The sequence below is a fragment of the Loxodonta africana genome, chromosome 2 (genome assembly GCF_030014295.1).
Source record: "Loxodonta africana isolate mLoxAfr1 chromosome 2, mLoxAfr1.hap2, whole genome shotgun sequence".
Lineage (NCBI taxonomy): Eukaryota > Metazoa > Chordata > Mammalia > Proboscidea > Elephantidae > Loxodonta > Loxodonta africana.
Window position 1 is genome coordinate 44,054,917 of NC_087343.1, and position 144,179 is coordinate 44,199,095.

The 144,179-nt window shown below is 40.3% G+C and overlaps 1 protein-coding gene across 1 annotated transcript; it reads right to left on the reverse strand.

Annotated features, from left to right (window-relative positions):
• Positions 1-18,325: 18,325 nt before the first annotated feature.
• LIFR (LIF receptor subunit alpha) lies at positions 18,326-70,506 on the reverse strand. Its single transcript, XM_010588109.3, has 19 exons — positions 70,143-70,506; positions 67,878-67,986; positions 63,530-63,666; positions 57,681-57,844; positions 52,099-52,273; positions 51,476-51,730; positions 48,725-48,854; positions 48,132-48,301; positions 45,468-45,613; positions 44,114-44,276; positions 39,861-39,931; positions 34,953-35,166; positions 31,870-32,049; positions 28,746-28,847; positions 27,796-27,963; positions 23,442-23,603; positions 22,144-22,237; positions 20,148-20,226; positions 18,326-19,787 (listed from the first exon to the last, which is right to left on the reverse strand). The coding sequence occupies exons 1-19, from the start codon at positions 70,279-70,281 to the stop codon at positions 19,167-19,169; spliced, it is 3,279 nt and encodes a 1,092-aa protein (XP_010586411.2). The 5' UTR covers positions 70,282-70,506; the 3' UTR covers positions 18,326-19,166.
• Between the last annotated feature and the right edge of the window lie 73,673 nt (positions 70,507-144,179).

The following is a 144,179-nucleotide window of genomic DNA, read 5'->3' on the forward strand; positions in this document are numbered from 1 at the left end:
TCCTTTTTATAATGCAAACCTAGGGACATGGGCACCGTGATTTTGTAGCTGTACTTTTGTATGTGTATATTTTTATAGCTGCAGACTGTCCACACAGCATACTTTTAGAAGTTTGGGTGGACGACCCTGAATTTGAACACTTTCCTAAAAACTTTCTCCCAAAGGAAACTTGTTGTTTGGGCCCTTTAATGTTAGTGGAGTAGGATAGAGTGCTTGGGTGGCAACTTGGGGAGGTGACTGTTCTCTTCCAGTAAATGTGGATGGCTCAAGGAGGTGATACAAAGCTTTCCAGAATAAGCGGATTAAAAGGAACATGTATTACTGAGGTGGTCGCTGTCATTTTTATTTGAAGAGAGGAGGAAAATCTGGAGTTAACTTGAATAAAGAGAAGGAAAAAAGGCTAGAACCTTCTATCATTCATTCATTCATGAAGGTGTTACAGATCCTTGCAGAGGCCATATCTCTAAATGCACACCAGTACAATCAGCATTTTTAAGAATTCCTTCCCTTTGACTCGGGAAGACAGTGCTAAGGTGGTGCTGGGAGACTTCCCTTAGCATGGTGCAAACATGTGGGCAAGAACCAGAGAAACAGGCCTTCTTGCTTTGGAACCCCCAGCTGCTTCCCTTTGCTATTATTCATGCATGTGTTCCTGGTGACAGCTGACATTCTGGCAGGTCTCCATGACATGAGTTACTAAGGAAAAGGTGAGATGAACACTGCCCCCAAAGAGGAGAGAAATAAGATCCAGCTCATGCAGAGTCTATAATTAGTCCCAGTCATGACTCCACTCTTGTCTGTGCAATGTTTATTCAGCAAAGACTTTTGAGCTTGGTACAAAGCCCGGTTTCAGGTACACTAAGGATTCAGAAAGATGAATAAGTAAACTAGAGGGGTTCATCTTGCGCCTCAGCCTTCAGCCTCCTTTCTTTGGGAATCTTTGATGACCAGGAACCCTTCTACCGGAGGAATAAGAGTAATAATAACAATAACAGTAATACTAATAATAATTCATCCTCTCCTACACGTGTCGCCTTGTGAGTGTAATCTGGAAGAAAGCCACGTGGTAGAAAGTGAGTCCTACCATCTCCCTAGCACCCTCACTTTAACACCTCTTTCTTGGAGACTGGTAGGGCCAATGCTTCCCAAGATATAACAGAATTGCTTTTACAGCACACTTTCAATAGGTTTTCTCCAGCCAAAAATTTTCATTGTGATTTTAACAAAGTATCCAGCTGAGCTGAAGCCAGGAGAGTTGTGCTGTTGACGAGCTGTTGTCTTAGGCCAGTTATCCAGAGACAAATGCAGTGACCCTGGGATGGGACCTGGGAGTGTGAGCTGAAGCCGAAGAGGATTCAGAACCACCTTCTTCATGGGTGGGCTGCAGATGGAGGGGTGACATGGTGTTGGATCCAGGGTAACAGAGATTCTGTGGGTGAGAGGGCAGCAGAGGTAGAGGGACCCCCAAGGCACTGACCGCACAGAGGCTCAGGCTAGAGAGCAGGGTAAGAGATTGTATTTCCCAAGTGAAGGGCAAGGCTCTTTCACCCTCTCAGTGTGGACAAAAGCCAGGATGATTTTTTAGCAGAGGTGGTTGTGAGGATACAAACTTCGCCCTAAGGTTGAGGGATTAGACTTGGGTTGACATGGGCAGGAGTGCTGGGCAGAGCCTAGCCTGGGCTTGTTAGTGCCCCAGTTTTCTCTGGGAGTCTACCTGTTATCTATCACCATAGTCATGCTGCAGAGCAAACCACCATAAAAATTCAATCATACACCGAAAGAATTGTTTACACATCTTGGGTAATCAGCTTGGTTGGGCTTGACTAGATGGTTCTTCTGGTCTCCTCTGGATTTGCGCACACTTTGGGGGATTGGCTAACTTAAGATGGCCTCAACTGGGAGGATGAGGTGACTTGAATTTGCTCCATATGTCTTTCTTCTGGGACCAGTGGGCTAGCCTGAGCATGCCCTTCTCATGCAAGCGTGTAAGAGAACAAGAGTTAATGTGTAAGGCCTTTCAGGGCCTAGGTTTGGAACCGCCATGTATCACTTCAGCCACATACTACAGAGAAGGAAAACACAAATATTTTCCACTGAAACGAGCAATAGAAAAGTGTTAAGACTGCACCATGACAAAGACAGAAAACTTGGGAGACCCAGAAAAACAAAGCAGTCCCGCAAAGTCCGAGCTCTCACAGGTTTCACTGTGATGCAAATGGTTTAATGTGCTTGGCTGCTAACCAAAAGGTTGGCAGTTCGAATCTACCCAGAGCTACCTCAGAAGAAAAGCCTGGTGATCTATTCCTGAAAAACCAGCCACTGAAAATCTATGGGGTGCAGTTCTACTGTGATACACATGGGGTTGCCATGAACAGAATCAACTTGGCGGTAAATGGACAGACTCAAAACCAAACCTGTCATCATCTAGTTGATTCCAACTCATATTGACCCTACAGACAGAGTAGAACTGTCCTATAGGGTTTCCAGGGAGCCCCTGGTGGATTTGAATGGCGAACTTTTGGTTAGCAGCCTAGGGTCTTAACCACTACACCACCAGGATTTCCAGACAGCCTCAAGAGATGAAGAAATCAACTCCACCTCTGTAGTGAGAGGAACTACAGAGTCATCTGGCAAAGCAAATGGATATAGGGAGGGTGAAAATTTGGGCCATTAATGCAATCATTCCTCCAGAGTAAGTCTATGTAGTTGAAAGAAACAGCGAGACAGGGACAGAGGTAGCCCCTGACAATAGTTCTCCTGCAGGGACCCTTGGGGTAGGGCAGAGGTGTGTGCTGGCAATGACTGGCCTCGTCTGGCCAGGCAGCAGCCCTGCTCCCTGTCCAGTCCTGTCCACTGGGCCCTTGCTTCCCTTCCCTCTTCCACCTGTTGCCTGACATTTGGCAGCCTTATTGTCCTGAGGAGGCCGAGCAGGGAGATGGGATCTGTGCCATGGCTTTGGGTAGCCGCTCTGATGGGAGGCATGCAGGTGAAGGCAGGCTGGGCTCTTGGCTCAAGAGAGGTTTGGGGAGTAGCCAGGAAGCTCGGAGGTTAATGCAATCCCTTGTCTGCTGAGGGAGGAAGGATATCGTGAGGCATGGATTCCTGAAAAGCTTTTGTCCTACAGTCAGGGTCTGAGATAATTCCGCTGAACTTCCCACATGTGCTAAGCAAGGGTGGCTGTGGTGGGGTGAATGTCTTAGTCATCTAGTGCTGCTGTAACAGAAATACCACAAGTGGATGGCTTTAACAAAGAGAAGCTTATTCTCTCACAGTCTGGTAGGCTAGAAGTCCAAATTCAGAGCACCGGCTCCAGGGTAAGATTTTCTCTGTCAGCTCTGGAGGAAGGTTCTGTCCTCAGTCTTCCCTTGGTCTGGGAGCATCTTAGCGCAGGAACCTCAGGTCCAAAGGATGTGCTCTGCTACCGGGACTGCTTTCTTGGTGATATGAGGTCACCAAGTCTCTCTGCTTGCTTCTTTCTTTTATATCTCAAAAGAGATTGGCTTAACACTATCTAATCTTATAGACCTCATCAGTATAACTGCAGGTAATCCATCTTATTACATCATAGCGATAGGATTTACAACACATAGGGAAATCACATAAAATAGTGGACAATCACACAATACTGGGACTCATGGCCCACCAAAGTTGACATATTTTGGGGGGACACAATTCAATACATGACAGTGAGAGAAGTGAATATTCCTATCAAAATGGACTTTCACACCCCTGCACATGTCCTCAAGGCCCAGCTGTGGGATTTCTCCCGGGAAGACCTGTGGAGCTAGCTCTTCCTGGCCCCATATCGCCCTAGAAGCCTGAGAGGGGTAGCCTGCCCAGATGACCCCAGCCTGTCAGCCACTCTTAATGGCTGCCCTGCTCGCCCATCTTCTTATTTGCCTTTCATTTCCTGACCCAGTCCAGTTCCAGCCAGTCTCCAGCCCCTCTCCAACATAAACAGGCCTGCGGGTGCCATACACTAACTGTCCTGATTTCACAGTAACTGGTGCTTTCCTTCCTACTTCCCTCCTGGCCTTTCCTCCGCCCACCTCCTCCTTCTCCCCCCGCCCTGAGTGGGAGGAAGGATCTCGGAAACGTGCCTGGGGCTGGCAGGCCCAGTGCTTTCCACTTGGAGGAAATGCTGCATTTTTAACCTTTAACCCAGAAAAATATGATTCTCAGAATGCTTGTTTTTAGCACTGCAAGTTCCCAAAGGAAGAACAGGAAGTAGGAGGGGCCCCAGCCCCTCTCAGGGTGATGACAGCCCATCCCTCCCTCGCCCCAAAAAGCGTTTCTTCCCTGGGATGGAAGCACAAAGGGGCAGCCTGCAGAGGCCCAGCTGCTGGGAGAGTAACGCAGAGAATTCCAGCTCCAAGTGGAAAGACAATGAATGCTTTAGGAGAGGGGCCAGGACAAAGCGTTAGCCTTCCTTGCCTCTTCAGCCCCCGCCTGATCCAGGAACAAACAGTAGCTGCCCTTGAAAATGGCAGTGGGTGTTTAGGAGTACCCCGATATATTTCAGACCCTTAGCTAAGAGGGTGTAGGATGAGCTTATCAAATACAGAAAAGAAATTCTCCAGGACTATTACCTCAAAAGGAGCCCTGGTGACACAATGGTTAAGCGCTTGGCTGCTAACTGAAAGGTTGGCGGTTTGAACTCACACAGAGGCTCCTTTGGGAGAGGGACCTGACGTCTGACAGAGGCGTATCTATGGAAAATAGCGCCTATGGCAATTAGTTTAAATTGCGGAATGATCTCTCCAAGCTGGCGATGGAAACTGCAATGGCCAATAGAAACTGCTAATTGGCACCCCCACACCCACCCCCCAGTGGCACCCAGGGCACGTGCCATACCTCCCATACCCCGGACACACCTCTGCTTCTGGTGATCTGCTCCCATGAAGATTGCAGCCTAGAAAAACCTATGAGGCAGTTCTAGTCTGTCACATGGGGTCACTATGAGTCAGAATTGGCTCAACGGCACCTAACAACAATCATGAAGGAGACCATGTGAGAAAAATATCAGAATTTCTTCCACCACAAAATCAAAATCCAATTCCATAGTAAGGGATTTTTTCTGCTTCAGCCCATTCCCAGGTAGCTTTCTCAACATAGAGAATGTGGATCATTTCACCACATCATACCCAGGTGCTTCTACAGCACATACTAAACAAGGAAGAGAAATGGACCAGCAGTGCCTTATCCTGCAGAGTGCAAGGTCGGAAGGCATTTAAGCTGGTGGGTCTTCATGGAAGTCCGTAGGAAGTCCCAGCCTACAGGTGGCTACGCTGAGGCTGTCAAAATGACTAATTCAATCTAACAGTATGAACTGGCTTCTGGGCGAGATAGATATTGTGAGTAATTGCACCTCAACTTCAAGTTCAAAGAATGTGCCTGGAGCCGGCAGGCCGAGTGCCAGATAATCAGAGCAGATGGGCATGACCCTTTAGACTCGGAGAGACGAAAGCTGGCCAGAAAGACTGGGTGGCTTGCCATGATCCCACCATAAGGATGCAACCATGATGTTTCACCCTGAAACTTTCCTTTTTCTTGCCCTGACCTTCAGTCAGGTGTGGCCTGCCCAAGGACACCTACGATTATTAACCAGCATTCTAGGGCTCCCAGGTTAGCTGTCATTGGCGGTACAGTCATGTGGGTGTCCACTTTCTGGTTTCTCATCACAGGCCTGAGTCTGCCTTCTTCCAGCATTCTTCTACTGCAAGGCCTCTGAGGTGAGCAAAACTGAAAGCAGAAACTAGAGCTGTTCCATTGGTGTGGGATTTAGCGCCCCCGACAAGCCATCAGGTCTAGTTGACTTCTTTTCCCCTCTCTCCTTTGCCTTAATCTCCACAAATAACCTCCATCACTCAGGGGAGTAGTTTCCAACTATTTCTGAGCAGCAGTGTGCTCCCCTGGGGGCCCTGCCCAGCCCTGGCCAAGCCAAGAGCTGAAACAGCTGGGCATGCAGCAGCGAAAACACTCTCCTGCCTCCTCCTTTCTTCCTGCCTGTCCTTGCTAAGACATTTTTGTCCTAGAAAGTGATGGCCCCTAGGAGCACTTCCTGGAAAGATGTGAGAGAAACATTCTGGTTCAGCATTTGGGATGAGGTGTCTGCTCTCCTGCTTGTCCATCTTTGTCTCTGTCTTACTCAAGATCTGAATGCTGTACAAAGGCACAGAAATTTCCAAGCTTGTGGTATGGTCTCCCTCAATGTCCTGGGATGCCTACTTCCAAGCAAGGGGCCAGCCTGGTACTGAAGGGCTGCAGCTACAATGACTTGGCTAAATGAGGACTTTGATTGGAATGTCTCTCGAGAAGGAAGGCCAGGGAGGCTCAAGGAATTGGCTGTATGCATTTAAAAGGGAAGGGGAAGCAGAGTAAATAGCCTATGAGACTGAGAACTGTGGAATGAGAGGAGCATAAGGTTAGGAGGACCAGAGAGTGGAGACCTCCGGCCCCTGGGTGAAGACATTCCAAGTTTTCATGGTACTTGGGGTTCAAAGGGTGGCTGTGGGGAGGTGGGGATGAGATGAGGGGCACTGTCGAATAGAGTGAAAATGTGCACCCTGGTTTCCCTGGCTACAGTCATACAACTTCAGAAATGAAAGAAGCCTAGTCTCATAAAAAAAATACAGGGCTAAAAATCCTGTTGCTGTCGAGTCAATTCTGACTCATAGCAACCCTATAAGACGGAGTAGAACTGCCCCATAGGGTTTCCAAGGAGCGACCGGTGGATTTGAACTGCTGACCTTTTGGTTAGCAGCTGAGCTCTTAACCACTGCACTACCAAGGCCCCCATACAGAGCTCTCCAAAAAACCAAATTCATTGCCATCAAGTCAATTCTGACTCATAGCAACTCTAGGGAACAAGAGTAGAACTGCCCCATAGGGTTTCCAAGGAGCGCCTGATGCATTTGACAGGGCCAGGGAGGTATTAATTCCAATCACTTAGTGAACACTTGTAAAACCCATACCCATTGCCGTCAAGTCGATTTCAACTCATAGTGACCCTATAGGACAGAATAGAACTTCCCCGCAGGGTTGATCACTTGTGCTAGTCACCATGAAAAAAATAAATAAACGGTTGCTCTTGAGTCAATTCAGACTCTTGGTGACTCCATGTTTGTCAGAGTAGAGCTATGCTCCATGGAGTTTTCGATGGCTGATTTTTTGGATGTAGACCTCTGGGTCTTTCTTCTAAGTTGCTTCTGGGTGGACTCAAACTTCCAGCCTTTCAGTTAGCAGCCAGACGCGTTAACCATTTGTACCACCCAGGGACTCCTTTGGATTCCATTACCAGAAACCAAATCAAACCTGTTGCCGTCCGGTTGATTCCAACTCATAGCGACCCTATAGGACAGTGTAGAATTTTGCCATACGGTTTCCAAGGAGCAGCTGGTAGATTCGAACTGCTGACCTTTTGGTTAGCAGCTGAGCTCTTAACCACTGTGCCACCAGGGGGTTCCATTAGAGACCCCACAACGCCCTCTGATACATGTCCCTTTTTCCGAGCTAGTAAGAATTGTTCTCTGCTACTTACAACTAATGGCATTCTTCATAATTCAGCATACAAACTAGGTCAGGGGATTTAAGCTGTTTAGCAGCTTAAAACAACACAAATTTATTATCTCACCATCTGGCCACCTTCCTCCTCAGGAAATAACTCTGGACCCAGAAGCAACATCAATATGATCGGTCCTTGCTCTTCTAGATTCCCTTCCACCAAATGAATCAACATCATATTCAGGCTTTCAGTATTGACTGGTTAATTAAACCCCAACGTTGCACTCCTGATCTAAAGAAAACTAAGACAGTCCTGCCAAATTGGGAACATATCCTTCATTGCAAAGGACTTCAACTAAAGATCAAGACAAGTGGGTCTGCTATTCAGTGTCTTGACCATATTTCATCTACAATAACCTAATCCAAATAGCATTAGCTCTTTGGGTTACTATAATAAACAACCTTAGAGATAATATGGTTGGAAAGAGGCTATTTTTTTCCCCCTTACATTCATTGATTCAATACATATTTATTAAATATCTACTGACTCAGCACCACTGATGTTGCTGTCGAGTGGATTCTGACTCGTGAGAACCCCAGGTATGTCAAAGAAGAACCGTGCCTCATAGGGTTTTCAATGGCTGGTTTTTCAGAAGTAGATGGCCAGGCCTTTCTTTTGAGGAACGCTTGGGTGGACTTGAACTTCCAACCTTTCGACTGGCAGCTGAGCATGTTAACCTTTGCACCACTAGGTGCTAGTGTTAGAGGGGTTCTTAGGTCCAATTGAAGAGACAGTTACTCCACAGACTGAGCAGTGCTGATGGGACACAAACAGGGTGCCATAGGTCGCCAGAGAGGGATTACATAGTCTAGTGTAGGGGTGGGTAAATGGGGGGTCATTGGAGGAAGTGATGGCTGAGATCTGAAGGATAAATGGGAAGTATCCAGAAATCAATCCCTGGGCATTGGTGGTGGAGAAGCAGCATGTGAAGGGAGCCGAAGGTAGGCAAGAACAAAGCGCTTTCTAGGTAAGAGATGAGACCCTTCAGATAATCAGGGGCCAGAGGATTACCAGGGGCAAGGCTTCTTATTTTGTATTTTAATATTATCTTCCTGGGCTCAGCTACAATTCCTTGGGAAATCATGGGTGCAAATTTCTGAGAGACTCCATGCCTGAATGAGCCACAACTGAGACTCATGAGCGTGACATAACTGCTGTGACGTCAAACAAATCCTCGTATTTGTTTGGAGGGATTTTCTGAGCAGGTTGACAGTCTCCACGCTAGATGTCTTAAAGATAGACGAGACTTGGGAGAAAGATAGGAGGGAGAGGCAGGGAAGGCCAACAGAAGCGGGAAGCAGGGAGGGAGACAATAAAAGAGCCTGGAGATACAGAGGTGACTTTCAGAATATGAAGTTTTCACTCGAAGGTTAATATTTTGTTGCCTCGCATGCAGTATGTTGTTAGTAAAGCTGCGAGTTGCAGCCAGGCTATGATGGGGAGAAATGTCCAGAGGCTATTTTGCAGCAATTAATCCTGAAAGGCACTGGACAAGGTTCGGATTTCACCTGCTGCCAAGGTGGTGCTGTAGCAGGCAGTGTATTTCAACCTCAGAGTCTCTACCCAAAGAACTTCAGTCTTAATGACTACAACAATTCCACCAAAAAGGAAAAGAGAAAAGTGAGATAAAAGACAAACAGACATGCCAGTAAGAAGGGAAGGATCTTAGGAAAAGAACTGAGCTTGTTATTCATAAGTTACCAGAGAAATCTATCATTGCTTTATGGTCACAAGACTGGTGACACAAAGTCAATACTTCTGGGTGAAGTAGGAGACTCCAGCTCCATGCGGCCAGAGGAATGTGCCAGGGCTTACCTGAAGCCTGAGAGATCAGGACGAGGATAGTTTCCTAGAGAAGATGTGCAATTGAGGGAAAGAAGTGGGGACAGGAATAGATCTCTTGGTCATACAAGTTGTCACTTGGAAGCATACAGAGAACCTAACCCAGATAGTATGAATATAAATCTCCAAGTGTGTGTGGGGGGGGGGTGGCGGTAGATGTGGGTAGAAAGAGGGCTCTACTCTGTGGTCATTTGAGATAAACACCATTTATCCCCTAATCTTTTGTTGTCTAAGAGATAAGAAAGTGGATGAAGGGAAATTTCCTGCTAGAGAGAACAAAGGGTAAATGCATTCAGCAAATCCATGAGCACCTTCTGTGAACAAAGCATTGTGACCAAGCTGTGGGGGAAGGACTGGCCTTAAGTCACCATTGTTGATGTTGTTGGGTACTGTGAACTCATAGAGACCCCATGTAACAGAGTAGAACTGCCCCACAGGGTTTTCTTGGTTGTAGTCTTTACGGAAGCAGATCACCAGGTCTTTCTCTCACAGAGTCACGAGGTGGGTTGGAACCACCAGCCTTTTGGTTAGCAGCCGAGAGCTCTTAACCATTGCTCTACCAGAACTCCCTCGGGGCCTTCATTCCTCTTCCATGGCATGGAAGTTTAAATAAGGATATCCACTGTCTTTCCATAAAACCAAAAAAAACAAACTTGTTGCCATAGAGTTAGAGTAGAACTGCCCCATAGGATTTCCAAGGCTGGTGCCGTAGTGGTTAAATGCTAGGGCTGCTAACCAAAAGGTCAGCAGTTCAAATCTGCCAGGCACTCTTTGGAAATTCTATGGAGCAGTTCTACTCTGTCCTATAGAGTTGCTATGAGTCGGAATTGACTCGATGGCAATGGGTTTGTTTTTTTGTTTGACCGTATTTTTACCTAAGTAACATGAGCATTCTAAGTTTTTTGCTAACTGTGCCCTACCTCGGAGAAGTATTTTCATAAGCACTCACTATGCTAATTTTTAATACCTCAAAGGGGTAGGGAGGGGAGGGGACAGTTGGAAAAAAAAAAAACAGAATTTTTGTGTTATTTGCATAAAAATATAATCTTTAGAGAAGCAGACTGGCACATCTCTCTCACCTGTGGAGCAGCTGGTGGGTTTGAACCACTGACCTTTCGGTTCGCAGTCAAGCACTTAACCGCTGCACCACCAGGGCTCCAGTCTTTCCATAATTTGAGACTCTTCTACAGAGGGATCACCTCTCTGTAAAACTAACATATTTCTGATATTCAGGGAAACAGAGTAAGCCACTGTTGTTTTTAAAGGCACAATTATTTAGTGAATATTAGTCAAGCACCTGTGGATCCAACAGTAACTGACGTTGCCCAGTACCTGTTATGAGGTGTCAGAAGGTGCTCACTGCTGTAGAAAAGTACGGGTTCTGTGAAGGCAAATGGCTGAAGTCCTGGGGACACTGGGAAAGGCTTCTCTGAGCCAACAATGCCTAAATTGAGTTCTGAAGGATGACAGAAATCATCCATGTGAAGAAAGTGCTACAGCATTGATCTCTGCAGGAACAAATCCAGTGGTCCATCTAGCAGGCCTCTCCTGCGGAACTCCTCTCTCTGACTGAGGGATTATCCTAAGGCTCATCTAGCAGGCCTCTCCTGCGGAACTCCTCTCTCTGACTGAGGGATTATCCTAAGGCTCATCTAGCAGGCCTCTCCTGCGGAACTCCTCTCTCTGACTGAAGGATTATCCTAAGGCTTATCAACTGGTCTTGAGGCATTTACATTTAAGGTGGCCAGAAAGTCTGAGATGTTCTCAAAGTTTTTCAAGAGGGCGGAGGGAGGCACGTGTAGTGCTTGAGCACCTATTCTATCGGCAGCATTACATACACTGTCTGTAATCCTCGAAAGTCTTGCCGAGTTAGGTATTACGACCTACATTTTAAAGTTGAGGAAATAAGGGAGAGGTTGAGTAATTACAATCTGAGACCGCCCAGGTACTAAGGGGGGAAACTGGGATTAGAACCAGGTCTGTGCAGCTCCACACAAGGCAGCAGCTGCCCTGAGCTGTCTCAGAGAAAGTGTGGAACCTGACATCAGCCACCATAGGAGAGGAAGGAAAGGAGAGGGAATGACAAATGGTAACTGAGAAAATTAGACTCTAGGTTCATTCCTGAAGGCTGTGTATTATCTGCACTGGTAATTGGGCAGTTTGGGCTTAGGAGGGTCCATGTGTTCTCAACCTCTGCTTCTTCAAGACTTCTTCTCACACTGCCTCTGAGGAAAGTGTGAGTGACGGGTGTGTGCAGGCACCTTGGGGTTACTGCCTGTAAGGGCTCGTCTATGGTGCAGACACAGTTCTGCAGTAGTGACAAATTTGGCTGGGGTATGAAGGAAAAATTCAAGCTGAAACTTGAAATCCTTTCAAACTTTGAGAGACAGATGATTATAAATGTCTCAATACGCTGCAATTTGAACTCATTTTAACACTTCCACTGAACAGTTTTTATCAGAATCATCCTCAGAGGTTTTCCTTTTCTCTTTAATCTTAGACTCATCACCCTGGGATAAAATCATACCCAATTAAATCCCAAATCATTTCAAGGCATCTCTTGTTATTCCAACTTTTCTGATTCTCAGCAGAGTGGAGTACATTTAATTCAACTTCAGTGTGGGTCAGTGTAGGGGAAGGGCAAGGGATGTTTGGAGGTCACCCAAGATCATCCTTACACAGTTCCTTTGTCAACAAGCTGTATTTGTACACTAACATTTTAGAATGCTGCTGAATACTATAGTTTTTAGTAAAGATTATTCAGATATTTCTATTTTTCTTTCCCTTAATACTTACATCATTCCTCTCTTTTTGACCTTTTCAAAGTTCCCGGGGTTGATGGTACTGGAGATTTTGGCTCAAGAATTCACCATCTGGGAAACAAGGTTCTGCATGGAGACCTCCCCCAAGGACAGACCATATGTATGAGTTCTTCTTGAGCTTAAACACTAACATGTGTTTCACAATTAATTTAAAATTGGTCTACAGTTTCTTCCTGTTACATCTAGACCCGTTCACGTCTCTGTTATCACTCTAGGTAAACTTAGGATACATATGACTAAAGATGTCTTTCTTTATGAGGTCCTATTTAAGATCATTTCATACTATGACATGACTGAGGTATTGCTAAAACAGTGACTATCTTTCCAAATTTAATAACTTGAAATATAACTTTGATATAGTCCCAGAATCGTCAGAAATATTTAGGCTATCTCCAGAGGAAATGAAAACCATTCTTTAAGGACCAGTGTTTTTTATTTCCTAATGCTGTATTCCTACTATTATTTTTATGCTAACTTCCCCAGTAAATAGAATACAGATTTATTGGAAGAGATGGAATGTTAGAACAATGGCCTAACAATATATTCAAACATTAAAAATTTCATTATAGCCTTACGCAATTGCTTCATAACCACTAATTCTATGGGATAGAACCAAAAACTACTAACAAAGAAGCCACTTTTTCTAAATGTTTAAAACGGGGGGGGGGGGGCGGCAATAATGCCCAAATCTGTCAGTGTAAGATGTAAGAAAATATATTTATTTATTTTTTTCATGACAATACTATGGTAAAATTGTTAAATACATGCATGTTTTAAAAACAGACATAAGTAACATCTTTAGAGTTAACAGCCAAGCATACTAGGTTTTACATTAATGGTGTCTTAGTAATAGGTTACTTACATTCTATATTCTTGCTATAACCATGTTTTCCAAAAGATATTTAAACTAAATTCTGAAATTACATATAAAATGTTCAAATTTTCCATTCTAACAGCAACATAAACTTAAAATTTTCACAGAGCAGAAAATACTTCAGTTGTCATCTCTGTAAGCAGAGCTGTTTTATCCCATATTAAACCTGGAATTCTGTGAGTCAGGCTGAATCCCACAGATACACTTCAATCTAGAGCTGACTTCTTGTACATGTGTATTTAAATGTTTCCTTATATGATGAAATGTGATTTTAGGTACAGCACATCATAACTGATCATTCAAGTCTAACACAAGTCTGTGGTGGTAACATTTCATGAAATGAAAAAGGGAACAGCTTCGGATCTGTGGTTTCTCCCCGAGTTCCTTCAGCTACATTGACATGCACCTGACCAAATGAAAATTAGTAAACAGTTACTAGTATTACAAAAAACTGAAGATACTTAACATATAACACCCTCTTTAAAAAAAAAAAAACAGAAAACATTCATTCTACAAACAACCTTATAAAAGAAAAACTTTTCTGTTCACAGTATGTGTATTTTGTAAACAGTAACTCACTATAATGCAAGTTTGAAATTGAAAAATAGGATTTCTGAGCATTATAAAGACCTCTGACTTAGGGCCAGCTAGTGAAAGAGAAAATAAAAACATTTCTACTAGCAAAGCGGAGTATGCTTTGTTTTATCTTTGGACACGGTGCACGCCTCTAAAACGGTACTATATCAAATTTAGGACATCCACCTTTCTAGCTAAGGAGCTCTGGTGGCGCAGTGGTTAAGCACTCAGCTTCGAACCAAAAGGCTGGCAGTTCAAACCCACCAGTGGCTCCCCAGGAGAAAGATATGGCAGTCTGCTTTTGTAAAGATTGCAGCCTTGGAGACCCTATGGGGAAGTTCTACTCTGTCCTATAGGGTGGCTATGAGTCGAAATCGACTCGATGGCAACGGGTTTGGGTTTTTGTTTGGTATCTTTCTAGCCAAGCCAATCTTATTCTAGCAGTTTTGAATTGAAATGTATTTAAGAAAAAGCCATGCACCTTTTGGGGTAAAATAAAACCCCTGCCTCTCTACAACACTGAACAGGGGTTCTTTCTGTGTGCTGCCCTCAACTCTTCACAATGCTGTTGCCACTTTTTCCTAAACGTTATGTTAGAAGGAAAAACTTAAATTGAAGAAACAACGAGCTTATGATATATTAGCAATAACGGGGGAAAGTATTTGGAATCAACCTGGAGAAAGACTATTTGAAAAAAATAACTTTATGAAACCATTTTTCAGTGTTCTTTTCTAGTGATCGATTGCTAATATATTAACATTAAACCTACTAGTGAATTTATCCACATTTTAACGGAAACTGTGTTGCCAAGAAATGTTTTGATCTTTTATAATACACCACTAAAATGCTTAGGAAAAACATTTAAGTTTCAGAAATTGAAAGTTACTCATTTAAAATGGAATCATTGTAAAGGGAAGTACACTTTAAATAAGAAATTCAACAAACTTTCAGTGAGCCATTCAATCACGTAACAGTATTTTAGGCTTAAGTACAGCATAAAGATCTATGTTGTCAGGTTTTTTTTGTTTGTTTTTTCTTCTCTCTCTTAAGTTCTGGTTGGCTACTGCAAAGGCAATCTCAGTAAACCTAAGTAATGTAATAAAAATTGATTAGTATCCCCTCCGCCCATTCATATCTCTTATTTTAGGGTACTGAATTATAACAACAAAAAAGTAAGTTACTTCTGCTTTATGTTCTAGCATCCATGGTTTACTTATATAAGAGCTTCTGAATTCATTTCAATGGTCCTCAGCTAGGCACTTGAACATAAAAATGTGTAATTCAGAGGGTTTCCCTCTTCAAACACCATTGCTAATTATGGGAAAAAAAATTGTTGCAATGTTAGGATTTGTCTCGCATAGGTCAACTGTTTTTAACTTGGACATTTTTAACCCAAAATTTAACATTTCGAACAGGGAAAAACAAGCACTACTGCTCTCATGGTTAAAGTAACAGGATCCTGCCATAAATCCAGTCTTCTAAGGATCTGGGTATATTCTAGTCCAAATCGCATCCCCTGAAACTTAAACATATACAATAGCGCCCAAGTATTGTTATTCTTAACCCTCTATACCAGCATTAAAAATAGTTGGTCTGTATTTTAACTGGCATGAATGATTACATAGTAGTTAAGACAAAGATGCTAACTGAACAGAAATAAAAATCTAACCACCCTAGTGAGATAAGAGGTTTAAATATTATTAATAGCCCTGATACACAATCCCTGAAGATATAAATAAACCAAATTCAAACCAAATAATTTCGCCAACGATGGTCTAAGGCTAAGCCTAAAAGAAGCATTTCCAGTTAAGTCTGGATGCAAATCACTTCTGTGAAATTTTTTCTTCTGGATAGGAAAGATGGGCACGATACCATGAAACTTTGTTAGAGCAGGAAATACCAGTTTAAAATAAATGCTTTGAAGAAACGTTTTATCAACAGAATGAGTTCTTATGTTACTCAATTAAGCTCATACATCAATGTACTGTTTGTCTGCCAGAACATACACTGTATGGTACTAACACATCCCAAGTTGGGTGTTGTTGATAGGTGCTGTCAGGTTGGCTCCAAGTAACAGCAACCTTATGGATAACAGAACGAAATGTTGCCTGGTCCTAACACCATCTTCATGATTTTTGGTATGTTTGAGTTCACTGCTTTGTTGTGTACTCATCAAATAAAAAGAAACTGTGAACATTTAAAACTAGGGAGATATAAGATCTTTCCCAAGTTTTCACTCAAACTGTGGAGCCACTTCTAGAGCCGAGTTAAATCTTTGAACCAATAGTCTCAGATCTACACATGGTAGATCTTGACAAATACAGCCGGAGAAACCCTGTTGATTTTATACCCTCTGGGTTGGATCAGTAAGAAATTATTCACTGAACTGCCTAGTTAATGATCACACATATTACCCTTGAGTAGTGCCCAGTTCTACATTTTCAAAAAAAAAAAGGCATTGTATAACGGGTATACAAAATTTGACGTGGTTCAAAACAGAAAGTAGCAGAAACTGCTCTAAACGTTAACAACAAAAAAAACATTTTATCCGATTACATGCCTGAGCAGCACGCAATTTGACTACCTTTTTCTGAATACTGACAACACATTAAGGAGTACTTTTAGTTTTGAAATACCATAGAACTGGTTTCAAATTCTGCTGGAAGAAAATATTTCCTTATTCTGTCACTAAAGGACATCCAATTATTCAAACACAGAAAGGACTGCAATGTTCTTTAAATATGGATGGTATGAAGACAATTAAGCAGCTATAGGACTAGTTTCTAACAAGCATACAATTTGTAGAAGTACGTGACTTTTCTGCCAGTTTCCGAGAGCGCAGTAGCACTAGATGTTCTAAGTGAAACGCTTGAGATCCATGAGCCGTGAAAGTAAGGCTGGTATGGAAAGTGATGCTGATACTTCCTCCTTTGAATTTTTCAATGAATGGCTGCTTCTGTTTCTACGCTGCAGGAACAAAGCACCTCTATCATACAAACACATAAACGAACGTCCCAACTATGCCGATACTCTGGCCCGTCATCTCAAATCCAGGGTTCTATATGGATTCAACAAATTGGGAGGATTTAAATTGTATGTGTGTACTACTCCATACAATACATAATGTACAGGCTGATCTAATGTCAAAAGCCTAGTTAAGATTTCTAAGACTATTTTTATATTAAATTTTTTTTATTTAAGATGTTCTGTTGGAACTCCAGCGGCAGGGGTGAAGTGAGCAGCACTCTAAACCTTTTTTATATAGGAAAACAATGAAGTCTTGGGCAGAATGAAAGGACCTCACGGCACCCAGATTTCCACCATTTGCCAAACAAATGAGCTCCTGTTATACTTTTAGGTGAGAAGGGGCAAAGATCCAGATAGTCACAGTTGAAATGCACATATATTGATGACAGAGACCAAACAATTTCTTCAGGCCTTTGCTCATTACCTCAGGTTAGTTTAGATTAGTTAACTTTTACCTCAGCAAACACACCTATTCTTGTCCTCAAGAGATGAAGTACAGGATTGGTAAGGGTAAGGGTCTGCTAATGACAAGCTCTGGCAGGGTGAGAAAGAGGTTAGTCACAGAGATGCCAAGGAAGGCAGCACCAGGTCTGAGTGTTGGCGTGGAAGCTACGGGCAAGAGCCAGAGAGGACGAAGCAAGACAAAACTCTGTATGGCTCTGGTTTGACGTATTTTTCACTGTTGAAGACTTCTATGAGCTCTTACATAGTTCGAATATACTGTATGTGTACATAATTGTTACTTCATTTCACATATCCATAATTCATGAAGCTCACAGATTTTGCTGAAGCCTCGCAGTTAAAACCAGGATTCATAAACAGAATGTCCAAACAGGTTTTATCCCTTTTCACCATGTGGCTTTTTTTCTACAAACATGTTTTTTTAAAAGATACATTATGAACTAAGGGAAAAAAATAATCCCAGAAAACCTGACCCATTACTTGCAAATACATTACAGAACTTTGGATGGTTAAGAAACAAGCACATTTTAACTTATTCAGATATTTGAAATATTCAAGTACTTCTGCCTTAACTATCAAAAGACAAAAAAATACATAGGCAACCCGAGGGCAGGGAAAAGATAAGACTTTTGGGTTTTCACTATACTTTTCCAAGAACCACGCTATTCAACGCAGGCATTACCTATGAAAAACGAGGCCGGGAAGAGGACGCTGTGCTGTGGACAGACAGCTCTGTACAGCTCACAAAGCCACTGGTGCACCTTTGATGCAGGTTTGCCCATTCATTCTACCCAAATGGATCTTTATGACATTTCATGTAAATGAGCCCTTGAATCATCATTTCTATATCGCTTCAGTTTCATATTTAAAAATTTGACAGCTGGATCAAATAGTCAGGAATCACGATCACTCAGGAGGGAGGAACTGCCAAGACTCACAATCAGGAGGGACGCCCGCTAGGGGTGTCAAAAATCATCCTGCTTCAGTGACTGCAGGCTCAGTGGCACCATCTCTTCTCATGGACAACAAAGGCCAATCAACGATGCAGACAGCTAATGACACTAGATATTGCTTAGTAGTCTCAAATAGTAAAACAGTGGAATTATATGCTTACGAATAATATTGAATAGGACATTAAAAAAAAAAAACATATGCTGTACAAAACTGACATTGTGTCACCAGATAAAGCTGACTTTTTTTTTTTTTAAACTTAGATCTATAGTTTTAGAATTTTAAACTTTAAATACTAGGGAAACCAACTGAAAGAAAGGAAGCCAGTACAAAAGCTAAAAAATAATGGAAAGGTCTGGAAACCTACCAAAGCGAGATAATGAGATTCTGATTTAGGCTGGTCAGTGTCTTACTCGTTTTCCAAGTTTGTACCCCTGAGTCGACTATTTGATAACCATCATACAGTAGGCACAGAAATCAGCACACTTTATCGAACAAAACACGAAATAGCTGTTGCTACATTAAAAAATTATATTAATATTTGTAAATGTAGAGAGAGGAGGATAACCTGAAATTTTAAAATCTGTGCTTGGTTTTCATCCAGCATGGAGGAAATGTCAGGCGAATAAACATCATCTACTAATGTGACATGTTTCTCCTTTGTCTGCCAATCAGCTTGGAATTCCAAAAACCTACACATGTGAGAAAACCATTAACAGAATAGAAACCAGTTGCTGGGGGATTTGTTTTGCACGGACTAGACAGCATTCGTCTTGAAATGCTTCTAGAAGGCAGAGTACGTGAGGACTCTTTGGCTCGCATCACAAGTAGCTCCAAATCTTGCGTTTTGGGGGCTGAAATCTGAGTCACTGTACTTTGGCTTTTAGAATACATCAAAAGCACGTTAACACTCTCAGTGGCACTTGTGGTGCAGGTCACCTGACTGACAGCACTTCACAGGGTCCCTCCAAGAACACCAGCGCTGACACAGCAGCACCAGCGCTAAGAGCTTATTGAGATGGCAGACTGAAGGGACGGAGTCACACTGTTAATCGTTTGGCTTGTTCTGAAAAAAGTTTGTAAAGGACCAGCCTCCTCCAGTAGATTTGGGAGAGTCTTCATCTTTAGGAGGAAGTAAAAACTGTCGGGAATTGATGGAGCACGGACTTCCAAAAGAGACAACTTCGCTGTTGCTGTCTGTGGATCTAGGTGAGTCTGGAGATACCAAATGCCAAGTACTGACATTTGCCTGAGGTCTGTAGCCTGCAGTGTCATCTAAGTCATCTTCTGCAGTTCCATCTTCTACAGGAGAAGAAACAGGGAGGTGCATTTGCGGCTTATAGCCGGACCCCCCTACAGGGTCATTTTCTTGTTCTTCTGGTTTTGCCTGAGGCTGATACATTGACTGGACATCAATATAGATGACTTGGGAAGTCCCCCCGGCTTCGTCCGCCACTGGATTAGGTATTTCTTCCTCAATGATTGGTGGACAATAGGACACAACCACGTGGTTTTCAGGTTCTGCCTCAGAGCTATCTTCAGGGTGCTCAGCTACTGGGGAAACTATTTCTGTATCTTCTATTTTAGGAACTACAGTTCGGGTTTCTAGAACCTCGACGTTATTTGGGGTACAGGGATTCATTTCCAATGTTTTAAGAGCACTGTTTCCCTAGAAATAAACACAAAAGCACAGATTAAGGACAGCAACAAAAAGGGACATTATATCTTATATTTCTTCACATCAGCGTGTAAAAATTTCTCTCTACAACTCTGTAGTGCATACTATAGCAATGCTACTTTTTCCCTCCACATTGTCCTTGCTATTAATGGTAGTGGGAAAAAAATAGAGCATACGATAAACAATTTAAAATTAATAATTTTAGAAAGTCAGCAGATATTAAAAATTATCTTCTCAATACATAATACATAGGATGGCACTTCCAGGCTAAAACTTTTCAGTTTTAGTTCAAAAAACTAAAAAAAAAGCAGCCAGTACTTCAAAGATAAACAAAAGAAAATTGAAGATTACCTCACAGACACTCTTTTGAAACTGTAGTGCTTTACAATTTTCTGGATTTGGAATATCAGGGTAGAAGGTTTCTTTAATCCTTTAAAAAAGAGTAATTAAGTTAATTTAATAATTATAAGGTTATCCATCAGATAACAAGCGAATAAATCATGAGGCTTACTTTGACTTTCTGTGCAAATATTTTCATTAATAAGCATCTGAGAGAGAAATGGAAGGTCCTCACTGTGTGACATTCACTAGAACTTCCTATGCGACGCAGTGCGGAGGTTCCAGTTTGGAAGCTATGAACAGTACTTCTATTTCTACAACTGCAGTATTGGATGTGTCTCATGAATGTGGAAAGCAAAGGTTGAATGTCGAATTAAATGTAATTCTGCTATCGAGTCAAAAGTAACATACAGGCATTACTCATATAACAAAATTTTCCTACTGCAAACTGGATTAAGCATGATTCCTCATGGACATATCTGTACTATGCCCTTGTCTGCTTCTTATGATAGGGTCTGGACAATTAGCAAGGGAAAGCTGGGTGCTACGTAACTGGCTTTACCTACATGATTAAAAACAACAGTGAGTAATAAAAGTGATAGCCGTATGTCACGAGTACTATACTTGCTGTGCTAAAAAAGAAATACTAATCTTGAGTCAAAACAAAATGTGAAAAAAAAATTACTCGGTGTAGTGTAATATTTTTATAACTATTGAATTCCTGTGGGAAAAAGAACTTCATTAATAAAATACAAGTCTGAAATGCTCTAACTACTAAACTCCCCCATTTTTGGGGGGGAGCGGGGGAGTGTGGAAACTGAAATAATTGTTTCCAAAGGTGAAATGTGCTTTTGTTAATCAGAAAATGGTTACCAAAATAAGCTGCTCTATACTTCTAAATCATTACTATTTTGATTTAGAAGCCAGGACTGCTGGAATACACCCTTTTCTTCACAATAAATGATGGAACATAGGACCTGCCTATGCACTCACCCACGGCTACTCACTCTCTGGCTTTTACTCAGCCACACACCCCTTTTTCACCTTCACCATAAGGTTGAGTTCTTTCCCATGTCAGGGCCTTCACAGAAGCTATTCCCTCTGCCTGGAACGCTCTTCCCTCTGCCTGGAATGCTCTTCCCTCCTCGACTCACCCCTGGGGACTCTACTCAAATGTCACTCCTGCAAAGAACTGGGACTGACCGCCCACATCCACTGACAAAGGTTCCCTCTGCTCTTCTCCCCGTGGCGCCTGGTCCCCTTCCTACCTACTTCTCACTCACAGGCTGTAAGCGTGTATTTATTGGATGATGTGGGTGTAACGTCCATCTTCCCCATCACATGCTAAGTCTGGAAGGACCATGCTTATTTTGTTCTCGATGGCACACAACAACACACCCCCCTACACAGGGGGAAAAAAAACCAAGCCCGTTGCCATCCAGTCAATTCCGACTCATAGTAGCCCTACAGGACAGAGTAGCACTGCCCCATAGGATTTCCAAGGAGCGCCTGGTGGATTCAAACTGCCAACCTTTTGGTTAGCAACTGTAGCTCTTAACCACTATGCCACTAGGGTTTGCTACACATGGGAGGGGTCACTCATATTTGCTGACTCATATTTTTTAGAAAGCCTGGCTTTCTAAAAAGGTCACCAGGACAAGTGAAATCTTAATCATTAAATTACATATAATCTTGTATATAGCTAATGCCATATTTATGCCTGTAATTTTTTTTCATTTTAAGCACAACTGCTATTACTTTAAATTATCAGTAAAAACAGTTGGGGAAAATTTACATGTTTATTAATTTTAAAACTTTTAATATGTCACATTCTTTGTTAAATGATATGTCACATTCTTGTGTAATATTAAATTCAACATTAACTGACTAAAACAATTATTTTTTACCATCTAGTTACAACCAAAAAGATGTACATATTTGTTAACACAGAGACTAAATAACCCCACCCTAAAAACACTGCAGCAAGGGTAAATGCAGGTGCCATTACCATTCTCGCTTCCGATAGCACAGGATGCTAGTTACCACGCCAACAATGACAGCCACTGCCACTGGGATGAGAATGGCAATAATTAATCCCACAGCTGAAAAGAGAAGTTTGCAAATAATTAAAGTCACCATTTTTTAGTACAAAGTACAGAATAAATTTGTATTAAGAGATATTTAGGCTGGTAGGTTATTTGAAAGGCTCCTAAATGCTCCAGTGACATTGAAAGACTATCAAAATGTAATCCTAAGGCATTTTTAATTTTTAATAGGAATACTTAAATTCTTTAGAGCACTGTTTCTCAATCTTGGCACTGCTGACATTTTAGAGTAGATAATTCTTGGTTAAGGAGCCCTGGTAGTTCAGTGGCTAAGCGCTCGGTTGCTAACCAAAAAATCGGTGGTTCATATCTACCAGTGGCTCCATGGGAGAAAAGACCTGGCAATCTGCTCCTGTAAAGGTAACAGCCTATGAAATTCTATGGGCCTTTCTACTCTGTCCTATAGGGTTGCTATGAGTCAGAAAGGACTCAATGGCACGCAACAATTCTTGGTTGTGGGGGGCTGTCCTGTGCATCGTAGGAAGTTTAGCAGTATCCCTGGTCTCTACCGATAAAAAAAAAAAAAATTTTTTTTTTTTCTTTTTTTTTGGTCTCTACCGATAGATGCCTGTAATACCTACCCCCTGTAATGGCAACCAAAAGTGTCACCAGACATTGCCAAGTGTCCCCTAGGGGAAAAATCACCCCCAGTTGTGAACCACTGCTTCAGAGAACTGTATCCTCCTGGTTCTATAAGAGCTGTGTGTGAACTCAACTCAGAGGTAAGGTAAATGCAGGTACCACCTTCTAAACTTAAGTTTTTCAAATGTTAAAGGACAGACCACCACTCTTATCTTCTCTACTTTCCATCTCAATTTTATGAATGTTGTGCTTAAAAAAAAAAAAAAAGATTTTTAGAATATTTCTTTCACCCTTTCCCTAAATGTGTTAAGTGAGATAAAAAACCTAAAACCAGCAGACTTCCATAAATTCAACATGAATTTAGAATTCTAGGCTTCAGATGTATCCCTGTTTAATTAATTTGTTGGGTACTCATTAGAAAACAGCTTCAAGTAACGGATAAGAATAAATGAATAAATACAAAGTCATCTCACAGGCTTTTAATGTTGCCCTCCACCCACCATTCAAATGTCACAACACCTGAAATTTTCAAAAAGCACAGGGGCTCCTCAATAAACCAAAATTGCTAGAAATATGCATTTAAGTATGAAAAACTCCTCAACGAGGTCATTAAACTCACAATTTTCCTTTGTCACCACATACATGCTCTTCTCAGGGCCTATCCCACCATCAGTGTAGGCGCGCAGCACCAGACGATAACTCGTTTTACCTTGGAGATCGGCAATCTTCAAAGTCTTCTGAGATATGTCAGTAATATTCTTAACCTTTATGTCAGAATGGCCTGTTTTTAAAATGAACAATATTATTACTAATCTCTACAACAATTTATCAAATAGTCAATCATACCTGTTAGACCCATGGACACTTTTAAGTGAAGCTGGCTGCTGGCCACCCCTAAGGAGTAAGGACTTCAGAGCCAGCCAGAGCCATATTCAAGTTCTACCTCTCCCGGTGGTAGAGCTATGTGATTTAGGGTCCATTATTTCAATCACTCTGAACTTGAGTTTCTCTAACTGTGAAATAGAATATCACCACCTATTGCACAGAGCTTAATACACATGATCTAGAAAAATCTCTGCCACACAGTAGACAATCGGTAAGAGTTACTTCCCGTTCTGTTACTAAGAGGATGAGAATCACAACAGCCAGGGGACAGTGACGCTCTAGCTGATCCTGCCTATGAGTCAGGGCAAGGCTTGAGGGAGCAAGAGTATACAGATCAATGGAAATCACTTCAAACCACTTAGAAAAAAGATGTCGCCTGAGTTCTCAAACAAGAGGCTACTGAGGAAGCCTTTAAACCACTTCAAAAGGAAGTGTGAAGCATTTTTTTAAGCTATTAGTTTCAAAAACTTTAATGAAAATCGTGCAAGAGGATAGCTTGAAAAATGAAACAGTGCTAAATGGCTATTGAGTCAGCGAAAGAGAGGAAGACCCTCAAAAGAGATGGATTGACACGATGGCTGCAATAATGGGCTCAAGTGCAGCAACGATCGTGAGGATGGCACGGGACCAGGCAGTGTTTAGTTCTGCTGTACACAGGGCCGCTTTGATTTGGAACCAACTTGACAGCACCTTTAACAACAACGAACAGCTAATAATAAAAAGTAGCGGTTCTCCATCCCCGCCCCCACCCGCCCAAATAAAATATACTTTAAATCATGTTATTGGTTTCTTTGGATATTTACCTCCATTATTTCAAAATAACACACTTAGATTGCTAGTTTTTGATTCTTAAATTTTAGACATTATCTATTTATGTCCCATTAAGGTGAAGATTTAGCTTTCTTACAATAGGCTACCCTTGTCCAAAACACACACAGCAAAACACTTGGTAAATTAAGTGTTCACATTCTTGTGACCGTATAGATATGTATTACTGCTAAGACAAACTGCTCAGTATGATCATGCTTCCTCTCTTGTATAACGCCATTTTTCCTGTTGTTAAAACTGCTTTTTTCCTTGATTTTCGATGTACCAATTCCTAAATCTTCTCACATTCTCTAGTGAATTCTCAACGCCATTTCCACAAGGTCAAAGGAAACGAAGCCCCAGTTCCATGCCCCCTAAGCCCCGCACACTTCCTGCCCAGAGGCCCCTTCCCTCTGCCTCCTGCACAAGGCTGGAGACCTTCTGGGCCACCATCTGGGGACTCCCTGCCCCTCTCCTGTCTGCTTCCTGGGTCTTCCTCATGTCATCTCATTTTGATGCACAACTCTGGTAGCTTCCTGAATAAGACTGCATGGGGGAAGTAAATATTTATAACCTTGCAAGTTGAAAAGTACCTTCATTCTATTCCCACTGGTTGACAGATGGGCAGATACAGAATTTTAGGTTGAAAATAATATTCACTCAGTATTCTGAAGACCTTGCTCTGATATTTTCTGGTATCTGGTCTGTTGCTGAGAAATTTGTTGCCGTTTTTATTCTCTGGGTCCTCCTACCTGCTCTTTCCTCCTCATCATTTTTAAGACTATTTCTAGATACATTAGATGCTGTTAAAGTTCTTGGTAATGTATCTTGGCGTGAGTCTTTTTTCCTACTCATTTCACTGTGAAATTTGGGTCCTTTTACCCTATATACTCAAGTCTCTCAACTCTGGAAAGCTGTCTTATGCTATCTCTTTGATAGTTTCCTTCTCTCCATTTCACTCTGTTCTCCTTTGATAGAGCTCCCGTATAAGCACAATAGTGCAGATCCTAGGCTGGCCCTCCAGTTCTCTAATCTTTTAACTGAAGTATTTCTCCTCGGCCTTCATCTACTTTTGGGAAGAATTTATCTTCCAACACTTCTATTTTTTAATTTTTATTACATTTTTAATTTCAAGGTGCTCTTTCCTGCCTTGATTGTTCCTTTTCAGTGAGGAAACCATGGTGGCATAGTGGTTAAGAGCTATGGCTAATAACCAAAAGGTCGGCAGTTCAAATCCACCAGGCACTCCTTGGAAACTCTATGGGGCTGTCCCTCTGTCCTATAAGGTTGCTGTGAGTCGGAACTGACTTGATGGCAATGGGTTTGTTTCTCTTTTCAGCGAACGCAATTATTACCCAACTGTCTGAGAAGAGTTCTCTTTTGGATTTGTTTCCCCACATTGACTCCGTTCCCTCTGATGTCTTCTGGCTTCTGCCTTTCATGTTCGAGGCTTGCTCAACCATCTGGTGGTCCCTGGTTGCTAGTCATGTTTAAGAGTGAGCCACTAAGAGGTGAACTGGAAGCTTGGTGTGCATGGGTGGGGTTTATTGATTAGTGGGCTTCACTTATCACTGGTGGAGGATGATCAGGTAGGTTCCTGCCTTTCCTTGGGAGAATCTCCCAAATGTCAGCATCTTTTATGCCTTTTCTCTGGGACCACTTAGTTTTTCCAAAGAAAGACCCTCTAATCTCTTGATGGGGGAACAGGCCTAGTGGAAGATGTTCTAGCAGCTCGGTGGGGAAAGCAGGGACAGGGCAAGGGCACACCACTTAGTAAGCTATACGCCTGTTTTAAGCCTAAGACTTCATCCGACGGTCCAAATCCCATAGGTTCTCTGGTTCAATTTCTCCAGAGACTAAACCTCTTGTCTTCTCCAGGCACAGGCAAGGGGCAATCACATTAGCTGTATGAAGCAGGTGTAGGACCTGGGGAGTCTAACTGCTCCTTACACAGACTTTCAATCAACCCCTGAGTTCAGCCCTGAGGTGTCCCAGCCATCTCGCTGTAATGCCTGGTTTTGCAGGGTGAACCACAGCCTTGCTCACTGGTACCTGTCTGTCCACTGTTGGCACTTAGATTTCACTGTCCTCCTAAGTCATGTACCCTACCTCACCCCCAAATTTATGAATCCTCTTGTTTAGTGTAGTCTCGCCTCTCCACTCCTCTTTGTCTTCGTGGCTTTGTATGTTTTTTTTCTTCTTGACTCTAATTTTAGTGAAATTCTGGGAGTAGAGATAAATATATATGTGTGACCAATCCACCACGTCTAACTGGAGGTCCAGATGCTAGAATTGTAACTGGTTCAAGTGTAAAATTTCTGAGCATTTGAAGAAAATTACACCAGATTCTGGGTGTTCACAGAATTTGATATTGAGGGATTCCCTCATCCAAAGGCAACTCTGAAGGCTCATGAAATGCAGAAATTAGTGATTCGGGTGAGGCACACATTTGATGAAGCTCATCTGGGGAAGTGGCTTAGCTAATGCCCAGTCAGCATCCTGACACGGCTTTGTTTTTCTCTACTTGTCAGACAGCCATTAAATAATTAAAACTGTTTCTTTCCGAGTAGAGGTCACCAGCGGAAATGAAATCTTTCAAGCTGAAAAGATGATAAGCTTATGTTATGTGTTATGCAGCTATGAATAATAAACATGACTCCTGACAGAAATTTAATTGGGAAGAAGCCAGAAGTCTATATAAACATTTCTGTGTTAGTAAATATAAGAATTTGCTAAGGTCTCTGGACTTACACCTCCCAAATGTTAAGGGCTTACTGTACTTTTTAAGCTCTAATGGATCTGCATGTTCCCAATCAAGTCAATTAAGTTTCCCTGCTCCTTAAGACCAGGGCTAACAAAGAGCTTCACTGATGGCTGTCAGGGAACAACTGAGGCTCCAAGCCATTCTTGTGATTCCTGAGGTTTTCCTCTCCATTATTGTAAGTACAAGAAGACTTCCTGTTTTTTTTTTAATGCAACCTTCATACAGTGCTGTGTTAAGGATCATGCAAGGCTAGTCAAAATGGCTCCGCTTCTATGGGGGCTTATAACCAAAGGCTCTTCAGAGAAATGATTTACGAGATTTCTCAAAGGTCACATATGTCATTTATCACATGCCAAAATCTTAAAACTCTCATATTCGTAAGACAACCGCATTCTCATTTTCCTATTTTTCCATTTTGGAAACCAGTATTAAACTACTCATCAGCACTTTCTTTTCCTTCTCTTTGGTTCCTGAAGAAGTTCTGAGAAACATTATATTCGGGCTGTAATTTACTTACCTGGCCCCAAGCCCCTCATCTTAGATGTGCCTCTCTCTCCTTTTCCAAAATAAAATAAATATCCTCTCAAGAAGCCTCTAAGCTCTTCCACAGGAATATCTTCCCATTTTACTAATATAGAATCTGCAGAAGTGTCTTCAACAGTAAAATTTGGTGCAACGATTGGAGCTGTAAAAGGAAAAAAATCAACTGCTGAAGGATATGTTACTAGCACAGAGGGAGGCATTAACATTTCAGGAGATTCCTAGCCTCAACAATAACTGAAGCTTTGAATTAAAACTTGATTATTTAATCATAAATTTTCAGATACTATCACAAGCATTTGCAGTAAAACTTATACTAATGATTTCAGACCAAAAAATTCTTTAAAGGAACTAAAGTAGAACTTACAACTTTTAGACAAAATACGTATCTAGGAAAGCAACCTATGTGAAGTCGTTAAGCGACTATGCAAACAGATTTTATTTGCATTTTCCCTCTGTTGATAACCCACGAAAAAAACCGAACCTGTTGCCTTGGAGTCGATTCCAACTCATAGGGACTCTATAGGACAGAGCAGAACTGCCCCACAGAGTTTCCAAGGAGCAGCTGGTGGATTTGAACTGCCCACCTTTTGGTTAGCAGCCGTAGCTCCTAACCACTATGCCATCAGCGTTTCCTCTTTGTTGATAGTACTAAATAAGCTAATAGTTTTTAAACTCGTAAAAGAGTTAAAGATTTTTCACATTCAAGTTAAAATTTAATTTTCTCAATGACAACAGTAAAATTATAAAATACAAACACTGAAAAATGAATAAAAATAATTTTAAATTTACCTTAAAAATTATTTTTCCTTCCTTGAACTAAGCATCTCAATTCAATCTACTTTTAAAATCCAATCTTACTACTGGCACTGATTTATAATTTCTCATATTAAACTCTTAAAAAAAAAGAGAACCCATCTAACTTACCCAATTCTTCTATATACCCCATTATGGAACGTAATAACTGATATCCTTGATTTCTGCACCCATACAGGAAAAAATTGTATCTTACTCCTGGTCGAAACTGATCTATATATAAGATGAATGCAATAAGTAAATGTTGTTCATAAATGCATATTACCATAAATATATTTAAAAAATATATTACCATAAATATCTATCATTACCATAAATATCTGTTTTAAAAATAGAACACTTGTAATTTTCAAAACTAAAAATATCAAATTTGTAATGCTCAAAGCTAAATTTTCAACAGATGTTATTAACTATAAAAATATTATCTGTATTTTCAAAACGGGTAAAAAATATACTGGGTAAAAATCAACTAAACCAAAATTAAAAACTAGTTCAAACAAATTAACTTCTATTGTAATGAAAAGTTTAGTATTCTAACATGGCCTCACCGTGGTAGGGAAAAAAGGTGATCACGTCTTATATTTTGTTTCTTAAAATCAAGCAAAGATGACTTCTTCCCAGATTTGATCCAGGGCCAGTTTACTAACTCATAGCAGGCCCACATCACACGTCTGTAAGCCTGGCCCTAAGCAGTGTTACCTGTTACCCCTGGGCACACAAAATGTGAAGTGCTGGCGACAACAAAACCAAGCCCACTGCCTTCAAGTGGATTCCAACTCCTAGTGACCCTACAGGACAGAGTAGAACTGCCTCATTGGGTTTCCAAGGAGAGCCTGGTAGAGCGAACTGCTGACCTTTTGGTTAGAAGCCAAAGCTCTTAACCACTATGCCACCAGGGATTCCACTGGGGACACAGAGATGACTAAAACAAGGTGTCCGGCACAGAGTAGAGGGAGAGTGAGAAGGGCAGACAAACAAGGGTAACTGCAACACAGCCTGCTACATATACGAGAGGAATGGATCATATGCATGGAATCTTACATGACGGACCAAATAATTCTAAGCGGATCAGCAAAAGCCACCAAAAAATGACACCAGAACAGGGCCTTAATGAGTAAATAGGGGCTCACCAGCGGTTTCCAGGAAGATGTTGCTTGGGGGAAAAATGGCAACATAACGAATTGCAAGTAATTTGCAGAACGCAGCTATTCTAGTGTGGTTAAAGCGCTGGCTCTCCACTTCCGTGTTCACAGAACACCGGTAGTCTACGCCTCAGGTGAAACCACACCTGTCCAAGACAACTGGAGAGACCTCCCTCAATTTTAACTTTTTTTCCTGCAATATTTTTCCTTAAAAGTTTCTTATCTTCTGGAAAGTACTAAATAAATATTAAGAGAACACTCAAACACCACCAACGATACTTAGTTTCACAACTTTTCTTTGGGGACAGGTACGCTTGTGATAACTGTGGTTTATGCTGCATGTGTGGTTAGTAAATCTGTACCTACTTTTGTGTTAGAATTGTACATATAGATACTCTATAAAGTTCTGCCACCTTACCAAAAAAAAAGAGCCTGCGCGGGTTAGAGCATTAGGAATGTGTACTGAGATCACACAAGAGAGGCTAGAGTTGAATGGATAGATGACTGGTGACAAAGGAATAGGAAGTGCCTACTACATGCCAGTCAGTGTTCTATAAGCTCAGGAGTGAATAAAGACAAAAATCTCAGCCTCTGGAAGCTCTCCATAGCTGTGAATTTGAATTCTGGTGCTATTACATACTCGTCCTATGACCATGGGCACGCTACCCAACTCCTGAGCCTTTTCTCTCACCCACTGTAGGCCTTCACTCCTATCCTCAGCATAGTGCCACAAGACTGCTTCTCTTCCTCCTTCAGGTCTCGGCTTAAATTTATCCCTGGATAACCCACCTAAGGAGACTGCTCTCCACCTCCACTGTACCCCACCCCAGCCCATCCTGATTCTCCTCAAAGCTGAGGTGTGAAAAGATGGCAGACACGGTTAGAATTTACAGAGTACACTGGAGTTGTGTAACTGCCAGGGACAGTGCGGGAAAGCGGAGGGGAGGGGTACAGCTGGGCTGTCTGCTAAGGGAAGGTCGTTGGAAGGAACAGTTCAGTAGGACCATCACTGTTTTGGCCAACTCTACATGTGAGGCCGTTTGGATGTATTAGAAGTAGAACTGGAAAAGAACCTGAACCCACATGTGATAATCTAAGAAATGGGACTCACCCTCACTGTCTGACAGAGAAAAAAGGAACCAAGGAAAGCGTGTTCCCTGTGAGAGAAGTAATCAGGCCTCTTGCTCTCTTGAACTTCACTAACAAGTGAGGGAGAGCCACAAGAGGAGAATGATATCAAGAAGCTCACCACTGACAGGCTGCAGGGTCCAGAAATCCAGAGGCTAGAGGCATAATACACCCTCACCAGTTAAAAAAAAAAAAAATTTAGAAGGAAGGAGAATACTAGAAAGAGGGATCTAATTTCAAAGGGCAGGGCTGGTTTAGACTATAGATTACCACATTGCCCTTGTTGCTAAACTTCTTTAGGCTGCATCTATCAAGGACAGCCCCACCTTTTGAGGTTCACAGGCTCACTAGTCACTCAGAACACAAGACCCCCACCCACATAGCACCCATTGCCACACTGATGCCCCCTTGTGCCACATCAGGGAACATGATAACGGGTGCAAGTCCTTTGCAATTAGTCTCTCCCTAACCTCAGTAACCTGAGCTCTGAATGAACCAAGACAATAGAACAATGGGTGAAACCACTATATAGTTTTGTAGTCGTCTTTCTCGTGAGTGTTGTCCTGTGTTGTTAAATATATTTTGACACAATTTTTAATGCCCCCTTGGCATTCCATTTTATAGATGTGCCAAAATTTACCCATTTCCCTATTGGGTATCTGTGTTGTTTTCACTATTATAAATAATGCTGTGATGAACATTCTTAAATGCAAATCTGTGTTGCTCTCTGATTATTTCTTAGAGTAAATTCCTAAGTGAGGAATTACTAGATCAAAAGGTTATGACCCTTTCTTGTACATACTGCTACAAACCACAGGCTCCTCTGGAGAAAAGTTAACCCAGGTCCCTCCGACATCAGCAGTAAAGGAGAATGATCATTTCATCACCCCTCAGTCACACCAGGTAGTGCTGTTCTTAATAATCGTTTTTCAGAACCTGAACTGACAGACATTAATTCACCTTACCAGATTCTATTACAGCTTCTGTGCTGTTTGACGGAACTTTTTTCCAGTCCATCAGGCAGGGTCCAGGGCGAGATGAATTACACCATTTAATAACATAGTCACAAGTCATGTTGGGATCGTAATTCCAACTGAGAAAAATCCCATTTCCCATTCCAACAGCCTGCTCTATTTTGAGGTCATCTTCAACAAGAAAGAAGGATATTGTACTGGCATTAAAAACATGAATATAAGGCACACCTCATGAAAATTGGCAAGAGTTATAAAAATCATATCACTACAGAAATTTTAACATAGTGCTCAAACTAGATAAACCTTTAGCAAAGATTAAAATTGTTGATGTTATTTTTGTTCTAACCACTATAGTAATTACCTGTAGTCTTAGTTATCTAATGCAGCTATAAGAGAAATACCACTAGTGGATGGCTTTAACGAAGAGAAATTTATTCTCTCACAGTCTAGGAGGCTGGAAGTCCAAATTCACGGTGCCAGCTCCAGGGGAAGGCTTTCTTTCTGTCCGCTCTGGGGGAAGGTCCTTGTCATCAATCTTCCCCTGGGCTAGGAGCTTCTCAGCACAGAGACCCTAGGTCCAACAGACACGCTATTCTCCTGGCTCTTGTTTCTTCGTGGTATGACGTCCCCTGTTTCTCTGCTCACTTCTCCCTCTCGTATCTCAAGAAACCAATTCAAGATACAACCTAATCTTGTAGATTGAGTCGTACCTCATTAACAGAATGGCCTCTAATCCTGCTTCATTAACATCATAGAGGTAGGATTTACAACACATAGGAAAATTACATCAGATGGCAAAATGGTGGACAACCACACAATCCTGGGAATCATGGCCTAGCCAAGTTGACACACATTTTTGGGGGACACAATTCAATCCATAACAACTGTACACACAGACTAACACAATTTTTTTCAAAGGTCACTTTCCCAGCAGCTGAAAAAACCAATCAAAAGGCACCTGGATCTGACAGTAAGTACTGGAACTAGGATAGGGAAATCAAGAGAAAGATGGGGCGAGGGAATCAGGACTGGGATGAAAGGAGAAAGGGGAGTGGGAGGCAGGAGGCAGGGGGCTGCTGAAGACCACCAATAGGCAGCTGGACTCCCGCCTCTCATGATCCATGACGAACGTGAGCTCCCTGAGTGGACACAGGCCTCTGAGTGTAACCCCAGCCCCTGGGACAGAGTACTGTACACCAAGTAGGCATACAAGTAATTCACATCGGATCAATGGGTAAGCCATCCCCATCTCCTCTTTTATTCAAGCAAGAGTACAACCCTAGAGGTGGGCTGAAGGGGATTCTGGAAGACCAGGAGGTCAGGTGGGGAGGAGGAGGTGAACTGCTGAAATGCAGTAACGCTGTAGGATGGGATGGACAATGTGGGCACAGAGAGTGGAAAAGCCTACAAAGAACTCATGGGTTACCGAGGCACACTGTGAAGAGGCTGCAAGGAAGTAGAGGGATGCGGGGGCTGTGGTGAGCTTCTGTTTTCCCTTCCTGCCAGCTCTCAGCCAAGATGATCAGTGAGGCCCAAAGCTGGTGGAGAGGAACTGGGGTGAGAGGTATGGCTGTATAGCCAGAAGAAAGGGGAAATTTCCTGTAGTCGCAGAAGAAAAGAAGTAATTCCTGTAACTGATTTATATTTAAGGGTTCAGTAAGTTGTGGGTGACCCATAGAAAGGTTTTTTGAACAAAATTCCCACTCATAAAACAAACACTACTGAATGCAAGACAACAATTGGGCCTAGAATACAAAAGACTTCGGACATAACAGCTTTTTTGTTCAAGGTAATTAAAAACCTACTATATAAATTGGTTCTGAGGCTGTAGAAGTTCTAACTTGAGAAATCCTCAAGGCATAATGATTTGTTCTGAGGCCTTGCTAATGGTCAGAAAGCTGATGACTAGGCCACTGTTAGTTCTGTAAATGACTGTCTTCTGAGAAACACATGGAAAAGGTAAGATTATAGTTCCTGAACTGAAAGAATAGAGCTATTGTCTATCACTGTGAAAGCAATAAAATATATCATCTACATTACTAGGTTATCCTCTCCTCTTAGGGATGTTCACACATCTGATTTTTTTTTTTCTGGCCAGGCCAAAATTAAGTGAAATTAGTCTCCTTTGTTCTAACCCCCTGCTCCCTGTGTCTGCAACACCATTGCCATGTGGACGTCTCCCAGCGTGTACTGATCTCTGGGCTCTTGGTCAGTGTTCAGCATCTCTGTCTCTGAAATGTTTCCTCCTAATTCCCCCACAGCTGATGGAAGCAAAACAAAGAGCCAGTTAAGTAATAAGCAGTAAGGAACTGCCTCACACAATAACTGAAAAGACAGATACCTAGAAGACTGCAATTGGATCAATTTTCTTCCTCTCAGAGTGAGTGGTGATAAAAAAAGGCTCGCATATTGGGGCAGTACAGCAAAGACATGATCAGGGAATGACTTGGCCGAGGAGTTAATGAAGAGGATGAAGAAGCTGCCATTTAAAACTCAAGGCCATCTAGACAGAGGCTAAGGAGGATGTCCTCACTGGTAATCCATGAAAAATTCAAAAGAAGTTACTAAATCATTTTATAAATTACATCAAAGTTTATTTTTAGCTTATTTTGAGGACAATTTAGACTGTAAGAAGAATTTCTATTAGTAAAGGATCCTATTAACAAAGAATTTATCAATAAAGCTGCCATTTTAAACTCTTTTTTTCCTAACAGTTTGCAAAATAGCCTAGCTGACATAGTATAAACTCTCATATTCTTCAAGTGATAACTGAAAATGGTATTTGAATAAACTTGTTAAAATATTTCTTCTTGAGAGTAATATCTGCCACTGTAAGTCTCCAACTTTAGGTGATAATGTAGGGGGAAGAGTCACTATTTTATCCATCAGTGTAGACGCTTCGAGTCGACACTGATGACTGCTGTCTCTCAGTGAACATCAGACATGAGCCTGCTTGATCCTCTTTACACGTCAGCAGCAGCAGCAGATGTCAGACGAATGCTGACGTTAGCTATCACTTCCACATTTTTCACTTTAATTTCTCGTTCATATGCTAAATCACCTGAAGCACTCACCATTTGGAATTTCCATACTAGCTATCTTTGAAGGTGGGGATGAGCCGACAGAATTTTTGGCCACCACACTGATGATGTAATCATTTTTATCAAGTTGTATTTCTGCTTTGTGTTGACGATCAGGAATTTCAGAAAGGGACTGTGTCTCCTCATCCGATGAACAGGATACATTATAGGAAAGTATTCTTCCATTAGCTTCATTGATGGGTAGAGGCTATGAAAAATAGAACAATAAATTCTGTTATAAAAAAGCCTGCATAAAGTGACTGTGAATAGGCAAGACCATCAAGTCTAAATAAACTGCATACTATATTAACAATAACAAGGTCACATGAGAAAAGACAAAGTTGTTAACAATGAAACACAGATTTAAAATCCATTGTGACCTTGATGGAGTTCCTGAGTGGTGCAAATGATTAATGCACTTGGCTGCTAGTGGAAAGGCTGAAGGTTTGAAAGGCATCTCCAAAGAAAGGCCTGGCAATCTACTTCCGAAAAACCAGCCACTGAAAACCCTGTCGAGCACGGTTCTACTCTGACACACGCAGGGTCAGCTTGAGTTGGAACTGACTCCATAGCAAGCGGTACTGGTGACCTGGATAAATCAGGTGGATGACGAGGAAGAGAAAAACTACATTTACTGTAAGTAGCAATAACACACACACAAATTAAATATTAAAGAAATACAAAAAGCTGTTCTTTTCAGAAGCAAAAAAGTTTTACTTAAAAACCAATGAAAAAAATTATTAAAAAGTTAGTTTTTTAGAAAAATATTTTTCTGTTCTCTCATTTTTAACTAGTTTATGCCTATTACAGAAAATCTGGAAAATACAAGTTCAAAGAAAACAAGTAAAAATCACCCAAAGTCCCAGCTTTTATATATAAATTCTCTTCTCTGACCAGCGCCTCATCTCTAAAATCTACATGATTCTGCTAAAACTCAACCACAAAAAAACAAACAACCCAATTAAAAATTGGGCAAAGGATATGAACACGCACTTCACTAAAGATATTCAGGCAGCTAGCAGATACATGAGGAAATGCTCTCGATCACTGGCCATTAGAGAAATGCAAATTAAAACTACGATGAGATTCCATCTCACTCCAATAAGGCTGGCATTAATTGAAAAAACAAAATATTAAATGTTGGAGAGGCTGCGGAGAGATTGGAACACTTATACACTGCTGGTGGGAATGTAAAATGGTACAACCACTTTGGAAATCGATTTAGTGTTTTCTTAAAAAGCCGGAAATAGAACTACCATACGACCCAGCAATCCCACTCCTCGGAATATATCCTAGAGAAGTAAGAGCCTTTACACGAACAGATATATGCACACCCATGTTTATTGCAGCTCTGTTTACTATAGCAAAAAGATAGAAGCAACCAAGGTGCCCATCAACGGATGAATGCATAAATAAATTATGGTATATTCACACAATGGAATACTATGCATCGATAAAGAACAGTGATGAATCTGTGAAACATTTCATAACATGGAAGAACCTGGAAGGCATTATGCTGAGTGAAATTAGTCAGTTGCAAAAGGACAAATATTGTATAAGACCACTATTATAAGATCTTGAGAAATAGTTTAAACTGAGAAGAACACATTCTTATGTGGTTACGGGGGCGGGGGGAGAGGGCTATTTACTGATCAGATAGTAGATAAGAACTACTTTAGGTGAAAGGAAGGACAACAGTCAATACAGGAGAGGTCAGCACAACTGGACTAAACCAAAAGCAAAGAAGTTTCCTGAATAAACTGAACGCTTCGAAGGTCAGCAAAGCAGGGGCAGGGGTTTGGGGGCTATGGCTTCAGGGGACATCTAAGTCAACTGGCAAAATAAAATCTATTAAGAAAACATTCTGCATCCCACTTTGAAGTGTGGCATCTGGGGTCTTAAACACTAGCAAGCAGCCATGTAAGATGCATCAATGAGTCTCAACACACCTGGATCAAAGGAGAATGAAGAACGCCAAGGTCACAAGGTAATTATAAGCCCAAGAGACAGAAAGGCCCGCATGAACTAGAGACTACACCATCCTGAGACCAGAAGAACTACATGGTGCCTGACCACAGCCAATGACTGCCCTGACAGGGAACACAACAGAGAACCCCTGAGGGAACAGGAGAACAGTGGGATGCAGACCCCAAATTCTCATAAAAAGACCAGACTTAATGGTCTGAGACTAGAAGGACCCCAGCGGTCATGGTCCCCAAACCTGCTGATGGCCCAGGACAGGAACCATTCCTGAAGCCAACTCATCAGACATGGATTGGACTGAACAATGGGTTGGAGAGAGATGGTGATAAGGAGTGAGCTACTTGCATCAGGTGGACACTTGAGACTATGTTGGCATCTCCTGTCTAGAGGGAAGATGGGAGGGTAGGGGGGTTAGAAGCTGGCAAAATGGTCATGAAAGGAGAGACTGGAAGGAGGGATTGGGCTGACTCATCAGGGGAAGGGTAAATGGGAGTATGTAGTATGGTGTATATACGTTTATATGTGAGAAACTGACTTGATTTGTAAACTGTCACTTAAAGCACAATAAAAATTATTAAAAAAAAATAGATGCTCTTAAATCTTGATATTTCCTTCAAGTTGCTTTTCCAGGTGTAGACTTTTTATTAAGATTGTTTTAATCATACTACATTAATTTTATATTTTTTCATGTTTCTACAATGCACACTTGTCTACATTAATACATTTACATACATTTTAATGGCTTTAGATTTCATGTAGCATTTTTATCAGTTTACTTGACTATTCCTTGAGGAAATAAAATTTAAGTTGTCCAAATTTTTCACAAAACTCAAATAAAATTTTGATGAACCTTTTGGTGTTACACTTTTTTCTTTCTCATAGTTATGATGAATTCTTTAAAAAGAATTCCCAAAAGTCAACTTACTACATCATAAAAGGATATGAACATTCAAGCTTCTCTATTTACACAGCTAAATTGCTTTTTTAAAAGATTGCTCTGATTTATACAGCAACACATGGGATCCTCTGATCTAGACCGACAATGATATTACTATTATTTTAAAAACACTGCTCCAGCAAGTGTGTCTACTGACTCCCTAATGGCCGGGTCCTGTGGACATGTTTTAGTCTTAAGACTTGTGGGCTTCATTTGACTGTTGACTACTAGCCCCTTGGATCCTCCTCCTCCTTTCCTCAATAACTGTTTCCTTCAGACCTTCCTGCCCCTTTGACCTTCCCAATCTCCTCTGCTGGATCTTCTTCCTTTGCCAGGCCTTCAAGTGCTGCTATCACCAAGGGTTCCATCCTTGGCCCTCCTTCACCTTGTGTCTTCCCCCTTAGAGATCCCACTTATATGCTACTCAAAGCTACACCTTTAGCTATGACCTCTCTCCTGGTCTCTCTTCTGTGACATCGAATTACCTACTGGATTTTACTTGCATATCCCAGTGGCACATGTTTAAGAAACCCACCATGTCTAAAACAACTTAGTCTTCCACCCAAATGTGCTCTTTCTTGGCAAAGAGCATCACCATCAACCTAGTTACTGAAGTTAGAATGTGAATCGCATCAACATTTTTAATTCTTGGTTAAACATTCATCTAGGTTGAATAATATCCCAACGAAATTCATCAATATTCCAAACTTCCTCTACATTGAAGTAATGTGTGTAACTGTTACCATATTATCATGATACCTGACAGGCAACTGAAAGCAGTCTGGGAATTTTCTACTCAAGAGGAAGAGGATGTGACAGTCATCTGTAGACAATCTCAAAGCACTGGAATTTACACTGAACTTGTACACATACTTTACTTTGCTCAAAGTTGTTGTAATGTCACATTTTTGTAAAAATAACGTTTTACTTTCAATAACAAAATTCACTGTTTAAAGGAATCCAATTACAACTGCTCTTATACAATCTGATATAACTCAATCATAAAGAAAAAAGAAGTCCTGATGCACGCCACAACTCAGATAAACCTTGAAAACTACTGAGTGAAATAAGACAGGTGCAAAAGGATAAATACTGTAGGATCTCGCTTATATGAAATAAGCAAATATACAGAAACTAAAAATTAGTAGAGGTTACCAGGGTGAGAAGAAAGGGAAAAGGGGAGTTTCTGCTGAAGGGGCATTGAGTTTACATCAATGGTGGTAGAATGATTTGGAAAAGGGCAGCAAGAACGGCTGCACAACTTGAAGAATGTAATTAATGTCACTGAAGCGTACGTGTAGAAATCATTGAGATGGCAAATGTTCTGTTAGATATACTTTTACCACAATAAAATTTAAAAAATTGTTTTAAAATCTGATGTAGAAAACAATTGTATGTTTTTGATGTTCACAAATCAGAGAGTAAAAAATGTAGCAACAAAAAAGTCTGCTCTAGTAGAGAAAAACTGATAAAGCATAATACAATTTATATTTTATCTAAAAAACGTTACAAAACCATGCAACTTTTTAACTGAAATAATATAACAGTTTATTTAAGGAAAACAAATTACATACAGTTTGTATAAAAAATGAGTTTCCCACTTATAGAAGAAAAAGTAACAAACACTTGTGATTCTAACTTGTAGACTTAGGCTGTGTTTCTGATTAAGGTGAAGAACATGAAATTCATTACGCTGTCAGATGCTTCGTTAAAAAAAAAAAAATTGTCTTTGAGTCGATTCCAACCCATAGCGACTCTACAGGACAGAGAACTGCCCCATAGGTTTCCAAAGCGGCTGGTGGATTCAAGCTACCCATCTCTTGATTAGCAGCTATAGCTCTTAGCCACTTTGCCACCAGGGCTTTGCAGGCCTCATAAAATCCAACTACAGACCACTCAGCTCAAATCCTAACTCCTTGATATCCAAGAAAGCAGTTTAGTATAATAGTTACTTAACTGTTCGAGAAAAATGAGATATTTACCTTCCAATAGATTATTAAATTCTTCCCATCAGAACTCCACTCTCTCCAAGTATCTGGTCCCTTTGAAGGAACTAGGAAGGAGATTTCAAAATTAGTATTTGAAGACGATTACCACAGATCCATTAATCATATCAATAATCGAGATGGTGGTACATGAAATATTTCTCTAAGTATCTAGAATTCTCAATAAAAATGTGAAGCAGCTAAGTGGCTTTCACTTGAAAAATAAGGCACATGGAAAAGCTGAGCTCTCCAACTCTGGAAAATACAAGACCCTGAGTGGGTTACAATCACCGTCAAGGCCCTACACCTCATCAGTCCTCAGGGATCTCTCTGTCTCTTGTAGTTGGACCTCCCCCTTACTCAAGTCCGCCCTCACCACACACTGGCTTCCTGCTGTTCCTCAGACATGCCAAGGACAGCTGCCTCAGGCTCTCTAAATTTTCTGTGTCTCTGCCAAGAACGCTCTTCCCCTAGATAAACACTTGGCTTGCTGCCTCACCTCCTTTATACCTCAGCTCAAATGTCACCTTATCAGCGAGGTCTTTCCTAACTACCCTATTAAAAACTGCAATTCCCTTCACCTCCCTCCCCACCTGGCTATCATTTTCTAGCCTCCCTTCTAGGTTTTTTCTTTCTCTGTGGTACTCATCACCACCTGGCAATACTATTGTATATGTGTGTGTGTTTTAAACATATTTCTAATTCTCTCTGCTATAAACTCCACTGGCAGAGCTCTGTTTTATTCACTGCTACATCCCTGGTGACCAGAACAATTCCTGACACATAACGTATCTCAATAAATATTTGTTAGCTGAGTCAATGCCTTCATCTTAATAAGGTTTAAACGTAAATAAGATGCTTCCTCTTGGCAAAAGCAGCTCAGTAGCTGAAGGCAAATGCTCCTGTGGTAGCCAGTCTCCAAAACGGCCAATGATCCATTACTCAAGCCCTGGGTAGTCCCCTCCCACCAGAGACCCCCCCAACCAGAGACGTATCACTTCTGAGACTGTGTCACTTCTGAGGCTAGGTCGTAAAAGACATTGTGACGTCTGTCTGCACTCTGTTTACTCGCTCACTTCGGAAGAAGCAAGCTACCATGTCCTGAGGACACTGACATGGTCCTATGGAGAGGCCTGCAAGGTGAAGGACTGAGGCCTCCTGCCAACAGCCATGGAGTGTGCCATCTTCACCTCTAGCCCCAGTGGAGCCTACAGCCCCAACCTGCACGCTGACTGCAATCACCAGAGACTCAAGAGCCAGAACCACTCAGCTAAGCTGCTCCTGAATTTCTGGCCCACATAAACTGTGAAATGATAGATGTTTGCTGTTCTAAGACAATGAGTTTTGGGGTAATTTGTTAACGTATCAATAATAACTGTTACATTCCTCTCTAGACTCATGTTTAGGATTCATTTGTGAGGATCCATAGAATTCTTAATACGTATTGCAAAGGTTGATGTTGTTAGGTGCCATCGAGTCAGTTACAACTCATAGCGACCCTACGTACAACAGAACAGAACACTTCCCGGTCCTGCACCATCTTCACTATTGTTGTTATGCTTAAGCCCATTGTTGCAGCCACTGTGTCAATCCATCTTGTTGAGGGTCTTCCTCTTTTTCGCTGACCCTCAAGACTTTACCAAGCATGTCCTTCTCTAGGGACTGATGCCTCCTGACAACATGTCCAAAGTATTTAAGATGCAGTCTCACCATCCTTGCTTCTAAGGAGCATTCTGGCTAGGCTTCTGCCAAGAAAGACTTGTTCCTTCTTTTGGCAGTCCATGGCATATTCAATATTCTTCGCCAGCACAATTCAAAGGCATCAATTCTTCTTCAGTCTTCCGTATTCACTGTCCAGCTTTCGCATGCATATGAAGCCACTGAAAACAACATAGCTTGGGTCAGGCACACCTTAGTCCTCAAGGTGTTATCTTTGCTTTTTAACACTTTAAAGAGGTTTTTTACAGCCAATTTGCCCAATGCAACGTGTCTTTGGATTTCTTGACTGCTCCTTCCACAGGTGTTGATTGTAGATCCAAGTAAAATAAAATCCTTGACAACTCCAGTCTTTTTTCTGTTTATCATAACGTTGCTTATTGGTCCAGTTGTGAGGATTTCTGTTTTCTTTATGTTGAGGTATAATCCATACTGAAGGCTGTGGTCTTTGATCTTCAGCAGTAAGTGCTTCAAGTCCTCTTCACTTTCAGCAAGCAAGGCTGTGTCATCTGCATAATGCAGGTTGTTAATGAGTCTCCCTCCAATCCTGATGCCCTGTTCTTCATAGAGTCCAGCTTCTCGGATTATTTGCTCAGCATACAGATTCAATAGGTATAGTGAATGGATACAACCCTGACACACACCCTCATTGACTTTAAACCATGCATTATCCCCTTGTTCTGTTTGACTGCGTCCTGATCTATGTACAGGTTCCTCATGAGCACAATTAAGTGTTCTGGAATTCCCACTCTTCGCAATGTTATCCATAATTTGTTATGATCCACACAGTTGAATGCATCTGCATAGTCAATAAAACACAGATCAACATCTTTCTGGTATTCTCTGCTTTCGGCCAGGATCCATCTGACATCAAGAATGACATTCCTTGTTCCAAGTCCTCTTCTGAATCCAGCCTGATTTTCTGGCAGTTCCCTGTCAACATACTGCTGCAGCAGTTTTTGAATGACTTTCAGCAAAATTTTACTTGCCTGTGATATTAATGATATTGTCAGATAATTTCCACATTTGGTTGGATCACCTTTCTTGGGGATAGGCATAAATATGGATCTCTTCCAGTTTGCTGGCCAAGTAGCTGTCTTCCAAATTTCCTAGTATAGATGAGTGAACACTTCCAGCACTGCATCCATCTGCTGAAACATCTCAACTGGTACTCCGTCAATTGCTGAAGCCTTGTTTTTCTCCAATGCCTTCAGTGCAGCTTGGACTTCTTCTTTCAGTACCATCAGTTGCTGATAATATGCCACCTCCTGAAATGGTTGAACGTTGACCAATTCTTTTTGGTATAGTGACTCTACGTATTACTTCCATCTTCTTTTGATGCTTCCTGCGTCATTTAATATTTTCCCTGTACAATCTTTCAATATCGCAATTTGAGGTTTCAAGTTTTTCTTCCCTTCTTGCAGCTTGAGAAATGCCTAGCATGTTCTTTCCTTTTGGTTTTCTAACTGCAGGTCTTTGCACATGTCATTATAATATTTTACTTTGTCTTCCTGAGCTTCCCTTTGAATTTTCTGTTCAGCTCTTTTACTTCATCATTTCTTCCTTTTGCTTTAGCTACTCAAAACTCAACAGCAAGTTTCAGTCTCTTCTGACATCCACTTTGGTCTTTTCTTTCTTCTCCGTCTTTTTAATGACCTCTTTCTTTCATCACGTATGATGTCCTTGATGTCATTTCACAACTCGTCTGGTCTTTGGTCATTAGTGTCCAATGCATCAAATCCATTCTTGAGATGCTCTCTAAATTCAGGTGAGATACACTCGAGGTTGTACTTTGGCTCTTGTGGACTTGGTTTAATTTTCTATTTTCATGGGAGAGGCAAAATCTGAATTAACGTCTACCATTTTTGCTTTACTATTTGTTAATTTTTCTGGAAGAAATTCTCATATTCTCTATATTACATAGTGCAAACAAAACTTTTACTATCTTTTGTTGGATGATTCCTGAAAATTACACCTATATCTAAGTTTTGTTTTAAAGCTAACATCTGGTTATTTAAGGATAGAATCCCATTTTCTTTGGAAATTAATATACCTGGAAATCCACCTACCTGATTTATACCTATGTTGGCCTATGTATACTATAGAAAGTGACTGTCAAGGTCTTTTAGCCCCATCCTTGTCTTAGGCTTAGGTCCCATATAAAAATTCTAATGATTTTTATTATTAATTGCTTTCTTAAAAGGCAATCTAAACACAGTATTAAAATCCCAGTGAAAGTAATTCTTACTACAATTTCAAGTTTCATATCCTATGCAATGTTTTAATTCAGGTGCAACCCTATTGTAGCTAGGGTAACCTCAGCCTTTCACACATTATGCATTTTTCCTTATTATTCCAAAACTTTTAAAACCACCCGTTAAAATGTCTGTATAATATGTTATTAACGGTATTACACAATTTATCTAACCATTCTCCTCCTTTCAGGCACTTTGGTGACACTTTCAAAAAAAAAAAGTTGTAAAACGTCTAGACGCACGATAATCATTAGCCGTAAAATCACTTGGTTAACTTACTGGCTTCTGTGGTTAGGTGCTGTTTTTCAATGGTCCAGCTGCTCCATTTCCAGAATGTTTCAGTAGAACAACGAATCCGAAAAGTATAATTAGTATATGGACTTAACTTGCCTACGACAACGAAATAGCTTGAATCTTCTACTCCTTTGACCGTGACATTCCGCTGTTAGAAAACAAATCAATGCACGAATACATTTACATACGAAAACAGTTTTTAAAGGAAAACCTCCCAAATATTTAACATAAGTCCACTGAAAGTCCATGAGTTTGAATATATAACACTGAAAACAATTCAACCACTGTAATATTTTAATTCTTATATACATGCCAAGTCAGTCAAATTATGCTGTTGTAATGGCAATAAACAAAATTAGGGTGTCTTTTTAATCCAAAAAATGGATCTAAGTATTATCGGTCAATTAAATTATGCAGAGATGATCATAAATTTTTTTTAAAACCTTCTGAATCATCAGTCAGTGGCTAATCCAATAAACCTTAACATAATTTCATAATGTGAGATGGCCTTGAGGATTTAATAGATTATTGATATGATACTTGAATGAAGTTTCTTTAAGGCAGGCATCATCTCTTATGGATCTTTTTATATGTCCCTTGGAATCACTAGGATGGTGCTAAAACACGAAGTAAATATTCAATAAGTACTTACTTAAAAAAATAAAAATGAAGCAACTCTAAGTAAATTTGAGATTTGTATGTTTTAGGAAAAGCTCTGAGCTCCTAATTACTTATTACAAAGAAGCTTTTTGAGTTACATTTTGCAGTTTTGAGTAATTTCCTAGAAATCATCAGTACATTTCCAAATGAATATTCAATTGCAGTATCATTTATTTTGGACCTACCACAAATTGTAAGATAGTACAGTATAAAGTCAACCTAAATAATTAAAATGTATTAAAAAGTCATGTTTTGACTTATAATTACCAATTATAATTATAACTTGCTCCCATTGCTGCACTCTGTGGTTTTAAAAATCACTTCTACTTGCTGGTGCTGGTTAGTTCATTAACTGCTGCTAAAGGCTACAGCAAAAACTACTTATTCATTCACAAATGTACTGAATACTAGCTACGTGCCAGGTACTATACTAAACCTGGGAACACTGTGAGTAATAAAAGTCAAACTTATGTTCTATAATATTCAGTCTTATAACTGTTTTTGAATGCTAAATATAATGCTGTTATTACATTGATATATAACGCCTGTTCTTAGTAAATCACAACAATAAATAATCTGAAATTTCATACACATCAATTTACTTGACTCTTTTTGAAAACTCAGTGTTTTACCCAAAATAACCTCAAAGGAAACGTATACAAGAATGAATCATACTCACCAGTTCTTGTACTGAATTGCTTTTAGTAATTTCAACTTGACATAAAAGATGCATCTTTGCAAAGTTGCCTTGTAAGTACCAAGAAAGGCTAACAGCTGTTGAATTAGTATCCTTCACTTTAAATGAAGTAGGAGTATGGGGATAAACTGCAAATAAAATTTTAAAGATTACTTAAAATTTTATTTAAAGGTTACAAGCTATTTTCTAATATAACAAAACAGGATAAAAGAAAACAAATCAAGAAAGGTATCATTACATCTTTACATCAACAATATTCTACCCAGTATTTGTGGAATAGGAGCTCTGGTGAACACACAGTTAAGCTCTTGGCTGCTAACTGAAAGGTAGGTGATTTGACCTCATTTAGTAGCTTTGTCGGAGAAAGACCTGGCAATCTACTTCTGCAAAAATTACAGCTAAGAAAACCCTATGGGGCAGTTCTACTCTGTCACACAGGGTTGCCATGGATCAAAATCGACTCGATGGCACCTAAAAACGTTTGTGCAATCCACAAACCTTATATTTACTGCTAACATCATGCCGGATTTTTTTCAAGAACCAACGATACTTGAGGTTCTCCACCGGGATTGGGAGTATTAAAAGGTAGTAAGTCTCTACCTTTAAGGAACTTCTAATTCACTTGGAGAATGACAAGCAAGCAAGAAAGAACACAAACAAGTGTTATATATGCTAAGTGCTAAATGAGTGGTACAAATATTAACTGTTAACAGAATTTGAATATGAGTGTAGGAGAGAAGGTCTTAGAGTAAAGATGGGACTTAACATGAGCTTTGAAGGAAGGATCAGACTAAAATTGGCAAGATGGGTGCAGAAAAGCATTTTAGGTAAGGTACTGGCAAGAGTGAACTACAGCGAAGCAAACTGCACATCACGGTGGTGACAGTGCTTACGCCAACTTGAGTGGTAGGAAATAATCAGGTGGGGAAGTAAGCTTGTAAAGGCAGACAAATACATATAAGTACTACCACTCAAATATAAAATGTAGCTGTCCTGACCTTAAGAAAAATCAGGAAACAAAAATGGCTGGAAGGAAGAATTGTAAAGGTGGTATTTTTTAAAAACGCAACAGACCATCTAACTAATCACTTGTTGTTAGGTGCTGCTGAGTCGATTTTGACTCATAGTCACCCCATGTGACAGAGCAGTAAGTTTCTCATGGAAACCCTGGTGGCATAGTGGTTAAGTGCTACGGCTGCTAACCAAAGGGTCAGCAGTTCGAATCCACCAGGCGCTCCTTGGAAACTCTATAGGGCGGTTCCACTCTGTCCTATAGTGTCACTATGAGTCAGAACTGACTCGACGGCACTGGGTTTCATCTGTTTTTATAATCTTTACGCAGACAGATTGTCAAGACTTTCTTCCATGGAGCTGCTAGGTAGGTTCAAACTGCCAATTTTTCAGGTAGCAGCCAAGCTCTTAACCATTTGTGCCACCAGGCGACACCGTAATGGCCTTTCCACTGTCAGTCTCCAAGGGATGGCCCCTACGCTATTTCTTTCTGCACAGAGCCTAGCACGAAGTTAATGTGCATGGAGTTACCATAAGAATGAATGGAGAAGAGACTGACCACATTTTATTCTTATTTTGCGCTACATGCCAATAAGCTTGGTAAAAATTCACAAATCAGCAGCAATAAAAAGGAACAAATTATTGTACATGCAACAACTTAGATGCATCTCAAGGATATTATTCTCAGTAAAAAATGCTGATCTCAAAAGGTCATATACTCTATATAACATTCTCAAACTGACAAGCAATAAAGGACAGATTAGTGGTTTTCAAGGGACAGGGAGAAGAGAGAGTGAGTGTGTGTGTGTGCATGTGTGTGGTGCTAAAAGGGTAGCAGAGGACTTTTTTGTGGTGATACAACAGTTCTGTATCTTGATGGCAGTTGTGGTTACGTGAATCTATACGTGGGATCAAATTGTATGATTTGATCTATAAACAAAATAAAAACTCATTGCTGTTGGGTTGATTCTAACTCATAGCAACCCTACAGGACAGAGTAGAACTGCCCCACCGGGTTTCAAGGCTATAAACCTTTACACAAGCAGACTGACACATCTTTTTCTCCATGGAGTTGCTGGTGGCTTTGAACCACCAAGTTTTGGTTTGTAGTCAAGCACTTAACCACTATGCCACCAAACTGCATAAAACTGTAGACACAAATACGTGCACATACAAATGTAAGTGAAAACTGAATAAAGTCAGTAGTATTGTTAACAGCACTATACAACTGTCAATGTCCTGGTTTTGACACTGTACTACAGTTATATAAGGTGTCACCATCAGGGAAAGCTTCGTGAAGGATTCTTGGAACTCTAAGCACCATTTTTGCAAACACCTATGAGTCTACAATTTAAAATAAAACGTTTTTAAAAACTGGACAATTTTTTTTTTTTAGAACCTATTAGAGCCACTGTGGTTTCTATAAAAATGCTTAAATCATATTTTTATTTTAAACAGAATGGTGAAAGTAGAAATTTTACATTTTAAAGATTTTTAAATAAAATTTACAGTTAATATTAAATAACTATAAAGGAAACAGTCCAAAGTAATCCCTAAAAGCACTTTTCATAAACATCAAGATGTTCTGCCACTTCTAAAGTGATTTTTAAGACACTGGTTTATGAAGCAGCTTACCTCTTTTAGTTATGTTGACTAAAATTGTTGATTCTGATTGACCCAAAGGATTGCGAGCATTCAAAGTAAAATTATATATTTCCCAATTTGGAATCATTTGAAAGAACAACTGATAGCTTATATCTGCGGGATCTTCAGCTCTTTTAAATGTAACATTTTTTCCTGAAAAACTGAATTAAAAGAGCAATAAAAAAAAATGTTAAAATAAGTTCAAAATGGCATGAGATAAATACTGTAGCAAATTTCTAATAATTTTTTTAAAAAGTGTACACTTCTAATTACAGACATACTACATACTCATAGAAGAAATATTTAAGATACAGGAAGTAAAGAGAAAACAAAAATGACCCATAGGCCCACTCTCCAGGAACAGTCTCTATATCAGGGCGTTCTTTCTTCCAAGCTTTTAAAAAAGGGAGCAAGAAAATGTATTTAAATTGCAGCAGTGACAGTTACGCAATTTTATATGGCATGCTTGGTTGTGTACCTTGCTCGCAATATAAATGAAATACAGCATTTTTCTATATCATTTAACATCTTTCCAACACACACCTCACCATTTAAGTTTTACATTCTTTCACAATTACCCTTACCTTTCAAATAAAGTGTAACTTGTGTTGTGCGGGCCCAACAATCCTGTAGGTCTTCCTGGGTTCCAAGTGCATATGATCTCCTTTAAATCACGTGTCTCACAATTTAGTTTCTGAGGAATATCAGGTGGATCTAATGGGGAAAAAAAAAGTAGTTACTTAGTATTTTCCCTGAAGATGTAGTATTTTATAAATGTTAGTCACATTTTGTACAATTCCCTTAAAAAGGAAATAATTTACTGTTTGTATTTTGCTTTCAAACAATACAGGAATTTTATCATTCTTTGTATAGCATGTTTTGTCAGAGTTGATATTACCTTAGAAATGATGGGTAAAAACATACTAAAGAGTGATGTTTAGCTTGTTTGGAAACTCCCCAATAGCAACCTGAAGAGATCAACTGTTACTTTTTTCCCTGGAATTCTATTTCAGAGTTGACCAAATCTCTCAAACAAACCTGTGTTTAACAAGTTAATTCAGAAAAATTTTAAGTTTAAAGTATTAACATCTATCATCTATATACTGTGATCAGAAAAGAAATACTAAATCATGTTAGACGCTAACATAAGTCACATTACAAGTTTCAAAGTTCTTACATAAGTTATAAAAAAAAAAAGTTATAAGGACTATTATTTACAAAGTAAAACTGCTGATAAAGTTCTACATCACCATATATTCAAATTGCCTGCTTCTCTTTTGTTGTTTTGCTTTTTACTGTAACAGTTCTCTCTGGCTCTGTAAGGCCCGGCTACAAAAAGAAAACAGGTTTTTTTGTGTGTGTGTGTGTGTGTGTGTGTGTGTGTGTGTGTGTGAGACCTTTAAAGTGGTCATGCGTGTACTGCAGTCTGACACTGCTGACTGCAGAAACTGCTATTTCTGTAATCATGTCGAACCCACATAGGACAGAAACTAATATTTCCTATAGTTCATATTTACCCAAATGATCGAAAAGGTAAAAGGTTTTGTTTCTCCTTTTAATAATCTACTTGTTGAAATGTTCTGTAAAATAATTTTATAGTTTTTTAAAAAACACATTTTTAAAACAGTCCTTAGTTTATCAGCCAAGACTTAGAAAATTTCGCATACCTTCCCCAGAGATAAGAACACCATCTTTCAATGACATTTTAGATATTAAGAGGAATAATGGATGCTTTTATAAAAAAAAAAAAAAAATTTTTCTTTTTTTTATATAAAGTTTAACAATTTGACAAGCATTACCATGCTTATTTTGAAAATTATTTTAAATCTAAGAACGAACTTTCAGCCAACTTTATTAAAAACACACACCAAATAATTTGAATATATTTAAACTGCTGGATATTTTAGGACTTGGCAGAAATATAAGGTGAAATACTTAAAATTCAAATAACAAAAGGTATCTGAAATGAATTGATTTTCTTCTCAAAGAAATTAACTTACAAAAGAATCAACTGAAGCTAAATATAAGGTCTATATATGTTAAAAACGACTGTATTTCTACACACCAGCAAACAGAAAATTTAAAAAACAAAGCCATTTTTAAAAAAGCACTAGAAAATATTAAACATCTAGGAATAAATTTACCAAAAGAAAGAGCCTTCTCTCACTGAGATAAACCAAAGACCTAAATAAATGGAGGCATACACCATGTTCAGGGTTTAGAAGACTCAATATCATAAAAATGAACACTCTCCAAAATTGATCTATAGATTTAATGTAATCCCAATCAAAATTCCAGCAGCTTTTGATTGTGTGTGTGTGTGTGTGTAGAGAGAAAGTGACACACTGATTCTAAAATTCTTTTCAATCTTTTCAATAAATGGTGGGTTACAGGGATATCCATATGCGAAAGAAAATGAATTCTAACCCATACCTCAAACCATAAAAACCTACTCTCGTAAGTTTCTAAAAAGCTACCTCTAAAAGGAATGCTACTGTTGCTCCTGAGTTGAGAAATACCGAACAATATTTCAACCTTCAAACACTGTAAGTGAAGGTTAAATTATAAACTAAACGGGTTTGTTTTTGTACTGTGATAAACGGTTAGAGTACGCTTAGAAAGCAAAGAAATGAACACAGGGAATATTCTCACCTTTTACATTTTCCATTTTTTTCTTCCATACCTTTAATGGATACCTCACTTTTTGGTATCACTAGCAGTTACCACAAAAGGAGGAGACGGAAAACTATAAAATTTAGATCTAAAAACTAAATAATGTGTGGACATTCAACATAAGTCACGTAGGTAGGGCAGTCCACTATGACAACCTTTGGAAATGTCATCGAATGTTACAACTTTAGAAGCGTTCATGTTAACAAAGACACCCCAGACTTATGGAGCACACATTACATAAAGAACACATCACATAAAGAATAAGTCTTCCTCTCACCCTTGTCCTCCAGCCACCCTCCTCTCCTCAAATGGATTATTTAAAGATGATGCTATTGAAAGATTTTGTGTAAAAATAATTACGGTTTCTTTAATTAAGAAACTTAAAAAGGTGTATTTTAGCTGGCTGGTAAATTAATTTATATAAAGTAATTCCTAATTTAACAATTTAGGATCAAAAAATGTTATATACCAATGACTCTTGACTCAACAAAGCTGTGAACTAAGAATTTAAACAAAAAATTAGCTGGATGTTCCAAATCTTGTTATAAAACCTACAAAGAACAAAGAAATAAGGAAGAAACAAAATCACTCTCCAGAAAAAGGATTAAGGCTTTCAGGAGGACCAAAAGCATCAGGAACGCTCTTTAATATTATATACTTACATCCTGCAAAAATAACTGTTCCAACCAGGTTGGTGTCTGTTGTGAAAACCACATTTGTTCCACTAGTTGGAGAAACAGAAATATTATAGATCTTGATTGCAACATTTTCTCCATCGAGATGGATAAGGGAGCACTTTTCTTTGCCAAACTGTGCTAATATGACTTTTTCTTGAATTACACAACAAACTGTTACATCTGAGCCTACGAGTACCACTTTGTCTTCAGGAAAAACCTTAGGCTGATAATCAGGTGACCCTAGAAAGAACAAAAGAATTACAAATACTTTAGAGATCTTTTCCCATAATGGGCTTTTTTAATTAAAATAAAGATTGTTTATTGCTTTTATAATAGTTGTTGTGTGCTGTCAAGTCAATTCTGACTCACGGAGGCCCTAGAGGACAGAGTAGATTTGCCCCACAGGGTTTCCAAGGAGCAGATGATGGATTTGACCTGCCAACCTTTTGGTTAGCAGTCTGAGCTCTTACCCACTTTGCCACTAAGGTTCCTTATAATAGTTAGCCCACTATATACAAAATACGTTGTTAGATGCTTTGTAAGAGTGGTAGCCTGAAGATAAGGTATGCCCACCCCAAACAAAAAAATTCTTTAAATATAAAGCTTACAAGAAATGTTCTTCACTGGGCTCCAGTCACTCCACTCTTTGTGACCGGAGAAATGAAGATCATCAATGTAGCACCTCATTCTCACATAATGAGTGACACACTCCAAGGGCATGTCTGAGGTCCAACTCCAGTGGTGAAGTGTATCTTTACCATTCAGAGTTGTATTGTGGGTCATCTAAAAATGAACACAAACACAAAAGGAAATTTCTGAACAGTGATATGCCCTCCTTTCCTTTAGGATTAAAAAGCATAATAGACTGTTTTTAATCAGCAGATAGTTGTAAAATTATCTCAGTTTTCTATAATGCGTAACAGAAGAGTTATAGTAAAAATAATCATGATTCATTAGTTTACTTCTTCACCTTTAGGCCCTAGCACATCATCATACAAGATGTTGATATTCCTAAATGTTCAATCAGTACCTATTGCCTAAGTAATCTTCATTTCTCGTGGAGAGAAAATAACTAATGGGCTGAGACTTAAAGTCAAAGGGAAGAACTGTAGTTCAAAAAAAACGATAAATTATTGTTTTAGATTAAATTTTTTATACAGCCATTATATATTCCTAAATATGAACCTTATAACGATACGAATAAATAGTAATCTCAACTGTAAGAAATGGGTAAGATTAAAATCAAATACTGAGAATCTACTATAAGGTACCTTGGGATTTCCAGGTAAAAACAGCATATTATACAAACGCATTTCCTTCTCTCTTCCCTCCTGAAATCCCTCTAAAACAAGAATAAGGAGATGATTTTAAAGGCCTAGATGCACAGGGACAAAACAAGAGAAGAAACCACACTAAAATTCTGGAATCTGAAAAGTGAATGGACAATCGTAGCGGATGTGGAAGACCTAGGAAAGCTGAATTGTAACCTTCCAGTGGGAAAGCCAGGAAACAACTTGATTTTTCTCATAGAAATGCCCAGTAGGCTCAGAAAGTGGCAATACCAGGTTGCTCTGGAAGGGCAGGGTGAAGGTACACCTCAAAACGGGAAGAATGAAAGTTCTTTGAAGATATGTTAGAGATAGCCAGATCCCCTCTGGCACTCTATGCTACTAAGGTGCTACCCTTCTTTAGCTTGCACAATGGAGATTTATACTCTGGAAAAGTAAAACACAGTATCTCTGGATTGAAAGATGTAAGAAAGAGTTGAGAGTGAGGAATACCATCAAAAAACAGGGGGAATGCTAAACTATGCATTCTGAAGGCTGAGACACTCTTGACTTTTTCCCCTACTCAGCTCCCAGGATACTGGTAGCCAAGCTCATACTCACCAGGCAGGAGTCTGAACAAACTTTTCTGAGACATATAAGCAGGTAAAGACAAAATACCTAAGATAACATTACAGGTTCACTAACTACACAGCCCAGCGTAATCAACCTATATTGAAGCCCCCATCAGCAAGGCCCAATAGAGAAACACAAAAGTTCCAATCAGATCTTTTATTTTTTAAGAGCCCCTTACTTAAACATGAACAGCAACCAGGGTTGCCAAAACATGGAGAGAAAAAAAAAAAAAAACTAATTTAAAAGTTAAAAGAACAAAATGAAGACAAAAAAAAAAAAAAAAACCCTTGAAGTAACAGACCTTTCAGAAAGAAGACAAAACAAAAATCATATACTCAAGAGATAATATACTGCATCCATGAAACAAAAATAGGATACATTTAAAAAAAAAAAAAGGAAAAGGGATGCTTCATAAATTTAAAAATATAGTAGTAAAAATTCAAGATACAGTTTAGGAAAAGTTTCTCAGAAAATAGAGCAAAAGACTGATGGAAAATAGGAAAGATAAGACAATTAGAGGACCAGTCTGAGGGGTCCAATTTCTAAATAACAGAAGTTGTATGAAAACAGGAGAAAATTGAAAAAAGGAAATCAAAGAAATAAAATTTCCCAGAGCTGACAGGTGTTTCCAGATTTAAAGAGACCCAATATGTGTCCAGCACAACAAAAGAAGACAGGTTCACATAAGAAACAATGGAACAATGTCTTCAAAATCTTGAGGGGAAATTTTTCCAATCTAGGATTCTATATCCAACTAAACTAGTGACCATGTGTGAATGCAGATATTTTCAGAAATGCAATGTCTTAATGTAGTTGTCTGGCAGCATTTTACACTCCCATCAGCAGTGTATGAAAGTTTTAATTGCTCTGGACTCTCTCAATATTTGGAACTGACCGTCTTTTCACTTTTGTTGGTAATAGCAGTCTCAGCTATTTCCCATAATCTGTTATACAAACTATGTGAGCTCTTATGTTAAAAGGGTTGGGAAGCAAGTCAGAAGGCCCTCAGAGAGATTCAGTAACAAAGCCAAAACTGATAAAATACCTACTGTGCTTGAATATTTTGAGAGGTGATTTATACAACATGGAAAAAAATTTAGAACTGAATTAGTAAAACAAAGAAAACTTAAAAAAAAAAGACAACACAAGAAGTTGTATAAAAAAGGTAACAGAATATACAACTTCGCTCAGCAGTAAATAGTGTTTACATAACTATAACACAAACAATGACTACCGGCTGGCCAAAAATTATATAGTTATATTGGAAGAATGCGAGGAGACAGGAAAACAAAGCGTGTGTGTGCGTGCATGTGCACGCGCATGTGTGTGTGCACTTGGAGGTTGGGGCAAGGGAGTTAAGAGAGCTAAATTCTCGCTGTCTACCGTGGGAAATTAGTAACACTGCTCAAAACTACAAAAACAAAATCAAGAAATAAAAACACGTAACAAAAGAAATGAGCTAGAAGAGTTGAAAGCAGTTGTTTCCACAGAGAAAAATTATGGGCCACAATACCCATAATTCCCAGGGCATCAGTCACACCATGGTCTATGCAATATACAGTTCCCGTGGCTGTACACAGGGGCCGTGGGCAGAATTGTCAAATACCTTATAAATGAAATACTACTGCATAGTCTTTTAGAGCTTTGAACTATTATAAAATGACTGAATGTAAGCAATTCTCACTTAAAGATATTGATATTAATAACATAATTATAAACAAAAATGTCAAATTTTACTATGGACCTGGGTCGTTTTTCCTCTTGAATTTCCCTTTTTTAATTAATTAGTTCTCTATTTTTCTTTACTTTGACTATATTTCCTCTTAGAAAGTTTGTTCTTCAATGATTATATTCCTAAAAGTAGGGAATCACTATCTTGCCATTGCTGACTTGTCAAGGGTTTTGTGGTAATGAGTAATGTGGTCTTAGAAAAATAATTCCTTTATCTTTTATTTCACCCAAACTTCAAAGAGTATATCCCTCTAATTTTAGTATCCTTAAAGTGGCAAAGTGGTTAAGGGGTTGGCTGCTAACCAAAAGGTCAGCAGTGTGAATCCACTGGCCGCTCCTTGGAAACCATATGGGGCGGTTCTACTCTGTCCTATAGTGTCGCTATGAGTCAGAATAGGCTTGACAACAATTTTTTTTTAAGTTAGTTTTTTTAAAAAAAGTCAACTAGTCTCCAAAAGAAATAATAAGAACTAATATTTGTTTAGCAGCTTCACAAATATCACCAAATCATTTACCTTTTGGACCCTAGGGTATGAATTATCACCACTTTAAAGGTGAGAAAAGGTTTTAGGAAGTCACCCTAAGCCAGTTAGCAGAAACTGTGGAATGTAAAATGTTATACCATTAAAAAAAATAGTTAAGCAATAAGATTTTAACCAAGTAGTAGTTTTAAGACAACAATGATGCCGCTACATCAAAGCTAACTGCAAAACTAGATTCACAGACAAGAATTGCCACTAGAATTTAAGAAAAGAGAGTATTTTATTTAAGAATCAAAGAAAAGAGGCTTTAATGAGGATGGGCTTTAAAATAAAGGGTAGGATTTGACGTGGGTCTTGAAATGTAGGTTCATTTTGCATAGGTGAAAAGTAAAAGGAGAGCATTTTAAATGAAAAACAGACTTGAACCAAAGTGCCTGGGCTCAAATCCTGGCTCCACCACTTAATGTATCCACAACTCTGTATCTTCATCTGTAAAATGGGGGTGATAATAATAGTACCTCCCCTCATGGGGCTGTTGTGAGGATTAAAAGAATTAACAAGAATGGCCATCCAAGGTACAACAACTGGTCTCTATTAACCTGGAGCAATGGAAGGAGGAGAGTCAGGAATAGGAGGAGGAAATGGAATGTGTGGCTAATTGCCTCCACAAACACCTGCCTCCTTTGCCATGAGACCAGAAGAACTGGATGATGCCCAGCTACCAATACTGAACATTTTGAACAAAGATTCTACAGAGGACTCCTGATCAAAAGAAGGAAAACGCAGAACAGAATTTCAAATCCTCACGTAATCCAGACTCTCTGGAGCCATGGAGGCTGGATAAACCCCTGAAACTATTGCCCTGAAATAACCTTAAACCAAAAATACCCCTGAAGTCTTCTTTAAATAAAACAATGGTTTCGCTTGATTAATAAAGAACGTCTGCCTTTAGCACTGTACACTTTTAAGAACTATCTATATGGGATTAAACTGACAATAGCAACTGGAAAGATTAGACAGGAAACTTAGGGGGCAGTAAGTTTATGTTGATGGGGGAGGAACAACTCAGAAAAGGAGGGTGAAAATGGTTGCACAACTTGAAGAATGTAGTCAACGTCACTGAATTGTACACGCAGAAAACATCGGTTTATGTTTTGCTGTGTATATTGTGAACAACAAAAAAATATAATAAATTATTTTAAAAAGAATTAACATGTATAAAAGCATTTAGAACAGTGAGAGGAATGCAGTAAGCACTAGATATGTACCAACTACAATTATGACTTATTTTAGGAGCATAATAACATGGGTTGTCAGAAAGGAAAAAATGAAATATAATACTATTTTTCACCTTCACTATCCTATCTATGTATCTACGCAAATAAATTTGAACATCATAAGATGGTCCTCTAGTTCGTAAACCTGTAACTAAGCATATTTCATATCCAGTGAGGAAGAAAATACTATAAGGATAAAGAGGGAATTACCATGTACCAGCTGTCAAAACTTTTCACTATTTCTCATTACTCCTTACATTAAGAGCAAACTAAAAGTAGGTCTTAAAGAAACCATTTTTAAACAGGATTTAAAAACTAAGGGGAAAAAAGTGTATGTACTAAATATAAGAACATTTTTTCAGAGTCTGATAAATTCGAGCTTATATATACAAAATTTCTCAACAATTACTATATGTGTATGTTTTAAAACATTTATTTTTACATCTACAATTATTAGACAAAGATAAAAATAGCACACTAAATTATATGGACACATTTCTGTAAAAACATGCATATAAAAAAACGCTAAATACACAAAGATGGTTCTTAGCATGTTCAAGTGGCGGAATCACGGAGTATTCCTCCCTTTATTTCCTAAATATCCTACAGTGGTTCTACATTATTTTAATAATTAACAAGTGATTTTTGAAACACAGCATACGGTTTGTAATGAACTCTGAAAGGAAATCCAACCTACTTGATAATCCAAAAGTTCACTAATAATACCTTTAAAATCTTTAAAAAAAATGATTCAGTTTAATATCATATAAAAATTAATTTTATTTTTGTTGAAACTTACTAATGTTACAATTTCCATCTTCTTTTTACGTAGAATTTCAATTTGCCAGGTGACATTTGAGTGGTGTGGAAAAGCAGAGCCCTTATCATTCCACTTTATGTGTAATGCAGAAGTTGAAAAATCAGCAGTCAAGTTCAAGATCTCTGGAGTATCTGGGATTAAGGCTTAAAAAACGAAAACCAAAGGTAAAACTAAAGTAAGTAATGATTTTCATATTGCAAGTCCATTAATCAACTAATTTTAGACTTCATTCCTTCTTGACCAAAAATAAATAATCAAGAATGAAAACTCTTGGGCCAATTACTATAAAAAAAGATAACGTATGTTTATTTACAGAGACAGCTCCTAATAACAATCATCTGCTGGCTATTCTGAACCCAGAATACATTTTCTAACACAGCCACTGGATCCCCCACAAAACTGTAGTGTCATCCGGTCTGAACTCCGGGACCTACAAGTAGGTAACATCAAAGAGACGTACAAGAGCTTCCTTTGTATCACTGCCAGGTCCGGTCTCAGAAAACGACAAAATACAGAACACCTGCTTTGGTGAAGTTTTCCATCTGTCTCCTCTGCAGCCTCCTCCCTCATCTCCCAGTATCAGAGCCCCTCATGCTGGGGAGTGTCACCACCTTGAGGACTGACACGTGATATCACTGGTTATATCTGTCCAGTTGCCATTCAGTCAATTCCGACTCATGGTGACCCCATGTGTCAGAACAGGATTGTGGTCCACAGGGTTTTCATTGGCTGATTTTTCAGAAGCAGATGGCCAGGCCTTTCCTCCGAGGCACCTCTGGGTAGACTCAAAGCACCAACCTTTGCACCACCCAGGGACTCCTATCGCTGGTTATAGACATGACTGATTAGCAGCAGGACTGCAGGAAAGACTTAAGGCACTGAGTTAGGAAGCCAGTGGGCTACTGTACAGAAGCAGTGTGAGATCAGAAGCATTTCAGTTGCATATCACTGTTTAGCAGTGGTATGCAACACAGTTTGCAAAAGATGGAGACAAGAGATAAGATGATCAATTAGGAGACAGCGAAAACCCAGATGGATTACTAAGGATAAAAAAAAAAAAAAAGTTTTTTGTTTTTTTTTTTTTATACTAAGGATATGGACTGTAAAAACACAAATGAAAAAGAAAGGACAAAATCTGATGGGTATTTCAAAGAAATGACTGGTTCTTTTGATGGATTTGTTATAAAGAGAAGGGGAAACATCTAAGATTTCTCTTAAGTTTCCGGCAAGCAGCAAGAAAAAAAAAGGAATCGGGAACCAGTGTGAAGAGACAGAGAAAGACTGGATGTGGAAGACTAAGTGTCAGGGGAGAAAAGATGATCAAATGGCAGACTCTACAGAACAACAAAAAGTCAGAACTGTAGGTAAAGACTGAAGAGTAACTCGCAGAGTGTTGCTGAAGAAACAAGCAGGAATGCACAGAGATAAAACAGCAACTGACAGCTACGGCCCCCGAGGAACCAGAGATGCTAGCCAAGAATCCTGAGAGAGTGTGATAAAGAAGCAGAAAGCAAACAAGAGAAACCCAGGATCACTGAGACTAAAAGAAACTGGCTCTCACGTGAGCCAAATAAAACAGAGTTCAGCGACCGAGAAAAGAATACTCACTTTGGTGCGGGCACCGTCAATATTTGACAAGGAAGTTTGGAGAGCAGCGGGCTCTGAAGCTGCGTTACAAAAGACAAAGAGGAAAACTATGCTCAAGGGTTTGGGCATCCAACAGAAATAAACTAGTTAAGTTAAAAAAAAAAAAAAAGTTAGCAGAAAGAAGTAAAGTATCCTTGTAAATCTTCAAGTCTTTATGGCATGGGTAAATTACTGAAAATTCTGGATTAATGGAAAATGAAGCAGGGCATGAGCTTGTTCAGTTCTATGGAACGCAGGCTTTCTGGCACGAAGGGCAGAAAGACCTGGAGCATTCTTGCATGTTTCCTCCTCCAAATATAGTAAGGTGAAGGGCATTTAAAGGAAATGCAGAGACACAACCTCTCTGATCTCATTTCTACCCTAATCATTCCTCAGGAAGCTCAAAGACCAATCAAATAAATCAGGGAAAACAAAGTGCAGGAGTGCGCAGCGGGAGGAAAGCTGAATTTGCTAAAGAGCAGCAATGGTAGAGCCAACCAACATAACTTAGTTAGTCCTGGTCCTTTAAAAGATATGCATTTACTAGACTTACCTAAATTGTACTGGCCAGTGCTCTACACAGGACTCACGTGAAAAAAAAAATAAAATAAAATGAGCCACCAATAACACAGCTATGCAAGAACAATGGAAAATGCTTTATAAGGGACGTTTTAAGTAGGAAACCACTTTTCAAAACCGAAGAGCACAAGCCAATGTGGAGCAAGAAGCTGTTTCAGTGCCAGGTGAGAGCCCAAGGTGCTACTGTGACCAGAACAGAGCAAGGGGCTTCAGACAGCTCAGGGCAAGAGGGGCACAAAGGAGATTCTAAGAACGGGGCTCTTCCTTCAAATGACCCCAGATGTCACGAGGGAATAAAGATTATGAAACGTGGGAGTATTTCACAAAACGACACTCATCTATTAAAATGCTTTCCTCCCTGAAAAGTGTACATAACTTAAATTTTCTCTAAATAGCTGTGAGCTACTGTTCAAAACATGTCATATCTAATATGTCAAGCTAAAGACAATAATAGCTACAATTACAAACACCGAGATTAAAAAAAAAGCCGGACACCCACGCACTTTTTTCCTCCCTTTTCTTCTTATTAGTGGGTTTATTTAAAAAAATACATGGAGGTTTTTCCTAAGCTCCCATGTTCTGTTATCTGCATTTCTTTCCAGCTTAAACAAACACTTGATGACAATGTTAAGTTGCTTTCTAGAAACTCAGAACTTTTCAGCTCAGGGGAAAAACTTAATCAAAGACTTGCTTGTTTATTTATTAAGCTAGTCCACCTTTATACCCGGGTTCTTCCTTCAAACATCAGGAGGTCAGGAACTTCCCCAGCTCTTTTATAGGATCTTCGTTAGGATCCAAATTTTCAGGTTATTTTAAGAAACTTAGTAAAAGACTTTTTGTGTGCTTCCTCTTGCTATGTAGAAATATACATACACATATATATATGTATGCGTGTATATGCATGCACACACATATAAATGCTAAATATCTTCCTTGCTTTATACGTTTATCATACATCATCTTCTGATCTGGATAAAACTTAACTTCTCATAAATTTAGTAGCAAATTACCAAAGTACCCAAGTCTTCTCATCCACACCTCTACTACCACTTAAGAGCTTCTTCTGCACACGCTGAGGCATCTATCTTGCTCTTACATTCACGTAATTTGCTTTTCAACTTTAAACTTTAATCCAATCCAGTTATTCTAATCATGAGCAGACCCATGAGTAATAAAAATGCTACCAATAAATCAGGTGATATGCAAAAAATAATGAAGCATTAATTGGGACCGAGTTACTCAAAGAGTCTGTCTTGATTTGCCTTTCTGATTTTTTCTAACACTGTCATCTTCCTAGGTAAGAAGGGTGGGTACCTACTCCAACAATCATTTATCACAAACTGGCTCTCTTACGGAATCCTGGAGATTTTCAAAATCTAGAATAAAATTAAGTTAGAGTCCTCACATCTTACTATAAAATAATTACAGAGGGATGAAAGATTTAAATCAAGCATGAGAGCAAAACCAAAAACTCACAGAGAAAAATATCAAGAGATTCCATCTTGATGAGAAAAAAAAAATACGAACTTGGAAAAATATTTGCAGCAAATATGACAGAGTCAATAATTATAATAGAGACTTCTTGTGAACTGCGGAGGAAAAAGATGACTAACACAAGAGAAAAACTACAAAGGACATGAACAATCACAAAGAACAAAATTTGTTTTAAAAAAGAAATGCAAAAACAACAGAGACATAATTCAAGGGCTATCAGATTGGAGTGGCAAAAATAATAGACATAGGTAATACCCAGTACTGTCAAACATGTGCAGAAGCAGGCACGCTAGCTCCTGAATTGCAAAGAGGTAAAAAGTTTTGGAGAACAATTTGGCAATCTACGCCAAAAGCCTTTAAAAAGGGAATATCTTTAAGCCAGCAAACACAATTCCAGGAATTTGGTCTACGCAAATGGTCAGACAAATTCACAAAAATGTTCATTAAAGCACTGGTGGTTGTTTTTGCTAGGTGCCTTCGAGTCAGTTATAATATCAAAAACTGGAAATAAAAATTTCAATGTCAATAATAGATCACTTAATTATGAAACCTCCATTCAATGGAATACTACACAGCCATTAAAAATAATGTACTTATATAGATAATAACATGAAAATATATCTGGTATGTCTTCTGTTCAGCACTTATAAAGTAATATGAACCCTACTTCTATGTATATGCATACAAAATATATTTGTTAATAGTATTTCTCTCTGGGTGCTGAGATTATGGCTGATCTGTCTTCTCTATAACTCTTTGCACATTTGAACATTTTGCAGAGAATGTACTACTTGTTATTATCAAAAAGAAAACTTGACGAGATCAAAGTTTATGATTTAAATACAATTCATATATGCCCAATATATTTTAAAATCTCAAAATTTACCATAAATTGGGTTTATCATAATCTATTTTATTATTAACAAAATATTCTGGCTTGGAACTCACATGCAGCTATAGAAATGAACACATGGCTCTTCTCTCATTATCTTGAAAGACAGCCCTAAGTAGCACGATACACTGACCCCACTTTAGCCAGAAAACGGGACAGGCTCTACATTCCTGGACAGCAGGCTTTGTGATTTTGCTTCCATCTGTGCTATGTAAGATATGGGCCAATCAAACATGCATCTCGCCCATATTGGACAAATAGCCAAGTTAATTATATTTTATTTCCCTTGCTTCAAAGTGGGTCATCCTTATAAGACTCATTACAATATCACTATAAGGTAGTCTCATAACAGTTGTTGGGCTGACAAATCAACTTGCCCCACCATTAAAAGAGTCAAGACTAATAAGGTTTGTATGGTATTGCTGAGGAGCAAAATCTCCATCTCTACCAGCCTAGGTTTATTTGGTGCTTCCAATCTGCTCTAGCATATGTCCTACATATTCAATCCACAAATCTGCTGTAAATTCCTGCTGTGTTCAAGGCACTCTACCAGGTGCTGGGTGTTGAAGACAAAGTCCCTCTCTCATGGAACCTATATTCTTGTGGGGGAGACACACAGTAAAGGTAATGACATAATAAATTATAAACATAATTATGGCAAGGGCTACAAAGAGAAGTACAGACTGCCCAACTTAAAAAAAAAAACAAAACCAAACCCAGTGCCATTCAGTAGATCCCGACCCACAGTGACCACCAGGACAGAGTAGAACTCCCCCGTAGGGTTTCCAAGGAGCGCGTGGTGGATCTGAACTGCCGACCTTTTGGTTAGCAGTCGAACTCTTAACCACTATGCTACCAGGGTTTCTGATTGGCTAAGGGTATGGCAAGAAAGGAATGGGATCTCCTTTGGAAATGGGTAGTCAACAGGTATCTAAGAAACTCTGAAAGGTATACAGGAATCAACAAGGCACAGGGTTGTTAAAGGAAGAGTATCAAACTAAGGGAAGGATCTTGAACTCTGTGATATCTATTTTGACTAGAAGACAAATCAGCTTTCTTCCTGATCTCAACTATAACCTACAGTCCATAGTCAAGCTGCTGGTAGATGTAAGTATTAGTGTAACAACTGGAAATCAAAAGAACGGTAAGTTTCTGTCAAATAAGAAAGCACCACAATCTAACAAAAGAGGTGTTCTGAGCTATTTTAAAATCAATTTTCTTTGAAGTAAATACTTACAAATATTTTCTTCATTTAATATAAATTTACTTATAGAACTATGATTATGTATAGGATTTATTGATATTTCATGATCACCAGGTAATAGAGCTGGGATTTTAGTATTTGTTTTCTCTGATCGATAACAAGAATTAAACCTGCAAATTAAGAAAAAAAAAAGACATTTTAATTTAGAAGATAAAATTATAGCACAATTTTCACAAAAACTTCAGTAACACAAAGACAATATATATTCACATATACATACATACATACATATATATATGTTGTCATGTGCTGTTCAGTCGATTCTGATTCAAAGTAATTCTATAGAAGGACAGAGCAGAACTGCTCTACAGGATTTCCAGGGCTATGATCTTTATGGTAGCAGATCACCAGATCTTGTCTCCTGTGGAGCTGCTGGTGGGTTTGAATGACTGATCTTTATGTTAGCAGCCAAGCGCTTAACTATTGGACCACCACGGCTCCTTATATAAATAACTTACTAGGGTCAAATGGTATCTGTTCTTATGACACAAATTAAAGCTTTAATTTATAAAGCAGAATATGGGAAACGCCGTATCTAATTATGTTTAACTCAGGTTCTACTGTGGTTATTCCATAAACATGCAATTCATCGACTCTGTCACCAAATTTAACAGACATCGTTCTAAGGGAGAACATGTATCATATCAGTTCCTCATTAACAGCAACCCTAAATGAATAATTACATCACAAATAAATTCAAAGCAAATACACCTGAGTAACTCTGAACATAGCACTTAAGCATCACACTTAGGGTGGAGTAGATTTTGGCTCATAGCAGCTCCAGCGGACACGAGTAGAACTGCCCCATAGGGTTTTCTGGGCTATAATCTTTACAGAAGCAGATCCAAGAGCCGCTGGGTGGGTTTAAACCACCAACCTCTCGGCTAGTAGCTGAGTGCTTATAGATTCTGCAGTAATCTAGTGCAATGCCAATACACAAACCTGGAGCACCTTGCTCCAACAGTGCGGTCCAAAGATCAGCAACGGTAACATCACCTGAAGCTAATTAAAAATGCAGAATCTCAGGCAAACTACCCTTTCCAAATCCCACCAAGACCTACTGAATCAGAATCTATGTTTTAACAAGATCCCTGGATGATCTGTGTGCACATTAAAGTTGGAGAAGCACTACTCTTCCTTGGTCAAAGAAGTACAGAACATGGTCCCTTCTGCTTTGAAGCGATGAGTATCAAATATAAATTGGCTTCATAGCATGGTAGTTCTCCTCATTCTCTTTTGTTAAAGAATTAAGTCATGATTATATCAGCCTTTTAAGAGTTCAAAAACCCTTCTTCAAATTTAAATGTGAACTTGTAACAGAGTTATGTATACGATACAACTACCAGAAAGGAAGAGAAACACAGTAATGGGGCTGACAGGCAGAAGAGGGGTCTCGGTGGCAGCAATTCTAGATGGAGAAACAGATTCTGGGAGGCTAAATAACTTGTTCAATAACAAAATGCTAGGAAAGGTGCAGAAGAGGCAGGTTGAACCGCAAATCTGGTTTTTTCAGTTGGTCAGAAATTTAGCCTGCGCTACCCTTGCTAGCCTTTCTGTGATGGTTCAGGTTGTGTGTCAACTTGGCTGGGCCATGATTCTCAGTGGTTTGGCAGTCATATGATGTTGTGATCACCTCCATGATGAGATCTGCTGTGAGCAGCCAATCAGTTGAAAGGGAGTTTCCTTGAGCGTGTGGCCTATATCAAATGTAAGTGGACATTCTGGCAAGGCTCAGGAGATTTGCTCCCTCTGGATCCTACAGCTGGCTCCTGTTTGTCTGACCTCTGGTTCTTGGGACTTGAGCTAGCAGCTAACCTTACGCCTTGCCTGTCAATCTCAGATTCATCGATCTTCGCAGCCTGTGAGCAGGAGCCCTGCTCTCTGACCTGCCAATCTTAGGTTCACCAGCCCCTGTGGCTGCATGAATCAGGAAGTCTCTACCCTGACCCACAGACTTGGGACGTTCCAGCCTCTCCAACTGTGTGACCCATTTCCTTGATAGAAATCGCTCTATATACACATTTATATGCTTTACTGTTTTTGTTTCTCTACAGAACCCAGCCTAAAACACTTTCTCTGAGTGCACCCTCTGGGCCTTCATGTTTTCCATACCTAGACCAGCCCACCACACTGTGGCTCCTCACACTGAGGTGGGGCTCATGGATGCTGATGAAACACATGAAACTGGCTACCTGCAGCTCCTTCAAGAACACCCTCAATGTTTCCGTTTTTCTGCCTTGGCACGCACGTTATTCTGAACAAAGCTTTCCCATCAGCTCTGTTTTCAAAATGCTTCCAGTTCCCATGAAGTGTTCTCCCTCATCTCTTCGACAAAAGTGATCTTTTACCTCTATGGCTCCATGGCCCTTCATGTCTCTACACAGCATTTTCAATATTTTTATTACAATTTACATACATTCCTAGTTTCCCCATGAAAATTTTAACTATAGCAAAGGCACTCGATGTGCTCTCTTGCACTCCCGCCCCACCCCCAGCGCCTAGCAAGGCTCCCCTCACATTATTCCCAAAAGACCACAGACTTGAACATGGTTCCAGCTCACCTCCTTCTCAACCTCAAATGATGAAACGTCTTGATGTGCCAGCAACACAAAACCACCTGAATTCTCCCAGTACGTCATGCTATTTCATACGTTCATGCCGTCATGCCCACTACCCTTTCAGGCTGGAATGTTCTTCTGCCTTTTTTCTGCTGAGAAAACTGAGTGTTCCCACTCCACTACTACCCCTCTCTGACAGGCTCTCTGAACCTTGTTCTCCATAGTCTGTGCTCACTCAGCCTTTCACAGGTCATTTACGGCAACTCTTAACCAACAGCACTGTGAATGTTTATTTACTGCAAACTCCTTGGGAGCCGGAACCAACTTCCCGTCTTTGTGGCCTGTGGTACTCAACAGTGCTAGCTGCCAAATTTTTCAGTTCTCCCTTCTGGGCCCATGGCAGGATGGCACTTCCCTGCTACCCTGAAGCAAGCAGGCATGGCAACGAGACTTTATTTGGCCAGAGAAAGTTGTGTCTATCACTTCAGGAAGGAAGCTCTAGAAGCCAGCATGGGCTGTGCTCCCTCTCTTGCCCCTGCCGTGCATCTCCTAATGCCCCAGAGAGTGAGGACCCCCCAGGCTGGGCTCTAAAGGAGAGATGGGGCAGGGATCCCAGCTGACCCTAATGAGCACAGAACACAAGCAGGAAATAAGCCACTAAGATTTGAGTGTTATTTGTTTCTGTAACACAATCTAGCTCTTCCTGACTAATTACTCCAATGCTTAAGATAATGCTTGACAACAGTACACTGAATGGAATGGTCTAAAAAAGAAAAAAAAATCCGATTGTATTTAAATAAACATTTATGTCAACTGACATGAGGACCACTCATCAGTACACGGGAACTCAGCACTGCCACACTGAACAACACCTGCAGCACTGCTGAGCAACTCCCTGCCCTGATGTGATTAGGGAAAAGCAATGGGAATTGCTCTGTCCTATAGGCATCCCAAAGGCACTGACTCTAGGCTTAGAAATCTAGCCCATGCTAAGACTACTTGAGAGGGTGAGGTCGTGTGACAGGCCCTGCCACCAGGCTCTCATTCTCCATATCCCCCTTCTCCCTATAACATAAACCCCATGTGTGTCTAAACACGCTGCCACTCAGCTAGGAGAACACACTTCCCTGCTTCTTATGGAATTGGGTTTAGCCACTTGACTAAGTTTTAGCCAATGAGATGTAAGCAGAGGTGTTGCAGGGATTTCTTGGAAGTCTCCTCAAAGAAAATTACCCTCTTTTTTCCTTCCTGCTTTCTGGATTGCAAACATGGTGGCTACACCCCAAGCACTCATCTTGGACCGTGAGATCATATGCTTAGGATGGTAGAGTAGCATGATAAAGAGGAACTGGGTCTCTGATGGCCATAGACAACACGCTGGTGCTACACAGCTCACCTCCTGAGTTTTAACATGAGGGTAAATGCCTGTTTGTTAAGCTACTAATATTGCTGTTTTCTCTTATGCACAGCCAAGTTTAATCCTAACTGATACAGGTAGACTTGGTTTGGGACAGACCTACCAAACTTCCCCAGAGCAAATCAGAATTCACAGCACAGACATTATTTGTAAAGAATCAAAGTTTTGGCTAGGAGAGGATATTTTTTGTTTCCACACTGACTGATGTTAGATTCAGAACTTCAGGGAAGTGGAGCATGAAGGTTTAAAATTTCATAAAATGTATTTCCAGAAGAAAGGCTTTATGTTCTAAAAGATACGGCACCTCTAGGTTGAAGTTGTGAATGAGTCAAAGTATTTCAATTACCTGTTCTCAATGCAAACTTCATAAAGAGTGTCACGACCAGAGGGTGCTTTCCAAGAACAGTCCCATACTTTTAAATTGTTAGTTATACACTTCAAGTCATGAGGAGCCCCTGGAGAAAGAAAATCACACACCACAGTAGATGATTAACAATGTAAATGCACTACGGAAGGTCAACACACCAAGCCACTTCAGTCGTAAGGACAAGCGTGTACATCTGCATAGGGCCTGGGTCTTTCGTGCAGAGGGAAGCCTGCAGTTGTGGGAGACATGGTTTTATATTTATTTTTATAGTTCTGATTTTAAAAAGCTACAGGTTAAATGGATGAAAGTGGGCCAACCACCCAGCTACTTACAGGTTAAGCTTCTTCTATCAAAAATGCTATTCCAGCAAACTATGACAAGTAGAAACAAAGAGAAGTGACTGGATGCGCTGAATCAAGATGAGGCCAAGAGAGGGCCTGGGGGGATTTTAGTACTCCATCGGAATCAATGCAATGGCAACTGATACTGGTAAACCTCCAATACCCACATTTGCAAAATAAATAAATAAATAAAATAAAACTTTCTGTCTCCCTTGCCAACTAGCACAGCTTTGAAATGTTCTTAGCCAATACTGCTTCACTGCTTGCTACCAGACTGCCACCCTGCACAGAAGTTCCATAAGAATCTTTAGATTTGTATAAAACCTGTTGCTGTCGAGTTGATTTGAACTGCCAACCCTTTGGTTAGCAGCTAATCTCTTAACCACTATGCCACCAGGGCTCCTCCTAATGCTCACTCAAGTCTTTAAAGTAGGTATATTTTATGTGTTAGTCTAAACAACTGAAAAGGAACAAATAATTCAGAAGATTACAATCCTAATAGTGTTTATTCACATCTATAAAATAACATTACATCACATAATACATAAGCACTATACAATGAAAGGAGCCCTGCTGGCGTAGTGGTTAAGGCCTTGGCTGCTAACCAAAAGGTCGGCAGTTCAAATCCACCAGCCACTCCTTGGAAACCTTAAGGGGCAGTTCAACTCTATCCTATAAGGTCGCTATGAGTCGGTATAGACTCGGTGGCAATGGGTTTGGTTTGGTTTATACAACAAAAAAGGACATCTTAAAAAGGAAAATGGAAAGAAAGTAGGTGGTATGAGGGAGAGAAGGGAGAAGAAGAAGAAGGGAAGAAAAAGGAAGGAATGAAACATGGGGAGGAGGAGAGGGAACAGGAAACAAATGCAGTGTAAAAAAGATGTACTTCTACCTCAGACTCTGAAGGTCTCTATATTAACATCCATGAAAAAGTTTTTTCTCTTTGATTTTTACACATGGTTGGCATGATACTCACTTGCAGCAATGAATTACGAAGCTATTTATGTAAGATGGAAAAACAGACATTATGTTACAAGCTATTACATTAGAAATCAGTAGTAGTCATAATAATAAACTTATTTAATCACTGACATTGAGGGGAAAGAGAAAATCTGTTTAATTACAGAAATAACATAAAACTAAACCAAGGAGCCACAGGACTATAATGCTCTTTATGGGAATAAGCTAGGTGATATCTAGACAAATATTTTTACTACATCTAAATAAGATGATAACAAATGGTGTATTACTAAAAAAAGGTATTTTGATTTCATTTATATGACATTCTGGAAAAAATAAAATTATTGAGACAGAAAACAAATCAGTGGTGGCTAGGGTGGGATGGATGGACAGACTGCAGAAGGGTCCAGGGGACTTTTTGGGAGTGATGGAACCATTCTATACCTTGATTGTGGTGGCAGTGGTTACACGACTGTATAAAACCAAACCAAACCGGTTGCCGAAGAGTCAAATCCGACTCAGTGACCCTAGAGGACAGAGCAAAACTGCCCGCATAGAGCTTTGGAGGCTAGCAGACTGCCCTATCTTTCTCCCATGGAGTGCCTGGAGGACCTGAAATGCTGGTTTTTTGGTTAGCAGCTGAGCGCTTACCCACTGTGTGGTTGTATGACTATATACATTTGTCAAAACTCACTGAACTGTATCTTAAAAAGGGTGAATTTTACTGTATGTAAATTATACCTTAATTTAAAATCAATCTCACATGTCTTTAATAGTCTTTTAAACAGAAAACAAAAAATACATAGAAAAAAGATAAAGAAATGGATTTTGACCATCAAAACCCTGAAGGATCCAATAAAAGAAAACAAGATGGTGTCAAAATCAAAACAATAACAAACTTGCAATCAGTTCACTCTCTTCTCTACGACTCCGACACACTTACCCTTCTTCTGGCTATTTACTTGGTTCATTAGACACAGCAGAATAAACGACGATAAGAGCCACTGGAAATTTGAACTGGTCTTCATCCTTTTACTGTCCACCATCTCCAACGGCTGTCTCAAACAGAAGTAAATGTCCATTGTCTGTGCAACGCAGTCAGTCCTAGATTAAGATAAGGATTTCAAATGATATTCAAATTGCTCCAAAGAGACACCACTATGCTGTGCACCAAAAATAAAAAAAAAAAACCATTGCTGTCAAGTCGATTCCAATTCATAGCAACCCCACGTATTTCAGAGTAGAACCGCTTCACCGAGTTTTTCTTGGCTATAATCTTCATGGAGGAAATCCTGGTGGCATAGTGGTTAAGAGTTTGGCTGCTAACCAGAAGGTCGGCAGTTCGAATCCACCAGGCACTTCTTGGAAACCCTGTAGGGTAGTCCTACTCTGTCCTATAGGGTTGCTATGAGTCGGAATCAACGCGATGGCAATGAGAATTTTTTTGGTTTAATCTTTATGGAAGCAGATTGCCAGGCTTTCTTCTGTGATGTCTCTGGGTGAGTTCAAAGCATCAACCGTTAGGTCTGTAGTCAAGCCCAAACTGTTCACACCACCCAAATGAAATAAGCTGTACATTAAAAACTTTGGAGACAAAGGCTCAAGTTGTCCTTGGCTTCATTAAGGACATGAACAATCTAACACAACTGCTGCTTCAAGAATCCACGATAGGGTCAATTTCAAACTGATGGGCCTCAAGTTCAAGATTATGGCTAAACACATGGTCATTAACTCTCTATTCCAAGAGTAGTAAAATACAGTAAAGCAGTGCATACATACCCCTGGAGCTGTGACTGAGAATTTTAAGTATGACATGGATTGACATTTTTTAATTGTTACATATATTAGTTTTCAGTCACCTTCTATTTTTCTTTCCATTTACATTGTGATATGATGTTTCTGCTTAATTTAAAATAGTTTAAAGAAAATTAGGGTAAATAACAGTATAGGGGGCCTTCAGACAAAACACTGACAATGACACGTAAATTGCATTAGTTTAATAAACACTACAACAACTAAAACAAGAAAAGACCACTGGTAGACAGGAGGTTTCATCACATTTTCAGTGAAAATTGAAAGCAAATGGAAAAGCAGTGACTGGATCTGGTGGGTGGCAGGGAGGGGCTGCAACAGAGGAAGGCCTGCTCTGGTTAAGGCTTCTGGAGATATCTGTCAGCAAAGGTTGAGAGACAGCCCACGAAGCACCAGGCCCTTGTCCCCTTGTCTGGGCACTGGAGGCACAGCACTGACCAAGACAAAGCCTCTGCCCTCTACAGTTTAGTAAGCTCTAGCTGAAGAGACAAACACATAAACAATCAGAAATTGAGACCCTGATACGCACTCTGAGAATGAGAGTCAGTCAGTGTGCTGGGAGGTGTCTGAGCATGTGAAAGCCTATGACTGGAGGTGAGACTGACTGGTGAGGAGCAGGTGACCAAGAGAAGAGTGAGGAGCGCACTCCACATGGCAGCAAGAGCAAACAAAAAGATCTGAGACAACGACAGAAAGCGAGCTGGTGTGGCTTAGGGACAGTCAGGAGGGGCAGAGTAGAAGGAGATGAGTCAGAGAGGTGGCTGGTAAGTCTACACCAGGCCTCAGGGCATCATAAGACCTGGAATTTAATGTGGTTGAGATGAGAAGCCACTGGAGATAAATGATCATGGGAGATCAATGATCTGATTTGCACACTGGAAAGATATCTCTAGCTGTTGCATGGAGGGCAGGCTCTAGGGTAGAAGACTAGAGGCAGGAAACCACAGTCCAAGTGTGATTATCGGTGGCTAGGACGAGGGTTCTAAGAGTGGAAGTTTTGGAGACGGAGGTCTTACCAACGCTCTGCAGGCAGAGCAGTGTGGTGGTCAGGAACAGAGACTAGGTTTGAATCTCAGCTTTGTCACTTACTGTGTGAGCCCAGACACACTCTATGGCACTTATTGTGTGACCTTAACTTCTCTGTGTCTCAGTTTCCTCATCTGTCAAGTGGAGTTGATAACTGTATTTCCCTCCAAGGTTTGCTGTGAAGACTCAAGTAAATATGTATAAAACACTCGGAATAGTGCCACACATAGTAAGTATTTTGCATAATATTTGAGGTGCAGGGAGAAGAGAGGAAGCAAGGGTGACTACTAGCTTTGTCCGCTAAACCATAATGGATGGATGGTGGTGCCATTTAAATCCTTCCTGGGTGTATGAAGAAGGCAGCAGTGAGATATGGAGCTGAAACTAAAGAATTCAAAGATCTGTTTACAGAAGTCAAACTTGATACTCTCCCAATCCCCACTCCAAACAGAAGTATTCTCCTTGTCAGGCCTTCTATTACTCATTCTCATGTTGTCTCGCTTACTTTGGACAAGGTTATCAGGAGGGACCAATCCCTGGAGAAGAACATCATGCTCAGTAGAGGGTCTGCCAAAGAGAAAACGACCCACAACAAAATAGACTGACACAGTGGCTGCAAAAATGGGCTCAAACATAGTAATGATTGTGAGGATGGCACAGGACTGGGCAACATTTTGTTCTGTTGTACATAAGGCTGTTATGAGTTGGAACTGACTCGACAGCACCTAACAAAACATCATGTTGGCACAGACAGACAAGGATCACAAAACAACTGAGGAAAACCTAAAACATTAGAGAGAAATTCAGGATAATCAAAAAGGAAATAAAAATTATTCCCAGAGAAAGCAGGGATAATTTAGGAAATTGGGGGGGGGGGGAGACCTATGGCACAGTCATAAAACAAGATCAGATGCAATTAAAAAGGAATAATCAGAAGTAATAATAGCTCTGAGAAATTAAATATGTTGGCTGATAGTTAAAAATTTAAAATTAAGAATTAAAGTTTGGCAGTATTTCAAAAAAAGATAAAAATAGAAAATAAGAGAAAAGATATGAGACAGAGAATTGATAAAGGAACTCCGACATCTAAATAACAAGAACCCAATATGAGAACTCAAAAAAACTTCTTCTCAGTGAAATCAAATAGCAAGGTCTCTTCTTGGCTATTAAGAGTATTGTTAAAATACCCTGGGACTGAATCCCAAAAAGCTAAAATAATTATAACCGAAATATACACCAGGCAAGAGCACACATTTTAAAGTGTTCAGTTATTTTCTGGATGAATGAATAACTTCCTAGTCAATTCCAGTGACACTGAGTCTACTTATTAGAATGAAATTGTATTCGTGGAATGTCTAAAATGCCAGTTGCTAATGTTATAGAATTACATAGCTTGTACTGGAATAACTGAATAAAGGCAACCAAACATGATCCAAAAACTCCATCACAGACTAAAATAATCACAACCGATATCCACTGACTGGTTAAACATTACCTTCAAATGAAACAGTCTCTCCCTACAACTTTATAGCTATCCTAGAAAAGAGTCACGCGCCCCACTGCCATGCCAGGAAGCAGTGGCCCGTAGGGGTCTGAGGCAGCCGAGGAAGGACTCTGGACCAGGTGCTGGAGACTTAGACTCTAATCCTGACTCCATTACTAATTAGCGGTGTGACTGAGGGAAAATCAGTTAATCCCTCCCAGCTTCAGCCTCAACCACTGAGCACAGAAGCAAGCTCTATTCATCAGGGCCCAAATAAGAAACTTCCTGAAGTTAAGCTGTAATATTCCATTCCTGTTGGCAGGCACAGGAGTGCAAATGGTAGCTTGCTAGCACCAAGTGTGGCCTGGGAGTGCCAGCCATGGCCATGTATCAAGGAGTCTCCTGAGGTGCTCAGTGAACGTTACGTCGGCGGCGCCCAGGAACAGAAGAAAATCCAATGGCAGTGTCACCAAAACCTGCTTAACTTAAAACATGCAGGACAGTAAAGAAACCTTTCTCTTGCCAAAACATTTACACTGAAAATTTTTAGCAAACCATTTAGGCAATATAATATTATGCTTATAGGAGATCCCACTTCATCAAGCAAAACTTTTAAATGGACTTATTTGAAAGCTAGGACAATATACAAATAGAGTCTTTCAAAGTACTTTCAGAGGAAAAAAGCACCCTTGTGAAAATTTTCCCGCTCCCTTCTGACAGAAACATTGTCAGAATTTACTTTTTTTTTTCACCAATGCCTGGTTCCTTAGAGGACAACAAATTTTTATAGCATTTCAGGGGCTAACTGTCAAAATTAAGACAGCTGTCTCTCAATGCTGCAACAGGGTGCAAATATAAATGTCTACAAGGGCAAAGCAGGTAGCAAGTGAGCCCAGCGTTTTCTTCTCAAATGTTTACCACTTATCCCAACACCATTTTTTAAATAATCCTTTCCTAATTTTGGAAACTATGTACCCGATATAGAAGCCCTGGTGGTGCAATGGTTAACTTGGTTAGTGCGCCTGCTAACCAAAAGGTTGGCGGTTTGAATGTACCAACCGCTCTGTGGGAGAAAGATGTGAATTTACAGCCTGGGAAATCCTACGGGGCAGTTCTACTCTGTCTTGAAGGGTTGCTATGAGTCACAATCAACTCGACAGCAATAGGTTTTTATTAATCTGATAAGGGTCTAATAACCAAAATATATTTTTAAAGAAAACTTCTACAACTCAGCAACAAAAAGGCAAACAACTCATTTAAAAAATGGGCAAAGAACTAAAACAAACATTTCACCAAAGAGGATATGCAAATGACCAACAAGCACAAGAAAAAATGCTCAATGTCATTAGCCACTAGGGAGATGAAAATCAAAACCATAATGAGATACTACTTTATTACCACTAGAACAGCTAAAGAAAAAAAAAAATGGAAAATAAGAAATGGTGAGAATGTGGAGAAATTGAAACCTTTATCCATGGCTGATAGGAATCCAAATGGTACAGCCACTGTGGAAAACCATTTGGCGGTTCCTCAAAAAGTTAAATATAGAACTACCATATGACCCAGCAATTCCACACTAAGTATACATCCAAGAGACCTGAAGGCAGTGATGCAAACAGACACATGTACACCAATTTTCATTGCAGCACTATTCAGAATAGCTAAAAGGTGGAAACAACCTAAAGGTCCAACCACAGGTGATCAGATAAACAAAATATGGTACATACATAAAATGGAATACCGTGTTGTTGCATGCTACAGAGTTGGTTCTGACTTGTATCGACCTATGTACAACAGAACAAACACCGCCCAGTCCTGTGCCATTCTTAAAATAGTTGTTATGCTTGAGCCCAACTGTTGCAACCACTGTGTCAATCCATCTCATTGCAGGTGTTCCTCCCTTTCGCTGACCCTCTACTTTGCCAAGTATGATGTCCTTCTCCAGGGACTGATTCCTCCTGATATGTAATGGAAGGGAATACTACATGCTATAACATGGATGAAACTTGAAAACATTATGCTGAGTAAAATAAGTCAATCACAAAAGGACAAACATCATATGATCTCACTTATATAAAATAACAAGAATAGGCAAATGTATAGAGAGCAAAGTTCATTAGTGATTACCGAGGTAAAAGGTAGGGGGACAGGAGAGTCATAGCTTAGGAAGCAGTGAGTTTTACGGTGATGGGAAATTTGCCAGTGATTATGAGTTGTACAACTTAATGAATATAACTGGTATCACTAAATGGTACACCTGAAAAATATTAATTTGGCAAATGTGTTATATATATTTTTACAACAACGACAGAAAGAAAAAAACTATTCCTTTGCTCACTGACTTGAGAGGCCATTAATTTAACATTCCTTTCTCAACCTCCTCAGTGGGGCTCCCTCAGCCTATTGCTCTTAGCACTCTGTATTCCCTCACTGAGCAGCATTATATATTCCTGTGTCTTTAATCATCTCTCATATGCTCTTGTTAGGTGCCACTGAGTTGGTTCGAACTCACAGCGACCCCAGGTACAACGTAACGAAAAACTGCCCAGCCCTGCACCATCCTCATAATCATTGCTGTGTTTGAGCCTATTGTTGCAGCCGCTCTGTCAATTCATCTTGTTGAGTCTTCCACTTCTTTACTGACTTTGCTTTACCAAGCATGATGTCCTTCTCCAGGGACTGGTCCCTCCTGATGACACGTCCAAACTATGTGAGACATAGTCTCACCATCCTTGCTTCTAAGAAACATTCTGGTTGTACTTCTTCCGATACAGATCTGTTCATTCTTCTGGCAGTCCATGGCATATTCAGTATTCTTTGCCAATACCATAATTCAAACGCATCAAGTTTTCTTCAGTCTTCCTTATTCACTGCCCAGCTTTCACATGCATATGAGACTGAAAATACTATGGCTTAGGTCTGGCACACTTTAGTCCTCAAAGTGACATCTTTGCTTTTAACACTTAAAAAAAAAATCTTTTGCAGCAGATTTGCCCAGTGCAATATATCATTTGATTTCCTGACTGCTGCTTCTATGGGTGCCGACTGTGGATCCAAGAAAAATGACTTCCTTGACAACTTCAATACTTTCTCCATTTATCATGATGTTGTTTATTGGTTCACTTGTGATGGTTTTTGTTTCTTCATGTTGAGGTGTAATCCATACTGAAGGCTAGAGTCTTTGATCTTCATCAGTAAGTGCTTCAAGTTCTCTTCACTTTTCAGCAAGCAAGGTTGCGCCATCTGCAATCACAGGTTCCTTCAAGCCCGATGCCGCGTACGTCTTCGTACAGTCCAGCTTCTCGGATTATCTGCTCAGCATACAGGGTGAGTAAGTATGATGAAAGAATACAATCCTGAAGCATAGTTTACCTAATTTTAAACCACATAGTATCCCCCTGATCTGTTCAAACGACTGCCACTTGGTCCGTGTACAAGTTCCACATGAGCACAAATAGGTGCTCTGGGCTTCTCATTCTTCACAATGTTATCCATAAATTGTTATAATTTGTTATAATCCATACAGTCAAATGCCTTTGCATAGTCAATAAAACACAGGTAAACATCTTTCTGGTATTCTATGCTTTCAGCCAAGATCCATCCGACATCGTTCCTCATTCTCTTCTGAATCTGGCTCAAATTTCTGGCAGTTCCCTGTCAATGTACTGCTGCAACCATTTTTGAATGATCTTTAGCAAGTTTACTTGCGTGTGATAATAATGGTACTATTTGATAAACTGCGCATTCTGTTGCATCACCTTTCTTCGTAATGGGCACAATTATCAACCTCTTCCAGTTGGTTAGCCGGGTAGCTGTCTTCCAAATTTGTTGGCATAGAAGAGTAAGCACTCCCAAAGCTGCATTCGTTTGCTGAAACATCTCAATCCGTATTCTGTCAGTTCCTTAAGCTGTTCTCGAGTTCCACTACTCATGTGTCAGTTTGTTGCACTGCAGTGGCTTGGATGTTGCTGTGATGCTGGAAGCTATGCCACTGCTATTTCAATTGCCAGCAGGGTCACCCATGGTGGACAGGTTTCAGCAATACTACCAGATTAAGACAGACCAGGAAGAAGGACCTGGAGATCTACTTCTAAAAAACTGGCCAATGAAACCCTTATGAATAGCAGCAGCATACTGTCTGATACACTGCAGGAAGGTGAGCTTCTCAAGTTGGAAGGAACTAAAAATACTACTGAGGAACAGTTGCCTCCTCAAAGTCGTTGGCCTAATGACATGAATGGAGGAAAGCTTTTGGAATCTTTATTTGCTGAAGTGGCACGACTCAAAATGAGAAAAAAACAGCTGCAAATATCCATCAATAACTGGAACATAGAATGTACAAAGTATGAATCTAGGAAAATTGAAAATCATCAAAAAATGAAATGGAAAGCTTGAAGATTGATATCCTAGGCATTAGTGAGAGAAAATGGACTGGTACCAGCCATGGTCTACTATGCTGGCAATAACAAATTTAAGAATGGTGCTGCCTTCATCATCACAAAGATCATTTCAAGATCCATCCGGAAGTACAATGTTGTTATGATAGGATAATATCCACATGCCTTTATTTTTTTTTATATAGTGAAGACAACTTAATACTATTACTCAAATTTATTCACCAACCACCAATGCCAAAGATGAAGAAACTGAAAATTTTTACCAACTTCTGTAGTCTAAAATTAATCAAACATGCACTCACAGTGTGTTGATAATTACCAGTGACTAGAATGTGAAAGTTGGAAACGAAGGAAGATCAGTAGTTGGAAATTATGGCCTTGATGATAGAAATGACGGTGATCACATGGTAGAATTTTGCAAGATCAACAACTTCTTCATTGAAAATACCTGTTTTCAACAATATAAATGGCAACTACACACATGGACCTTGCCAGATGAAATGCACAGGAATCAAATCGACTATATCTGTGCAAAGAGACGATGGAGAAGCTCAATATCATTTGTCAGAACAAGGCCAGGGGCCAACTGCAGAAGAGACAAGCAATTGCTGACACGCACTTTCAAACTGAAGCTGAAGAAAATTAAAACAAGTCCACAAGAGCCAAAATACAACCTTGAGTATATTCCACCTGAATTCAGAGACCATCTCAAGAATACATTTGACATACTGAACACTAATGAACAAAGTGCAGATGGGTTGTGGGATGATATCAAGGAAATCATACACGAAGAAAGGAAAAGGTCATTAGAAAGACAAGAAAGAAAAGACCAAAATGGATATCAGAAAAGACTCTGAAACTTGTCCTTGAACAGAGTAACTAAAGCAAACAGAAGAAATTATGAAGTAAAAGAGCTTAATGGATTTCAAAGGGCTGCTCTAGTAGACAAAGTAAAGTGTTATAATGAAACATGCAAAGACCTGGAGTTAGAAAACCAAAAGGGAAGAACACATCTGACATTTCTCAAGCTGAATGAACTAAAGAAAAAATTCAAGCCTCGAGTTGCAATATTGAAGGTCACTATGAGTCAGAATTGACTCGACAGCAATGGGTTTTTGTTTTTTATGGGGAAATGATGAATGATGCAAGAAGCATCAAAAGAAGGTGGAAAGAACACAGAGAGTCACTGAACCAAAAAGAATCGGTCAACCTACAACCATTTCAGGAGGTAGCATATGATCAAGAAACGCTGGTACCGAAGGAAGATGTTCAAGCTGCACTGAAGGCACTGGTGAAAAACAAGGCTCCAGGAGCTAACATACAAGGGATAAAATAGAATTCATAAACATTATTTTTCATATATCATTCATTGTTTATGAAGACAGGTACTTTTCTTAAATATACTTATTCTTCATGACAACCCTATGGAAACCCCGGTGGTGTAGTGGTTAAGAGCTACAGCTGTTAATCAAAAGGCTGGCAGTTTGAAACCACCAGGCACTCCGTGGAAACCCTAGGGGGCAGTTCTAGTCTGTCCTATAGGGTTCTATGAGTCAGAATCGACTTGACGGCAATGCATTCGGTCTTTTTTTTGACAACCCTATGAGGTCAGTATTATTATCAACCCCATTTTAGAAAGAAAGAAACTGATGCACAGAAAGGTTTCTCAAATTTGCTCACACAGCTATAAGGGACAGAACTGGGATTGAATCCAGGTCTGACCACCAATCTCAGGTCTAGACCGTAATACTAAGCTACAAACGTGGAACAGAAAACCCAGTGGACTGGAGTCAGGAGTCCTGGGCTCTACTCCCCATTCCCCCACTGAAGAGGTGGCCAGTACATGACCTTGGACCAATCACTCAACATCTCAAGTCTTAGTCTACAATTACACAACTTTGACTCAAGGCCTACTTTCTCTACTTTAAATATTGTAAGGAATTTATATTTAAGTAAAAATTTTTTTTTTTTTTACTAAAATACCTTGCTTTCACCTCTATGAACTAGTAGACCTAGAATCTGATCAAGAATATGGCTCTCCCCGACCCTACCCCATTTCATATTTTTATTGGGGAGAAATACCACCTGCTTTACTAATCACTTCCAATAATCACAACGAAAAATCAGTCTATGTTCAGGGAACAAAACAGAAAATAAACGCTATCTTACTTTTCTCCTCCCAACCCTCCGTACAATTTTCATTGGTTAGCCCTTAGCTCGTGAGGTGCAAAATCCCACACTACAAAATCAGCCAGGAGTGAGTGAAGCTGGCCACAAGAACTGCACTAAGGGCTGTGGTGAGCACCCTCGAGCGCCGTATGTCTATATGGCACAGTGGTTAAGAGTTTTGGCTGCTAACCAAAAGGTTGGCAGTTCTACTCTGTGCTACAGGGTCACTATGAATCAGAATCAACTTGACGGCAACAGCTTTGGTTGTTTTTTGTTTTGTGTTGTTTTGTTTTACCAAGTAGGAACATGGGTTCAGTATAGTCACAGATTCAGTTTTTCAAAAAGAGCCAGAAAGCCAGGAGTTTTTTTCTTAATGTGAGATTTTATTTTTAAGTACTGGCAACTAATTCCAATTTTTTAAAAAACACTACGTGGGCCAAACACAACACATTCAGACGCCAAATACAGTTCTTAGGGCACCAGTTAACAACCTGTCTCAAAATATACTGGCATTAAAAAATTCTCGTCTTGCTGTTCAAATAATCTTAAGATATTATCAGTCTTAAGACTTAAATTTTCAATGCACAGATATGGCCAAAATGAATTTGAATGTTTTCTTAACACTCCTATGGATCAGAATTTGAAAGCTATTTTCTTCAAAAGAACGTGGATAGTCTTTTTATTCCTGTATATTACTTAACCCCAGATCTCAAAATCCTAAGCATCTCTGAGAATATAAATGCTGCTTAAAAAATGAGAAACTAAAATAAAATCTGTAACTTCAGACTATGGCCTGCAAGATCTTCTAAGTTATGTGAAACTACTATACATTACCTAAGGTTCACTTAAGTCTTCTACTTAAGAGTAAAAGGGAGAATGAATAACCTAGCAGAACTGATACTTGGCAAAATTACTTTGGAAAGGGAAACTCTGTCAAGAAAGCACATTCTACAGACCAGAGATCTGTAAACTTGACATTGGGCCTGGATAAGATTATAGAACATGTTACAAAAGGGATTTTAGAACAGGGTCACAGATCAAGTCACGTTATCCTGACCTCAGTCCATACTTGACAAGGTCACTAGACTGGGAAACCATGTGTCAGAAACAGACACAATGGATACTGGTTTGAAAAAGATCTTTTCTAGTACCTGAAAGATGTTTATGGGCATGAAGAAATAAGGGTTGTCGTATAAAGAGAGTGAGGGATTTTTTAACCACGTGATCAACCTTACTCAAAGGGTGCTAATTAAGAGATGATGTCAACCTGTACAAAGGCTGTACACAGACGTGACAGTTTTTGGGTTTTTTTTCACATTTTCATTAATGGATTAAGATACAGGAATCACATTCATAAAATCTGTAGTTTTTTTTTTTTTTTTTTAAATGAGAAAAATAGCAAACATAGAGGATGTAACAGTAAGGGTTCTAACAGTGCTGGGCACATCAATCAAGCTGAGTGTTTAATATAATAAATTAATCCCAAAAATTAACCTAATAAGATAAATTCAACATGGATAATGTCAGGGTCCAAAATGAAATGACAATGATAAGAGTTACTATTATCGATGAATACAGTATGAACAAGCATGAGTTGGAGGAGATATAATCTTGCGGGAACCTGTGGGAAAAATACAAAAGCACCGTTGCCAAAATGGGCCAACAATGTAATTTGCTGCCAAAAAAATAATAACAGCAATGATAATAATAATAAGAAAATGGCAGTAGTAGCAGTATAGGAACAGTAGTAGTCATCTAACTTGACATTTTTCTTGCCCTTTGTAGCTTATTACAATACACCTGGTAAACTACATTTGGTACGAAGTTCAACTATTTATTCGAGTGAGACAAATAAACCTCAACTTGTTCAGTAAAGTGAGAAGGATGATCAAGAAAGGCAAAATCCCATCCTGTGAGGAACAAATGAGGCAAGCGATGATGCTGGAATCCTGACGGAAATGGGGATCTGTGGATAGGTAGAGTCTTCAAATATTTAGAATAAGCAAGATGAAACAGACAGCGTCAGAACTACCTTTTGTACACTGCTTAACGGGCAGGAAGCCTTTCCGCATACATTATTTCAAGAGATTGTAATAGGACCAATGCATGAAAACTAAAGTTCAGTGTTAAGAACCTTCAAAAACTTAAAGATGAAAGCAGTTGCTTTGGGAAGTGAATAGACTCAACTTGTGATCTCCAAAGCAGAGCGGATAAGATGATCAAATACAGTGAATAAAGAAAATGTGAGACTTTTATCATCTCATCCTTTAAAGATTCGACTTGCATTTGATACACAGAAGGGAAATCAAGGCACTTTTTTAAAAATGGAAGGAAGACAAGGAGACGGGGTGTCAGATGGATCAATAAATTGTTTTCCTGGAAATTCACAAGGTGCAGAGCTATTTCTCAAAATGAGGACCAGTGGTCTCTTATGCTCTGTCCTTTGAAGAAGGGCTCTGACTTCACGTTTGAGTGCAAAACATCATAAAATTCCAACAGCCAGAAGCAACAGGTCTTCCGGATCACCTATAAAACCCTCCCGTATCAGAGGTCAGGAATCTGGGGCCCCACATAAAACAACTCTTGCCTCCTCACTTTATCAGACACACAGTGTCTAAAATCTTACCCTTCTGCAGTATTATAACTGGAGGACTCAATTTTAATCTGAAAAATTAACAAGTAGATACTCCAACACTAACGCATTATTAATATGAAACATAAGCCATTATTACTGGTTTTACTACAGCCCAAATTATTATGAAATAATATAATATATAAATAATATAAATCTTATTCTAACTATTCTTGCATCTTTCCATAGGGGCCACCTATTTCCTATTTTACAATACTTAAGGACTGCTTGAACATTTAGTAACTTAAGGGTAAGGTATCAAGAGATCTGTACTTCAGAGCTTCAAACACATTGAATGCTTTTTCACTACTTAGAAGCTTAAAAAAAAGACACAGTGGAAGGAGCATGTGAGATGTTTTTGGTCATTATTAACTGCATATGCCACTGCCTCAACTCAATAAATCACAGACAAACTTCCAGAGCTGCACCCCGGTTCGGGCCTCTTCTTCCCTCTGGCCTCTGGACTCGCAATCCCTCCACAGGACAGTCTGCAGTTATCCTTCTGAAATGTTGGTCTCAATTCCCGAAATGGTCCACGGCTCTCCCCGGCCTACGGGATAAAGTCCAAACTTCAGCATAGCATGAGGCTCTCTGCTGGTTCACGCCAGCCTAACTTCCCAGACCCTCCTCTGCCCACTTCCTCACACTGCCCCTGTGCTTTAGTCCCACCAAAACCTGCCAGGCTCTGTTGGCTCTCTGTACCACTGTACACATCTTACCTCCATCTGGAATGCCTTTCCCACACCACTCTACCTTGTCCATTGAACAAATGCCAACTGGTCCCTCAGAACTCAGCTCACATCACTCCAGATACGACTTTCCCCAGTGCTCCCAGAGCATAATGCATACACTTCTGTTGCTACTTGCCATATTAAAAAAAAAGTTGCCCTTGAGTTAATTCCGACTTATAGCGACCCTACAGGACAGAGGAGAACTGCCCCATAGAGTTTCCAAGGAGGGCAGCTGGTAGATTCGAACTGGCAGCCTTTTGGTTAGCAGCCGAGCTCTTGACCACTGTGCCACCAAGGGTCTACTTATCGCATAGTAATGGTGTATATAACCATCATTCTCACCGATCTGAGCTCACTGAAGAGGCAGGTACCTTATCATCTCTGTATCCCCTGGATCCCAGTATAGGGTTGTCGTCTATTGAGCATTCAAAAAAAAATCTTTGCTTAAAAAACATTTTTTTTCCTTTAAGAAAAAACATGTACAGTAAGTATGACAGTGTCAATATATTTAGTACAGTGCGCAAACGGGTAAAAAAGAGGCTAGAGTGAGATGCATACCTTCAATAGTAATAAAAGTATGCAACTCACACGCTAAGAAATATAAATGGACAATAAACATGAAAACTAAGTGAAACCATATTTCAACTACAAATTGAAAAAGGTCAATAGGATTGACACTAGTTACTACGAAGGGAAGGACAACGTGGAGAAACTGGGTAACAAGTTGTCCTTGTGTAAGGCAACCTGAGGCCAACTGGCAGAACTGTTAACATTACGCACTTACCACACAGCAGGAGGCTAAGCACTCTACTGCCATTCTCATAACCCTCCAAGGACATCTATTATTTTTAACATGTTATTCGTGGGGAAATAGAGATTAAGTGACTTGTTTAAAGTCAGGAGGCTTAGAAGGAAGCAAAGCCACGATCTGAACCCAAGCTTGAGCTCTGAGCCATTACGTTATGGTATCTTCAACTCAAAAATCTTTATTTTGATAACAATGACAACGATGAACCAAGGTAACAAGCATTTATTTAGAACTTACTTTTATGTGCTAGGCACTGTGACAACTACTTCACAAGTAGATTATAATTCTACTTCTAGGAAATTTTCCTAGGAAATATGAGCCAAAACTGCAGAGGTGTTCACTGAACACAAGCCATAATTTAGAGGAGAAGAAAGACCTGAATGCCCATCAATTTGGGATTGATTAAATAAGATGATACCTCCACATGGATTCTAGTCAACTTCTCTCTCTTTCTTACTCTCACTAATTTTTCAATCATGCTGATATAAATGAGACCTATAAGCCAGTGGTTCTTAAATTTATTCTACTGACCCTGACTTCTTTTCAGACACATATAAAACTTTCCACTTGACTTCTCCCCAAGTGTATGTACTGCATCATTTCAACTGAATGTCTAATAGACACCACAAATTAACATGTCCAAAAGAGATGCTTGGCTCTTAGCTCACCTAAACTTGTTCTTTCCCTAGTCTTTGACATCTCAAAAAAATGTCACCACCATTTGCTCAAGCAAGAAATCCACCAGCCATCCTTTCACCATCAGCCTCTACCCCTTCTGCATGCCCTGTCAGCTACACCTCCAAATAAATACTAAACACTAACATTACCCCACTGCCACCCCCCCCACCCACAAGTCCAACCTACCAACCTCTTTTGCCTGAACTGCTTTATCAGCCAGCCTCCTAAGTGGCCCTCTTGTTTCCATATGTGCTCATCTCTAATCCATTCTGCATAAAGCAGCCAGAGTAACCTTTCAAAGATAGCTATCAGATCATGTCATTTCCCACTTAAAAAATGCCCCATGGATTCTCATTACCAACAATCTTCGCACTCCCTACCATGACCAATAAGGTCCTACAGCCAGGCCTGCCTCCCCTTTCATGCTCATCACAGGCACCTCTCTCCTTCATTCACTGAGTTCCAGCCTCTGTGGCCTCTTTCCATTCCTCTCACATACCAATCCTACTTTCCCCAAGGCCTTTGCACTTGTTGTTCCTACTGTGTGGAGCCTTTTCCGCTGTTCTTCTCACGATGGGGTCCTACTCATCAAGTCACATCTGAGTTAACTCACTTCCTCAGAAAGGCCTCTCCTGAAGACCCAATAAAGGAGGGCAATGCCCGACCCACCCACCCCAATCCTGCAATACAACTGCAACCACTCACTCTCCATCACAGTATCCTATTTTATGTTCTTCACAGCACTTATCAATACCTACAATTATCTAGTGATTAGATGATTCCTTCTTTATCGTCTATCCCTCCCCAAGGAGGTTATCTCCACGAGAGCAAAGACGTCACCTCTCTTGTTTATTACTCTATCTCCTAGTAGCTAGAAAAACTGCCTGGCACACAATAAGTGTCAGGTAAATACTTAATAAATTGAATAAATGGATGAATTAATAAACTGAATATAATGAACCATTATGCACCATGGAAGATGACTAAAGTAAGTTAAATTTTAAAAAGCCTGTTATAAGAAAATATATACAGTACAATCCAACTATGGTTTAACGTATTTGGAAATACTGACATAAATATATGTATACATATGCAGAAACCAGAAACCCTGGTGGCGTAGTGGTTAAGAGCTACAGCTGCTAACCAAAAGGTCAGCAGTTCAAATCCACCAAGTGTTCCTTGGAAACCCTACGGGGCAGTTCTACTCTGTTGTACAGGGTCACTATGAGTCGGAATCAACTTGACTGCAACGGGTCTGGTTTTGGTTTTATGCAGAAATTAATCTAGAAGGATATACAACAGAATATTACAGTGGTTATCTGAGTAGTGAAACTGAAAATGTTTGCATTTTTATCTGTTATAGTCTCTGAATTTTTAAAATTTTTATTAAATAAGCCTTTTTATTTTGTAATTTTTAAAACCCATTTCCATTTTTTAAGAAAATAACAATCCAATACAAAAACAAAAATCTCACAAAGTAACAACAGTTAATGAGTGTTATTTCCTAGTATTCAAATAAGAGCAGAACACAAATGATACAAATGTATCAAAAGTCATAAAAAATAGATTATTTCGACTCAGTAAACCAAGTTTAAGTAAAGAATCTGAAACTTTTGGGGGGGCATCTTTATGTTCAAAGATAATTAGTGTAATTATGAATTAGAGAGTTCTAACAATGCAACTGTTCGAATTATGGTATATCTGTAAAACGGAATATTACAGTCATCAATAAATATTGAAGAATTTTCATAGAGAATTATCTCTAATAACATTAAGTAAAAACAAAAACGGGTGGGGGGGGCGGCTGCATATCCAGTAGGAGCTCAACTATGTGGAAAGAAAAAGTGAGGGAAAAGACGGGCAGAAGCATTTTAAGTATACTAGACTCGGAAAACTGGTAACTTGCAAGCCAGGCATTTGGATGTGTTTTGTTTAGACCGTGTGCTTAAAATACAAAATAAAATGAAGTATTTGCTAATATTCCTATCAAAGTATAAAGAAGAAAGACTGATCAGGCCCGCCTCAGTCATTTAGGTGATCTGCATTGTCCCTGTAGGCATCTGAGTGTAAGATTCCAACTGTACAATCCTTGCAATGCATTGCACTCACAGCTCTGACTGTTTGTCAGTGAGCTGAAAAGTTCCAAAACAGAGTCATCTGTCATTTTATTGAGGTTGGCATTCTGGAAAGGGTGAGTTGGCTAAGTTCTAAGTCTAGCCAACAGTCCAGCATCTGCATGTCAACACAGCTTGGTTGCTCTCTACTTGCCATTACATACTCCGTACATCTCATTAAGAGATTAAAGAGAGTTTCTTTGTGAAGTGACCCCCATTCCTGAGAGAGAGAGAGAGAGGGAGGGAGAGGAAGAGGGAGGGAAAGAGGAAAGACGGGAAAGCTAACTGCTGGCTCCAGTGGGGGGATTGAGAGTAAAAGCCGTAGAAAGTAAACAGTGACAGTGTAGACAGGAAAAAATGCACGATAAAGAATAAAAAGTTGACCTTGCTGGTGGCACCACCTGTGACATAACTTAACCTTCCATGCATTCTGCACAGAAACAAGAAAAAGTGATTTATGAAAAAGTCATCTTTTATTAGTCCTTATGAGGGAAATAAAACGCAAGGTTAGTACTTGTCATGAAGGTTCCGGGACATATTTTTCCAGACTACCGAGGGTCTACTTTATATCAAAATACTTACAACTACTGCCAATTTAAAAAAACCCTCACTACATAAGGAACGAATTACAAAATTAATGTGGCTTTACCTAGTGTCAAATGGAAACATTATTTTAAATGGCCCGTTTTATTGCCCTTGTGTCTCAGTTAAGATTAGGTGCTGTAATTTCTCAAGTGAGGTACCCATGAAGTCCACACATCCTACATTTACTAGCAGAAATCCATCCTCAGTAATTTTTACAAAAGATAATCTCAAAAACACATGAAGACTTACTTAAGGTAATGAAAGATTTTGCTTTACATAAGATATACAGTAGCAATTTTAAGAATATTAGCCTAGGACATTCTCACACAGGTATGATGGCCACTGAATCATCAGTGACTATCACGCCTGGTAAAGTAACCTAATCCATTCCTCCTATGAAACAGTTTGTGAACAGGAAGGAGGGGGAGTTCGTGTCCACTGTAAAGTCACGTGACAGCAAAGTTTCTTTTAACATTTCAGGAGCAGAAACAAGGACTACTTGATTGTAAACTGTGGTAACCACCCTTTACCAAGGGTGCCTCCTGGTGCCCAGGCCCTGTACTGGCCATTGGCTGTATGTCCTTCAAGGGGCAGCAGGTTTGTCCTGGGTACTGCCACTATCTGATGCCCACCCCAGGCCTGGCAAAGAAAAGGTACTCAATAATTACTGTATGAATGAATCACATTTAATTCTAACAACTCTATGTAAAAAGAAAAGATAATCTGACCCTGACTCTCAAGAATTTACCATAAAGTACTATTCAAGACAGGAGAAGGGGTAAAAAATGCTTTTGATTCAAAATAAAATTCACTGGCAACAGAAAGCATTTCAGTTTTAAGGAAAATAAAAACTCAACAAGCTATTTCCCAGTGACCAGAAGTAACAAAATATTTTGTCAGAGTGCCCTGAAATGCTTTTTACAAGTGTTTGATATAACTCATAAGATGAAATCATTTTGATTAGAATTCCTGTATTACTAGGGATATAAGATTGGCCTTAATCATCACGCCAGATCTGTGAAGTCAAGGTCACATTTACCAAGCACTACCTGTAGGTACTGTGAGCCAGCTGCATTATTATTTCCATTTTACAGATAAGGAAACAGAGAACCTGTCCAAGTTCACAGAACCAACGAATGGGGAATGGGGTCTGAGCCCATTTCCTTGACCACAGGACATGCTTTATATGTAGGAAATTCATGAAAGTAAAAAGAATAACCGTCACATGTCATTTCCCCACACAATGCTAATATAAGCATTTGATGCAGCATCTTCCAGGCATTTTCCTACATAATAGGTAAGTGGCTACAGTGCCAGTTCTGGAACTCCTGGATTCTTAGATAAATAACACTTCTGGGTCTCAATTTCTTAAGTGTATGTTCATACACACACTCTCTCCAAAAGGGGGAAAAAAAAAAACTGAGCTCAATTTACAGTTTTCAGTCTACTTTTTCAGTTTACAAATTTTGAGAACCTTTCCACATCAGTAATATTCATTCCCTTGTATCACTGTGAGTAAAGAAACAGTGGTCCATTACATGGACACACCAAAACTTAATCCCCCTATTACTGAGCATTTAAGTTGTTTCTAGTTTATAATTTTTGTAAATCAGATTTGTTTTTTTTTTATAGAGGTCACCAGAACCTGGAAGTTCAGTTTTTCCCAAGTCTCAGAAAGCTCCCAGCCACCACCACCCCCCAATCTGATACACCCCACTAAGTGGACTTCCCACCAAGTGAAGAATCACTGTGTAGGGGGAAAAATGTTACTGACAGGAGTATGGTGGAGACATGCCCTGCGTAGGCGAGAACCACTGCTATAGATTAGTCTTTGTGCACATGCTTTATTTTTTCCCTTAGTTTAAATTCCTAGTGGTGGAAATGCCTGACTAAGGGACATGGCACATTTTTGAGGCTTTTGATGAGTAATACAAATTTGCCCTCCTGGAAAGTTGAAACAATTTAAACACCCCACAGTAGCATCTGAAAGTGAAAATTCCCGAAACCCTCCAGTTGCCTAGATTTGTTCTCAAGAAACTAAATTGCTAAACAACACTTATGTTTTAAAAACAGTGAAACTATTGATAAAACATTTAGAAAAAGAACAAACAATTCAGACAAATGCTAGACTTCCTAAGTACATATGGTTTCAGATACAAAGTATAAAACTTCAATAACACCAGATACCTGCAGACTGAATTCAACAGGAAGACAACAAGAAAATCTAGTGAGACTCTGCTCTGCAAGGTGCCAATCTAGTTCAGTGAAGTCTTGCACTGTCACTGCCTGTCAACAGGCTATTAGGCTTAACTAGTTTGGCCTTTAACAGCAATACACACTACTTTTTAAGAAGAAACTCACGAATGTTTTTTCAAAATTTTATAAATACTACTTTATAGCTAAAATAGTTATCTGAAGTTCCGAAAATTCTTTAAGCTATTCATTTACTAAATTAGTATCTAAGGGCTAAGCACTATTTTTTTTTTAATTGTACTTTGTTTACAGAACAAACTAGCTTCTCATTAAACAGTATACATGTTGTTGTGACATTGGTTACCAACCCCACATGTCAACACTCTCCCTTCTCGACCTCTGGTTCCCTATTACCAGCTTTCCTGTCCCCTCCTGCCTTCTAATCCTTGCCCCAGGGCTGGTGTGCCCCTTCAGTCTCGTTTCGTTTTATGGGTCTGTCTAAACTCTGATTGAAGATGAGCCTCAGGAGCGACTTCATTACTGAGCTATAAGGGTGTGTGGAAGCCATACTCTCAGGGTTTCTCTGGCCTCTGTCAGGCCAGTAATTCTGGTCTTTTTTTGTGAATTAGAATTTTGTTCTACATTTTTCTCCAGCTCTATCCAGGACCCTCTATTGTGATTCTTGTCAGAGCAGTCAGTGGTGGCAGCCAGACACCACCTAGTTGTGCTGGACTCAGTCTGGTGGAGGCTGTGGTAGTGGTGGTCCATTAGACCTTTGACTAATCTTTCCGTTGTGTCTTCTGCTTTCTTCACTCTCCCTTGCTCCCCATAGGGTAAAACCAGTGGAGTATCCTAGATGGCCACTCACAGGCTTTTAAGGCCCAAGATGCTACTCACCGAAGTAGAACATAGAACATTTTCTTTATAAAATATGTTATGTCAATTGAGCTAGATGTTCCCCTGAGACCAGGGTCCCCACAGCCCTCATGGGTTAGGCACTGTCCTAATGCTGGGGACACACTGAACCATGCAACATCTTTGCCCTTAAGAAGCTGCTGTTGTAGAAAGAAGCACAGAACATGGCAGTTAAAAATCAGCAGGTAATGGTTACAATGCCAGTTCTAAAGCTAGTGGATTCTTAGGTAAGTCATAAAACTTCGGGGTCTCAATTTCTTTATCTGTAAACTGAAGAAGTTCACCAGATGATCTGAGTGCCCTTCTGGCTCTCAAATTCTCTACTTTCTTTGATTTTGTTTGAATGCTTAAGTTTCCATGACTCATAAAAGCTCTTCATTTTATAACAAATTAATTTGCTAATTCTTCCATGAAATTAGAGCCAGGCTTTCCCAGAAAACCAATACTGCACCTACGGTAAAACTTTGGTACCTTCAAAGAATAACAGTAGGGTAATGTCCCAGTTGCAGCCCTGATGGCACAGTGGTTAAGAGCCTGGCTGCTAACCAAAAGGCCAGCAGTTTGAATCCACCAGCCGTTCCTTGGAAACCCTATGTGGCAGTTCTACTCTGTCCTATGGCAACCGATTTGGAACGCAGTTTAATGTCCCAGTTAGATGAGGATTTATGCTCCCAACTTTAACTGTTTCTTTGAAGAGGTTTCTCAAATGTTCTTGCCTCCTTCACTTGTATAAAAAAAAAAAAAAAATACTGCACTATAAATACGGAGGCATGAAACATGACCTCACGGATATTGTGGTGGGCCTCCAAGCTTTCTGGATAGGAACTGCCAGCACCCCAGCTCTAATCCAGCACGTTGGTGCCCTCAGAGGCTGCGTGCGGCACTGAAGTCCTAGCAGCGGATTCTCACCTACCCCCAGTCTCTGCTTACCCCCAATTCAACAGACACACATAATTCTCCTGTCTACTGAATGTCTACAACTCACTGCCCCATTCACATTCCTAATATCAGAAATGGGAACCACTGCTTCTGACACCACTTGTATATTTTCCACCAGATGCTCCTGCCACCACCACTTCAACTGTCCCTAGGTCCAGGGTCTCCTTGGAGAAGTCTGCTTTTGGTAACAGAGGAAGGACATAGCAAGGGGCTTCACCAGGGCTTCCAACCAGCATTTGCATTTCCACCCCAATGTACAGGATCACAATCTGCAGTTCAACAAGATCGCCAGGCAATTCTTATGCATAATTTCCTGGGAACTTGTTAAAAATGCAAATCCTCAGCAGGAGTTCTAACCACACCCAAGCAACCAGGTGGAAGCCCTGTCAGTATCCCAAGGTACTGTCTAGGGAAGAGCCACACAAATGCTTTCAGGAAGGAATACTGTCTCCATGCCTCCTTTTGGAAACCCTGGTGGCGTAGCAGTTAAGAGCTAAGGCTGCTAACCAAAAGGTCGGCAGTTCGAATCCACCAGGCGCTCCTTGGAAACTCCATGGGACAGTTCTACTCTGTCCTATAGGGTCGCTATGAATCAGAATCAACTCGATGGGCAACAGGTTTTTAACAGGTGCAGCCTTTCAGGACACTGCCACTTAATAAAACAGATGCATATTCTCAACTATAGGCATGTATAGTGACTCCAATTCTTCCTCTATACCCGCCCTATAAACCAGATGAATAAGAGCCAAGATTTTCTCACCTCTGTGCAAAAATACATGAGAAATTCACCCATCAAAAGTTTCCTCTCAATTTCCAACATAAAATTTTCAGACAGTATATGATAACCCAGCCTTTCCTCCTGAGCAGCAGCAGCATATTACTAGTAAGAATGCACATGCTGTAAGTTTAGATAACATGGTGCTTCAGTGGTAGGATTTCTCGCCTTCCATGTGGGAAATCTGGGTTCGATTTCCAGTAAATACACCTCATGTGCAGCCCCCACCCATCCATCAGTGGAGGCTTGTGTGTTGTTATAATGCTGAACAGGTTACCGCGGAGCTTCCAAGCTAACATGGACTAGAAAGAAAGGCCTGGCAATCCACTTCCAAAAAGCAGCCACTGAAAACCCTGTGCATCAAACTGTGCAATCTGCAACCAATCACGGGGAGGGCACAGGACTGGGCAGCGTTTCCTTCCATTGTGCATGGGGTTGCCCTGAGTGAGGCGGGGGAGAAAGACTCAACCAGTAACAAGAATTCTTGCATTTGACAGTTTACAAAAGAAAATCTAAAGGAATTGGTAGAAGTACTTTAACTCAAGCATTCAAGCCTCTAAATTTACCACAACCAGTTAAGTGCTTCTGCTATTTGCCTGAAGAGTTTTCACTGCCAAGTGTCAGAACAAAAGAACAAAAGTACTTAAGATTTAGGACCCATAAAATCCAATCCTTTACGTGGAGTTTGCACAGAACTTAAGAGAGAAAGCTGGAAGATAAAATTATCTCATGTGGAAGCAACAACTCAGTTCAGGTATCAGTCAATTAGAATAAAAAAAAAAATCAGTCAATTAGAATAGGAAATTTAAAAGTAAAAAACCCTTGGTGTGCAAGATCACAAAACTCCTGTGTTGAACAGGAGCATAAAAGGCACAGTTGAGAGAAAGACGACAGACTCTAATCAGACATCTACAACAACTGCTTGGCACAAAACTCATTTCCCAAGCTTCCAATTAACATAAAGGAACATATATTTAGAATGACAACAGATTAGAAGTTGGGAAGAGGAAATGCCACAAGTTCCAGATACTCCCTAAAATAGAACATGCACACATTTTTCCAGGGAGAATAAAAGTACCTGCAAAAAGTATATACATTTTATTTGCTCACTGCGTAGTCGTCATCTGCCCGAAAGAACTAAAACATTCAATATACAAAAAAGGCACCTTTGAAAACTTTACATTTAAACAAATGGCTAATCCACTAAAATTAAAGGTGAAATTGCTAACTAAACCTCTCAGAGATGACTATAATTTACTTTTAAAAAGGTGTGTTTTTTAAGGCTTCGTATTTTAATTTCATGGAGTAGCAACCAAACGCAAATGGCTTAAAGCAGTCATTTGAGAGAAGGTGTTAACAGTCTAACAAATTTGGTAACGTCAGTGCCAGAGGCAAGAAGAAAAGCTGGGATAAGACTCCTGAATCAAAGTATTTTGACCAAAATCTAGCAAGATTATTTCTTAAACTCTCTCATAATCCACAGGAAACCCTGGTGGCATAGTGGCTAAGTGCTATGGCTGTTAACCAAAGGGTTGGCAGTTCAAATCTGCCAGGCGCTCCTTGGAAACTCTACAGGGCAGTTCCACTCTGTCCTACAGGGTCGCTATGAGTCGGAATTGACTCGACGGCACTGGTTCACAATCCACTTACTCCGCAAATGTTCAGAGCCCACGCTGATCCTGGTGCAATGGAGAACGAGCAGACCTGCTCCTGCTCTCCTGGAACCCCCAGTTGTGGAGGACTTCCAACATGCAAGGTCCTGCTTCACTTCTGTAAACATTTCTTGACATATGCAGACACGCAGGGCACCATTTCCAGTGCTCACTCTTACCACTCTCCCTCTTCCCCTTTTGTCATGAACTTCAGCCACACTGCAATCCCTCTGTTCCTCAAGCATGCAAGGTCAAAGGCTCACATGAATGGGAAGAAAGTCCCATTTCAAGGCCTTTGCACATGCTGTTCCCTCTGCCGGAGAAACTCTTCCTTCACGTCTTCAAAACACCGGCTTCTTATCATTCCATCCTCAGCTCAAACCTCTCCACCCCAGAAAGGCCTCCCAAGGCACTCAATCTACCAGCAGTCCCTGCCCCATCCTCTCTACCACAGCAGCCCTCTGTGATTATCCTTCCTGTCTCTGCCCTTCTCTTGTTTGTTTGCATCTCTGCTTTTTGTTCACCTCCTCCACTAAAATGTGAACTCATTAATTACAGCGGTGTCTGTCCTGTGCAGTGCTATACCCTTAATCCCTAGAAAAGCTGCCTGGCATAGAGATGATACTCAATAAATACTTATTGAAAAAGAACACGTACAGACAATATTAACAATCTTGTACTACAATGACAGGTATCAAATAACAAAGGAAAAGAGGATAGCTCAAACACTAAAAGATTGGCTTGATCAGTTTTTCTTTTTTTTTAAAAAGGGATCGTCACAACTTACGCTAGTGTAAAATAATCTTCAAAAATAAGCATAATGGAAATACTAAAGCACGATATTGGCTAATGCTCAATGTTTATAAGGTATTAGGCTCAATTTCTAGCATTGGCATTACTTCCACAATTTATTCTGTTTTTAAAGCACTCTAACAAGAGACCCCAATTTTTAATTAAAAAAAAAGCAAAAGCCAAATGCTTTTTAAAAGGCATCTTCCCCTTAAGAGTCATCTCCTAAGTGGAATCTCCTAAATTCCAAAAATTGTAACCATATTGCAGCAACATTAAAATCTGAGGCACTGGTGGCAATCTCCAGAAGGCAAGGACTTTCGTGGCCAATGGCAAACAAGTTTTTTGAAACACAAACTGTCCTCATCACCGATTTAATCAAAGGTACCAGCCTTCTCTCCCTGTCCAAAGATATTTAAACTCTTAAGAATTTTTCTTGCAGATTTTTCTTAAAAATTTGTATCTGCTCCTTTATTTCTCTTGATCAAACAAAGAGCTAAGTTACTAATCAAGGAATGTAACATTAGTCACTGACCTTCATGGCTCACGCTTCACAGCAAAAACACCAAAGATCCTTATGGATTGCCTTTAAGTTATGTAAAAGCAAAAGGTGCCCACTGCAGAGCAGGGGTATTTATTCCCTGGAATGTGACGTAAAGAAGCTACCGCCTTTGGGCCTCTGGGAATAATGCAAACCCACTTAAAAACCTCAAAGACAAATGTTTTACAGTAATTCCATAACACAATATTAGAAATAACCTATATATGTATATACCTCAGTACAGAAGAAGTTAAACTATGGTCCATCCTTAATGGGGTACTCAGCAGCTGTTAGAGAATGAGATTGCTCTCGTGTACTGACAGAAAGACTGCCATGATTTAGTATTCTGCAGGGGAAAGGCAGGCCACAGAACAGAGGATATACAACTGGTTCTTACTTGTGGAAAACCAAATAAAAAGAACACATACAGAATGTTTACATGAGCACAGGCTGGATATGGGAGAATATATACTAGGAGCTAGTAACCCTGGTACCTGGGCAGGGAAACTGGGTGCAGTGGAACACAGTGGAGAGGCATACTTTCCACTCTGTACCTTTTTGTATCTATTGACTCTTCTTCTACAGTGTGAGTGGATTGCCTAGCCTGCAAATTAATACAATAATTTTTTTATATTAGGATGTCGTATACTACTACCAACATATTATTCAAGGATCGTTAAGAAGCAGAAGTTTTCAAAACCATAAAAGTTTTGTTCTCTTCAGCAGCTCAGTTCCTGATTCTCAGTTCCCAGAAGAGAATCCAAGTCTCCACTAATTAGAGAGGCGTGCTTGTGATCTCACCTATTACAAAGCACATAATCCTCGATTCAATTCTTGGAAGGGAAAAAGCTGCTCCACTCACCTTGAAAACATACCTCATATTAAAATTGTGTTTGTAACTACCTAATGAAGCTTCCAAATCAGCAGTTTCTACCTGGCTATCAAACAGAAAGTTAAAGACGAGGGAGAGGATAGTCTCAAGGTTTTTACAAAAGCACACTGTACTGAGGTTCTCCTCTCCTCTGCCTGGCGTCAACAATGAACTCTATTAGTGAAATAAGATTTCAGATTTGTGGCAAAATAATCATTTAAAGGGCGGGGCAGGTATGATTTGCACTGAATAAACGCTTTGATTTTTCATCTGTGCGCATGTGGAGGGGGTGCTTTAGATTTAATTTAGGCACCACTGTTGGACCTAAGTCACATTAATTTTACTCCACGTAATTTTTTTTAAAAATCAAGGACAAGTCTGGGAGGAACACAAACAAATCGTAAGGGAAACTTTAAACTGAAACCTCTCCTTTGAAAAACTAAAAGAACCACATGAAAAGAAATGCAAAAACCTCGTTTTCATACAAAGACCATTTATTAACAGTACACAGGTTATACCAATATTTGGCTGCATTAACACACACACAAAGAAACTCAAATGCAAACAAAAGCGCTCATATTTTTTGTTAGCCGAAGCTAAGGACCAGAACCACCACATTACTTCAGCCGAAACGTAAGTTCACGATACGTCACGTGTAGAGTTTTCTGGGGGTCAGAATGCCAGTTCTGTGCTTTTAGATAACACATTCTAAGTGACAGTCTTCCATGAAGCCTAACTTCAACTGCCAACACTTTGAGTTTGTTTAATCAGCATAGTACCTTCGGATATAAGCACGTAAAAATACAGGTAAGTCAAGTGTACTGTAAATAAAGAAGGCATAAGGAGCCTGTTTAAAGAAGAACTGCGGTACAGGAGCACGAAATCACTTGGCTGGTCACATCTCCAAATGAAAAAATATCCTAAGGCTCCTTCCCATGCCCCAGGTTATCTTTGGCCTCCGAACTTACTATCCTACGTGGGTCAGAAGTTCGCGGCGGGGGAGTGTGCGCCCACCAGGACCGGGGGGTGCCCAGGGGCACGCGGAGGAGGCAGCGCGACCCGGAGCAGCGCTTCCCTCGGTCACTCACCTCCGACGTTCCCCGGGCCCGGGGACCAGGACCAGCCGGAGCGTGGCTGCCCACCCCGCCCCCGCCTGCGCTCGCGGCGACGCGCTCCCGGGACCCGGCTCCGGGACTACCGCTCCCCGCGCGCCGCGCAGCCCGCACACCCGTCCGCCCCCGGCACTCACGGGCTGCTCCCGCGCCGCTATCTCGCCATCCCCCGCTGTCGCTCGGCCTCTTCGGCCGCCGCCCCGGGGCTGCCCGGAGTCCGCAGCCGCCCGGGGGCTGGAGGCGAGGGGGAGGGGGACGGGCACGACCCGCCGCCGCCGTTTCGCCTCCCCCGTCCCAGCGCTGGGCTGCTCGAGGCGGCCAAGGGCGAGGGGCGCCGCGCCCCTCCGCGAGCACCGGGAGCCCCTCCGCCGCCGCCAGAGCCGCCCGAAGCAATGGTAACGGCCCCGGCCACGGCCGAGACGCTCCAGCAGGGACTGCGGCGCGCGGGGGCGGTGCCTGCACGCCGCTCGCGGGGGGCGCAGCGCCCGGCCCCGCCCCCAGCCCCGCCCCTCCGCCCGCGCCCCGCGCGCCCCCGCCGGAAGCCGCCCGCGCTCCCCCGCCACCGCCCCCGACCTGGCTGCGCGCACCCAGCGCTCGCCAGTGGAGTCACCCGGGGAGTGGGAGGAGCGCGGCGGCGCCGGGGCCCGGGCTCGGAAGAGTGGTGCTTTCGCAGAGGCTCCGGTCCAGAGGCCGGTCTCGAAAGGTCATGGACGAACCCCGGAGAGCATAGCGCCGCAGCCGGTGCAAATCTTCACGAAAGGCCGGCCGAGCGCGCGGCTGCAGTGTTCCGGGAGTCCAGCGGGGAGGAGAGCGGGCCCCAAAACGCTGTCAATGGGCTTTGCAAACATTGCATGAAAGAGGGGAAGACGGGGGGTAGTGTTTTAGCCGCCTCTGTAAATATCCGCCAAAACCAGCTTCTACACCTGGAGGAGGGGGCGCTGTGGCTTGGATTTTACAAGTTACCTAAAATGCCCTTTGGGCCGGGACTCAGGCCACCTTCCTCCTGCCTGGAGCTGGGCTCCTTCAGCCGGAGGAGGCCCACAGGGCATTCGGAGAATATCCTGGAGCCATTTAGTCTTGCCTCCAAGGCGTGGTGGGTTTATTTGCGCCGAGAAGAAACGGATCCCTTAATGGGGTGAGATTTTTCCTCCGTTCATTGTTCCCATTTCCGCAGTTTCACTTGGCCTGGATTTTCTTCCAGAGTAATGCAGCAAATGATATTAGCTGGAGAACGTTTGATGGCGCAGAATTATGGCTTGAAGATGTTTACTTACTATGCCGGACGCATTTGATAATGTTCTCTTTGCACAATTAATTTTTGCAAAGTTCAGAAATGTGCCAGATAGGGCCCCTGGCACGCAGAAGCCACAGGGCTCTGCAGACACACCTTCAATAGGAAGCCGGCTTGTTTGTTCCATCGTGATTTATGTGATGCACCAGCACCAAAGCCAACGTGTTTTTTAGAGACCTTTGGATGCAATTCCAAAGCAATTTCTAAATTGGCAAACTGAGGCTTATTGTCTGAAATAATTTTCCCTGCTGATACTGTAATTCTAAAATGTGCAACAAATCACCTGGAAGTACATTAATTTGAAAAGTAGGCGCCTAGACTTAGACTAAAATATGTGTTTCACAGCAAAACATGGTCCCTGCTAGTGCCCTTATAGGCAAAAATGCATATTTTGAACACCAAAATTGAAGTCTTCATGTTATCCCTAAGACTTTGTTTAGAAAACATGCTTCTACTATGTGCACCTGAAACCCCATTGACGATGTACAACGTTGCTTTTTGTTCAGCCCCACTCTTGAGTCCTTCATGGTTTGAGAAATTTGTCATCACTCATATTGGAAAATCCTATTTTTTTTTTTTTTTTTTTATAGCTGGCTTTTGCTTTAGGCACAGTAGGCACAGTGCCTAGGGGCCACGAAATGTTAGGGGTCTCTGAAACGTTTTAATTTCTTTTAAAATTGGAAGGAAAAAATAAATATGTAGATGTAAGGAAGCGTTTAAACATATATTAATATATTTGTCTTTATGCTAATGCGGTCTTAAAATTTATTTATTTATTATGGAAAAAGCAGCTCAGTGAAGGCAAAAGTACCTAACCAAAAAAAAACCCAAACCTGTTGCCATCGAGTCGATTCCAACTCATAGTGACCCTATAGGAGAGAGTAGAATTGCCCCATAGGGTTTCCAAGGAGCAGCTGGTGGATTGGAAGAACTGACCTTTTGGTCAGCAACCTGAGCTACACCACCAGGGCTCTGAAAGTGCCTAAATCCCCAAAAAATCATAATGTGGCCCTGTTGCCTAAGATTGAAAAATCCCATTCCATTGCAAAAAATTTCAGTTTTAAACTCATAGGGTTGACTGTGTTATGCAAGTATAAAGAAACATTTGGGGTAATCAAATCCAAACCAAACACATTGCTGGCCAGTCAGTTCCAACTCATGGTGACCCTATGAGTTTCAGGGTAGAACTGCACTCATTAGGGTTTTCAATGGCTGTAATCTCATGGAAGTAGATGACCAGATGCCAGGCCTTTCTTTCATAGTGCCACTGGGTGGATTCGAACCGCTGATCTCCCAGTTAGTAGCTGGGTGCAAAATATGAATGGCTAATATCCATTTAGATGCACATCATGTGTCTGGCACTGTGCATTGCCTCATTTAATTCTCACCACACACTGGTGAAATAGGTACTGTTACATGTAGGGGCTAACACAGATTTTATGACGCCTGAAACTTACACAATTTGGGTCCTCTTTAAAAAAAAAAAAAAACAACAATACAACATGCCCAAGCCACTCCAGCAGCAGCCAAAACAAGGGAAAGTGACTTAGGAAAAGGCCAAGTGGAAAGACACCGCAGTCTCAGCTCATTGTAGTTAAAATATCTTACTTACGCAAACTGTACAAAAAACACATGACTATGTGAGCACATTGCTAGGGCTCCTGCCATGGCCTTACTGGGGTCCCTGAAAAGGGGCCTTGAAGCTTACGCGGTATCAGCTTCACAGAAAACCTGCCCCTGATGTATACCCGTTTTGTAGGTAAGGAGGTTTAGGAACTTGCCCCAGCTTCTAAGGAGCGCCATATTGCTCGGGCCATTCTGTGCTATGGTTTGAAGAGTTGTGCTCTACAGGCATTTTCACGAGAAAGAATGGATTTTATATTTCCATAACAAAGCAAGAGCTTTAAAAATCCATTAGAAATATTCTGATTGTAACCAAGCCATAACTCAGATTGAGGCATTTGATGTGCTCTTGCTGTCTGTGCTGACAGGAGTAAAATATTCTAATCTATTATATAAAAATATGAATCAACTAGTACAGGTTCTTAAAGGGATTTCAGCTCAATTTCAAATGCCAGGGATTGACATCATTTTTATTCCCCTTTTGTCATAGGCTAGTGTATGTTGTAAGAACTATTTTCTATAATCCTGACTTTTTTGCCATTTCCTGAGATGTTGTAAAATAAGTGTCAGAATAAGAATTTGTTTTGAGTGATGCTTTGGCACATAGCAGACCTCAATAAAGGTTTGTTAAATAAAAGAATGAAATGGAAAAAGGGCACATAATTATAAGTAAACGTGTAGGTTATGTAACAAGTTAAAATTGGATGGAATGAAGCAGCAAAAATGTTGGACTATAAGTACTTGCTACATAAGCAGAATTGGCTTCTTAGCTAATTATTTTGTATTTAGGATTTGTGTCCTTCCCAGGTGTTGGCAACTTTCCCTGCATTTCTATTTTGTTCTTTCTTTTTTTGGTAAATCAGATTTCACTTGAAGTGCTTAAATATAAAATGATTCTTAAGTTATACAAAAGTCATAGTCATACCTGCAAAGAAAGTTCTGGAAATAAAAGGCTTTGCTCTTTCGAATGATCAGTCACTCACAAAAGCAGCAAACTTGAAATGATGGGGATATATTATTAAATTACCCACATCTTGACTCTTAAGTGGGCTTCTCATGATGCATGATCTAATATGTATAGTGTTGATCAATCAATGAGACAAGATATGACCTCATTCCTGGAAGAAATTTTGGAACTGAATAAAAATCTGCAAATTCACCATAGCTTTTTTATTAACCAGTGAATAGCTGAAACAAGTGAAACTGTTCTTCATTTTAAGCCTGACTAATAAATGTAAATTGGTTTATTTTAGAGCCCAGTTTGGGACAAGACTCAACAGTTTAGTTAGATTATTGTGAGAAGAAGACATATGAGAGTAGTCAGCTAATTTTCTCTAGATTTTTCTGTTTGGGTGGTTAGAAATGCTATTTGAGGGGCATGAAAAATGTGATAAACACCATGAAGGATAGTATCTGCCTAGGGTTCTGTTTAGAATATTCTCTCTCAGATAAAATGTTTCCAGGGGTGTCGTATAAAATGGTTTGGGAAATTACCATCCCTAGCATGGCCTCAACAGGATTGTATTTTGCTTATCTTCTTTTTTATGTATACTGTGTCATTTTCGAAAAGAGACTGAAGATGATTTACAATGAAATACAAATACATATTTTAAAATATGTAAAAAAAAAAAAAACTTGGCTGAGACAAACAATGGCATTTGAGCACAACACTTAGCTCCAGGCTTCCTCGTAGCCAAGTGAAATAGGGGGAAAGAAGGGTTTCATAACTCTCATTGTCAAGTGGAAGGAATCATACAATTTGATTTGGGAGAAAGTCCTTCCTGGCCCAAGCTGAGAGGAATTTGTCATAAGGGTCCTTATATGAGGGATGTTTGTTCAAAAGTTTAAGTTAACAGAGACACTACACAAAAGATTTGATTGCTTTTTGGTGGCAAACAGATATATTTTCTCTGGTGAACATATATTTTCTCTGGTGAACATATATTTTCTCTGGTGAATAGCTTTGAATTTGCTTAAACTGAAAGTAAGGCTCCTACACAGTTTTTTTTAAATACTTGCCTTTGAATGCAAACCAAAGGTGTAATATCAAACTTGGTTTTCCCAGTTTTCTTCTCTATTAAAAAAAAGGATTATTAACAATATTTTTTTTTTTACCTCATAAGGATGTGGAAAGCACAAAAATAAGTTAATTTCTATAAAATCACTTTTATGACTCTCAGTGCTAAAATTGCTATAGTTTTCTTCAGCCAGAGTATAAATGTGAATTTTCATTTTCTCCCCTTTTATAATTTGTATTTTATTGAAAACCACCTCAAACCCCTTTTAAAGAATGCATGGTATATGTAAGTACTAAATAAATATTATCTTTTTTTTTTTTATGGATACATATCAAAGCAAACACCTGAGCCTACTTTTGGGTAGGACTTGTCGTCAGCGGTTATAACCTTCTGTTGTCTTTGGAGGTAAAGCTTAGAGAATTGTGAGGAGTAAATGGGTTATCGCCGAGACCCCATAAAGTAGCCTTTGTTCCATTATATTCCCTTTTGGTGTTCACCTAGCAGCTCCTGTCCTCTGTGACTTCACTTAATTATTTGCTCTGATTTGAGGGACACTGAGTAAGGGCCCTTCTCCCCAATTAGACTAATAGTTATCTCCCTGAGTATTGGGGACTTGTTACCTTCAAGCGTTTTGTTTCATTTCTTATACTCCTGGGAGGTTAAATGCCTCAAGCTGTTCAAACTAACATCCACAGCCAGAAGCCTAGGGTTGGGGGTCGGGGGTGAGGTACCAGAAATATGGAGGGAATCACTGAAGGAGAGATGGGGACACCCTGGAATGAACCTGCCTGCCCCCTCCCCTCAGCCCTCTCTCCAAACCTCCTGTTTAGTCCCAGGGAACTCTGAAAATTTCATTTCAAATCCTTGCTCTTCCTCTCACTCAGCTATCTTTGTCTTTCTTTTCCTGCCTCTCCCATCTTCTCTTTCTGCATGTCTCCACCTACTCCTCACTTCCCTTTATCTTTTACCTCCTCCTTTTTTTTTTTTGGCGTAACAAATGCTCTCTTCTGTCCCTGCCTTTTTCTTTCTTTCTCCTACCTTCTTCTTTATGTTGTCCAGAGTCATTTAGGGACCAAAAAGGACATTAAAATTGATGCTACCTTATTTCATACAGTCTCTCAGAGACCCAGAATCCTGTGCTAATATTCTCGGTTGAGCTAATGGATCCCACAAAAGAGCAATTTACTCCATCCTCAGTGATGATCTTAAGTCCATTATTGAATTTATCCCTACGGTTACTGCACTCAGTGCGTTGCCAGGGGCATCTTGTGTGGATGGAGGAGGAAGCCAAAGATGAAGGGATTGAGCTGAGGTCAAGCCAGAGGTAGTGGAGTGGTTTTGGAAATAGGGCCTAAATTCCTCAAACTCTTGAATATATTACTCTAACTGAAGTACTTAATCCACAGCCTTCAATATTCTACACAAAACCCCCCAAATCTAAAACTCAAAGGGAGTGAGTTTGTTTCCAGTGTCTTGATTGTGAAGAAATTTCAGTGGTTACACAATTGCCAATAGGTTCAATTCATGGTCTCTAAAATCTGCTCCCATAAAGATAACAGCCAAGAAAACCCTATGGAGCAGTACTGCTCTATAACACACGGGGTCGCCATGAGTTGAAATCGACTCGACAGTGAGAGTTTAAAACATTACATAGATGAAAAATAACTGTCCAATGTTATACTACCACATTTGGTATAATTACCAAATAACTAGCTGAAAAATAACTAGTCAGTTAAATAATTAAGTAACAGTAATGCCCCTATGACTTCCATTGGGTGCCTAATTTGGTGCTCCGCCTGGGTCTCATATCGGAAAATAAAAGTGGCCATCACTATGGCAGCTCTGGCCAACAGAGACATTTCTGTGGATGATTTCCCCACTGGAACTTAAGGTAGCTGAGGACACCACCCTCACTGGGAAGTCTGCAGTGCTGAAATTCTCTTCTGTGACATTGTTTAAGTCAGGCAGCCATTTGATTCAAACTTTAGTGCTCAGAGAATCTCCTTCTGCCCGTCTAGGTAGGCCAGACCTGGACCACACCAATTAGTCTAACCTCCCTGGATTTTTCTTGCCTCTAAGAAAGAGAGACCAAGTTGTGCAGGACACCCTCAGGTTGGGAGATTAACATCAGCTGGTTATTAACAGAAATAGTCCCTGGGTGGCGCAAACGGTTAAGCACTGGACTACCAGTTTAGTCTCCTTGGAAGAGAGGCCTGGGGGGGATCTGTCTCTGAAAGGGCACAGCCTTGAAAACCTCACGGAGCCGTTCTCATCTGCACACAGGATGTCGCTCTGAGTCGGAATCAACTCCACAGGAACTAACAACAACGTTAACATTAATAGCTAGGCATTTTCTCTGCAGAAGTTAAGAGCTTGGCTGCTAACCAAGACGTTGGCAGTTCGAATCCACTAGCTGCTCCTTAGAAATCCTACAGGACAGTTCCACTGTATCCTATAGGATCCCTATGAGTTAGAATCGACTCCATGGCAATGGGTTTACAGGTTCTCTGTACTATAGTTATTAGGTCCCCTTCACAGGTTAAGAAACTGAGGCTCAAAGAGGTAAAATAACAAAGATTTGAGCAGACTAATCTGTTTAATTCTGAAGATATAGTAATTTAGAAGGCACTGGCTAAAAGCAGGGTTCAGAATATGTAGTTACTTGTTGTTCTCGTTGTGTACTGTTGAGTCAATTCCAACTCATAGCAACCCCAAATGACAGAGTAGAACTATCACTAGATAACAACAGCGAACATTTTTGAGTACCTGCAGCCTGCCAGGTGCTGTGTACAACTCATTGCACACTCCTACAGCCCTCTGGTTTGTAGAGAGGGTTGTAATTTCCATTTATAAATGAGGCAAAAAGGAGTTAAATAACTTGCCAGGGGCACATCGATAGTGACAAGTGCAAACCAAACCAGGCAAACCGCTCCCCAGCCCATCCTCCTAATGACTGTACTCTGTGTTCCACTATCAGTGCTGGCCACTAAGCCTTCTCCCCCTGTTTCTAGTTTCTGGATCTTCACTAGGATCTCCCCTACGACCTGTTGCTGCTATAAGCACGGCTTTGACAGAGTTTGGCTTTGACAGAGCCCTACACAAAGGCTCTTCCCAACCCACAGGACATGTTCCGAATACGCTCATCTCACTCCTCGGTCCACTCTGCTCCTCGCTTTCGTCTTTGTTGGGTAGACTTTGTTTCTCTTGCACATTTCTGATTCAGATTTCATTGCTCACGGAGATAGATGACTTTCTGTTTCTTCTGGGAGTTCTGCCTATGATACGGCATCTCTGTAGGGCCCTTCTCACCCACTCTCCCCAGGCTGCTCTCTTCTGCCTAAGACCCCCGTGATCAGATTTTCACACTGCCCTTATGTCTCTGGGGTCACCGCTTCCTCCAAGCTGAAAGCACATTTATATTAAAAACCTCCAATATCCAGGAGCATCCCCAGGTACTTCCATTGGATTTACACAGAGTATTCTTTTTGCTTAAGACCTACAAGTGCCTATTTTTATTAGCTGCCACCCACCTGTCAGTTTGTCATACTGTGGTGGTTTGCATGTTGCTATGGTTCTGGAAGTTATGCCACTGGTATTTCAAATACCAGCAGGGTCACCCATGGTGGACAGGGTTTCAGCAGAGTATTTAGGCTAAGACTGGAAAGAAAGGCCTGGTGATCTACGTCTAAAATTAGCCCCTGAAAACCTTATGGATTACAACAGAATTGTCTGGTAATGTGCTGGAAAGGAACTCCCCAGGTTGGAAGGCACTCAAAATACAGCCACCAGAACAACAAACTCAAGGACACCAACACCGACAATTGTGAAGATGGCACAGGCAGAACCAGGCGACATTTCATTCTATTGTACATGGGGTTGCCATGAGTTGGAGCTGACCTGACAGCAACTAATAACAACAAGCCTGTTGCCAGTCCCCTTGGTCACCTCTGTTCCTCATGACTGCCATAGAGGAGATGGCTGGTCTCGCTGAGTTTCACATCTTCATGGAAGGTGTCACAGCTCTTCTATAGGAAAATCTGTTAGTAGAGCTCTTGTTTTTCTCTTGTGAGCATTCCTTTAATGAGAGAGAATATTCTTGCAAAACATTCTGGAAATCTGTGCTTTCCTGGGGCCCTTTCAATCTGGACTCAGACCTGGTTTTATAAATGAAGATTATGTACTGCCCCAATGTTGCAAGAAAAAAAAAACCCCAAAAACACAAAGCATTACATTTACAAGTGAATAGATTCACAGACACTTGAACTGGATGTGTCCTCAGAGATCATCTCACCCAGGAGACAAGGAAATAGGGAGATTAAGTAACTTGCCTAATTCACACAAATTTATCCAAGTTATTAAAGGACAAAGTTACTCAATAACATTACCCAATTTGTGCCAAAAGACACATTTTTTTTTTTTCCCAGTATGGATAATTCAGACAAGAGTAGATCTAAGTTGCTAAAGTTCACCAAAAACAAGTAAGAAATTTTGTTTATTTCTAAGACTCATTTCATTTAAAATTTCTCCTAGATTTGATGCAATACCTACTGGTCTCATCATTAACTTTTCTTGTAAGCACAAAGAGTGGCCATTATTATTCATTCAGTTATAAATTCATTTATTTACTCAAAGGTTATTTATGGAGTATCTTATGTAACAAGCATTGAACTAAAAATTGGAAACTTTTAAAATGAAGAAGTGTTTAAATAAAACACTCAAATAAGTGTTTTAAAAATTAAGAAGTGAGATAGTGTTCTATGATACAGATTCTGTATATTCCTGTTGGGTAGTCCAAGTTCAAGTAATTGAGGTGGGTTCAGGTTAGGAATCAATCTTCATTAGCCAAACGTAAAATATCGTTAGTCGCAAAGTCAGCAATCAGATTCAGAGAAAAATTGCCGTAAAACTAAAACCAGCTGCAGTTGAGTCGATTCCCACTTGTGATGACCCCACGTGCGTCAGAGCAGAACGGTGTTCCATAAGGTTTTCACTGGCTGATTTTTGAGAAGTAGATCACCAGGCCTTTCTTCTGAGGTGCCTCTGGGCAACTTTGAATTTCCAACCTTCCAGTTAGCAGCTGAGTGCATTAACCATTTTCGCCTCCCTGGGACTCCCAAAGTTCCCACACTTGCAACTAATTATCATGAAGTGAGAATGGTTCTCTCAAAGCAAACAAATAATATTCATTCGTCTCATCCTCCCTTTCTCTCTTTCCTCCAATGATTGAGTTCTCCAAAAGCCAGGACCAAAAAAAAGATGCTTTCACAAATTCTGTAGCCTAGCACCAGCACTGTACAGACATTGTCACGTTACTATTGGATGTTAATAAGTCTTGGGTGAAAAAAAATTCCGTGGTCAAAAAACTTTGAAAAAATCTGGGTTGAACTGCATTAAAGAAGTTTGTTTTAATGTACCTCCTTTTCTGAACCTTTAACATGTTAACATTCATCATAAATCTCTAAGAGGGAGATAAAATATTTGACCTAAGTCAAACTAACTTGCCTGTGAAACCCTTTATTTGCAGAGCATTGCCCATGAATGCTTCCAAACTCAAAGTCAATTTAGTAAGTCTCTATAGTTCACCATTCATCAGGTATGGCTGTTTCTTAAAAAAAAAAAATCATCTCGCTGTAGTTTTAGCCCACGTTATCTTTTTCTATACTCTTTTGAAGGAAAACTAATCATAATGATCTGCATATGAATCTTACCTTCACTTGAAAATCATTATTAAACCAGCTGTCAGCATGCGTGCTACTATTTGCTTACCCAGCACTGCAGACATCTCTAATCGATCACAGCGCTTTTTTCACGCGGTTTTGAAAAAACTTCAGAATCCTACTCAACACCATGCTTTATGCAGTAGTTTCCAATTCATGAAATTTGACCCACTACATTGAAATGAATCTGCTGTCATTGTTAACAATAGCAACTCCTTCCGATGTGCTTCTATGTGCTGAGCCTTTTATTTGTAATACCAGCCCTCAGACTGGTTTAAGATACCATTATCTCCCACCTAGACTATTGTGATAGACTCCTAACCAATCAACCATACCTCTTTCCTCTGCACTAAGAAAGCAATCCAAAATAAGACTTACATGGTCTGCAAGGCCCTGCCTCAGGGTTTGGCCTTTGCTGATCCAATGTTGGATTTCCAGGTTCAGAAGCTCAGTCTTATTAGTTCACTAGAGGGGGATGAAACCCCAGAGAATTGAGTCATGCTAATCAACCCACAAGAGACTAATGTATAGTGCACAGTACCAATTTATTAATTTAAAATAAGAAATGGAGCAATCAAACCAACCTGATGTTTGTGTTCACTTGTCTGCGACTTCTTTCTAGAGGCTACAAAGTGTAGTGACTGTGAGCCTATGGGCTAAATCAGACCGCCTGCCCATGAATTCTGGCTCTGTGGTCAGTGACTGGGTGATCTTGGGTAAGTTATAGACCCTTTTCATGTCTACTTCCCCATTAGGTGACCGAGGATAATAACAAAACCCACCTCACTGGGTTGTTGGAATCTTAAAAAGCAAAGATGTCACTTTGTTGACTAAGGTGCTCCTGACTCAAGCCATGGTATTTTCAATTGCCTCATATGCATGCAAAAGCTGGACAATGAAAAAGGAAGACCGAAGAAGAGTTGATGCATTTGCACTGTGATGTTGGCAAAGAATATTGAATATACCATGGACTGCCAGAAGCACAAACAAAGCAGTCTTGGAGAAAGAACAGCCAGAATGTTCCTCAGAAGCGAAGGTTAGTTTGGATATATCTGAAGGGATCAATTGCTGGAGAAGGACATCATGTTTGGTAGAGAGTCAGTAAAAATGAGATGGATTGACATAGTGTCTGCAACAACGGGCTCAAACATACCAACGCTTGTGAGGGTCATACAGGACTAGGCAACGTTACATTCTGTTATACATCAGTTACCCATGAGTTGGAGCCAACTCTATGGGAACTAACAACAACACCTCATTTGGTTGTTGCCATGAGTATTAAATAAGATAATAATAATAATAATAATAATAATAATAATAATAAACCTGTTAAATTCTGCTTAGAGCGGAAGCTGACATACAGTGAGCACTCAACAAATATCAGCTATCGTTCCTAGAATGGAAATCTACTTAAGGAACTAATATCAGAGCAAAGAGGACTGAAATCATCTTAAACAGGTTTTTCCCCCAAGTTGAGTTAACCTAATAATATATATTAAGTATTCCTGCTTTCAATAGTTATTGACACCCAGATAATTTCAGATTCTACCATACTAACTTGGTAGTACCTCATTCCACTAATATAAACGAATGCATGGATGGATATTGAAATGCAAATACACAAGTCTACATTTTTGCACTTACCTGAATCTGTCATCACCCCCAATTTATCCCTGAGCACTCTCCCTACCTCCAGGTTAAAACTGGCAGTTAAGGTGAAGCCCAGCACTTGAGATTCTGCCTGCCCCTCTCATCCTTTCTCCCCATTCTCCCCTTCACACTGCTTCAGCCACACTCAGCACTCTCTTTTCCTCACTTGTGCTCTTTCCGTTTCCAGGCTTCCCTCTGGCTAATTCATCTGCCTGGAAGTTCTCTCCCTCCCAGCTGTTGGCCCGGGTTATGGATTGAATCACGTCCCCCCAAAAAGATGTCGAAGCACTAAACCTTAAAATTTGACCTTGTATGGAAATAGGGTCTTTGAAGACGTTATCACTTAACGCGACGTCATACTGGAATAGGCTGAGCCCTAATCCAATCTGAGTGGTGTCCTATAGAAGAGAAGAAACACAGAGAGACAGACAGGAATGATGGCCATATGAAGATGCATCTGCTTACCAGGGAACGCCTGGGGCCACCAGAAGCTGGGAGAGACATGAAAAAGATCTTCCCCTTGAGACTTTGGAGGGAGCATGGCCTTGCCAGTGCCCTAAATTGGACTTCCAGCTTCCAGAACTGTGAAACAATAAATTTCTGTACTTATAAGCCACCCAGTTCATGTTATTTTGTTATAGCAGCTCTATGAAGCTAGTACAGCCTGGCTCATGTCTACTTCTCCTCAGAGAGACTTCCTCTCGCTCCTCACACTAAAAAAAAAACTAGGTTAAGCCAAAACCAAAACCCGTGGTTTTAGAGCCGATTCTGACTCACAGCGACTCTATAGGTTAGGTTCCCTGAAAACACTCCTTCATAGCATTTACCACAATTGTAATTAAATGATCATTGCTTACTCTGTCCTTTCCCAGTAAGACCAATGAGGACAACAACCCTCGTTTTTGTTCACCACTGAATCCCCGGTACCCTGCAGATAGGTAGTTATTCAGTCAATAGCTATTGAATGAATTAATTTAACCTTCTCAAAAACCTATGTCTCCTGCAGTGGAAAGCCAAGGCTGAGCTGCCAAGAGACTCACCCACTTTAGAAGCAAAGATGGCTTTGGACATGTCATCAGAAGGGACCAATCGCTGGAGTAGGACATCATGTTTGGTAGAGAGTCAGGAAAAATGAGATAGATTGACACAGTTGCTGCAACAATGGGCTTAAACATACCAGCGGTTGTGAGGATGATGCAAGACTGGGCAAAGTTACATTCTGTTATACATAACAGCCCCATTTGGCAAAGCAGGATTCAATCTCAGGTCTTTCTGACTCCTAACCATGTCGTTTACTAACCCACACTGCTGACACTTGAGTTCTATGAGTCATGTGTCTATCTGGAGTCACTGGGTGGTTGAAAGGGTTAACGTACTTGGCTACTAACCAAAATGTTGAAGGTTCGAGTCCACCTAGAGGTGCCTTGGAAGAAAGGCCTGGTAATCTAATTCAAACAAATCAGTCACTGAAAACCCTATGGAGCACAACTCTATTCTGACACACGCTGGGTCACCATGAGTGGGAATCAACTCCACAGTTATGGTTTGTTTTTTCTTGTCTGCCTGTCTACACACTCCAGTGTTCTTAACTTTAACCAGACTCTACTATGCATCCTTGCGGAAGCAGCCTTTGCCATCCTGAGCTCTGGACTTTTTCTTTTATTCCTGAAACTATCCAAACCTTTCCTATCATATTTTTATGAATTGTTCTACTGCCCAAGCTACAACATGCTACATTTAATTTTATTTTAAAAAATATGACCTTGAGTATATCCCACCTGAATTTAGAGACAATATCAAGAATAGACTTGACGCATTGAACACTTATGACCAAAGATCAGACGAGTTGTAGGATGACATCAAGAACGCTATGTAGAAGAAAGCTAAAGGTCATTAAAAACACAGGAAAGAAAGAAAAGACCAAAGCGGATGTGAGAAGAGACTCTGAAACTTGCTCTTGAATGTAGAACAGCTAAAGAGAAAGGAAGAAATGATGAAAAGAGCAGAACAGAAGGCTTCAAAGGGCAGCTCAAGAAAACAAAGTAAATTATTATAATGAAATGTGCAAAAACCTGGAGTTAGAAAGCCAAAAGGGAAGAACATGCCCAACATTTCTAAAGCCAAAGGAACTGCAGAAAAATTCAAGCTCTCAAGTTGTAATATTGAAACATTCTATAGGCAAAATAAGGTTTTCAGGAGTAGACTGCTGAGTCCTTCTTCCCAGTCTGTATTACCCTGGAAGCTCAGCTGAAACCTGTCCACCATGGGTGACCCTGCTGGTATTTGAATACTGGTGGAATAGCTTACAGCATCATAGCAACATGCAAGCCCCCAAAGCACGAAAAACTGACAGATGCGTGGGGGTCTTCAGTATGGGTTACACCTCAACATAAAGAAAATAAAAATCCTCACGATTGGGCCAATAAGCAACATCATAATGAACAGAGAAAAGACCGAAATTATCAAAGATTTCATTTTGCTTGGCTCAACAATCAATGCCCATGGAAGCAGCAGTCAAGAAGTCAAAAGACACATTGCATTGGGCAAATCTGCTGCAAAAGACCTCTTTAAAGTATTGAAAAGTGGAGATGTCATCTTGAGGACTAAAGTGCACCTGACCCAAGCCATGGTGTTTTCAGTAGCCTCATATGCATGCAAAAACTGGACAATGAATAAGGAAGACCAAAGAAGAATTGACATGTTTGAATCTTGGTGTTGATGAAGAATATTGAATATGCTATGGGACTGCCAGGCCAAAGAATGAATGAACCTACCTTGGAAGAAGTACAACCAGAAATCTCCTTAGAAGCAAGGATGACAAGACTATGTCTCACATACTTTAGACATGTTATCAAAAGAGATTAGTCCCTGGAGAAGCACATCATGCTTGGTAAAATAGAGGGTCAGCGAAAAAGTGGAAGACCATTAACAAGATAGATTGACCTGGTGGCTGCAACGATGGGCTCAAGCATAACAATGATTGTGAGGATGGTGCAGGACCGGTCAGTGTTTGGTTCTATCATACATAGGGTCACTATGAGTAGGAACAGACTTGATGGCACCTAACAACAACAATGAACATTGGCATACAAGTATCCTATTGAGTCCCTATTTTAAGTTCTTTTGAGTACGTACCCAGATAGAAGTGAAAAGCAAAGATGTTACTTTGAAGACTAAGGTGTGCCTGAGCCAACTAGATGGCATCTAACAACAACAACGTAGGTAAAATATTGAATGACGAAGGAAGCATCAAAAGAAGATGGAAAGAATACACAGAGTTGCTGTACCAAAAAGAATTGGTTGATGTTCAACTATTTCAGGAAGTAGCATATGATCAAGAGCTGATGGAATTGAAGGAAGAAGTTCAACCTACACTGGAGGCACTGGTGAAAGACAAGGCTGCAGCAACTGACAGAATACCAACTCGGATGTTTCACCAAACAGATGCAAAGCTGGAAGCATTCAATTGTCTATGCCAAAAAATTTGGAAGATAGCTACCTGGCCAACCGACTGAAAGAGATCTAAATTTGTGCCCATTCCAGAAAAAAGTGATGCAACAACATACAGAAATTATCAAACAATACCATTAATATCACATACAAGTAAAATTTTGCTGAAGATCTTTGAAAAATGGTTACAGGAGTACATCGACAGGGAACTGCCAGAAATTCAAGCTGGATTCAGAAGAGAATTTGGAACGAGGGATATCATTGCTGATGTCAGAAAGATGTTGGCTGAAAGCAGAGAATCTGAGAAAGATGTTTACCTCTGTTTTATTAATTATGTAAAGGCATTCGACTGTGTGGATCATAACAAATTATAGATAACATTTCGAAGAATGGGAATTCCAGGAAACAGTTATGCTCGTGCGGAGCCTGTGCATAGACCAGGAGGCAGTCGTTCAAACAGAACAAGGGGATATTGTGTGGTTTAAGATCAGGAAAGGTGTGCATCAGAGTTGTATCCTTTCACTGTACTTATTCAATGTGTATGTTGAGCAAACACTCCAAGAAGCTAGACTATATGAAGAAGAACAGGGTATCAGGATTGGAGGAAGGCTCATTACCAACCTGTGGTATGCTTGCTTGCTGAAAGCAAAGAGGGCTTGAAGCACTTACTGATGAAGATCAAAGACCACAGCCTTCAGTCTGAATTACACTTCAACATAAGAAAACAAAAATCCCTCACATAAGGACCGCTAAGTAATATCATGATAAACAGAGAAAACATTGAAACTGTCAAGGATTTCATTTTACTTGGATCCACAATCAGTACCCATGGAAGCAGCAGTCAAGAAATCAAAGGACTTATTGCACTGGGCAAATCGGCTGCAAAAGATCTCTTTAAAGTGCTAAAAAGCGAAGATGTCACTTTGAGGCCTAAGGTGCACCTGACCCAAGCCATGGTATTTTCAGTCTCCTCATATGCATGTGAAAGCTTGACAGCGAATAATGAAGACCAAAGAAGAACTGATGCATCTGAATTATGGTGTTGTTGAAGAATATTGAGTATACCATGGACTTCTAGAAGAAGGAACAAATCTGTCTTGGAAGAAGTATGACCAAAATGCTCCTTAGAAGCAAGGATGGCAAAATTTTGTCTCGTGCACTTTAGACATGTTACTAGGAGGGACCAGTCCCTGGAGAAGGACATTATGCTTGGTAAAGTACAAGTTCAGCAAAAAAGAGGAAGACCCTCAAGGAGATGGACTGACACAGTGGCTGCAACAACGGGCTCAGACCTAGCAATGAATGTGAGGATAGCGCAGGACTGGGCAGTGTTTCCTACCGTTGTGCATAGGGTTGCTATGAGGCGGAACCGACTCGACGGCACCTAACAACAACAATTTTCATTTCTCTCCTACGGTCCCAGAATTCCACTCCCAGATGTACACCCAACGGAAATATATACCAAACGGCAGGATCTAGGATTTTCAAAGCAAAGCTGTTTTTAATAGCCAAAACCTGGAAACCGCAAATGTCTGTCAAAAGTGGAATGAATAAATAAACTATTTTATATTCACGCAATGGCATATTATATAACAATGGGAATAAATAGTCTGCACCTTTACACAACAATATGGATGAGCTTCACAAATATAATGTTGAGGAAAAGAAGTCTAGTACATGCTATACTATCCCATTTATAAAGATCTCTAAGTATGGTAAAAGGAATTCATGGTATGAGAAGTTAGGAAAGAGGCCACTCTTTGGAGAGTAGTGATTGGAATGAGAAGGGGCTTTCAGGGTGCTGATAATGCTCCATTTCTTGATCTCTGTGCTAGTTATTTATGGGCACTTAGCTTGTGAAAATTCAATAATACATACATTTATGATATGTATACTTTTTTAAAATGGGGCTCTGGTAGCGCAATGGTTAAGTACTCGGCTGCTAACCAAAAGGTCAACTGTTTGAAACTATCCAGTGTCTCCACAGGAGAAAGACCTGACCATCTGCTCCTATGAAGATTACAGCCTGGGAAACCCTATGAGCAGTTCTCCTCTGTCCTATAGGGTCACTGTGAGTCAGAATTGACTCAACAGCAACTAGCAACGTATTTCTTTCTTTCTTTCTTTTCTTTTTATTTTTGCTTGCCTTGTCAGCTTTAATAAAATATTTGGGGGGGAGAAGTAGACAATGTGGTTACAAGGATGTGTATATACATACATATATATATATATATATACACACACATTTTCTTTCCTTTTTTTTTAAATTTATTGTGCTTTCAGTGAAAGTTTACAAATCAAGTAAACTTATATACACCTTGCTATGTACTCCTAGCTGCTCTCCCCCTAATGAGACAGCACACTCCTCCTCTCCACCCTGTATTCCCTGTGTCCGTTCAACCAGCTCCTGTCCCCCTCTGCCTTCTCACCTCGCCTCCAGAGAGGAGTTGCCCACATAATATCATGTGTCTACTTGAGCCAAGAAGCTCACTCCCCACCAGTATCATTTTTCTGTCTTACAGTCCACTCCTACCCCTGTCTGAAGAGTTGGCTTCGGGAATGGTTCCAGTCTTGTGCTAACAAAAGGCCCCTCTGGTCTCAGTCAGACCATTAAGTCTGGTCTTTTTATGAAAATTTGAAGTCCACATCCCACTGTTCTCGTGCTCCATCAGGGATTCTTTGTTGTGTTCCCTGTCAGGGCACTCATTGGTAGTAGCTGGGCACCATCTAGTTCTTCCAGTCTCAGGCTGATGGAGTCTCTGGTTTATGTGGCCCTTTCTGTCTCTTGGACTCATCTTTACCTTATATCTTTGGTGTTCTTTATTCTCCTTTGCTCCAGATGGGTCGAGACCAATTGATGTATCTTAGATGGTACCTTGCTAGCATTTAAGACCCCATACGCCACTCTCCAAAGTGAAATGCAGAACGTTTTCTTAATATATTTGTTATGCCAGTTGACCTAGATGTCCCCTGAAACCATGGTCTCCAAACTCCCATCCCTGCTACTCTGGCCTTCAAAGAGCTTAGTTGTATTCAGTAAACTTCTTTGCTTTTGGTTTAGTCCAGTTATGCTGACCTCTCCAGTGCTGTGTGCTGTCTTTCCCTTCACCTAAAATAGTTCTTGCCTACTATCTAATTAGTAAATACCCCTCTCCCTCCCTTCGCATGCTTGTAACCATCAAAGAATATTTTCATCTGTGTTTTAAACTTTTTCTTGAGTTCGTGTAATAGGCAACACGTTTCTTTGTGCATATTGTTGTTAGTTGCCATCAAGTCGGTTCCGACTTGTAGGAACCCTACATACAACAGAACAAAACATTGCCCAGTCCTGTGCCATCCTCACAATCATTTCTGTACTTGAACCCATTGTTGCAGCCATTGTGTTAATCCATCTCATTGAAGATCTTCCTCTTTTTCACTGACCCTCTACATACCAAGCATGATGTCCTTGCCTAGGGACTGGTCCCTTCTGATAACATGTCTAAAGTATTTGAGGTGAAGTCTCACCATCCTCGCTTCTAAGGGCTTTACTTCTTCCAAGTCAGATTTGTTTGTTCTTCTGGAAGTCCATGTTATATTCAACATTCTTTGCCAACACCATAATTCAAATGCATCAATTCTTCTTTGGTCTGCCTTATTGATTGTCCAGCTTTCACATGCATATGAGGTGATTGAAAACACCATGGCTTGGGTCAGGTGTACCTTAGTCCTTTAGAGTGGCATCTTTACTTTTTAACACTTTGAAGAGATCTTTGCAGCAGATTTGCCCAATGCAATGCGTTGTTGGATTTCGTGACTGCTGCTTCCACAGGCGATGATTGTGGATCCAAGTAAAATGAAATCCTTATGCATATTATACTTCAATAAGAAGTTTAAAAATACCAACTTTGTTTCTGACTACTTTGATTTACAGAGACCAGTTTGAAATCTAATTCCACTGTCTGATGTAATGGCCACCCTCTATTCATGCAAATGGAACCTTCCTATGCTTGAAAAAGCCTAAAGTCTAAATTGTGACAAACACAGGACTGACTGCCATGTACTTTCAGGGAGATATTGGTCCACCAGTGGCGGTGCCAGCACCCACTTGTCAGTTTTTCATACTGTGGTGGCTTTTGTGTTGCTGTGATGCCAGAAGGTATTCCACTGGTATTTCAAATACCAGCAGAACCACCCACAGTAGACAGGTTTCAGCAGAGCTTCCAGATTAAGGCAGACTAGGAAGAAAGGCCTGACCATCTTCTTCCAAAAATAAGCAAATGAAAACTCTATGAATCACAATAGAATATTGTCCAGTATAGTGCTAGAAGATGAGCCCCCTAGGTTGGAAGTCACTCAAAACGCACAGTGACCGCAAAAATGGATTGGAATTTACCAAGGATTATGATGATAACCAGGACTGAGCAATGTTTTGTTTTGTTGTATGTTGGGTCACCATGAGTCAGAGGTGGCTGGAAGGCAACTGACAACAATAACAGTGGCTGTGCCCAGCAGATGAATTTCTAGTCCATGACCTGCCATCTCAGTGTGCTGCAGTCTTAGGCATAAAGAAACAAACACATGTTTACACAGTCTATTGATCCAGAAAATGCACTGAACCCTCTGCCTCTTGCTTCTCTTCTCTACTTTCAGCGGGACCCAATGACCCCCACCTTGTTCCAGATTCTGGGACAAGCCCTATGCTTAGAGGAAATTTAAAGAGACAGATTAGGGTACCTGAGGGGACTCAGTCTTAGGTTGGTCTAGCTCAGACACTCGGAATGGTAGGCCTGGGAAGGAACTTTGTTATCTCTGTCTCTCTCTTTCAGTCCTTTTGGACTGGTAGTACACCTCTGTCACCGGGCTTGTGCTTTGGTGAGGAAGGCATATACAGAGGAAGCTGAAGGGAAAAGGACGTCCTACTTCTATGGAAAGAGCAGGACTTTACAGTTACACATCTGGGCCACATCCTAACCCTATGGTTAGTTAGCCGTGTGACTTGGTTATGTTGCCTGTCAGAGCCTCCATTGCTTTAGTATACAATAGGGATAATAGAACCAAATTTAAAATGGTGAATGCCAAAGACCACCATCCTGTCTAAGGTATTATCAGCTTTTGTCTGTTATTGCAATAGCCTGCTAACTAACTGCTCTCCCTGCTTCCATTCTTGCTCCCCTACAGTCTATGCACAACACAACATCTGGAACAGTTCTATTTAAAAAGGCAGATTGGATGATTTTCCTCTTTGCTTAAAACCTTACTATGCTTTCTAATTTCCCGCAGGGTAAAACCAAAGTCCCTATGATTGCTTAAAACAGGATTTCTCAACCTTGTCAGTTGAAGAGAATAATTTTTTGTTATGAGCTGTCCTATACAGTGTAGGACGTTTAGAGAAATCTCAGGCTTCTACCCGCTCGATGCTAGAATACTAAGCCGCCCTCCCAGCTGTGGCAATCAAAAATGTCTCCAGATGATGGCAAATGTCTCCTGGGGGTCAACCTGCACCTGGTTGACAGCCACTAGCCTAAAAAAGCTTGGAAGTTCTCTTCATCTCCATCCCCTCCTACTATTCTGCCCTTCATTTCGTTGGGATCTAGTCATCTGGTCTCCTTGCTATTCTTCAAATGCTCCCTCCTCACAGTCTTTGCCCCTGCTATTTCTTCTGACTGTAATGTTCTTCCTCCAGACATCCACACAGCTCACTCTCCCACCTCCTTCAAGAATTTATCCAAATGTCACCTGCTCATTGAGACTTTCCCTGACTGCTCTATTTAAAATGTTAATCCTCATCATTCCTTATCTTTCTACCTTGCTTTATTTTTCTTCAGTGCACTTATTACCCTCTAATATAGTATGAGGAGCCCTGGTAGCACAGTGGTTAAGTGCTCAGCTTCTAACTGAAAGGCTGGTGGTTAGAACCCACCAGGTGCTCTGCTGGAGAAAGACATGGTTGTCTGCTTCCATAAAGATTATATCCTTGGAAATTCTATAGGGCAGTTCTTCTCTGTCCTATAGAGTTGCTATGAGTAGGAATCAACTCCATGGCAATGGGTTAATTTAGTATAAATTTAGTTTTTTTTCTGTTTCCCCTATGAAAATGTAAGATCCAAGAGGGCAAGAATTTTGTTTTCTTCACTGCCCTGTCCCCAGTGCCTAGAACAGTGCCTGGCACATAGTAAGGGCTCAATAAAAATTTGTTGAATGGATGAACAAATTAATGAAGGAATTCTATAGCTCAGGTCAGTTCTGACATGCATGTAGGAAGCAATCAATGAGTATTAGTTTCCTTTTCTTCATTCCTTTGTGACCAAGCCAGTGTTGTAACCAGATTGCCTTAGGATTTAATCACAGTACTTCCTCTGTCTTACTGCTTTTTTGTTAACCTCCACCTCCCAAGGAATTGGGGCTCTGTTACTTAACCTCACTTAGTGCCATGAGTTTGGTTGGCCAGCACTCTTGATTCTGACTGTCTCACTCCTTCCCCACTAAAAAAAAAAACTCCATGATAGTTCAAGATATTTATCTGTTCAAACTTACCTAACCTTCCTAGTGCATATCACCTGTCTGGATTGCCACCTCCCTGTTCCCAGAGTCTCCAGGTGCTGTGACCTCTGCTACCTCTCCTCTTCCTGACTGAACCTGCACACCATTCTCATCCCTTCTCTCCTACCAACAACACGCCCACTCTACCTCATTCTCAGAGGCAGAGGTGAGTCTGATCTCCAGTTCTAACACAGCCAGCCCCCATCCCCAAATCTACAACTACTGCCTCTCAAAACTTTGGAAAAGTCAAGAGAGATTACATCTCCCTTCTCTCTGTTCATCTACCAAGAAATCTGAAATTGGGGCAAGCTTCTCTTTCCATGAAAGGCTTGCCTGAATTTTCTTGCTTCCACTTGACTGTAATGCAAGCCAGCACTCGGAGCCATAGAAACATTACACCGTTCAATAAGCAAACAACTATAAATGCCAAGAGTCAACATGCAAGTAGAGTCTCAAATGAAAGAAGGCTTGGAGTCCAGGTTGGCCGTCATTATTACCGTGTTAACGTGACATTAGACAGTTTCTTTGGCAGACATCACAATAATTTCAGCAGAGACTTATCTGGATACAGTAGTTGGTTGCCTGTGATAAGAACGGATCAAATAATGAAGTACAAAATATTTCTGCCTCGGGTTTGCTTGTATGCCAGAGGGGTGTGGGGTTTGGGGCAAAATCCAGAAACATCCAAAGCACAAACTTGATTAAGCAACCCTCTGAAAACTAAATTCTTAATTGGAAATAGATTTATGGACACAATCCCAAAGCGCTTGCATAAGCAAAACAATTGATTGGACCATAATGTCTTTTTTGAGATAAAATTGAGGATCATTTCTCAAATTGTCAGTGAAATCCATGATGTGAAGGACGCTGATGATATAAACAGACATTTGAAGTTCTAAGAAGTTCATGAACAGCTCAAGATATTCAAGGACACCAGTTGAAAACACAATTATGATTTAGTTTCTGGACATCTGGCTGTTGTATCCAGCCAACTCATTGTCCTTTCTCCCCTTCTTCCCATTTGATTTCTAGCAGTTTTTCTACAAGCTACCAAAGGAAGGGACCAGAACAGATAACCCCTCCTTGTCCTTGAACTTTTCGGTTGCTGAATGCTACGTGGCATGGCGGCCATTTATCATTTTCACAGCGGCCAGCAAGTTGGAGGGGGCAGAACAAGAGTCTGGCTTCCTGGTTGGCTCTATAATGTTTCCTGCCATGGTCTGGAAATGATAAGTACATTTGTAACAGTACCAGGCCTGCAAGAGGAGAAAACGTGAAGTGAAAAAGTGCATCCATTGCTCAGTCTGCATGATCATACAAGTTGTATACGGATTATGGGCACCAAAGTTGTTTCTCTGTGGAGTTAGATGTCGAAATCTTGAGTGCCAAAGCTGTCAGCAACATTTAGATAGTATCTCATCATCCTTGTAAATAAACTTGATTTATTAATTGTGCTTCACTTTACATCATGAGTGTTAACAAACAAAAGTAGCCATTATGTTTTTTTGGGGAAAAAAGCTACATTTTAAAATATCTCATTTTTGGAATTTCCCAAGTACTCAGTAAAATACCCACACATCTAGATCTTGGCCAAACTCCAGGTTGTGTCAGGAATGACTCTGTAGTACTTCAGTGAATGGTGGTATTATGCAAAACATGTTGATCCTGTGCTGAGCAATTAATTAGCAAAATTTATTGAACACTCACTGTGTACAAGGCACCATACTTTAAAAAAAAAAAAAAAACTCAATGGGGAACTTAATTAAATGAGGGGAACAGAGAAAGCTTTCATCTTTCACTAGGTAAGAGGACTAGGTCAGTGGAGAAGCAACTTTATTTATAAATTTCTTTACCCCACAATTGTTCCATAATAATAAATAAGTGAAAATATGAGTTATAAAAAGACAGGCAGAGCAAAATCCAAAAGTTTTTGCTGTGAAGAGAATTGATGTAGAGCATCTTGGTTAAAAAACACAAGAGTGAGTCAATGGAAGTCATAATAAAGACTGAGTTGCTTTTCTCTGTGATATTTTGAGAACTCTTTGTAGTAGCTGGCTCCGAGTCTGGCCCCTAGTAATTGGTTTCAAGGGACATGAGGTTGCCAGCATTTTTCTCCTTGACCTTTATGCATCTAACAAAAACCTGTCTTCTCTGCAAACTAAATAATAGTGAATTTAGAGTAAGGTTAATAGGTATGTAGGTTAAATATGTCTAGTGGAAAAAATTTTATTACCTGGCAACCTTGAAGTAGAAAACACAGGTTCCTATGACTGCAATTAGACCCAACTACAGTCTATAATAATGAATTCTTCTCTGACATTTTCCCAAAAAGGAATAAACATCTTTTGTGGCTCCAAAAAATTCTGGAATGAAATTTTCTGCTTTATTCATTTTAGATAAAATTCCCTTTGGAAAAAAAAATCCAGCTGTGCACTCCCTTCCCCATCAGTGTGCTGATCCAGAAAAGGAGAACTGTCATCAGCCTGTAGTGGGCATATTGAATTTTCCCTGCCCGGTCCCCATCACCTGCTTTCTGTTGAGAAAGGTGCCCCACTTTTCCTTTGAAGAATCTTTGAGATTCTGGTGGTTCTAACCTCATCTCTTGTTTTTAAAGATGGGCACATGGTCCATGCCCGGCCAAACAGAGCATCTCTGGCCACCATATTGGGTCAAAGATTGGTCTTGACCAAGCCAGATAGATCAATGAGACCCAGTTTGCAAACTTTTGCTGGAACAACTGAGAAAGAGGCACAGTCTTTCCAGTGGGGTTGGTAAATTTGGTGGTGATCTTCCTCTCTTCCATGGAAGAGTTTGCCTGAGAATGAAGCCAACATAGAGAAAAGCAGAGCTGAGAGATGGAAAGGAACAGACACTTGAAGATATCTTTTGAGCACCTAGATCCAGCTATAAGTGAAGCCCCTATTTCAGCTAACTGACACCCTTCACTCTGCCTACCTCTGTGCTCCCTACCCATCCCTGGTCATGCCCTATCTAGTTGCCAGGACTTTCACCTGATCACACCTTGCAAATCACCTGCCTTGGGTGCCCCTTCACCTGTGCCCAGACTGTCCAGGTAATGCCTTGCCCACCTGGTTTTCCATCCACTAGAACCTGCGCAGCATCCTCATCCTGTCCCTGTTACCAACACTATCTCCCACTTGCCAGCACCTTCCCAAAGGCAGGTCTGGTCTCCAGGTCTAGCAGTCTCTACCTGCTCCCCCAGCTCCTCGACTTCATCCTTGTGAAACCATGGATGTTTTCATTCTGCGACCAATAGGTTTTGTTTTGCATAATGTAGTTTGTATTAGGGTTCTGTCACTGGCAACTGAAGTAGCCTTTGATCTTCATTGGTAACAAAACTTAACCTTGCTCAGAGCAGACTGATTTTTTTAAAGGGCCAAGAGTTACTTAGAGCAGGCTTTTTTTTTTTTTTTAAAAGGTAGGCATCCAAAGAAGAAAATACCAACATTTTGTGCCTAAAACATTTAATGACATTTATTTCATACATGCATCCAGTAATTCAAAAAAGGAAGCTCCAGAGTGCCTCCTTAAATTGAAGTATCACTTATTTAGAAATGTTAGCACACAACTATCAGTAATCAAGTGAGTGGCTTTAGAGCAGCATTTCCCATGGGTGTGGTTGGTGGATCACCTGTACTAGTATTATCTGGGGAGGCTGCTCCAAAATTCAGATTCCTTGGGCCCACTCAAGATCACTGAATCAGAATCTCTAGGACTTGGGCCTGGGAATGTACATTTCTTGACAAATTTCCTGGTAATCTCTAGGCACGCTAGACTTTCAGCACCAATACTTTAGGTCATGTTTTATATACGTCTTTTTTAGTTCACCTTTAAGCGACGCTGTACAAACCTATAGAATAATTCTAGGCACAGATCATCACTGAGACTAAATAAGTGTACCTGTGAAAAGCAGGAGAGGTTCAGGAAATTTAGAAATGCTGAGAGGTAGGATGCATAAGCTTGGGCAAAGTTAGCTTTGGTAAGAAAGGAACCAAAATATTAATGGATTACAACTTCAAGGGTTTATTTCTTTTGCATTTACATGTCCACCATAAGATACTCCAGGACTCCAGGCTGCTGGAGCAGTCTCTCTCTTTTAAATATGGCTGGCCTTGTAGCAGACAGTGTAAAAAACAGGTGGACTGTAAGCTGGCTTTTAAAGTTCTGCTCAGAAGTCACACATGTTACTTACGGCCACATTTCATTGGCCAAGGCAGGTCACATGACCACTCCTATGTTCCATGGAGTAGGGTAAGAGAATCCTTCTATAGAAAAAGGATACTGCAGGGAGGGTCAAGCACCCAAGGGAGGGGTAGCAAATAGTTTGAACAGAAATAGAAACTATCACATGAGACATTTGTTGAAGTAGGTCAACTGTCCTTGAATAAAAAGGGGAAAAATCCATGGAACTGCTACATATATACACGTCTCTGGAGTTACACTATATAAACTAGGATTGCAAATGGTTTGCTCTCTGCTAGTACCTGAAAGGTTCGTGGTTTGAGCCTCCCCAGTGGCATTGTGTAAGAAGTGCCTGGCGATCTGCTTCTATAAAGATTACAGCCAAGAAAACTCTATGCAACTAAGTTCTACTCTGTAACACGTGGGGTCCCTGTGAGTTATAATCGACTCAACGCAATAGTTTTTTTTTTTTTTAAAAAGAAGTCCTGCAATAGAAAAAAACAAAACAGCGTTGTTTAACCTCACGTTTCCCAAGTTTTGTTTCCATGAAAACTGTCTTAGTTATCTGGTGCTGCTATAACAGAAATACCACAAATGGGTGGCTTTAACAAAGAGAAATTTATTTTCTCACAGTTTAGGAGGCTAGAAGTCTGAATTCAGGGCACCAACCCTAGGGGAAAGCTTTCTCTCTCTGTCAGCTCTGCAGGAAGGTCCTTGTCTCTTTTGAGCTTCAGCTCCTGGGTGATCTTCATGTGGTTTGGCATCTCTCTTCCCCCATCTCTGCTTGCTCACTTGCTTGTTAATCTCTTTATAGCTTTTAAAAGAGATTGACTCAAGACACGCTCTACACTAATCCTGTCTCATTAATGTAATAACGACAACCCATTCCCAAATGGGATTATAATCACAGGCATAGAGGTTAGGGTTTTCAACACATATTTTGGGGGAACACAATTCAATCCATAACAGAACCCGTTTCAAAAAACATCATCACATTTTCACTGGCCAGGAAAGTCATTTGTTTTGTGGGCAAAATAATATTTTCTTCAGCTCTTACTACAGAGCATGCATGTGGGATATTCCTAGTCGAATATTGCATAATAGGCTCTGTGTGCCTTCAAGCTATTACATGCGTAAAAATCTGTTCTGTTATTCTACTAGGTCATCAAAAAACCTGGGGAATTCTATGCAAATACCTTTGATATGACTCTAACTCATTATAGGCTGCTGAAATTCAATAGCGTTACTGCAGAGCACAGAAGACGCGAAGCTAATACGCTGGGTGTTCCAGAAAAGATTTTTCTCTTAAATCTTCCTCATTACCTTGTTTGGAGTTAGGCAATTCCTGTAAATTGAAGCAATGTACTTTTTCTCCCATTTATGGAAACCTGTCATTTTAAAAGTTCCTAAGCAGTTCTGGAGCTATAAATAAACATAAAAGTACTCAACTCTCAAAGACTCATAATTGAGGAAGCTAATTTTCCACATTTTCCCTGCCTGTACCCAAATGCTTTCTTGCACCTCCTCTGGGGTGCTTATGATTTATAATTTTTTATGTCCCTGTGTAAGTCGAAGGGGCCCTGGTGGCACAGTGGTTAAGCGTTTGGCTGCTAACTGAAAGGTCGGAAGTTCAAACCCACAAGCCACTTTCTGGGAGAAAGATGTGGCAGTCTGCTTCTGTAAAGATTTATAGCCTTGGAAACCCTGGGGCAGTTCCACTCTGTCCTACAGGGTCACTATGAGTTGGGACGATTCTAGGCAATGGGTCTGGGTTGGTTTTAGCATAAGTGGAGTTGCTGCATAGGAAAACTTCCTTGTTTCTCAGTCATTATAGCCGAAAAATGACACAAACAGAGGTGGCATTGGTCACCTCCCAATTCTTCCAGTTTTAAGTCACTGCTGGTGACTACCTCTTCGGAAACCCCTCCTTTGTGCTCTGACACCTTTCTCTCATTTATCACTAGCTCTCAGACTTCCCTGCCCCCCATCTACCCCTTAAATAATGGGGCACCTCAGATTTCTGCCCTTGGCCCTCTTCTCATCTCACTCTCTACATTTTCAGGGTGAACTAACCCACTCTCTGACCTTTCACCCCACCCAGATTTGCCCTATCCCACATTGCTTCTGGGCATGGGTTTACATTCTAATTGCTACCAGGTCATCCTCACCTGGTGCCCCACATCTGCTTCAGAATTAATGTATCCCAAACACACTCTTAATTTTTCTCCCCAAACCTTCTCGTGTTCTTTGTTTCAATTCATCGTCACCACCCATTCATCCTCCTAAGCCAAAATTGGGGAACTGTCTTTAGCACCTCCATTTCGTTCATCCCTAAGTTCCAACTCCTGTCCACATTCAGCCTGTGCAACTTCAGAGATGTGAAACTTGAGACATTCTTCTGTATTTCCCTGCATAAGCCTAGTTCAGATGTTGATTATTATTTGCCTGATTATATATGAGGTGATGAAGAGTGTGGATTCTGGCATCGGACTGCCTGGCATGGAATTGTGAATCTATCACTTCCTGTGGAGTGACCTAGCTGCACTAGTTAACCACTCTGTGCCTCAGTTTCTCCTCTGTAAAGTAAAGATGAGTGTAATACCTACCACTTGAGATTATTGTGAGAGTTACTTTGGTAAATATATGTAAAATGCCTGGTACATAGTAAATGTGCAATAAATGATAGCTATTAGTGTTATTCAGTCGTAGAATTCTCACTTTCCATGCGGAAGCCCAGAGTTCTAGTTCCATGCATTGTTCCTCATCTGTCATGTGCCCCTGGAAACTTGCATGTTGTTATGATGCTGAACAGGTTTCAGGAGAGCTTTCAGACTAACATGGACTAGGAAGAAAAACCTGATGATCTACCTCCAAAAATGAGTCAATGAAAACCCTACGATCACAACAGTTCAATATGCTACTGATCATGGGGAAGGTGCAGGACCAGGCATCATTTTGTCCCATTGTGCATGACCATGAGTTACGGACTAACCTGACTTCAGCAACATTAGTATTATAATATCTTTTTAGCTGATTTCCCTGGTACCAGTCTCTTTCTACTTTACCAGTATCATCTGCCTAAGAAACACATCTGATCATGTCACTCCTTAATGTCCTTGGCTTTCTACCATTAAAGAATGAAGTTCAACTTTCTTAGCAGAGTATTTATGATCCTTCAAAAACCTGTTCCCATTCTACTTTCTGGCTTCACTTCTGGCTGCCTATTCTCTAAAACTCTGAGTCTACACTCTAGGCTATAGTAAACTCCTTACCATTCCTCAAATACTCCATTCCCTTCCAGAGTTCTGTGCCTTGGCATATACCGTTTCTGTATTAGTCAGCTTTCCTAGGTTATGCTGCCATAACAACCATCCCCATATCAAAGTGGGTTTACAACTACACAGATTTATTTCTTGCATGATTTTCATGTTGGCTGCTGGTCGGCTTCAGCTCTACTCTAAGGGTCTTCTCTATTCTGCAGCGTAAGCTGAATGAGCAGCCCCTTTTTGGAAATGGTTTTCTCATGGAGCAGAGGGAAAAGAGTAGTTGGGAATGCCACGATGGGTCTTAAAAGTTTTGCTAGTAGTGGCACAATACTCTTTCGCTCACATTTTATTGGCTAAAGCAAGTGACGTGGCCAAGCCTGACCTTAATGGGGCTGGGAAATATAAACCTGTCTCAGGGATGTGGAATAAATCATTAGAAACAATAATATCGTCTTCCACAGTTCCCTATATCTGGAATGCCATCACATGTCCCTGCTCCTCCTCATTCTTCAAAACCTTCAAAGTTTTATTATCATCTCCTTTGTGAAGCTTTTCAGTTGGCACCAGGCAGAGTTAGCTAGCTTTTCTCTCTGCATTCTCCCAGGATTCTGGCTGTATTTCTAATAAAGTGCTTACCATGCTGTACTAAGAATCTCTCTCTCTCTTTCTCTCTCTTATACACACACACACACACACACACACACACACACACACAGGACCACAGTTTCTTGATTTTTCTATCCCTGGCTCCAAGAATCTTAGTACTTAGAACACATCTTAAATAATGAATGAGCCAACTTGTTGCTTGGCCCTTTAGTAGACAAGGTTGAGAAAGTTTTTTTGCTGTTATGCTGTAGTAGGTGACCAAGTAACTCTCTCCTTTATTCATGCAGAAAGGAAACTTAAAGACCAGTGAGAAAGTTTGTTTTTTCTCCATGCTCACCAAATACATACTCCATTTTCTCACTTTGCCTTTAGTCCATTGCTATGCACTGAGAGAAAATGCCTTGAAAAGATATAGTTATGTGTATAGCCTTGGGCATTTATATACAGTGGCTAAGCATTTTTTTTTTTTTGCTAACCAAAAGGTTGGTAGATTGAATCCACCAGCCACTCCTTGGAAACTCTATGGGGGCAGTTCTACTCTGTCCTGTAGGGCACTATGAGTCGGAATTGACTCGCCGGCAGTGGGTTTTCATATTCATATGAAAACAGGTTGTGCCCATCTAGTAGCAGCCGAATCTTTCCTTCAATTCAGGTTACCTATTGCAAAGAGAGGCCCTGCAAATCATTTTGAAAAACCATCAGTAAGGCTCATTTGTGAGACTCTTTTTGGAAGACACTAAATCAACTCACCAAGGTATTCACTTTTACCTCTGAAGTATCACATATTCACCCTCCATCATCTCCCAACTGGTATTGTCTTATTTCAGGCTCTTATTTCCCCTTACCTGCACTTTTACTGCACTGGTTTACCTGTTTTCCTCCTTCCCAGAAGGCCCTTCTGCCACTTGCCCAGCCTCCCTCCAGTCCTGGAAAGCTTTTAATCAAGCATCACCTTCCTTCTGAACTCTTTCCTTCAGCTGTCTCCACAATCCCTCAGCAGACTTAAGTCTCATCCGTGTATAACTTTTTATCACTGTTTTATCACATCAAATTGTAATTATTTACGTGTCTGCTTCCTCTTAGTGGACTAAGAGTCCTTGGAGGACTGGTATGGTGGTGTCTAACCCATCTCTATACTCAGAGCAGAATGCCTTGCACATACAAAAGATGCTGAATTACTGCTTCTTACATGGAGCTGCTGCTGAACTGAAGGCAAAAATTACGATTTACAAGTGCGGCAGGTAGTATGGTACAATTTAAAACACTTTTTTGATCTGCTGTTTTAATGCATGCTAATACTTTCATAATTCATGGGGAATGTAGTGTTTCTGGTATTAACCAATATATTTTGTATTCTTTAATGTAACTTTAACTTTAATACGGGAGCTCCATGCAAGACATTTTGGAAATAAATCCATTCTCTTTAAAACTTATTAGTGTATCAAGAAGAAGAAAAAAAATTAAAGAGATATTCTTCAAAGGATATTGTATGGCTAAAAAAAAGTTAGAAAATACCATAGTTTTCTTTATTATCTTTGTCACAGAAGAGAAAAATGAAAGTTTCTATCAGACCCAAAACCTGAAGAAATAGAGAATTTAAGTTATATATGCTTTAGAAAAAAAAAAAAACTTTCTTTTTTATGCTTTAGAAAAAATGAACAACGTGCTAATTTGACCAAATTTTTTAAAAGAAAAGAACTCAAGTACAAATTACATCCATTTAATTAGCTCAAGAGTGAAATTTTCAGTTTTGCTAACTATAATATATGTTATGTAAGAGACCATGAGTATAAGAGGGAAAGAAAGAGGGTGAAAGAGGTTGTAATTAAAGTAAGTCTTCCCAGAACCCTGGATTGTACTAGGAACATGTCCAGAACAAGCAAGGCTACTGACTTTTGCCAGGGTCATGTTTGTAGGTTGCTTTATCATAGCCCTTGCTTGAAAAACATAATTTGAGCATAGAAGGGCTCCCAAAATTGAATGATGTCCATGTGCTTCCCATTACGGTCAGAAGAAGAAATGCTGTGGTGGCCTCTGTAAATGGAATGGAATGGGGGTTTTCAGATCTCTTTCCAACTTGGCAGAAAGGCTGTATGCCACCCTGGACATGAGGAAGGCCTGGATATTTCTAAGGGACAGGGAGGCACAGTCACACAGAGTCACATAAGAACCACTGTGAACAGTTAGTTGGGCTTTCATCTTTTTTCATGTAGGAGGACATCTAGCCACTTCGGAATGGCTATTATTCATTGTTAGGGCTAGCTGCTGTCAAGTCAACTCCGGACTCATGGTGACCCTGTGTACAATGGAGCTAAACTCTTCCCAGACCTGCACCATCCCCATGAAGAGTTGCTGACTGGACTGTTGTGATTGATAGAGTTTTCACTGGCTGATTTCTAGAAGTAGATCATCAAGGTTTCTTCCTAGTCTATCTTAGTCTAGAAGCTCTACTGAAACCTGTTCGGCATCGTTGAAACACGTAAGTCTCCACCAACAGATGGGTGGTGGCTGTGTTTGAGGTGCATCGCCCAAGAACGGAGCCTGAGCCTTCCACATGGAAGGTGAGGATTCTACCACAGAACCTCCATAACCTTCTGTTATTATCTACCCTCTTCTAAATGTTGTTGTTGTTAGGTGCCTTCGAGTGGATTCCTACTCATAGTGACTCTACGTACAACAGAATGAAACACTGCCAGGTCCTGTGCCATCCTCACGATTGTTGCTACATTTGAGCCCACTTTTGCAGCCACGACTTGTCTGTTGGTTTGTTGTACTGTGGTGGCTTGTATGTTGCCGTGATGCTGGAGGTTATGCCACCAGTATTTCAAATACCAGCAGGGTCATCCATGTGGACAGGTTTCAATTGAGCTTTCAGACGAAGACAGACTAGGCAGGAGGACCTAGCTATCTACTTCTGAAAAAATTGGCCAGTGAAAACCTTATGAATAGCAATATAACATATTATAAATAACATAATGATAATATTATCATGAGCAGATTTTTTAAAAATACAAGATAATAGCAAAATATTATCAGTGAGTTTCTTTGTTGGCTCAGCCTTATGGATTTGGAAGCCACCAAAAATGGCCTGTTGACTCTTCATTTACTCACCTACTCACCACCAAGAGAGCAAGACTGATGACCTAAATCAGTCAATCCCTTTTCTTACTTCCCATCTGCCGCCAGGAGAGTCTAAAGTAACTAAGACAAGTACATGTCGCATCATTATTAGTTTCTTACCCAATATCCACTTTCCTCTTTTTTTCCTTGCTATGTACTTGTCCAGCTAACTGCTCACTTTCTCGGTCAATGAGACATAAGTAGACATTTGCCTGGGAGTTCCGGTAAAGCTTTTGATTTCTTGTGAAAAGAAGACAAAGACACCTCTCTCTATCTGCTTTTAAAACAGGTATGATACCTGCCCTGTAGCAGGTATACTGCAACATGAGGCACTAAGGATGGCAGAGCAGAAAGGTAGAATGGCCTGGGTCCCTTGGTGCATTACAAGCTAAAAACAACGCCAGCAATTGCCTAACTCTGGATTTCTGTTACGTGTGCAAAATGATCCACTATTTATTGTATGTGTTTCCTGTTACTTGCAGCAAAAAACACCTCTCTCTCATATATATCAAGTCTATTGATAGAACTCAGTCAAGGATGCCCAAAGGAAAGTCAGGGTCTCAGGCTACTAGTAGTAGAGGAATAATAATTTGGAGAAGGTAGAAGATGGCCAGATTTTTCTTCACTTTTCCAAATGTCCCCTAATTTCAGCTCCCTTTTCATGCAATTTTCTACCACTCATCTGTCAGTTTGTCGCACTGTGGTGGTTTGCGTGTTGCTGTCATGCTGGAAGCTAAGCCAACAGTATTTCAAATACTAGCAGGGTCACCCATGGTAGACATGTTTCAGGGGAGCTTCAAGACTAAGAAAGTCTTGGAAGAAGGGCCTGGCACTCTACTTCTTTAAAAATTGGCCAGTGAAAACATTATGGATAGCAGCAAAATATCATCTAATATAGTGCCCAAAGATGAAGCACTCACGTTGGAAGGCACTCAGAATATCAGAGAGATTTTCACCTGTGTTTTACTGACTATGCAAAGGCATTTGACTGTGTGGATCATAACCAATTATGGGTAACATTGTGAAGAATGGGAATTCCAGAACACTTAATTGTGCACATGCAGAAACTATACATAGACTCTTGTAAAAACTCATTTCTGTCAAGTCTATTCCAACTCACAGCAACCTTACAGGACAGAGTAGAACTGCCCCGTAGAGTTTCCAAGAAGCGGCTGGTGGATTAGAACTGTAGACCTTTTGGTTATGCTTAAACACGGTGCCACCAGGGCCCCTAAGAGGCAGTTGTTTGAACAGAACAAGGGGATACTGTATGGTTTAAAATCAGGAAAGGTGTGTGTCAGAGTTGTATCATTTCACCATACTTATTTAATCTTTATACTGAGCAAATAATCTGAGAAACCTGACTATATAAAGAAGAACGTGGCATCAGGACTGGAGGAAGAGTCACTAATAACCTGTGACATGCAGAGGATACAAACGTGCTTGCTGAAAGCAAAGAAGACTTGAGGCATTTACTGATGAAGATCGAAGACTACAGCCTTCAGTATGGTTTATATCTTAACATGTAGAAAACAAAAATCCTCATAACTGGACCAATAAACAACATCATGATAAACAGAGAAAAGACCGAAGTTGTCAAGGATTTTCTTTTACTTGGATCCTCAATCAATGGCCACGGAAGCAACCTCCAAAGAATCAAAGAATGTATTGCATTGGGCAAATCTGCTGCAAAAGACCGCTTTAAAGTATTAAAAAGCAAAGATGTCACCTTGAGAACTAAGGTGCACCTGACCCAAGCATGATATTTTCAATGATCTCATATGCATATGAAAGCTGGACAATGGATAGGAAAGACCAAAGAAGAATTGATGCCTTTGAATTATGGTGCTAGAGAAGAATATTGAATATATCATGGACTGCCAGAAGAATGAACCAGTCTGTCTTGGAAGAAGTAGAGCCAGAATGCTCCTTAGAAGGGAGGATGGCCAGACTTCATTTCATGTGCTTTGGACATGTTATTAAGAGGGACCAATCCCTGGAGGGACCAATCAATCATGCTTGGTAAAGAAGAGGGAAAGTCATAGAAAAAGAAGGTCTTCAATGATATGAATTGACACAGTGGCTGCAACAATGGGCTCAAACATAGCAACGATTGTGAGGATGGTGCAGGACTGGGCAGTGTTTCGTTCTGTTGTACATATGGTCACTATTAGCCAGAACTGACTCGTCAGTACCTAAAAAAACATTTCATGTAATTTTAGGCCACCCTTAGGAAATGGAATTAAAAGCCCCCATTTAAAAACATTAACCCTGCCACTCAACACACCAACATTATGACTTCATTCCTTTGAATTATGAAGGTTCTTCCAACACTAAAGATCGTTAGCACCTAACCTGCCCATGGTATATTTTTAGCCAAGTGTGTTCCTTAAATTGGAAATAAAAAAATCTCACACTCATTTATAATCTTATGAAAAAAGAATGCAACTCTATATCACCTGGTCTACATTATGAAAATCCGATCTTAGAATTTCAGCTTTAGTTAGAATATTCAGCTTTTATTGCTCAGGTAGAATGCTCAGGTATAAGACTTTCATGTGGATTACTTAATTATCTTTTGAAAATTGTGTTTTATATGATGTTCACTGTTGTCATTTTCCAAGTGCTAACATGTAGGTTCCTACAGGCATAGATTATATTACTGTTTTTTTTTTTTAAAAGTAACCTTCCAAACTGGTCACATCTGGTTGATAGGCTGGGTTATGATGTTTGTACCTGGAGCATAGCCAGACCCAAAGCCCATGCAAACATACAATTACACTAGATTCATCACATCAAAGCCATTTTCTGTCTTGACTCCAGTTTTAGGTTTGGCATTTCGTTTCATCTTGTTCTGCTTTAAAACTCTTAAATAGTATTCAGAAGGGGCACAAAATGGCAGCTCGATTATCTCCCTAAACTCTCCCATTTGGAGAAGTGCCCACCAAAGAATTCAGAAATGAAACAAATTCATCACTTAACTGTTTTTATTAACAATAATTGCCTGCATTAGTCAATACATTTGCTATGCGGCTAGAGTTGTGTTTTAATCCTTTAATCCTCACAAGTCTTTGAGTGAGATGCTAGTCTCCTGATGTTAAGTTTTTTCTCACCCATTCAGGGAGTATCATAGGTGCCACTGGGCTAGACTGGGAATACAGTAGTGAAAAGTAGACCTGATCCCCATCCTACCCTACTCCCCTGCCCTCCTCTCCCTTACAAGTACACAGATATCTCATGGAGTCTGAGGGGAGAAACCCCTGAGTGTAAAGAAATGGAAACCAGGGAGCACATAACAGGGACTCTAACCTAGATGAAGGGAGCCTTGGTGGCACAGCGGTTAAGGCAATCGACTGCTAACCAAAAGATCAGCAGTTTGAAACCACCAGTGGCTCCACAAGAAAAAGATGTGGCAGTCTGCTTTTGAAGAGCCGTGGAAACCCTGTGGGGTGGCTGTGAGTTGGAATCAACTCGACGGCAGTGGGTTTTGGTTTGGAACCTAGATGAACGGAGCCCTGATGATACAATGGTTAAGCACTTGGCTGCTGATGGAAAGGCCGGGAGTTTGAACCCAGAAGCAGCTCCATGAGAGAAAAGACCTGGTGGTCTGCTCGCATAAAGATTACAGCCTAGGGAACTCTATGTGGCAGTTCTACTCTGTCAGATGAGTCTGCATCAACTCGACTGCACACAACAACAACCTAGGTGAGATCCTTAAGTGGCACAAATGGTTTATGCTCAACTACTGTCCTAAGGATTGGTGGCATGAACCCACCCAGTGGTACCATAGAAGAGAAGCCTCATGAACTACTTCCTTTAAAATTGAAGCCAAGAAAACCCTATGGAGCAGTTCCACTCTATAACACATGGGGTTGCCATGAGTTGGAATCAACTCGATGGCAACAGGTTTGGTTTTTCTTTTGGTTTAACCCAAATGGGGATGGGAGGGAAAACCTCACTGAGAATATGACGTTTAAGCCTACACATGAAGCATGAGTGGGGTTCTCCAGGCAAAGAGGAAGGCAGTACTGCTGCAAGGAGTGAAAATTGTTCCAGACAGATGAGACAAGGTACCGGCCAACAGCACAGGGGCAAGATAGTGCCAAGTAACACTTTTGAGGAACTGAAAAATGTCCACTGTTGCTAGATTTAAGAGAACCAGGGATAGAATGGAGAGAGAGGCAGGAACAAGATCTCATGGGCCATGTTTGGGACTCTATCCTAAAGGCAATGGGAAATCATTAAAGGTGGTGGTGGTTATTATTATTATTATTGTGTGTGTGTGTGTGTGTATGTGTGGCAGGGATGGCTAGGGAGAAGGATGATCAGATTTAAACTGGAATTTAGGGAAATTAACCAACTTAGGCTAGAGTGATAGAAAGCTGGAATTTGGAGCCAATGGACTTAACTCCCAATTGTTTACCCTTACCCCGCCTTTCTCTACCTTCTTGCAGTTTTACCAGCTTCACTCAAGTGCCAGTACCTTATGGCAATCAAGTTCATTGAAAGACCACTGAAAAGCATGTATTTAGTGCTTACTAGTACCTGGGCAAGGAGCTGTAGTGGTGCAATCTTTAAGCACTTGGTTGCTAACTGAAAGGTCAGTAGTTTAAACCAACCAGCCATTCCGTGGGAGAAAAGACCTGGTCCCATAAAGATTATTGTTGTTGTGTACTATCAAGTCAATTCCAACTCATAGTGACCCTATGAGAACTGCTCCATAGGGTTTTCTAGGATGTAATCTTTACGGGAGTAGATGGCCAGGTCTTTTCTGTTGTGGAGTGGCTGGTGGGTTCGAACTTCCAACCTCTCAGCTAGCAGCCGCTGAACACTTAACCACTGTACCACCAGGGTTCCTTCCATGAAGATTACAGCCTAGGAAATCCTATGGGGCAGTTCTACTCTGTCATATAAAGTCACTATGATTCAGAACTGACTTGACTGCATACAACAACAACAACCATAGCTGGGTACACACTAGAAGGAGGGATCCCAAGGATCTGACCTGCAAGTGTACCCTGACTCCTGCTCCTTCTCAGTGGCTATTGTAGAATTTAGATTTTGTAATCTGACCCCCTCCATTTATACATGTCCCTAAGCCCTTCTTATTTTGGACCCACGGCAACATGATATCAGAGTGAAAGTTAACTGCATTTGGGGGTTGTGAGGGAAACCATTCTCCTGCTAGCAAAATCCATATTATCTGCCCTAATTCTGACAACCACTTTGTGAAGTGACTACCCTGTTGCAGATGTATAGACTGAAGTTCAGATGGTCAAGCACTAACCCAAGATCACACAGATAGAAAGTGCCAGAACTGGGCTTCCAGAGCTTGTCCTCTGGGAAACGGAAATGTCAGGACTACACAGTCAAGCAGGTTCTGTCTGGTCAGGCTGCTGTTCTTAACAAGGGCAAGTGAGAGAAGTGGGAAGAGGAAGAGGCTTGAGGGAAGGTAATTTTAATCCAAACAACACTGTATGTGGCATAATGTGAAACTCCCAAAAGGGAAATCATTCCCACAGCTTTAAATATTTTTACCAAACTCATTGCTGAAAAGCCCCAAAGGAGTCGATGCTACACCAAAAAAAAAAAAAAAAAAAATTCTAACTGAATCCCAAAATATTTTTTTCTTTTCTACCTTTTTGATTTTTTTAAGCTAAAATGCTACATTTAGTTAGAATTGCTAGTAAGATATGATTTTGCTCAAATAAATAAGACATAAAATATTCATAAAATTCAGAAGCTGTATTTGCCTAGGTCTTTAAGTGCCTTAAAAAAAAAAAAAAAAAAAGGCCTTAGATCCCAATGGATTAATCAAACACCTTCCAGAGTTTGTTCTTTCAATACTCACCAAAGGAATGGCTCCGGATAGATAAAAGGCGTATTAAGATCTGAACTTGGGAATTTGCACAAATTTTGTCCTTTAGAACTAGGTTTGCACTAGTAAGTGTTATAAAATGCTCCAAACTTTTTATTTTCCAAATCATCTATCCACAAGTTAGCAATGTATTCATACATTCTTTTTTTTCTACCCATCAGAAGAGTACATGGAACCAGAAACATCATTGCTGATGTCAGATGGATCCTGGCAGAAAGCAGAGAATACCAGAAAGATGTTTACCTCTGTTTTGTTGACTATGCTAAGGCATTCGACTGTGCGGATCATGACAAATTATGGATAACATTGCAAAGAATGGAAATTCTGGAGCACTTAACTGTGCTCATGAGGAATTTGTACATGGATCAAGAGGCAGTCATTCTAACAGAACGAGGGGATACTATATGGTTTAAAGTCAGGAAACGTATGTGCCAGGGTTGTATCCTTTCACCACACTTATTCAGTCTGTATGCTGAGCAAATAATCCGAGAAGCTGGACTATATGAAGAAGAACGGGGCATCAGGATTGGAGGAAACTCATTAACAACCTGCAGATAACACAACTTTGCTTGCTGAAAGTGAAGAGGACTTGAAGCACTTACTAATGAAGATCAAAGACCACAGCCTTCACTATGGATTACACCTGAACATAAAGAAAACAAAAATCCTCACAACTGGACCAATAAGCAACATCATGATAAACGGAGAAAAGATTGAGGTTGTCAAGGATTTCATTTTACTTGGATCTATAATCAACACGCATGGAAGCAGCAGACAAATCAAAAGACTCATTGCATTGGGCAAATCTGCTGCAAAAGACTTCTTTAATGTGTTGAAAAGCAAAGATGTCACCTTGAGGACTAAGGTGCACCTGACCAAGCCATTGTGTTTTCAGTCACCTCATACATATGCAAAAGCTGGGCAATGAACAAGGAAGACAGAAGAAGAAATGACGCCTTTGAATTGTGGTGTTGGTGAAGAATATTGAATATACAGATGGACTGCCAAAAGAACAAACAAATCTGTCTTGGAAGTAGTGCAACCAGAATGCTCCTTAGAAGCAAGGATGGCAAGACTACGTTTTATATACTTTGGACATGTTGTCAGGAAGCGTCAGTCCCTGGAGAAGGACATCATGCTTGGTAAAGTAGAGGGTCAGTGAAAAAGAGGAAGACCCTCAATGAGATGGATTGACATAGTGGCTCCAACAATGGGCTCAAACAGCAATGATTGTGAGGATGGCGCAGGACTGGGCAGTGTTTTGTTCAGCTTTGCATGGGGTTGCTATAAGTCAGAACTGACTCAATGGCACCTAACAACAACAACACCCATCAGAATAAAATGGATCAAAGTATGCATATTTCTTAACATTTATTTACATTGAGGAGATTTATGATTCTGGTCTTTCTTTTAATTAGATTCTTTTGGATACTGCTTTCTTTAAGTGTAGTGCTAACACTCCCTTCATTTTTTTTTTATAGGTTAAATATTGATCTTGTTATATCATGTGTAAATAAAAATAGTAGCATTTTAGTGTTATACTTGAAAGAACTGTAAATATTAGTGAGTGTTCTTTAACTGAAAAAATGTATAATGGATCAAAGTCATTTTGCTCATTAAAAATAATTTAATTTTACAACAGTCAATTCACCTTTAAAAAAAAAAATTGCCTTCAAGTTGATTCCAACCGATAGTGACCCAATAGGACAGAGTAGAACTGCCCCATAAGGTTTCCAAAGCTGTAAATCTTTACAGAAGCAGACTGCTACATCTTTTTCCTGAGAAACAGTTGGTGGGTTTGAACCGCTGACCTTTTGGTTAGCAGCAGAGTGCTTAACCACTGAGCCAATAGGATTCCTTCAATCAGTTCACAAATAGATCCTATTGAATCTCAAATTATACAGAAGAGGGGAAGAAGAAACTTGTTCCAGAAAATGACATGAATTTTAGATCTAGTGGCATTAGCCCAGAAAATTGGAAGGTAAGGATAAGATTCACTAACCTTATTCCATTAAAGAACATTTATAGGGAAAACACTGAAATTGAGTTACAGCATTATTAAACTTTCATGCATAAATTAGAGACAGGATGCCAAGGGGCCATAAGACGAGAAAAGAAAGTGTATGTGTGTTTAGGAAAGTGTATGTGTGTTTCCTCTCTCCTCCCTCTCCTTTGTCCTCAGACAAAAATCCTTCCATGTAAAAAGGGAGTCCCTAGAAAAAGGAAAAAGCTAAATTTCCCAGATCAATTTGGAAACCCAGAATGGTTAGAAAGAACTAGGATCTTTACATGCTTATTTAATTTCCACAAGCCCAGGAGGTAGATCACAATTGATTGTACCTACTTAACTGGTAACTATTAAATAAAAAAATTTAATTAATTTTTTTTTTTTTTAACTATTGGGACACAATTAATCAAGTTACTTACCAGAGACGACTCAGTTAATAAATGCAGGATCTAGAATTAGCCTCAAGACTTTTCTCTTTCTATAAACCAGTCACTCTTGACTCCAACTGGCCACATCCCCATGAGTGTCATAGTGGCACTGTGCTCCATAGGATTTTCAGTAGCTGATTTTTTGGAAGTAGATCACTAGGGCTTTCTCCTGAGGTACCTCTGAATGGACTCCAACCTTCATCCTTCCAGTTAGCAGCTCAGCAAGTTAACCATTTGTACCACACAGGAATCCAGTCCTGACTGCAGGCTTCTACAATTTACCTCCTGGGACTGAATTATTTCCATATGAGAACAGGTTGCCAAAAAGCATCCTTTGACCATGATGTGTAAAGACTGTAGAGGAAGCTGATTTGCAAAGTGGGGACTTTGAGGGAGGATTGGCCTAGTAGCCAAAGAATCACACAGGAATGAGGGGAGGTACCAGGAAGTAAGAAAGGGATGAAAGTAAGGAGGTGGGAAAGTGTTTAGTAATTTTTTGTTGTCCCCAGAAGTCCAAGTACCATTGTGAATGTCATTTTGGTGTTTCTTTGACACACTGCCTTCATACTCTGTACCTGGTATAGCATATAAACATAAAACATGCGGTCTCATATTATATGTGACTGAGATCTCTGTGTAACACATTCTTTAAAGGGCAAATACTCCTTCAACAGTGGTAGTAAACAATAAGAACTGTCATATATGAAGTGCTTATTACATATGGAATATCACCACCATCATTAAAATTAACATTTATGTAACATGCCCCAGAGTGGTAGAATTCATTCACAATTTGGGAGGGTCTGAGTGGATTATCCTCAGTCTGAGTAGAGTGTACCAGCAGACACTGTTCTAAGTTCTCTGCATGTATCATCTTACTTCATTCTCACAGCTATGCAATCAGGTAGGTACCATTTTTGTCCACCTTTTACAAAAGAGGAAGCCTAGGCAGACTGACTCCAGTGACTGCAAGTGGTTTGCATGTTGAATTCATTCAAAAGATTTTCGAGTACTTGCTACACACCAGGCTCTGTGCTAGGAGGCTGTGATACAATGAAGAGCAAAAGTTGACATAATCCCTGCCCTGGTAGAATTTACAATCTAGCAAAGACAGGCAGGAGCTAAATGATGATGTAAATAAATGTATAATTGCAATCCACCACCTGCCTATCGGTTTGTCCTACTGTGGTGGCTTGCATGTTGCTATGATGCTGGAAATTATGCCACCAGTATTTTGAATACCAGCAGGGTCACCCATGGTGGATGGCTTTCAGCAGAGATTCCAGACTACGACAGACTGGGAAGAAAGGCATGGTGATCTACTTCTGAAAATTAGCCAACAAAAACCCTATAGATTGCAACAGAATATTGTCTCATATAAGCAGGATGATGAGCCCCTAGGTTGGAAGCTAATTAAAACACATGGTGACCACAACGATGGACATGAGCATAACAATGATAATGAAGATGACACAGGACTGGCAACATTTTCTTCTGTTATGCATGGGTCACCGTGAGTAGGTGCCTACTCAACAATAACTAACAACAGCAGCAAAATTGCAATGATGCCAGGGTTTGTAGCACTATGACTGTGTCTATCCAGGGGACCTGCCTGCCCTAGTTCATTTAGTATCACAACAGCTCTACTAATGTTTTACAGGTGGAGCAGCAAAACCAAGATTTAGGGAGAGAAAAGCATAATATTTAGGCAGTTGGCTAAGGATAATCTACCCAGACCCTCCCAAATTATGAATCAATTATTTTACTCTGGGGCATGTCACACTTTTGTTGCATTAGCAAATCATTTAGCTTAGAAGCCTAAATGGAAATTATGTGCACATTAAGAGTTCCAGAACACTGATTTTACATTAGTACAACTCACCCTTTTTATAAGCAAAGATTTCCTATTGCTTATATAACAGTCCCAACGTTTTACTGACCATTCCCGTGGGCAGGCTGGCAAGAGGTAGTCAGCCAGGGGGTCCATGCTTACACTTGAACTTTTCATCTGTTTTGTGGAATGGAGGATTTGGCTTAGTGGCTGTGTTTATTTCTGTTTAAAGCACTAGAAATAGAAGGTATGTGCAGATGTTCTGAGGACACCGTATAGAACAGTCACAAACCTTTGTGGGCAATTAAGCTGCTACGGTCAGGACCCATGACTCACTCTAAACTGAGTTTTGTTGGTTCTTAAAATATTGTTTTGGTCTTGTCCTCAGCAAAGCTGGTGTGTTCATCACAAACATTGCTAGTCGGGGTGGGATTCTGTGAAATATTGTGTATGACAAAAGTTGGTTTCAACTTGCCTAGCTATTCCTAGACTATTGATCTTAGGGGCATTTTTTTTTTCTTTAAAAAAAAATTATTTTTTGTTGTTGTTGAGAATATACACAGTAAAACATACACCAATTCAACAATTTCTACATGTAATTTCAGTGACATTGATTATATTCTTATAGTTGTACAACCATCCTCACCCTCTTTTTCTGAATTATTTTTCCTCCATTAACATAACTCACTGCCTCTTAAGCTTCCTATCCAATCTTTCAAGTTGCTTTGGTCAATTTGATCCCATATAGGTATTTATTAAAAGAGCATAATGTTCAAAGCAGACATTCTTTACTAGTTAAGCTAAACTATGGTTTGGTCTTAAGAAGACTTCAGGGGATATTTTTGGTTTAAAGTTTAAAGATTATCTCAAGATGATAGTTTGAGGAGTTCATCCAGCCTCCATGGCTTCAGAAAGTCTGGGTTTGTTCTATATTTTCTCCCTTTTGATCAGGATTCTTCTACAGAATCTTTGATCAAAGTGTTCAGTAGCGGTAGCCATCCAGTTCTGGTCTCGTGGCAAAGGGGGCAGTTATTCGTGGAGGCAATTAACAACACATTCCATTTCTTCCTCCTATTCCTGACTCTACTTCTTGCTCCAGGTGAATAGAGAACAATTGTTGAGTCTTGGATGGCCACCTGCAATCCTTTTAAGACCCAAGGTACTACACAACAAACTAAAGGACAGAACAGAAGCACTAATAGCGATATTAGGCCAATTAACAGGTCCCATGAAACCAGGACCCTAAGCCTCCAAACCAAGAAGCCAAATCCCATGAGGTGTTTGGTTGTACATAAGCAGCTTCAGCAGCTGCTCTTTTTGTTGTTGTTGTAGGGAAAATATCTATCACACAACTTTTGTCAAATATAATTGTTGTTAATAAGTTGTACACTGAGAAGCATTTTAATCAGGAAGATGCCTTATACTGGGACGTCTGTCAAAACCCTCCATTCTATGAAGGAGAGAGCTGAGGCCCTGTGAGCTTAACTGATGTGCTCAATGTCATGGTTTTGGTGGCACAGATGTACTTTGAACTCCAGCTCCTGAGAGCCGCAATCCAGACCGCCTTACTCCACTCCATGATGACTCTTACTTAAATCCTTCATTTCTTTCTACATTCCTGTTTCTTCCCTTCTCTTCTTTTCATGCCTGAAATGTGGTATGACATCATCTAAAAAATGCCATGTATTACGCATTAACTGTGGCCTCACAAGGCCAAAAAAAAACCCCAAACCCGTTGCTGTTTGAATCAATTTCAACTCATGGCTACCCCATGTATTACAGAGTAGAACTGCTCCATAGAATTTTCTTAGCTGTAATCTTTTATGGAAGCAGGTTGCCAAGCCTTTCTTGTGCAGCATCACTGGGTGGGTTTGAACTACCCACCTTTAGGTTAGTAGTTGAGGACAAATTGTTTGCACCACTCAGGGACCTTATGGCCTTGTAGTTATTGACAAATAAGGCATTAGTTATAACATTCTACTCTGTTTTCTAGGAGTATAGAGTTTTGAGTAGAAAACCTTCAACATAGGTAAACATAAATACATGCAGACAAGCAGCATTGAATAGCCTCATAAATTAAAGAAAATTTACAAGACTCGTTAACTTCATGCGTAAGAGAAAAAGTGTGTGTGTATTTCATGGTGATAAAAGTGACTGGAATACCAAAACCAGGTAAAGACACCACAAGAAAAGAAAATTGTAGACCTATGCTCCTCATGAACGTAGATGCAAAAATCCTCAACAAAATTCTACCCAATAGAATTCAACAACATATCAAAAAAGTAATTCACCATGATGAAGTGTGATTCATACCAGGTATTCAGGGATGGTTCAACACTAGAAAAACAATTAATGTAATCCACCACATAAATAAAAGACAAGAATCACATGATTTTATCAATTGATGCAGAAAAGGCATTTGACAAAGTTCAACACTCATTCATGATAAAAACTCTTGGCAAAGTAGGAATAGAAGGAAAATTCCTCAAGATAATAAAGGGCATTTATACAAAGCCAATAGCCAATATCACCCTAAATGGAGAGAGCCCGAAAGCATTCCCACTGAGATCAGGAACCAGACAAGGATGCCCTTTATCACTGCTCATATTCAACGTTGTGTTGGAGGTCCTAGCCAGAACAACTAGGCTAGATAAAGAAATAAAGGGCATCCAGATTGGCAAGGAAGAGTAAAAGTATCTCTATTTGCAGATGACATGATCTTATACACAGAAAACCCTAAGGAATCGTGAAGAAAACTACTGAAACTAATAGAAGAGTTCAGCAGAGTATCAGGATACAAGATAAACATACAAAAATCAGTTGGATTCCTCTACACCAACAAAAAGAACATCGAAGAGCAACTCACCAAATCAATGCCATTTACAGTAGCCCCTGAGAAGATAAAATACTTGGGAATAAATCTTACCAGAGATGTAAAAGACTTATACAAAGAAAACTACAGTACACTTCTGCAAGAAACCAAAAGAGACCTACATAAGTGGAAAAACATACCTTGCTCATGGATAGGAAGAGTTAACATTATAAAAATGTCTATTCTACCAAAAGCGATCTACACATTTAACGCAATTCCGATCTGAATCCCAACGACTTTCTTTAATGAGATGGAGAAACAAATCACCAACTTCA

Excerpts from the sequence above, each read along its gene's own strand:
- LIFR (XM_010588109.3), bottom strand. The coding sequence starts at position 70,281 with ATGGACATTTACTTCTGTTTGAGACAGCCGTTGGAGATGGTGGACAGT. Across the intron at positions 52,274-57,680 it reads AGATGGAAATTGTAACATTA|ATGACCCACAATACAACTCT; the intron begins GTAAGTTTCAAC and ends GTTCATTTTTAG. Across the intron at positions 22,238-23,441 it reads TGTGGTGACAAAGGAAAATT|CTGTGGGATTAATTATTGCC; the intron begins GTGAGTTTAATG and ends TTCTCTTTTCAG.